Source organism: Notechis scutatus, chromosome 6, assembly GCF_049901735.1.
Source record: "Notechis scutatus isolate UNSWTSFEM ecotype Mainland chromosome 6, rNotScu1.2, whole genome shotgun sequence".
Lineage (NCBI taxonomy): Eukaryota > Metazoa > Chordata > Lepidosauria > Squamata > Elapidae > Notechis > Notechis scutatus.
Genome location: NC_142014.1, coordinates 9,406,769 through 9,550,947, shown reverse-complemented (window position 1 = coordinate 9,550,947; position 144,179 = coordinate 9,406,769). Strand labels below are relative to the sequence as shown.

The 144,179-nt window shown below is 37.3% G+C and overlaps 2 protein-coding genes and 1 long non-coding RNA gene across 24 annotated transcripts; 1 reads left to right on the top strand and 2 right to left on the bottom strand.

Moving 5' to 3' along the window:
* The first annotated feature begins 45,181 nt into the window (after positions 1 to 45,181).
* ANKRD26 (ankyrin repeat domain 26) lies at positions 45,182 to 131,550 on the top strand. Of its 22 annotated transcripts, none has more exons than XR_015750265.1 (40): positions 45,182 to 45,763; positions 47,792 to 47,906; positions 48,124 to 48,297; positions 49,671 to 49,777; positions 52,377 to 52,514; positions 52,742 to 52,890; positions 59,554 to 59,587; positions 59,666 to 59,735; positions 61,548 to 61,608; positions 61,975 to 62,888; positions 64,542 to 64,635; positions 65,209 to 65,273; positions 67,313 to 67,415; positions 69,259 to 69,275; positions 69,370 to 69,451; positions 69,536 to 69,580; positions 70,001 to 70,183; positions 74,427 to 74,479; positions 76,541 to 77,470; positions 78,164 to 78,342; positions 79,666 to 79,794; positions 80,240 to 80,273; positions 82,249 to 82,390; positions 85,148 to 85,364; positions 86,163 to 86,346; positions 98,760 to 98,906; positions 101,485 to 102,441; positions 102,889 to 103,041; positions 103,749 to 103,924; positions 104,085 to 104,178; positions 104,450 to 104,527; positions 105,931 to 106,065; positions 107,735 to 107,847; positions 109,759 to 109,900; positions 111,800 to 112,090; positions 112,539 to 112,774; positions 113,465 to 113,711; positions 126,373 to 126,430; positions 130,150 to 130,195; positions 131,382 to 131,550. XR_015750265.1 is itself a non-coding variant. In XM_087969334.1 (40 exons), the coding sequence occupies exons 1-40, from the start codon at positions 45,519 to 45,521 to the stop codon at positions 131,383 to 131,385; spliced, it is 7,404 nt and encodes a 2,467-aa protein (XP_087825460.1). In that variant the 5' UTR covers positions 45,182 to 45,518; the 3' UTR covers positions 131,386 to 131,550. The 22 variants fall into 22 exon arrangements, 21 of the variants coding, with proteins under 21 accessions (XP_087825460.1, XP_087825462.1, XP_087825461.1 ...); XM_087969334.1 differs by lacking the exon at positions 126,373 to 126,430 and adding an exon at positions 122,987 to 123,107; XM_087969336.1 differs by lacking the exon at positions 126,373 to 126,430 and having other exon boundaries at positions 76,541 to 77,407; positions 85,151 to 85,364.
* A 1,447-nt stretch (positions 131,551 to 132,997) lies between these two features.
* LSM8 (LSM8 homolog, U6 small nuclear RNA associated) lies at positions 132,998 to 136,434 on the bottom strand. Its single transcript, XM_026669078.2, has 4 exons — positions 136,300 to 136,434; positions 135,531 to 135,571; positions 134,284 to 134,411; positions 132,998 to 133,226 (listed from the first exon to the last, which is right to left on the bottom strand). The coding sequence occupies exons 1-4, from the start codon at positions 136,328 to 136,330 to the stop codon at positions 133,136 to 133,138; spliced, it is 291 nt and encodes a 96-aa protein (XP_026524863.1). The 5' UTR covers positions 136,331 to 136,434; the 3' UTR covers positions 132,998 to 133,135.
* Positions 136,435 to 139,656: 3,222 nt separating this feature from the next.
* On the bottom strand, positions 139,657 to 141,806 carry LOC148130115 (uncharacterized). The gene is made up of 3 exons (XR_015750266.1): positions 141,685 to 141,806; positions 140,916 to 140,956; positions 139,657 to 139,773 (listed from the first exon to the last, which is right to left on the bottom strand). It is a non-coding gene; the product is annotated as an uncharacterized LOC148130115 (long non-coding RNA).
* Between the last annotated feature and the right edge of the window lie 2,373 nt (positions 141,807 to 144,179).

The window sequence follows — 144,179 nt, the reverse complement described above, 5'->3', positions numbered from 1 at the left end:
GGTGCGCTGCTGAGCATAGCCGAAGACACATTGCTCTGCACCACATTGGCAGCTTGCAATATGAACAAGATCTGTTGTCACAAGCAGAGAGAAGACAAATTGAGCCAAACAATAAGGAACGGTGCGTGGCACAAAATGAAAAGGATGGTGGAAGTCAACAAGCAGCAAAAGAGCTGGGCAGGTAAAGGAAGCCATGGAAAGGAAGCAGCATAAAAATGGGATTTAGAGAAAAAAGAATGGAGAAGAAAATTGGATAACAGAGATTTTTAAGTAAACGAAAAGCCTTGAAGCTCCTTCTCTCTCTATAGCAACTAGGAAGCGGGCTTGCCTACTCAGAAAGGGTTCCTCTTATCAGAATAAGAGAAAGGAGCAACCTAGTAGGAGCATCTGGAGGAGGGATTCAGCTGGCGGAGTAGCCCCTAGAGGAGAAGCACCTAGGGATCACAGCTACAACAGCCTAGATGAGTTGAAGAGACTGTTGAAAAGGGAAGAAGCTGGGCAAGAAATCTACTCAATGGCAGCAGACATCGAGGAGGAACCCAGGGATGATAAAACTGTAAAGGGATGAAGAGTTTGTTTGCTTTGGTCACGTGGGGAAAGTCATCAGCTGCTGTAGCTTGGCATGTGCTGAAGCTTTCAAGTGGCAATTCTCTAGTTACTTTCAAAGGGTCAACTGTAGAGTACTTGTTTGCATACTCATAATACTGCATTCCTATTGGACAGATACAATCGTTTAGCGATTGGTAGATAACAACAGTTCCCATTGGCCGCCTAAGCGGCGGGAAGTTTAAATAAATGCCATTGGTTGCGAGCCACGAGCAGCCGCTATAAAAAGGGCTGCCGTGGCTCAACTTTAGCTGAAGTTACTGACTGTTAATAAAGAGCTGAATTCAACTCCGGTCTTCGAGTCTGCTTTGTTCAGGCAATAGAACGTCAACCTTGCCATTTAGCAAGGGTGTTGTCTTTGAATGTGCATTGGGACTCTAGGTTTCTATTGTACATTTATTTATTTACTTATTTTTAAGATTTTAAGATTTTATAAGGCTGCCCAAATCGAACAGTGTAACTCTGGGTAGCAGCGTACCACATAAACACACAATCAATCAAAAAGAAGAAGAAAATAAAACCATACAGCAATAAACAGACAAGATAGAAATACAAGATATAAAATGCATTTTATTTCCCTGCTATACAGAAAAGAAAGGGATTCATCACACTGATTCCCAATAGGTTGTTTAATGTTCTTCCTATTCTAGTATTCTAGTATTTTTTTTCTATCTTGAACTGTTATTATTTTGTCAAATAGTCTGAATAAATATGAATTGTAAATCTATTTTCTCTTCCTGAGGAGATCATTCTGTTATTTTTACTGGAATTTCCCAGGAAGGGTTTGGAAGACAATTTGCATAGCAGCTCATGTTCTAAACATTTACAGAAAATGTATATGGTAGTGAGGAAGAGTCCAGCAAGATTATTGGGGAAATCTGCTGTCATATCCAGAAAAGTCTAACCAACTCCTTAAATAAGGTCCAGGTATATGTACAGGAAGTGAAAAGAGATCCAGATCACAAGTATCAGGTAGTTTAAAAATTGTAATGAAGATGTCAAGAAAACCACAATTCAGCCTGAATAGACTTTAGCAAATGACCACAAAATATCATGTCACACTGGCAGAAACATTTCTTCCCAATGATGTATAAAAAGGGGAGGCCTATGGAATGTTTTAAGAGCAAAATTGATGCCCAGCAAACAGCGCTGATCTTGATGTTTCGTGACAGTGTTGCTTTCAGAATTTCCTTCTGTATTACTTATTTTCTTCCAGCTAAAATCTTGGAAGGCCAAAGCCTATCTGAAAAACACAGAAAGCCAATGACAATTCCGGAAGAAGGGAAAACTGATCAGAATAATAATGTAGGAGTGTTTACTCTTTCTAATCTAAACCTTCCTGTCTTGCTATTAGACTTGAGACAAACTGCCTTCCTCTTAGCTGAGTAGCTTTGGTTTCTACAAATTCTAAAGGCAGGATCTGGGTACTTCACTTTGTGTGTTTATTTACCCAATCCAAGCCCACATAATACAAATATTACGTGTCTAACTTATTTTTGCTGAAGCAAAACCTTTTGTGACAGTGGTTCAGCCAGGTATATCTTTTGACAGATACATACATACATACATGCATACATACATACATTTGCATGAGCCGTGGGTACTGGTACGAGTGGTGGACACTGAGACTCGCAGCCCCAATCACGCTCACAGAAATGATGCTATGTGCACGCACACACACACACACCCCTGCCCCTCACACAAAACTATCCCCTCCTCCACCCTCTCCCACATGCCGGGCCACCAACCTATAAAGGTTGGGGGATGTTGTGCTACATTAACATCATTTTGGCAGCAGATCGCTTTTCTCAGACTTTTTCATTTTAATTTTTCATTGAATTTTAATTAAACATTAATAGTATCTCAATTCATATTTTTAGATTTCATTGACCAGCATCTATTGCATTATTTTTATTACAACCATTTTGTATTTTATTTGTGATTGTTGTATATGTTTTAACTCAAAATATATTTTTAAACTGCCCAGAGAGATTTGGTGAGTGGGTAGTTTTAAAAAAAATTTAAAAAAAATTTAATGGCTAGTCCAGAGTTTTCTACATATTACCTGACCTCTAGGTTAATGTACTTTGCTAGGAATAAATTGTTATATTTATTCCTTGCAATGTTGTAACAGAGATCAGCTGACTGAGATTTCCATTTAAAAGAGACAGATATATTCTGAGTGCACATACAGATAAAATCTATAGCACCAGGTAAGTGCTCTGTAAAAATTATATTCTGTCCTTGCTAATGTACCAAGTGATGGAATGCTATTGAACCTTTGTTACTGAGAAGGCGCATTATGTCAAAATTATTGATGTTTGTTGGGTTGAAGTTAGGCAGCTCAGACATATTAGCCAGTTCACATATTGGCTATTGCTTGTTGTGGGTTCTTCTCTGAGGTAGTGGCTTAATTATCCCAAACTAAATAACATAATTAATCTTGCTTCAGGACTGATTAGTTTGGTTTGCTGTAGTTATTTATATACAGATGACAGTATGATGGTAAATATAAATTTAACACATTAAAAATAGTTATTAGACAGCCTCTTGTCAAAGTTCAGTTTCCAGCAATACTTGAGCTTTTCTGTGAGATACTGTTAGTGCACAAAGAACTGTGATATGATGTGCTGTCTTTGATAGAAATGTTTAGATTAAAAAATAGATACTGGTTCTTCCTGGTTTCTCTATAACCATACCAATTTCAGAATTTATGTATGGCATTGGATGATGGATTAAAGCTTATTGCCTCCATAACTTTGATCACTGTTGGGAAAGGCAGCAAAACGTACCAGATAATTCATTTTTAGCATAAATTAGTAACAATAATATTTCATTATATTCTGTTACACCATAATATTGATATTGCTGTTTACAGTACAAGTCTGTCTATATAATAGTAATATTTGGGACTTAACTCTCTCTTACCAGAGAAACATATCCAATTAAGAATAATCAATACTGACCAATGAGATAATGTAAAAGAAAATAATGTAAAAGTCACAGTATCAGAAGAGGAAAATATTAGCATATTTTAAAATTGCACATTTTAAATTACTATGTGCTTTTTTGTGGACTGTTGTTTTCTGTCTTTTTTTGTTGATAATGCAGAAGCGACTGTCTAAATGTTTTGGTGATTTCTTCATGTTGGTCAATCTTGTTACAAAAAAATGGAGCTGAATAGAGTTCAAGGAGAAGGAAGCTCATTCAACGGCACTGAAATAATGTTTCTGCCTTCCACCTCTCATTCTGCTGCAGCCCCAAAAAATTGCTTTTGGTGAAAAGTTGAATAAAATAAATTAAAATGTAAGCTGGGTTTGCAGCATAGCCAGTACAGTCATGAAATATACAGTTAAATTCCTTTCATTCTCCAACTGATTCTCAGCAAGATAACTGAAAAATATTAAGAGCAGGGCAGACAGATTCAAATCATATATATTGTTTTATACAACACACAGTTGCATAAAAATTGCACCTACACGTGTTCCTTATTTCTTGAAAGAGTTATAGCAAAAGTGAGAATTTCATGCCATCAAGTGGCATGGGCTGTGGGTGAAGCTTCTTTCCAGATTTCCAAAACTAGATTTTCAATTGTAACATCACCATCATCATCATCATCATCATGGATGCACAGAGTTCAAAATTCATTTCCACAAAGATGTGTGGGGAAATAGGCACAAATTTAACACCTGTTTTCTGCTGTTTAAACCATTCCTCTGTTTTTCTGACAAACTGCATGTGTCCATTCATAATTGCCATGACACCAAAGTGATGAAATATACTTTGGAGTTTGTTATGCAAGATCCATCATTTCATTTTTGCATTACAGATGCAGGTAGACCTCAACTTACAACCACAACTGGGCCCCAAATTTATGTTGCTAAGTGAGACAGTTGTTAAGTGAACTGTGCCTCATTTTACAACATTTCCTGTTAAGTGAATCATTGCAATTGTTAAGTTAGTAACATGGTTGTAAAGTGAACCTGACTTCCCCATTGATTTGCTTGTCAAAAGGTGATCACATGACCAGAGGTGGTATTCAGCTGGTTTGGACCGGTTCTGGCGTACCGGTAGGACACCTGCTCTCATAGATCTGGTAGGAAAACATTTGGAATCCCACCACTGCACATGACCCTGTAAAACAGCAACTGTCATAAATGAGTCAGTTGCCAAGTGTCTGGATTTGATCATGTAATTATGGGAGTGCTACAATAGTTGTAAGAATGAAAAATGGTCATAAATCACTTTTTTTTCAGTGTCATTGTAACCTGGAATGATCAATTGTTAAGTCAAGGTCTACCTGTAGAACGTTGTCCATAAATACAGAACAGATGGAATCAGCATCATGTTTAATGACTTCCCCTCCCTTTCTCCCGTCCATACACCTGAATGATTGTTTACCCAGTAGAACTGCAGCAATTGTGCAACCCCAGGAAAAGATGCAACTATTCTAAAGAATTACAGACAAGTGTTACATCTGCACCCCTGTATGCTTTTTTGGAATTAATTCTGGCCAACTTGAACAATGGGCCCTATCCAACAAAATGAATTTTAATGTGGAGAAAAGCAATTTTTTTACATTTAGGCAGGAAAAATCAAAGGTATAAGAACAGATTAGGTGAAGACCTGGCTTAAAAATAGTAACTGTGAAAGGAACCTTGGAATTCTAGTGGATGATGATTTGAATATGAGCCAGCAATGTGCAGCAGCCGCCAAAAAAGCTAACACAATCCTGGGTTGTATAAACAGAGGCATATGAAATATTAGTACTGCCTTATAAAACCCTAGTAAGACCACACCTTACAACCAATTTTGATCACCATGCTATAGAAAAGATATTGAGACTTTGGAAACAGTTCAGAGAAGAACAACTAAGATGATCAAAGGCCTGGAGACTAAAACATATGAAGAATGGCTGCAGGATTTTGGTTTAGCTAGTCTAAAGAAAATAAAAATTAGGGGTGACATGATAGCAATATTCCAGGATTTGAGAGACTGCCACAAAGAAGAGGGGGTCAAATTATTCTCCAAAGCACCAGAAGGGAAGACAAGAAACAATGATTGGAAACTAATTAAAGAGAGAAGCAACCCAGAATTAAGGAGAAACTTCCTAACAGTGATGACAATTAACCAGTGGAACAGCTTGCCTCCAGAAATCGTGGGCGCTCTATCACTGGAGGTTTTTAAGAAGAGACTAGACCGTCACTTATCTGAAATGGTATAGGTTAGGGGTATCAAACTCAATTTCATTGCATCAAGGCTGTGGTTGACCTCAGAGCACTGGGCAGGTGTGGCTGACTGGGTGGGTGTGGTCAACTGGGTGGGTGTGGCCAGCTTGATGCCATTCCCCAAACTGCTGGCATGTTTCCTCTTTGCATTGGGTAGACCGGGCTGAAGCTGTGCTGGCCTTCTCTTTTCTCTTTGCACTGGGTAGATCGGGCCGATCTTTCCTCTTCACATTGGGTAGACCAGGAGGCCTCATGGACCGGATCCAATCACATCACAGCCCGCATCCGGCCTGTGGTCCTTGAGTTTGACAACCCCTGGTATAGATTCTCCTGCTTAAGTAGGAGGCTGGACTAAAAGACCTTCAAGGTCCCTTCTACTCTATTCTATTCTATCTTATTTCCAAGCATTGGGATGAGTCCCACAAAATGATGTTGAGATCTTATGCTTGGCTTGAAAATATGTGACCACAATACAAAACAAAAAGAAAGAACAGAGTTGAGCATTTGGGAAAGCAAAGAATGAGAAGAGAAAACCAAAGAATCCAAATATCTATTGTCAAGACATCTTTAGCTGCACATTGTGATATCTTTAGTTGTAATATTTTTAGTTGAACATTATGATTAGTCTTATAAATTTGCTAAACACAAGACGACAAACTTTTTACACCCTGTCCTGAACTACTTAAAGAAACAAGTTAATTTATCTTCCTACTTCTTCTGTGCACCCACCATTTGCCTTTTGCCATTTGCAGTTGCTTGTCTGTTCCCTACTTTTCCACAAGAAAAGATCACCATCAATAATACTTCTTTTCCTTTGCTAAATAACGACAAAGGGATAAATCTTCCATTTAGGCACCTCTCCAATTAATCCTGAACAAAAGATGGCCTAACTTTATATTTTCAGCAGAAACATTTGCTAGCAGCTTGTATTTCTGGCAGTCAGAAGGGCTCTCCAGAATGAAATAGCATAGTTGGAGGATAGTTCAGACTTATCAATGCAATGTAGTCCAAGTGTTTGAAAGTAAAATATGAGCCAGGAATTCTGAAAGATATTTTTTTTTAAAATAAATTTTATCAGGTACTTTTTTCCCCTGTTGAATTTTTAATCTTTGTCTACAACCTAATTTGTGATTCTAAACCTTTTCTCCCAGTTAAAGCAGGAAGTCTATACGGTGAGAAGACTTGATTTCGCCGCCACATTACTAAGATGGAAAACATTCCTTTATGTCAACATACAGCTCAAACTTAAGCGGAAGTATTGGAACTTAATGCCTTCTGAATGATTTGAACACAAATCCCACCAACCCAGTGAAGATAATGTCTATCAAGAAATTCGGATTTCTCAGTTAGAAACAACCTACAATAACCCACTCATAATCATATAAATTATTAAATGTAAAGGATAAGAGCAGAAATGGTATATGTGGTTCTGCTATAGAGGTTATATTGTATTATCATTTTTCTAAAAAAACAAAAACAAATTATGATTTATGTAATGAGGTCCTAAGCCTTTTTTTTGCATTTGTCATCATAATCATAGTGATAATATCTCCCAGAGATTTTATATCATTTCTAAACAGCGTAGGGGAGATGCCCAAGCTCCAATGTCAATGGACCCTGGAGCAATTAAAGGTTTGATTGCTTCTCCCTTATAGCAATGGCACTTAGATTTATATACTGCTTCACAGTGCCTTACAGCCCTCTTTAAGCAGTTTACAGAATCAGGACATTGACCCCCAACAATCTGGGTCTTCATTTTACTGATCTTGGAAAGATGGAAGGCTGAGTCAATCCTGAACAGGTCAGGCTCCAACTCCTGGCAGAGTTGCAGAGTCAGCCTGCAATACTGCATTCTAACCACTGTGCCACCCACGGCTCTTATTGACTGGAACTCTCCATTTATGTAGAAGTGCCCCTGATCTCATATAGCTGGTTTAGAATAATATTATTGTCAAGGGTATTATTGCATTATGTCAGAAAGTCTAAAAGAATCAGGAGAGGAATTTGCCCATGTCCTAAAAAAGTTAGAAGTTAAGCTACCAGAGTAGTCAGTTGCGTTCCTGTTCCATGTTAACTCCAGCTCTGTAAGTAGCTGTAAGTAACTCTCAATTATCTATTGCAACTTTTGATTCTGTTTATTTAACCACTGTTAGAAGTTCTAAGGATTCTGAAAAAAGTTATTATGATTAGTACTGGCCCTTAATAACTATTGCATTGTCCCTGCAGCTAGGTGATCAAAATTTAGCTGCTTGACAACCAGCATGTATTTATGACATTTCCAATAAGCTAGGGTCCATATAATTGCCATTTATGGTGTTCCAAGGGATTTCCAAGAAGCAAAATCAATGGGGAAAGGTGGATTCATTTAAGAATCGATCACTTAATGATCGAGGCAAAAAATAAAATAAAATTCAGCATAATTCACTTAATGACTGTATCTCTTAATGACAAAAGTTCTGGTGTCAAATGTGATCATAAGTCAACAATGACCAGCAATGAATTCAAATAAATAAATAAAATTATTTCTCAATGCACTGGAATTCCATCAATTTATTGGAAAAGCTTATGATGTTTAATAAATGTATTAATCCAGCTGCCATTTGCTCTCTAGTCACATTTGATGAACACACCATATATTATCTTTCCTCCTGTCAACTGCTTTGAGCATTGCTTTTACATCCATTACTTAATGTCTGCCAGTGTTGGTGTAAATACCTTCTGCAACTGCCTGCAACAACCTGTTTATGTATAGTCTCATACATATGGCCTTCAATCAGTCATGTGCATAATTTCTGTTCAAATTTGAATTCAGCATCATCAAATCTTTAATGGATGAAGGGATGGATAATTGATCTTTCAATGATTCCCTTCCTTTAAAATATCTGATGAAAATCAGCTCATTCTCTGAAGAATATTCTATTGTATATCTGAAAGTCTTGGAGCAAAATTGAATACTTTAATTTTGTTTTCCTCAAGGTGATATCTCAACATTCAGTTTCTGTGTCTATATTTTGATCAATGTCCTTGCTTTTTCATTCTAATTCATGATCTAATGTCTCATGTTTTTATTTTCAGTGGCTGAGAAAATGCATAATACTGGTGAATAATATACAAATCCAGCAAGTGAATGTAAATAAAATCTTTTACTATGGTATTCTCATTATAAGCCCATCTAAACAAAGTATTCCCATGTGACTTTAAGTTTTTGTTTCTAATTGCCATGTAATCAACATGTTAAAATTAAATACAAATATTTTATTCTGTCTCATTTTCATTACTAGTTGATGTATAAGTCATTTTATTTACTGTTAATTATTGGTTGAAGTTCAGATCAGGCTGAACACAGATTTCACTCCTTCAAGGTGTACATCAATCACTTTTATTTTTTTAGTGATTTTGAATTCTGGTTTTTTTAATTATTCCACAACACAAGATGATGAAGGAATGAGTTGCTTGCTGTCAAATATGGCTTTCAGTGATGAGTAACATAATTGCTTTTTAAAGCCTTATTTTTATTTTGCATATGTTTTGCAAATGATGGCTAATTTTTGTGCCTTAAAATATGTCCACTGTGTTCTTGCATATACTCGTTATAGCGGAATGTATTTATTTAAATTTTTCTTTATATATTATAAATGCCTTTAAATTGCTTCTGTCAATTGACACTAAAAAGCTTATGCAAACAAAACAAACCATAGCTTGCAACTATTCAAACTTGTCTAATACCAAATAATAAATACAATTATATAACATTAATTCAGCATAAAACAACACAGCCATATAAATCACAATGCTTTATGACACCATAGAATCAGATTTATCCCAAGCTCAGGTACACTTCCCTCAATCTCCAAATGTACCTTTATAAAGTATGGATATAATTGTCAACTGTCCTATTTGGCATATTCAGCAAAAGAAATTCCCGGCTCTTTAAATCAAGAGTAAAACTTTATTGAAAGATCCATTTAGGCACAGCAGAAGTAAAGTCAATTCTGGGATTTTCCTGTGAAAACTCCCATAGGTAAACCCCCTTTTCCCTCTGAGCCACCCATAGTTCATATTTCACCAACTGAGTTCAATTCTTTTATTGTGGGAGAGCAGTTCTGCACCCTTCAATGTATCCCAAAACTTGACATTGGCATAACATCTCACAGGCAACAGCAGGCACTCATGCATTCCATAGCTTTCCCTCTCCTTAGGAATTCACCACCCTCCTTCCATTTCTGTTTGGCAAAATGCAAGCAAGGAATCAGGTGCAGGCAACGATGGAACCAAGTCAGTTTTGATAGGCCAACCCTCCAGAAGAATAATAGTCCTGGAAAATAAAACATAACATTGCACACAACATTAGACATTGCTGCCAGCCTTAGAATGAAATTTGCATGCCAACTTAGCTGTCTCACATCTGTCCCTGGCACCCATTCTGCATTGGCTAAAGGATAGCCTTTCCATAATACCAAATATAGCAGTTTCCTCTTACGGTACTGAGAATGTCCTTAATTTTGTGGAAATTTTACTAAGATGGGAGAAGGAAGCGCTTCCACCACAGGCTGTAATCCTGAAATGCGGAAAGGCTTCAACAGGCTGCAGTGAAACTCATCTGGGTGAACTTGTCTGAGGCTTTTTGGCAGCTGCAATTTTACGGTAACCAGATTTATGATTCAGGTCATCTGGAAAGATCCTATATATTTAGGACCAAACTTTTTACAAGGCTGTCTCAGGTAGAGAAACTTAGTAGATAGGTACACTTTATCCCCCACCATGAATTTCCCGTAGTTACCCTCTTCTTGTCTGTGTCGTCCTAGCTTTCTGTAAAGCTCTGTGTACTAACCCCCACATTTCCTTTAGAGTTTCCATCCACTTAGACAGTGATGCAGATGATGGTTGTCCCTATGGCATGGATGCAAACTCCATTCCCCTAGCTACCCAGAATAGGGTAAATCCTGTGCTACTCTGCATGGAGGTTTTATATGCCACTTCTCCAAAGGCAGGAGCTCAGCCCAACTGATCTGTTGATAATTGACATAACACGTCAGGTACTGCTTCAGCACTGAATTTGACTGTTCACAGGTCCTGTTGGTCCTGGGATGATAGGCAGAGCTAAGACCCTGTGAGGAGCAAACCAGTTTAAGGAATTCCTACCAAAACATTGCTGTGAATTGCACTCCACTGTCTGAGATAAGGCACTTTGGGACTCCATGCAGTCAGTAAATATATTGTATGAACAGTTTTGCCAGGGATGGGGCAGAAGGAATCTTTGGGCACACCACAAAATGTGCCTGCTTGGAGAACTAGTCCGTAATAGTCCAAATTACAGTGTTCCCCATGCTCTTGGCAAGTCCACAATAAAGTGCTTAGAGATCTCCTCCAAGGGGTTTATCGGATTGGCTACCAGCTGCAGTAACCCAGAGGTCTTCCTGGGCATCACTCTCATTGAGGTGCACACAGGGAAACTGGCCATTAAGCTTCTATGTCCTTTTTAATTTTTGGCCACCAGAATTGCCTCTTCATTAAATGCAGGGTCTTTATGAATTCAAAATGTCCTGCTGCCTTGAGTCATGACTCCTCTGTTAAATCTGGTCCACTGGCAGGCTGGGACATCTATTTTGTGCCCTTTCCATACCAGCCCCCTCCCTATGTTGTTAGAACCACTTGTCTCTTGCTAGGTCATCTTTTAAGGGTTGCACTGGTTTTTGCTCTGGTTCTTGCCGGCCCATAGCTTGCTGCCTGGTGAGAGGGCCAGTGTTCCATGCTGCTTGGATGAGATGATGGATGTCACCTCTGTCTCTTGGGCACTCTTGTACTGCAGCATGTAGAACAGGGGTGGGCAAACTACAGCCCGCGGGCCACATCCGGCCCGTTGGTCTTTTTAATCCGGCCCGCCGAAGATTGGTACAGAATTAAGGTTTGATGTGAATGATTGAATGATTGCATTCATTTGATTTTGACTTGTAATGACAGGCATTTCGACACCAGGTGGTGCATTAGGCGCAGTGACTTGATTTCGCGGAGATTTTGCAGTTTTTTATATGTATCGTATCTTGTGCTGACCCGGCCCGTCTGTCAAATTTTAAAAGTCAATGAGGCCCCCGAGCCAAAAAGTTTGCCCACCCCTGATGTAGAAGATGGCAACTGCAACAAAGTCCACCCCCCTCCGGCAGTTACCGGAGAGTGAAGCTGAACCAGTTAAAGTATTGGGCCCAACGAACTTGCTTAGGAGAAAACTTGGGGGGGTGGACAATGACAGGTCTTATGATCCATCCAGACCTCAAAGGGGATCTTGGTATCTTCCAGGATTGCCTCCATGTTAGGAGACTCCACTGGACTGAGTAAGCTTCCTTCTCCCAGATAGCCCAGTGCCTTTCAGTGTCAGATAGCTTGCAAGATATATAAGCACAGGGTTATAATTCCCCTTTGGTATTCCTTTGGAGTAGGATCGCCCCTATTGTTACATCGCTGGCATCAAGCCTATATTACGAACCACGTCTCTGGGTTGGGGTGTTTCAGGACCAGCTCTGCAGTGAAAAAGCACTTCAGCTTTTTAAACGTGGTTTGGCAGTTGAGGTATCAATCCAGGAGCTGATTGGGTTTTGGCTTTGCTCCTCCCCTGGTTCTCAGTGGTTTGTGATTGGTAAGGCTGTTTGGCCAGATATGAGGATGAACTGGTGGTAAAAGTTCATGAATCCCAGAAAACTCTGTAGCTGCCCCCTGATTGGAGGGCACGCCCAGTCCAGTATCTCCCTCACTTTGCTGGGATCCATCTCTACTTCCCCGTTGAAGATATAGTACCCCAAATAGTCCAAATGGAGTCAACTACAACAAGGATCTCCAACTATTGGATTGCAGTCTACTACTAGACCATGGCCTATTTGGAACTGGACCACATGAGCAGCGAGCTGGTTCATGTGCACATGTGTGCACAAGTCGAACTGCATGTGCGTACATGCATGCCAGCCAGCTGCTTGGCAACTTGAGCTTGGCCCAGTTCCCCTCTCCCCCCACTACCAGAACAAGCCACTAAGGTTGGACCCCTGAACTACAACATAGAGTTAACAGCTGCTATGTAGGACAAAGACAAGCAGAGCTGAGACAGAAGATTAGATAGACAGCTGTCTAGCACCAACACAATCTGTCAGTCAGAAGAATAATGAAATTTCTTAATTTCACCCTACGTGTATGGATTTAACCACAGTGTCAAGCATTCTAGATCAAGCTAAGCCTAAAAATACTAGCTAGGGAATTCCTGGAGGCTTGACGTTCAAGACAGTTTAACCATTAACAGGCACACAGATATAAACATTTATGTACCATTCAAAAGAAACAATGAAAAGCTAAAAAGAAAACAAACAAAACCAGAACACCTCCTTGCCAGCAATTAGATAAGCAGAAATTAACACAAGGATTAATATCAGACCAACAATCTAGTAAACAATGCCCCAATCAAGGAATCATTGACTGAGACAAACAATCAAACAGTAAACAACTTTAACTCAGGCCATGTTTTTCAATTAAGCATCTTTGGTTGAAGCCATAGTTTCAAGTAATCTTTTCAACCCCAGAATAAGGTAGACTGGCTTCCTTTGACTTACACCCCAGCAAATTCCATCATTATTCCTTGTTCAAAGCTTCAAAAATGCAGTAAAATAACTGTGCAACTGAAAAGATATATATGTATTATTTTAAATGAAAATACACTTAATTTACTTCTAAATCAATATGCTGCATGTTATAATATTTAAAATTATATGGCTGTCCTTCTGTTATCAATACTATATTACCATGCAATCTTTATAGATCACTTTGCTCCCCAAACAAAAGCATCAAGTGTAGAAAGTTGCTCTTCATTGAAGCATGTCATTTTTAAAAAACAAAATCAATAAAAAATAGAAAAGTGAACATGAAAAGCTCAGAAACTGTTGCCTGAAAGTTTGCTTTGAACCTTTGAATTTTTTTTCAATATTTTGATGCTTGACTTTGTAAGCAATGCCTGTAATGAATAACAAAAGTCTGAATAAGGCAGAGGCATAATATTGCCAGTAAGATAAATTCTAAATTTTAATTATAACACAAATCTTTTCAAACAAAATACAAATTGCCTACATCTACAGAAATGTATATGATGACAAATGGTTAAAAATGGAAATCAAAGTATCTGTTAGTACTTTGACATTTTCTAATTAAACTGAACGACAAAAGAATATATCGATATACAAAAAACTGAATAAAGATGTTTGCATAATGTAATTCTTAGCTATGTTTTCTTCACAATCCACTTGTAAATCTGAAAGAAAATTTTTACTCCTTTCTTAATGATAATTTTCTTTGCTGCAATCATTGGAATTGTTTTCCAATTCATCTATTTATCTTGCCTGGTAAGCAGGACAGCTTTCTCTTTTCCAGCACTGTTGCAGAAGTCTTACCAGCCTTTCAACATCTAAGAACAAGAATAAATATTTTTGGTATTTCAAAAACTATATTATCAGAGATGGTATTCAGCAGATTCTGACCAGTTCTGGAGAACTGGTAGCGGAAATTTTGAGCAGTTCAGAGATCCGGCAAAGACCACCTCTGACCGACCCCAACCCCATCTATTCTCTGCCTCCTCAGTCCCAGTTGATTGGCTGTTGCCCTGCACAGAGGAACGGAGGTGGAAAGCAGGTTAGTAGGGTGGGAAGGGAAGGGAGATTTTGCAGTATCTTTCCCCTGGAGTGGGGTGGGAATGGATATTTTACAGTATCCTTCCCCTGCCATGCCCACCAAGCCATGCCCACAGAACCGGTAGTAAAAAAAATTTGAATCCCACCACTGTTAAGATTATGATATGAAAGATGGGTTTCAAAATGGAGTTACAACCAGATATCAACGCTGTTTTCAGATGCATATCAAATTTAAAGACCACAGTAGAAAAAAAAAAACCAGAATCAGAAAAAAACTTTCTGTCTGTCAAGAACTTGAGAAGCCTGAATAGTTGGGACGTTCAGTTAAAGAATTCTTTGTACCAAAATCTTCAAAAGCTCACAAAGGGCAGTCAGAAATGTAAATTGAAAACCATCATCCAAGGTGTCTGCAGTGATCTAGAGCCATGGTCCCCAATCTCTTTGGCTTTGTACACCAGCAGTGACAGCGGGGGGAGGGGACGATCCGTACAAGCAAGTGAGCATGCTCATGCAGGCAGCTCCCCCTGAACGACCCAGGGGTTGGGGACCCCTAATCTGCAGGCTTCTCCTGCACGATGTATGCTGAGGACCAAATTCCTTATGCTCCTAGTTCTTTTAAAGCAAACAACTTCACACCACATAAATATTTTTATTAGTAAGCATTTTTAGTGTAAAATGTTTAATAAAATTTAATAGGCAGAGCAAAATCTAAAGAGAAAATAACTTTTTTCTTCATCAATTTGGCCTCGACAAAATGATATCCAATAAAATATGTTTGTTTTACCACTAGGTGTGAAAAAAATAAGCCATTACTTTATAGCATGTACTCTAAGTTCTTTATGCATTTGTTTAATCAGACATAAATAGTTAAAGCAGAATTTTGGAAAAGTTCTAAGGCAACTTTAAAGGCAGAAATAAAACGTCTCTAGTTCAACAAGTTAAACTCATATAATTTTCATATAATTTTCTACAATGCATTGCCCTGGGTTTGTTATATTTAATGATTTACCAAAACAAATGATTTACCAAACACTAGTATTCTTTTGGGGTTTTCATTATTAATCAATACTGTATACAGTATGCCTTTGGTCAATTCTGATAGCTTTAAGCATTTTGTAATACTCAATAAAGCTTCAGTTTCAAATAATTGCATAAGATCCACGCAAACAATGGTAGAACATATTTCCTTGAACTAAATTAGTAATTTGAATTCCTCCCAATATTAACAAACCAGGATTACTAGTTTTTTACCCCATTTGGAGTACACACATTCTTTCATTCTTTCTTTCTTTCTTTCTTTCTTTCTTTCTTTCTTTCTTTCTTTCTTCTTTCTTTCTTTCATTCATTCATTCAACATCTTTCTAAACTGAGGCCTCTATTTCTCAATTGTTAAAATACTTTTAAGCAATTCACCCTAATATTTAGGTCAAGCCATGTCCCACTGCTGATTTTTGACAACATTTTCCATTTCAACACATTTTGTTCTACGAGTATAATAATTTTTAACTTGAAGTGGTCACAGCAGATTTTGTCCATATTAAGGCTATAGATTCCATTCATACCCTCTCTGTGATGTTCAAGACAAGGACGTTAGTTTTGATCATTTTGAAAATTACAATACTTCTATTAAAATATTATTTGTATGGGTAATTTGTGTCTAAAAAAAGATAAAGAATTCCCAGCAAGGAAATCTCTCTACACAGAAAAGTATAAAAATGGAAAATTTGCACACTAGCAAAATTCTAGTGCAAAACTGACAGGTTTTGTAAATAATTGCTATCATTGCTATCATTATGTTATGCAGGTAGTCCTCGACTTGCGACCACAATTGAGCCCAAAATTGATGTTAAGTGGCCCACCAAGCCATGCCCACAGAACCGGTAGTAAAAAAAAATTTGAATCCCACCACTGCTCAAAAGGGGATCACATGATGGCTGCAATCATAAATATGAACCAGTTGCAGTGCAGAAACACTTACAATTAATGAAAAGGAAGAAACTGAATGCTTTTTCACATGGGACTTATTTTATCAGTGGCTAGCTAATAAAAACAGAAGTTAGAAACATGTAGACGAAAGAAAAGGACTAATGATATAAGGGAAGTTTGTTAAAATGGTTAAACAAATATTATTGTTATTATTATACAACTAAAACCAATGTAATGAATATTGTTGTAAATACTTTATTATTTCCTAAAAATATTTGTACCCAGACAACACACTGTTTAACTAAAAACGGAATCTTTATATGTTATAAAATAAAATAAAATATGAAATAAATAAACATGAACCAATTTTTAAGCATCCGAATGTAAATCATGTGACCATGGAGGTGCTGCAATGATTGTAAGTGTGAAAAATGGTCATAAGCAGGGGTGGGATTCGATCAGTTTGCACCTATTTGCTAGAACCAGTTGTTAACATTCTAAGCAGTTCGGAGAACCGGTTGTTAGAAGAAATTACTGGCCTAATCCTGTAAGGAAGGCAGGAAGGAAACATTCTGGTGTTGCTTACAGAAACTGCCTCTCCGTTAACCCTTATTACATTCTTGCCAGGACTAGACTTCCTGTCTCAGGAACTTCTCTGGAGTTTTTTTTCCTCTCCTTTGCTGGTACTTTGCTTGTGTGGAGTGACCATTCAAAGTTACAATGGCACTGAAAAAAGTGACATGACCATTTTTCACACTTATGACAGTTGCAGCATCCCCACAGTCATGAGAGGCCAGGTGAGGAGATGCGTGCCTCAATGTGAGTGATATTGAGTTGGCCACACCCAGCCAATAACATGACCACCAAGCCATGACCACCACCTAAGCCACGCCCACAGAACCGGTTGCTAAAAAATTTGAAACCCACACCTGGTCATAAGTCACTTTTTTCAGTGCTGTTATAACTTTGAACAGTCACAAAGTGAACTGTTGTAAGTCGAGGGCTACCTGTATTTATTCTGTATGCACGATGATTAAGATTTCCCACAAAATTTAATATTCAGTTTTGCATTCCAACACTTACCACAATATATATTATTAGTGATTATCAAATCACAAATCATGTTCCAATTTAATATCCTTAATAATAGGACACAACAGAATAAAATAAAATAGCATTCATTATAGCTCAACTCATATGTTCTAGCCCAGGAGCAAATTGATCAGAGATGAAACAAACCCAGTTTTTAAATACCATACCACAACACCCACCCATTTAGAAATTTATATTTTCCTGTATGTAAATACATTTTTAATATATTTATCTATTTAGAGCTATATTTTTATAATGTTTTTCATTAGGGGAAAAAAAGAAAAAATCTATTATGAATACCATAAAGGTGTCAGGAAGAACATCCAACCAGTAAATGCTCAGCTCCATCCAGTCACCTGGACTGTACCCTGAATTAAGGGACTATGGGGTCATAAAAAGGAAGTTCTTCATTCTTGAGCAAAATATTTTTCAGGTTATTTTACAAATAAAAACATTAAAAAAAATCATAATTTTAATTCAAAATTCACAATTATTCATTCTAAAACTGGTAAATAACATCATTGATTGAAATGATTTTCAAACGTAAAAGTGGTGTTAATTAAAACAGACGTAAATGATTGGATTTTTATAATCTGTTTAACTTGTTTTTAAACAGATTATAAAAATCCAATCATTTACGTCTGTTTTAATTAATCATTTCAATCAATGATGTTATTTACCAGTTTTAGAGTGAATAATTGTGAATTTTGAACGCTGCAATGAAGAATTCAAATACATTAGAGTTGTAATTGATAATGTCTTAAGTGAGCAAACATTTATAGAATGGTACTATGCAATATGAAGAAACACACTACTAGAATAGCATAGATTGCCTGTAAATCGGTTATTTAAACAATTATCATAACCTACTGATTATGTTTACTTGAATGGAAAATTGGAATGCGCATCCTGATTGTGTGTCAGTATATGACATGTCCCTTCAAACTAAAGCGATGAGAGCAATAGTATGCAAGTTAGTATCTAGATTAGAGAACCTAGCTTGAAGATAATAACATAATAATGTTTGGGATAAAATCAGATTTGGTTGTGCTTTGGCAGATTAGCCAAAATCTCCCAGAATAGAATAGAGTAGAGTAGAGTAGAGTAGAGTAGAGTAGAGTAGAGTAGAGTAGAGTAGAGCAGAGCAGAATAGGAATAGGAATAGGAATAGGAATAGGAATAGGAATAGGAATAGGAATAGGAATAGGAATAGGAATAGGAATAGGAATAGGAATAGGAATAGAATTAACAGAGTTGGAAGGGACCTTGGACGTCTTCTAGTCCAACCCCCTAGAAACCCTACCATTTCAGACAAGTGGTAGTCCAATATCTTCTTTAAAACTTCCAGTGTTGGAGCATCCACAATTTCTGGAGGCAAGTTGTTCCACTGATTTATTGTTCTGTCAGGAAATTTCTTCTTATTTCTAGGTTGCTTCTCTCCTTGATTAGTTTCCATCTATTGCTTCTTGTCCTGCCATCAGGTGCTTTGGAGAATAGCTTGACTCCCTTTTCTTTGTGGTAACCCCTCAGATATCAGAACACTACTATCATGTCACCCCTAGTCCTTCTTTTTATTAAACTACACATGCACAATTCCAGCAACTGTTCTTCATATGTTTTAGCCTCCAGTCACCTAATCATCTTTGTTGCTCTTCTCTGCACTCTTTCTAGAGTCCCCAACATCTTTTTTTACATCGTGGTGACCAAAACTGGATGCAGGATACCAAGCGTGGCCTTACCAAGGCATTATAAAGTGGTATGAACACTTCACATGATTTTGATTCTACCCCTTTGTTAATGCAGCCTAGAACTGTGTTGGCTTTTTTGGCAGCTTGCTGGCTCATATTTAAGTGATTGTTCACTAGGACTCCAAGATCTCTCACAGTTACTACTATTGAGCAAGGTACCACCTATACTGTACCTGTGCATTTGATTTTTCTTGCCTAAATGTAGAACCTTGCTTTTTTTCACCACTGAATTTCATTTTATTAGATAGCGCCAGTGTTCAAGTCTGTCAAGATCCTTCTGGATCTTAAGCCTATCTTCTGAAGGGTTGGCTATTCCTGACAACTTAATGTCATCTGCAAATTTAATGAGTTCCCCATTTATCTCATCTAAATCATTGATGAAGATGTTGAAGAGTACTGGGCCTAAAACAGAGCTTTGCATACTTCCCTCCATGTGGATGCAGTTCATTGAGTGCAGTTGGTCAGCAAGTTACAAATCCATCTTATATTACATATAAGACTGTACTAATAAACACATTTAAATAACACTGGAATCTGGTCTGATCTTAAATTCTGGAATTCTAAGTAAAGTGTATTCTGTAAGTTGGCCATGTATCCAATTTTACTAAGGATAATTTAAAGGGTTGTCAAAAGTCACTTTACTCACCATCTATCTGAATCAAAATCTGTTACAAGGTAAACAATCTTAAGAGAGGAACTATGGAAATAACAACTATATGGTACTATCACAGCTTTTTCACTATGGCAAGAGATGGTTATTTAACTTTAAAATGCAGCAATTATTTTTCTGATTATTTGCTTTTATACTGTATATAATCCTAAACTGCACATCTAAACTGCACATACATAAAAGCGAAATACCACTCATGCATCATCACATAATCTCCAGAACCATAAAGCCTACAAACGTGAAATTTGGCACGTATGTTTCTCTTGGCTTCTAAGTGCTCACTAAGAAAGGAGTTTTTGAAATAACCATCAAAGCATTAGTATTTTGTATATTATTATTAACATACTCTGCTGATGCTAAGGAGTTCTACTCCCCCTCCCCACCTGAAAAGAAATCTGTTCCAAATGCAAAACACAAGCAGAGGAGTTTCAGTTTTAGTTTCACAGCAGCAAGCAGCTTTAGTACAGAACAGTTGAGTTAAGCCACGCCCAGGCTCCTTGCTGTCTCCTTCTTGCTCATACAGCAAATACTGCTTCAGTTTCCAAACAGCCCTCAACTCTTTCACACACTGACAGGATGCTAGCCAGATGAATACCGAGGGATGCTATTCTCAGCTGGTCTTTGAAAACTTGCAGATTTGCACACAAACCACAAATCACCATGCAGAGCAGAAAGCAGGTTTCAAGGGTTTTAATGTCAAACAACAAATTTTCCATCCAACAAGAATGGTATCCCAACCGGTCTAGGTGAGCTCTGGAAGCTTCTGCCTTACAGTGTTATTTAAAGGTATAAACACACCCACCTAAATGCTTCTATCTCCTATCTCCGCCCCTAACTATTCCATTAATCACCCCTTATTCCGACCATCTGGTTTACCTAATAAGTCCACTATTTCCTTCCCTATCCATCGCTCATGCTTCCTATCAGTTTCTTCAGCTCAGTTGATTCAACTGTTATCATAACTGAGCTGTTATCTCTTTCAGTTCCACTTTTGGCAGAATCATCTAATTAACATCCAACAATCCATCAAACACAGATAGGAGTTTCCCTTCAAGTTACAGATGATTGACGCTGCAGCTGACGGGCTCAGATCATCTATCAGCCCTAACGGAGCCCAACAGCTATAGCCAGAAGCAGAATTTTTTTCCCTTATTTTCCTCCCCCAAAACTAAGCCCGGCCACATAGTTTCATAGCGAAGCACGGGTATCGAGCTAGTGTAAAAATATGTGTTGTTTTCCCTTTTTGTTGGTGATGCAGAAGTAGATACCTAACACTTTTAATAGACTGTCTCTTGTCAATAATCCTCATTTGGGTAGTCCTGTTACAATTATTTGCTAACTGTAGTATGGGTTGTAGTATGATGGATGTTGATGGCAACAGTATGTAGATCAAGACAAGTTTTCGATTAAAGTTCTCACCACAGACCTGACTGGTATCATTCAAAATACGTTTGGCTGGGCACGTCAATCTGATTTAAATTATATTTATTTATTTAATGAATGTGTATCTCATCTTTTTTATTTTATAAAAAAACTCAAGGCCATGAGCATATCCAACACCCCTGCCTCGCCCTATTTTCCCCCACAGTAACATATACCAAAGGTTTAAAGTGACCCATGAAGCTTCTGTCTCTGGTCTCCTGCTAGCCTCTTCTGATCTTCATAAGCCCTTCCACTCTCCATCTCTTGGCTATTTTCTGACGGCTAAGAGGCAGAGAGAAGACACAAGTAAAAAAGTTCTCAGAGTCCTGACACTTAGATAAGTTACTTTTGTTCCACCTTTTTTCCCAAGGTATTGGGCACACTGCTTACAAGGAGGGAAAAAGTTTGTGCTTATTGCAAATCAATAGAAAACAATTAGATATATTGAAATGACTTACGGTGTACAACTATGTCTATATAAAAACAAAAAGGCATCCTGTTGATATTTCAAAGTAACTACAAAGTATCTTTGCTTTGTCCATCCATTTCATTCTCGTTTACAATTCTAGTAAAAATTAGAATTGTAACGGCCTGCTAAACAAATTGCAGCTATGCTGTTTACTGTCGTATATCCTTTGACTTGTACCTTAATATCTAATTTACAGCACTTTGGTGACTTCCTATCTATTAAGTTGTCCAAAAGTTAATGTGCCTTAAAAAACGCAACCATGTTTCTCATTGTATAGAGATCTTGAAGTGTATCTGTCATTCTATATGCCAGGTGTGTCAAACACATGGCCCGTGGGCCACATTCAACCCGCAATAGGTCCCGGAGACAGTGAGGGACTGGCCGTGCCGCCCCGGCCCACCCCGGCCATGCCCATCCAATCAGCTGTGACTACCAGTCCAAGCCCACCCAGTCCACCAAAGGCAAACAAAATACTGATACAGTCTGCAATGGGATCGAGTTTGACAACCCTGCTATATGCAGTTCATGGAAAATAGCTATAGACCACCATTATTTGATATACAGGTACTCTTTCACTTAGAACCATTTATTTAGCAGCTGTTCAAAGTTACTAAATGTCAAAAACGTGACTTACAACCAGTACTTTCACAGCATCTCCGCAATCATGTGATCAAAATTCAGGCACTTGGCAACTGGCATGTATTTACAATGGTTATAGCATCCTAGAGTCATGTGATCACCATTTGCAATCTTCCCAACCAGTTTCTGATAAGAAAGTCAATGTAGAAAGCCAGAATCGTTTAATGATCCCAGGACTCTTAACAACTGCAGTGAGTTACTTAACGAAAACAAAAAAAAGGTCATAAAATTGGGGGAAATTCACTTAATAACCATGTTGCATTGCACAGCAATTGTCCCAATTGTGGTTATAGGTCGAGGACTTATTAAAACTCATCTCGCACATATCAAAGTAGGGTTGCCATCCTTTATTCCTAATAAACTACAGTATTCCTAATAAATATTCTGCACATCAATGTCTTTTATAAATATAGAGATAAACAGCCAGTTAATAATATCAATTCAAATATATTGAAAAGAAATTGAATTCAATGAGGTATACAATTGTAGACACTGAGAAATAGCAGAAGTGCCATAACAAAAGGTAGAACACATGTTTTACAAACTAAATATTCAAGTTTCAACCCACATGATTTTTAATCTACAGGAACCATTGCCAGCATATGTAAATATGGATCTAGACAAGTATTGGTTTAATTTGATACAATGCAGCTTCCTTTACTGTCTTATATAGAACCATTATCATTAACCCAATTAGCTGCTTAGAACTAATAGTCTGTTTACAGTAGCTGCTCAGATGAAACAGTTAATACTGTGCAAGTGGGAAATGCCTTTCCTTCTAACAATCTAAGCGGTGTGTGTTATTTGAAGATCCCTAAGGGCCATTCAATGTTTTTCCAGATCTAGCTCTTTATACATGTTCATTGCCAGGTCTTAAAGAAAAAAAAAACCTGAAGCTAGAGACTTATAATCTGTGCTCTTATGAGATCTAATGGCTTTATGTCATGCCAGTACTCAAGCAAAATATTTGATGTTTTGCAGCTAAGAAGAGTAGTAGGTTAGTCTTTTTTAAAAAATTAAATCTAGGAGCTACAAATACTATCAATTATATGTGGTTTAAGCATTATCCCTGAAGAGAAAGGAGATGTATCCATTCATGTGGAACTGGTGAAGTTATCTGCCTATTTAAGGCACAGAGGAAAATGCATATAATTTCATAGATGGGGATTTTTCTATATTGTTCCTTAACACTATAAATAACCTTCTCTATTCTTTATGTCATAGCCCATAAAACACTTTGCTTTTGATGTATGATTTAACTATTCTTGTATAAAATAAAACAAATGAAAACAGGTATGGATTTGTATGGTCCTCACCCTGCTGAGGTAACTCTTGAAAACTTGATTATTCCACGAAATGATGGTGGTGGTAGTGGGTGGTGTTTTTTTTGTTATGTTTATCTTGTCTGCAGAATACCTGGTGAATTATTTTCCAGTCCTCAGGGGTCCTTTCTTACTTGTACCTCAGTAGATTGTTTTTCTTTATTTATAAGCAGTTCAGAGTTGTCAAGGAATAGGACAATGTCAAATTTGGAAATAATGTAATAACATAAACAAAACTCAAATATATAAATGGGACTCCTCCCCCAAGATGGCTGCTGCCCAGTAGGAAAATTTTTCTCTCCTGCCAATGATCTGCTGTTTTTGTTGCCAAAGCTGGTTCTTTGGCAGTGTTGCTCCCTTTGAAGCACTTAGGAATGACCCAAGATGAGTTTTGGATGGCTGTGGACCCACCAAAGAAGGGGAATCTTGAAGATTGCATCTACCTGTGGGAGCAGTCACAAAGTCATTGGTCTTTTTTCCAACTCTTCCTATCAGCAGAGTGTTCTCGTAAGCAAGCCTGGGCTTTAATTTCACTTTTTAAAGTTTTGTTCTTTAAATGTTAATTGGCTGGCTGAATTTATTTTAACCCCCTGCTGGGTTTTATCTGTTTTATCTGCTTTTTTTTCCTTTCATCTATTTGGTTATTCTCATTAACTTCTGCTTTTCTCTATGGAAACATGGTAATTGCCTTTGGATGGTGAAAGTGCTTCTACTTGATTTATATGTTATTGGACATTTACTACAAGGAATTTGTATTTTATTAACTTGCAAAAAGATTTTGGATTGAAATATCTAGTAATACCTAGATACCCTTAAATACCTTCAGCTGAAAGTTTTCTAAAAAGTTTGATGAACTCATAAAAATCATGGAAAACATTCAGAGAAACTGATAATAAATAAATCACATCACAAAAGGAATGTGATTTCATAGCAGTAGATTTCTTGGGAAGAAAAATGGACTCAGAAATAATAGAGCCAACTTCATATACCTTCCTCAAGTCCAGGTCTGTACATATAATAGTAGAATTCTACTATGTATAGTAGAAAACCGTCTGAATGGATAAGTGACAAATTGGTCTTTTTTAAGTGGATTGAAGGAGATTGGGGAACGAATCTCACATTTAACAATTTAATCTGGTTTTTTGGGGGGGGAAATAGACTGGCTTTGGATATTTGACTTATTGTATTCAATCAAATCACAATTGATAAGAGACAGTATTAAAAACAAACATGGATATCTGATCTGGGACCAATCAGGTTTAATTTTTGGGATGATTTGGGATATTTGGTAAATTTTCTATGAGTTGGTTACAATAACAGTTTGCTAACAGAGGGTTTTGGAATTTTAATCTTGTTTTTTATTATTACTTGTTATTAATATAGTATACAGATGACAGGTTAACAATTTGTAAGTAGATTTAGTAGTTTAATATTTTAAAATTCTTTGGGCCTGTTTTGCAAGGGATGGGAAACTACCATTGTTGTAATACATTAATCAGCATTCAACTAAGGAGGACAACATGTGTATAAGTGTTAGTCCCTTTTTTAAAGGCATCTTTTTCTTTTTATGTCTTATTTGTTGTGTTTTTCTTTTTAAAAAAAATATTTTGGTTTTTTGTATTTTAACTTTCTTGAATAAAATATAGTTTTCAAAAAAATTAAATATATATACATAGAATGAATAGAAGTCTTGGCATTAACACTTGTGAAAAAATATCTAGGAACAGTAGTTGCTTATTAACACAGTATTAGTCAGCAGTGCTATGTCACTTTATATAATATCATCCAAAATATCACTTTTTAATCAAAGGAAGAAATCATTGTATTTTATTGGTCTGACCCCACCTTCAATATTATGACTGGATATGAATAATTTAAACAAACTGAAACAGATTCAGAAACAGCGAACATAGGGTTATAAAACTAAAAATTAATTCCTGCAAAGAAATATTGAAAGGAAGGAATATTGAACATTTGCCCTCAAGAAGAGAATGTTGAGGGGGGAATATGATAATGCTCTTGAAATACCATAAGGATGTCACATAAATCACGATCTCTTCTATCATCCCACACTACTGGACACAGAACAATGGATTTCAAGTTTAAAGCAGCATAATTGGATATATTTTGTACAGGAATTCAGCCATAGAACTAATTACCAAGACAGGCAGTGCAGTTTCTTTCTCTGGGTGTGTTCATGTGAAATCTGGACACTCGTTTATCACTCTATCATGATAAGATGGTTTGCCACATATTAAATGTATTGAATTGAATGAATGGCCACTGTTCTTTTAAGGGTCCCAAAATCTCAGTTCATGTTGTGCCTGAACTGGATTTTTCTGAACCATTCTTTATTGTTATTATTACAGGCAGTCTTCTTTTTAGCAACCGCCTTCTTCAGCAACTGTTTGCAGTTATAACAATGGTGAAAAAGTAATTTGCAACCAGTCCTTGCATTTACAACCTTTTCAGATCTGTAAAGGAAAGGAAAGCTGAAGCAAGATCATAAGCGCAGTCATAGTTTCATCTAGCAATCACTTCACTTAATGACTGTCTTGATTCCAGATGTGGCTGTTAAAAGAAGACGACCAGCAATATGTACAAGTTGCGGCCTCAAAATCAAATGTTGCTTATATAGTCAGTTGTCAAAGCCTTCTAGCCTTCATTTTCTGATGTAAGAAAATTCTTTAGGATATAAAACATTGCTACCTTATTTGTATTTTCAAGTGCCCTTTGCTTCTTCCCTGTAAAAATGATAATCTTTGAATTGAAAATTCAAAATGAACTTTTCCATGAGTTTAAACTTATTCCTTATACTTAAATATCATTTGCTAGTTATTTCAAAACTTCCACATGTTCTTCTGCATGCCTTAACATGCCTATATGTGCAATCTGAAATCTCTCATTTCTTTTTTAATAATAGCAATTAGCAATAGCACTTAGACTTATATACCGCTTTATAGTGCTTTACAGCCCTCTCTAAGTGGTTTTACAGAGTCAGCATATTGCCCCCAACAATCTGGGTCCTCAATTTTACCGACCCCAGAAGGATGGAAGGCTGAGTCAACCTTGAGCCTGGTGAGATTTGAATTGCCAAATTGCAGTCAGCTGGCAGTCAGCAGAAGTAGTTTGCAGTACTACACTCTGACCACTGCACCACTGAGGCTCTTGTAATGTTTGCAATGTTTGTAAAGTAATGCTTGCACTTCAGGACTATCCTATCTCTGGTGTTATCTCTTTCTTTGTAATATATCATTTATAAAACAGTCACTTTCATTCAAAATAATTCCAAAATGAATGGCAATAAAATAAATTCACAAAATATATTAACAGAAGCTAATTTCATAAAATATAATAAAACAACAGTACACATTAAATGGCATAATCATATAAATCAGACTAAAATTAGATACATCTTCAGTAAATTATAACGAGCCTTGATGACAACCAAAATAGCATAAACAGATGCAAGTATGGCTAAGCTGTAATACATATGTGTTAAAAACGAATCAGGATGCTTGATCGGCTACAGCATGGATTGACTTTCTAAAATATTCTATGATTGGTTCAGGTCCATATTCTATAAATAATTTTGGCTTGCATAATACCCAAGTAATAATACATGAATAAAATAAAAAGTAGAATTTCATGACAAGGAACCTTCCTTATCTCTGTCATATGAATACATTTGGCTACTTTGCATTAACTTTAAGTTATCCACTCTTATTTCTCAAAGAAAAAGTTAGTTATTGATAGTAGGATTACTTCATTAAGTTCTAAGTGTATTGGCAAATCTGTGCCTGAAAAGATCAGTTTCTTACAAATGAACACAGTTAATTGAATTAATGAAGTAATGAAGACAAATCGAGAAAGTAGAGGTGGTATTCAGCAGGTTCTGACCAGTTCTGGAGAGCCGGTAGCAGAAATTTTGAGTAGTTTGGAGAACCTGCAAATACCACCTCTGACTGGAGATTTTACAGTAACCTTCCCCTGCCACGCCCACCAAGCTACGTCCACAGAACCTGTAGTAAAAAACTTTGAATCCCACCACTGGAGAAAGTGTATTATGCTAATTACTGATTACTTATATATGAAGGCAAGTAAAAATGAATTTCCTTTCTACTGAAAAGGCCAATCAAAAAAATGATTTTAAATGTTTTTAAATTTTAAAAATATTGGTAATTTATGATACTGCAGAAAACAAATACTGTACATCTGAAAATGTATGACACTATTTTGTCCACTAGATGTCAGAATTATATAGCAATATTTTTTTCAAAGCAAAGCTATCTCTCACTAATGTCATGTTCCAGGTACAGATGTAGCTAATAAAATTGCTTCATCAAAATCAAGTATTTTCAAGAACGTGCCTTTCATGTTTTCTCTCTCCACTGTAATTTTTAGTGCAGGATTTCAAAATACGTACATTTTGTGATTTAAAAAGAGCATGTTTTGGGAAGACACTTTCTACTCCAATCTAGTCCCCAATATCTTGGTTTTACATATTCCAAAACCAAATGGAAAATTATTTTTCATTTGAAATGAGTCATAGAGTAGTGCCACATTAGTATTAGCTGGCACAATAAAGTTGTACATTAGTTTTAAAAAATCTACAGATCGTTCCCTTTTTAGTTAGTGATTTTAATATAAACAAAGCTCTGTACATGCCATCCACCATCCCAATTTTTGTTAGATTTTTTCTATTTACTGAAAAAAAATCTTTACAAGATTTGGTCAGTTTTAATATTTTGTCCAAGGCATTAAAAAAACATTAAGAAAACAAATTATATATATAATATATTCTCTTAAGTTTTCGTGGGTGTTTATATGTATTATTGTATTCAGCTGTTCGGGTATTTTCCCACGTCATTATAGTTGTGCTTTTAAAGTTGTAGTGACGTTTCGGCAGAATCTCATCTGCCATCATCAGGCTTGTGTATTGTGTTCGTCTGTGAGTCAGGCTTTCACAGCCGTTTCTGTTTTAAATTTGGTGCTAGCCTACTGCTGTGTTAAAATGGCTTTTTCTTCATCCTGATTGGTTGGGATTCTTGGTCTGTGTTTAACTCCAAGACCAATAAACACAGCATGGCCCACAAAGCCATGCCCACAGAACTGGTAGTAAAAAAAAATTGAATCCCACCACTGTTCTGTACCCTTCAGGTGTGACTTCAGTTTCCAGAAAGTCCAGGCCACATAACATTTTTAAGAATTGTGTCACTTTTTCTTCTTTTTTGTACTTTTAGGTTTTGTTTCTTTTCTTTTCTTGCTGCATTAAATGAAATAAAGTGATTAACCTATTAGAATCAGCAAAACCTTCATTGGACTACATTGCTGGAAAAATAATAGCAGTCAGCCAATAACTCTTTCCGGAATAAATTTTTTACTTGATTTAACTTTAAGATCATTCAGCTTCCCTAACCCTTGGCTCAAGGGCACATTTGAATTCTCTGACACAGGAGGATGTTCACATAAAGAGTAGTCAGGTCCCCCTAGTGTGCATCCCAAGTCACAATGCCAGCCCAGAAAAGGAAACGATTGTCCCTGACAATCCCTGTCAAGGTTGAACGTAGCTCTGTGCCCCCCCCCCAAAAAATGGCTGTTCACCTCTTACTTAGAATTTCTTGAAACCAGACCAAGAATTTTTTTTTCTAATTATAATTCATAAAAAGTACTCGCTGAAATATAGCTCTTGTTAAGCTGAATAACAAAATCTTGTTCTTTTTTTTTTTTTTTTGAATTTCACTTCTGGAGTAGTTGAGAAAAATTGGTGATAACTACATGTTGGATATAATTTATTCAACTAATTCAATTTAATACCGTACATTTGTACATGAATTCATCTTAAGAGTAGCAAATAAAACACGAGAACATAAAACTGCTCCAAACTTGATTGCAGAAAGTACGACTTCAGCAATAGAGTGATCAATGCCTGGAATGCACTACCTGACTCTGTTGTTACATCCTCAAACCCCCTTCTCCTTTACTCTTAAACTATCCACTATTGGCCTCACCCCATTCCTAAGAGGCCTGTAAGGGATGTGCATAAGTGCATCATCGTGCCTACCGCCCCTGTCCTATTGTCCCCATTTATTCATACCTATTTCCTGCATTCATACTCATGTTTATTCTTATAGCTATTATCTTGTAAGCGATTAATAAATCAAATCAATAAATAAATAAACATTTCTTAAGAAGTATTAGTATAATGTCAGGAGTATAATTAATCATTTCATAGTTCTACATTGTTCTACATAGTTCTACATATGAAATTATTGTACTGGTTTTATTTTGAATTGCTTGTAGATGATAAACCTTGCTCAACTTAATTAGAATATATCTAAAGGAGTAAGACAAAATCTGTTCAATGGCCAAGCCTTTTTTTGTTTTCTGCTCCTCTCACCTAGCTTAAGAAGGTGAGACTTAAAGGTAAAACTTGCTATCACACACCTATCTTGATCCAAATAATCTGTTCACAGCTGACCTCTAACATACCCTTTCACGATGCTGGCAAGGAGCCCAGAAACAGCAGCTGTGGAGTCTGATTGCAACCTGGAACCCATATGTGAGAAAAGCAGGATTTTTGTCAAACTGCAGAATACAAGTTATCTGTAATAACGAATACCCTTCAAATGACATAAAAATATCTGACTAGCTTAACATTATAACTGACTAGTCCTTCTACTCAATATTCACCATAGTTCAATAATGAAGAAGGGAAAAGCTGGATCTGCTTATGGACTCTACTGAAAACCCAAGAGAGAAACTAGATAATATGGTATCCTTTCAGAGTCAGCCAGACTAGATAGTCATATTAATCTCAGCTGTATCAATCAAAGAGAAGCTCTGAATTAATTAAAACAGCAGTGTCTAAGCAAATGGACTGCAGATTTACACATTTGGAAACTGGCATACAGGTAGTCCTCAGCTTATGACAATTAAGCCCAAAATTTCTATTGCTAAGTGAAACAGTTTTACAACCTGTTTACAACCTTTCTTGGCACAGGTGTTAAGTGAATCACTTCAATTGTTAAGTTAGTAACACAGTTGTTAAGTGAATCTGGCTTCCCCATTGATTTTGCTCTTCAAAGGTTGCAAAAGGTGATTACATGAGCCTGGGACACTGCAACTGTCATAACTATAATCCAGTTGCCAAACATCTGAATTTTCATCACATGACCACATGGTCATAAGTGTGAAAAACAGTCACTAGGCAAATGGTTATAAGTTGAGGATCACCTGTACCTGTTAAAACTATGAAAATTTGAATTCTTAATTTATGATATCAAAATATTGAAAACAATTATTGTATCCAATGAAACCAAAACTAAGATATTAAAAAAAAAAGAAATAATCTCATGAAAAAATTATTACAGATCTGCAAAACAAATTGAACAATTGGAATAATTTTTTTTTTCTGGATTATAAGACACTGCTTAAAGCAGGGGTGTCAAACTCATGACGTCACGGCGACATCACGACATATCACGGCTTTTCCCCTCTTCACTAAACTGGGCATGGGTGTAGGTGGCCAGCACATGACGCATTGGCCCACGGGCTGTGAGTTTAAAGTATTGAAGAACTTTGTAAAAAAAAAAACCAACTGTTTGAATGAATTACAGACTGTTTCATAAAAAAAAATATGAAGTTTATTTGTAAAATGGGACAATTTTTTATTCTAGGTGTTTGGGGTATTTACTTATATCTTGATATAGTGAATTTGCTTATGTGGTGTTTACTTTTTACTTTATAAATATTTTATGTATCCTAATTTTTTAGCATCTAAATCAGAGGTGGTATTCAATAGGTTCTGACCAGTTCTGGAGAACCTGTAGCGGAAATTTTGAGAAGTTCGGAGAACCAGGAAATACCACCGCTGACTGGAGATTTTACAGTATCCTTCCCCTGCCACGCCCACCAAGTCACACCCACAGAACCGGTAGTAAAAAAATTTGAATCCTACCACTGATCTAAATGTTTTGTATCCAGTTCTGGGAACTAGGCCACATTTTAAAGAGAAACTCTCTTTTTGTTATATTAAACTTTAATTTCTATTTATATCAGATTCCAGGATTACTTTACCATGTTTCTCCAACAATACGGCCTCCACCAATAGGAAGGCCCAGCATGATTTCTAGGCATGAGGTGAAATTAAGCCCCGCCCCCAAAATTTAGGCCTATTTAAACCATGCATTTCCCCACCATTTCTCACATCGTTCGTTCGAACTACACGAGGTAAAGAGAAATGGGGGGGAAGGGAAGGAGGGGAGAAAACTTGCCTTTAGGAGCGCCATGCAGGTAGCCTAGGCTAGAATACCCTGATCTACTACCGATAGAACATCAGCCAATAGAAGCTCCCCGAAGGCAGAGTCACCAGCTGCTTCTATCGGCTGGCAGAAGCGACCTCGGGGCGAGTGCCCATGCGCATTTTCTTCACCACGAGGCCATTTCTCTCGGCCGATAGAAGCTCCCCAAAGGCAGAATCACCAGCTGCTTCTATCGGCCAGTAGAAGTGGCCTCAGGGCGAGTGCTTGTGCACGCTCCCCTCGCCACGAGGCTATTTCTATCAGCTGATGAAAGCTCCCCAAAGGCAGAGTCACCAGCCGCTTCTATCGTCTGGTAGAAGCGGCTGGTTACTCTGCCTTTGGGGAGCTTTCATCCGCTGATAGAAATGGCCTCGTGGTGAGGGGAGCGCACATTAGTTGTCTTTGAATCTACCAGCGGGGCAGAGAAAGCACACGTATCTGTGTCTGGATAAAAATTGTGAGATTGCGACGGAGGGAATGGGAGAAAAGGCCTTAGCCCAAATGTGTTCCTGTTTTGCTTTCCTGCCCATTCTCTGATCAATCTCTCCAAGGTAGCTTTTGGCCTAAAATCGTCCAGGTCTCCCTCAGCTAAAAGAGAGGGGAGGTCTCCAAAGACCGTCTCTAACCTCTGCCATTTGAGAGGACCAAACTCATTGCTTCTCAAAGTTAGACCTGTAAGTTTTTCAAAAGTTCTTCTGAACACCTCAGACGGTTGATGAAATCCAGAAATGTCTCGTGATTGAACTCAATCAAAAAAAAAAAAAAAGAACCTGCACCTCGTCACCAAGTCCCTGGTTTACGGCTCCTCTCTCATCCCGAATTATGCTGAAATAAGGGATTCCGAGGCTGGCGTTGGTTAATTGCTTAATGACAGGCGCTCTTTCAGGTGCTCAGAGAGAGAGAGAGAAAAGGAGGCATCGCTGAAGTTCTCAGACTCCCCCCAACTGTTAGCAATGCCACCCATGAGCTGTGGCAGGATTGCCTCGGATCATGTGCAGAGTGCCTTCGCTGTTCAACTCCCCCCCATACGACTCAAGGTTCATACTAAAAGTAGGCCTTTCCAACCAGCCCCTGCAAATATTCGGCCCTCACCAGAGCAATAGAAAGGACAGTTTAACTTCTCCCCGGCCCTTCTTCGCTCCAGCTCCCTCCCGCCCTCCTGTGCCGTGGCGGCGACCCTTTCACACTCACCCCCTTCCCCACTGCATTCCCACGAGGACCGCTCCCGCGTCTCCTTTCGGGAGCCCGCCCGATCTCCCTTCTAAGGGTAGCCGAGTTCTGCTGCCTCCTCTTCCCTCCCCGCGCCCCCCCGCTCCCCAAACCAGCGGCGGAAGCAGGTAAAGGGAGGTCGGCTGCTCTGTGACTTTGGCAGGATGCCCGGAAAAGGTCTGGCCTGGGGAGGGGAGGGAGGCAGTGGGAACCCCGCAGATGCTGAGACCTTCCCTCGCCAGAAGGGCTTGGCTCTCCTCGAGGCCATTTCTATCAGCCGATGGAAGCTCCCAAAAGGCAGAGTCACCAGCCGCTTCCATCGGCTGATAGAAACAGCTTCATGGCAAGGGGTGTGCACGTGGGAGAGCGGCTGCAAATTTTTCTTAGCAGAAGGGAAGCAAGCTGAATTTCTCTCTCTCTCTCTCTCTCTCTCTCACACACACACACACACACACACACACACAAAACCATCCCTATTAGCCCTGTGAGGAGCATATGACATGAATTTTGTAACTTGCTAACATAGTTACTTTGTATTTTAATTCGATTTATTTTCTCTCTTTTAAAATGATGTTCAGGTTTATTAGCTTTCAACATTCCTAAACTGATAAACCGACACTAGAAAAAGTTTGTTACTACAAACTTGGGCCTGGTTTATCTCGTTTGTGAACTCCAAACATCCTTTTTCCTTACAATTTACGCCCCTTCTGACTTCATTGTAATCAACCTGTGTTTACTACTGGGATGCAAATAGGCAACTGATTTCCTAGGCAAAGGCGAGGTTACTTTAATCCCATCCAATCAACTTTCCTCTTGCATTTTCTTTGTTGTGTTAACTATAAAAAAGAATGAAACATGGGGCTCGAGGTCCTTTCTCTCCTTTTTCATAGAGATATTTCACTTTATCGGGGTACCCTAATAAATTGCTTTTAAATGATCTTCCTTGGTTGCTTATTGGGAAAGAAAACTGAGGCAGAAGTTAGACCCAGATTTGGTTATCATCTTTCTCTTGGAAAACAGATCAAAGGATTCATAGCCCCGTTTGATGCTACAGAATGAGAGGCTCTATACCAGTGATGGCAAAACTTTTGGGCCCCAAAGTGCCCAAAGTGCACATGCAACATATCCAAAATGCAAGCCTCCCCCCGTGCATGCACATGGCCCCCGTGCATGCGTGCGCTCTCCCGTGCATGCGCCCACACCTTGCACATGCGTGCAAACCCCCCACTGTGCACACTCTCCCGCATACACCCCGCCCCCCCCACATGCACTCACGTGCTGCAAGACCCAAAGGCCAGCTGGCAAGTGGGAGGGGCTCACACATGCGCGGTGGAGGTGAGCTGGGGCAACAACATACGTACCCACAAAGAAGTTTGCCATTGCCTCCTTTCTAGGGCCGAGGAATACTAGTCCAAGGTCACCCAATTAGCTCTGTGCCTAAGGAGACACTAGAACTCACAAACTCCTAGTTTCTAGCGCTATGCCTTAACCTCTACACCACGGCCCACGGGCTGGATGCATCACTTGCTGGCCACGCCCACACCCGGCTTAGCGAAGGGGGGGAAAGTCCCAATATGCGAATTTGACATCCCTGCTCTACACTAAATTGGCTCTACTATGCTATGCTAGTATAAAGTTTTTATATCTTTATTACAGGGTTGAAGACCGTAGATCCCAAACCAAACCAGTTTAAAATAAATGTATTTTTTTATTTTTATCTACTTTTTGTGTTAATAGTTAGGAATGGTATTTTCTATCAAATTTAGCATTATATGTAATGTTTTTAGGCTAGAAAGGGTAGCAAGAAACTTTCAAAAGCGAAGTAAACAAAGGTACTTTTTGTAGAATTGGGAGTGTTTGTTTTGGAGAACGATTCAAATTTGCAAACCCTTTTTATGATGATGTTAACTTGATTATTACTAGTTCAAAACATAATTAAGCAAAATGTTAGTTTTAAACAGTGCTTGCACACATAAAAAAAGTGGTCTGGAATACTCTGATTCTATTTTATTTTTATTTTATTTTATTTATTTGATTTGCCAATTGTTTACAAGATAATAAGTATAAGTGTATACATAGTTGTGAATACATGAAATGGGTACATATAAGAAAAATAAAAGAAGAATAAGAGAAACAATAGGACAGGGACGGTAGGCACATTGGTGCGCTTATGCACGCCCCCTACAGACCTCTTAGGAAAGGGGTGAGGTCAATAGTAGACAGTCTAAGGTTAAAGTTTTTGGGGTTTGGGGAAGAAACTACAGAGTCGGGTAGAGTATTCTAGACATTGACCACTCTATTGCTGAAGTCGTATTTCCTGCAATCAAGTTTGGTGCGGTTAACTTTGAGTTTGTATCTATTGTGTGCTCTTGTGTTGTTATGGTTGAAGCTGAAGTATTCATTGACAGGTAGGACATTGCAATGTATGATTTTATATACCATGCTTAAATCAGACCGAAGACGGCGTAATTCAAGGTTTTCTAGTTCTAGAATTTCAAGTCTGGTGGCATAAGGTATTCTACAACGAATAGAGGAGTGGAGAACTCTTCTTGTGAAATATTTCTGGACTTTCTCAATTGTGCTAATATCATATACGTAATGTGGGTTCCAGACTGATGAACTGCATTCGAGTATTGGTCTAGCAAATGTTTTGTATGCTCTGGTTAGTAGTGTGATATTACCAGAGAAAAAGCTACGTAGGATTAGGTTAACTGTTAGGGATAACATTGTTTTACACGTTACAGTAAACAGACAGCTGTGTTTTATCAATTATATTTTTATATCCAGTCTACAGAGTTTGTCCCTTATATCCAAGCTGGATGGAACAAACTATGTTTCATGGTCTATGAAATGTAGTCTACTTCTACGAAGAGAAGGTCTGTGGAACATAATTGAAAACCCACCAAATGTAGAAGAATGGGATCCTGAAGATGAGGAAGATAGTAAAAAGATAGAAGAATTTAAACAGAAAAATGAGCAAGCACTTTGCATCATAGGACTATCATTAACTGATCAGCAGCTTGTTCATATACGCGGAGAACAAACAGCAGTTGGGTGTTGGCAAAAACTGAGGAGGATTTATGTTCGAGATAACGTTGGTGCTCACATAAATCTAACACGGAAGCTTTTCCACACGTATCTTCAAAAGAATGGTGATATGCTGAGTCATTTGAATACTATGAAAAGCATTTTCCAAGAACTTCATGAGAAAGAGTTAATTTTCTCTGAGCTACACCAGGTCTACATAATTCTATCTTCATTAGACGAAAGTTTTGATGACTACGTAACTTCCCTTGAAATATTACCTAAAGAAAGCCTAACTTTAACTGATATCACTGGCAGATTGATTGAAGAGGCCAGAAGAAGGCTTGAAAGAGATCAGTTAAGGAGGGAGCAACCTCAAAAGGAAAATAATGAATCTCCTACTGCATTCGCAGTTAAAAAGTGTTTTAATTGTGGAGGGAGAGGACATTTTGCAAGATTTTGTAAGAAACCAAAGCGCCAGAATGCAAGCCAGAATACTGTAAGCCATCAAAGAAGAAATAAGAATTATGAGTTAGCAATGTATAGTAATGGAGTTGTAAAAAATAATTTATGGGTGGTTGACAGTGGTGCGTCCCACTGTATTACAAATGATAACAAAAAAATTGTAAAAATGTCCATGAGTTCACAGCATATCTCATTGGCAAACGGATGGAAACTTAAAGCAAAAGGTGAAGGTATAGCTCATTGTTCTAGTATAAATGAGAACATAAAAATGTTATATGTACCTCAACTTAAATTTAATTTGCTTTCTGTTAGAATGTTGGTTAGATTAGGATACATAGTTACCTTTAAGGGAGATACTTGTTTAATTGAAAAAGAAGGTAAGAAAATTACTGCATCTTTAAGAGGTGACTTATATGTGTTAAATGATAATGGTTTAAAGTTGGCTAACACAGTTTATGATAATAAGAAACCTCATGATGAATGTATTCACTTGTTACACCAACGGCTAGGTCATTTAAATTTTAAAATGATTAAGAGAACTGTTCAACTATCTAAAGGAATAAGTTTGAAACCTTGTAATAAGTATTTGCAATGTTCTGCCTGTAATCAAAACAAAAGCAAAGTTATACCGGCAAATAGAGTTGATGGATTTACTACCAAAGAGCCTTTATAGGTAGTATTTGCCGATATAATAGGTCCTAAAAAGCCAAGTGTAGGTGGTGCTAGATACATATTAAGCATAGTGGACCACTATTCTAGGTATGGTTTCTGTTTTCTAATGAAGAGAAAAACTGAAACGTATACAATTTTCTTTAATTGGTTAAAATTTGCAGAGAGGAAAACTAAAAAGAAATTAGTAACTCTTATAACAGATAATGGTGCGGAATTTACAAATAATAAATTCCAGAATAGACTTAGAATGGCAGGTATTCAACATAAAAAGTCTGCACCTTATAGGCCTCAACATAATGCATTTATAGAGAGACGAGGTCAAACACTGCAATCAATGGGAAGAACTATGTTATCTGATTCTGGATTACCTGACAATTTGTGGGGAGAAGCTATAATGTGTGGGAATCACATATTAAACAATGTTGTTAATTCAACAACAGGTGAATTACCATTCACTCTGTGGCATGGTAGGAAACCTGATTTGAGTTATATTCACACATTTGGTGCACCAGCATGGGTGCATATCCCTACACAACTCAGGCACAAAGGACAACGTAGAGCTTAAAGATTAATTTTTGTTGGATATCAAGCAAACCATAGATCTTATAGATTCTGGGAACCAGGTACATCTAGAGTATACTGCAGTGCTGGTGCACAATTCCTAGAACATATAGGATGGAAAAGATTAGAGCAGGATTCAGATAATGATGTTATTATAGAACACTACAAGAGGCAGAAAGAAAAGGCTAGTTATAAGAAAAGTCCAATTAAAGAAGAAATCCATGAAGAGCAAATAGAACCAGATCAAGAGGAAATAATTGATCAAGAAGAGATAGATAGTCAAGAACAGGAAATAAAGGAAAGTCCACCTGTAAGTCCAGTTATACCTAGACGCACAACGCGTATAACCAGACCACCTGATAGATACCAGGCAAGTATTGTTTGTCAAGTAAATAAAGTTCCTACTAGCATAGATGAACTTAAGATGTATCCTGCTAAGGATCAGGAGAATTGGCAAAAGGCAATGGAAAAAGAGTTAAATTCATTAAAAGAAATGAAGGTTTATGAAGAAACCAAATTACCTCCAGGAGAAAAATCCATTGGGTGCAAATGGATATTTAAAGTAAAGACTGGAAATAATGGGAAAGTAACTTATAAAGCTAGGTTAGTAGCACAAGGATTTAACCAAAATGTATTTGATTATGATGAGGTATTTGCACCAAATCTTAAGGCTACAACTTTAAGAGCCGCTTTAGTATGGGCAGCTAAGAAGAATTATATTGTTAACCATTTAGATGTAGAAACTGCATATCTACATGCACCATTGCAGCATACAATATATTTGAAAAAACCAGTTGGTATAAAAGATAATAAAGTAAATAGCAATGATTGTTGGAAACTCAAGAAGAGTTTATATGGATTAAAACAATCTGGCTATGAATGGAACCAATATATTGTGAAAGAATTAAACAATATAGGGTTTAAATCTGGTTTAGCAGATCCATGTATGTTTAAAAGAGAAAATAATGGTACGGTGTCATTATTGTTATTATTTACAGATGATATTGCTTTGATTACTAAGACCAATAATGAAGCTACTGAGATTATTTCATTATTAGCCAAAAGGATAAAATTAAAGCATTTAGGTGAAATTAAAAAGTATCTAGGATTGACAATTAATAAAACCACAAAAGGATTTAAGATATCTCAAGAGGATAAAATTTGCCAATTAATTAAATTATATAAAATGGAACTTTGTAAGCCTGCAAAGACTCCAATGAGTCAGGAAATTTGCAAAATTGATGCTCAAAGTCCCAAATTCGATAAGACCATATATCAATCTTTGATTGGTAGCTTATCATATATAAGCAATTGGTCAAGGCCAGATATAGCTTATAGTGTGAATCAGCTGGCACGATATAATAATGATCCACATCAATGTCATTGGCAAGCATTAAAGAGAATTTTAAGATATCTTAAAGGAACAATGCACCATGCATTGTATCTAGAGCCAAAAGGTGATTTGAATCTTATTGCCTATGCAGATGCAAGTTTTGCAACTGACATAAACACTAGAAAATCAACATCTGGGATGGTTATATTATTTGGTAAGACTTTAATAGGGTGGAGGTCAATCAGACAACAGCATATTAGCTTGTCAACGATGGAAGCAGAATTTTCATGTCTGTCATTACTATGCACTGACTTAATTCTGTACAAACAGTTATTATTAGACATGGGTATAACTGTTAAAGATTCTATTATTGTATACGAGGACAACCAGGCAGCTATACAATTAGCTACTAATATTGCTGTAAAGACTAGATCAAAGCATACTGATTTAAGATACTTAAATGTAAGAGAATCTGTGAAAAATGGTCTAATTAAACTTGAGTACTGCATGACGGAAGAAAATATTGCAGACCAGTTTACAAAAGCACAAGGTGTTGTAAAATTTAAAGAGAGTTGTGACAATTATGATTTGAAAGTGTAAATGAATATATTATTGTAATATTTATTATTATTACCCAAAAGGGGAGAATGTTAGGGATAACATTGTTTTACCCTAACTGTTTTGGGTAAAGATAATAAAATGATGAATCATGGTTTGTCAGATAAAGTGTATGTGACTTTAAGCTAAAGGAATGTAATTAAGGGTGCAGCTGTAAAAGTACTATATAAGCAGCAAGGCACTCTCTGGCTCTTACTGGCTGGCTTATTGAAGACTGCATTCTTGCTGAAACGGGGAGGAGAAGAAGTGTTGGATTACTTTGAAGATATTTCTCAATGGAGAGAAGATAAGTTTTGGACAGATTTATTATATGTGTACTGACACTGGCTATTCGACACGGACTTTGCAATTAGAGTATCCCTGACAAGACTTGACTGAATATGATATATGACTACTGGACTGTTGATAATGACTATGCTATAATTCTTAAATGGAATAAATTATAATTTTGATAGCACAAGCGTATCCGTATTTTTACTGCGTGTTAACTAGAAAACTTATCTCACACATTTACCTGTCTTCCTATCTGACTTCGCTGCACGTTCTGTTTAGTTTGTTTTCCTTAACACCTGTTAATGCCTTTTTGGCTATGTAGTTGCAGTGGGCTCTAGCACTTAGATCATTAGAGGTGAGTATTCCAAGGTCCTTTACAGAGCTTGGGTCATCAACAAGATCTTGACTATTCAGCTTGTATTTTATTTTCTGATTTTTTTTGCCAATATGTAAGACAGAGCATTTATTTGTTGAGATTTGAAGTTGCCATTTGTTTGACCATTCTGATACATAGTCAAGATCTTTTTGTAGGGTAGCAGTATTGTCTGTGGTATTGAACAGCTTTACATCATCAGCGAAAAGAACGCAATTGCTCTTAATATGATCACAGAGGTCATTTATGTAGAGTATGAAGAGAGTTGGTCCTAGAACACTGCCTTGGGGGACACCACTATTGACAGGTACAGAATTTGATAGGACGCTCCCAATTTTGACCATTTGTTGTCTGTTTGCCAGGAATGCTTCTATCCAGTTATTCAGTTGTCCAGAGATACCATAGGATTTTATTTTTAGGAGTAGTTTGTCGTGTACCACTGAATCAAAGGGTTTACAGAAGTCTATGTAGATTCGCGTCTATTGCTTTGCCCTGGTCGAGTTGTGTCGTCCATATGTTTTTGCAGTGTAAGAGTTGCAGATTACAGGATAGTTTTTTTCTGAAACCAAATTGTTTATTGGAGAGTAGGTTGTTTGTCTCTAAGTGGAGGATGATGGATTGTTAATAATTGATTCCATGACTTTACAGGTGACGCAGCATAAGGAGATTGGTCTGTAATTTTCAACTAGGCTTGGGTCTCCCTTTTGAAGATGGGGATGACTGTGGCTTGTGACCATAGGTTAGGCAAGGAGCTGGTCCTGAAAGATTTTTCAAAGATTATGCTTAGAGGTTTGGCTATGGCAGTGGATAGCTTTTTTAAGAAGTAGGCACATATTCCATCCGGTCCAATAGATAGAGATGGTTTTAGATTGCGTAGTGCTTTTTCAACATTGTCTTCTGTAAAATCGATATGTATTAGATCATTGTTGTTATCTGTGGTACGGCTAGGAAATACTGGGCATGATCCATTGCTGTTTACAAATACTGAGCCGAAGAATGTGTTAAAGATGTTGGCTTTAATGGTGTCGTGGTGCAGTCTTTACCATCAGGTCCTATCAAGGGTGGGATAGACCTTGAGTCTTTTAGTTTGTTGTTTACAAAATTGTAAAAAGCACGGGTGGAATTGGTGCTTAGAAGGTTTTCCTCTTGTTTAATGTGATAATTGATGCATTCGGTCTTTATCTGGTGGCATAAATTTTTGTATCGGCTTTTGAAATTGGCAACGTGACCAGATTTGTTTTTCCGCCAGAGTGATCTCTTTTTGGATTGAAGTTTCCTTATTGTTATGGGTAATCTGCTTTTTGTTTTGTTTTGGGAGTTGTTGTTGGTACATATAGTTTGATGACTCTTTTGACTTCAAGTAAAAATATGTTGTAATGGTCTTCAACAGTATTGCATCCAGTGAATAGAGATTGCCAATCAAGGGATGAGAGATCGTTGTCTATAAGATCATAGTTGCCTTTTTGAAGTTACAATTGGGGATTACATCATTGTGGTGATTTTTGTGTGGGCGTATGTTGAGACAAAAGTCAATCATATTGTGGTCACTGCTGGAAAAGGGTTCTTTAGTTTGTATTCCAGTAAATTAAATTCAAACTATTGCAGAAGATGAGATCGAGGCAGTTGTTTAGTCTAGTGTTGTTGGTTACTAGTTGTTCCAGTCCCAGATTTGTAATAGCATTGTAGAAGGTTGTGTGTATGATTTCAGTTGTACAATCATTTAGGGTCCAGTCAATATGAGGTAGATTGAAATCGCCAAGAAAGATAAAGGGTATGGGCAGGATGCAGCCCATGTTAGTAATGTATTTAGCTTGTTTACATGTTCGATGTCATAATCAGGTGCTCTGTAACATAGTAAGAATCGAATTGTGATATTTAAGGATAGTTCACAGATGATGGTCTCAGGAAGAGCAAGCTCCTGGGTAACTTGGATATTTTTTAGATGTAAGGACTTTTTATAGAAGATAGCAACACCACCTCCTCTACGAATTTCACGATCTGATCGGTAAACATGATAGTCTCTTACTGTGGTAATGGAGTCAGGGAGAGATGCATTGAGCCATGTTTCACAGACAAATATAATGTCGAATTTAGCCATATTTAGTAGGAGGAAAAATTCAGGTATTTTATTCACGAGGCTTCTTGCATTGAGTAGTTTGCATTTAAGGCCAGCAGTAGTTGGAATTGAGGTAGTTAGGGGCGTGCATGCCTAGTCTTGGGTGATGGTGGATCGGTTGAGGTAGGGTTGTGGTTGAGGGTTAAAGCTTACTTTTGATACAGTCAGCATGGTAGTCAATGTACAGGTCCTTCTCTCCATTGTCTAGACGTTTTTTGAGTTCAGTGCGGAGTACACGGGAGCGGGCACGTTGCTGTATGGTTAGGTCAGGGCGACAATGGAGGTTCTTATGGATGGTGTTGGTTTTGGCGAGTGAATTTATAGTGTAAATGAATTTACGTTTGCTTGATTCATTTTTGCAAATGACCCTGCACAAGCGTGGGTCCACAGAGCCGTCTCTGTTTTTGAGCTCTCGGCCAATGCGGGAAATGTCAAGTATTTCATCAGCGGAGATGGTTGATGCTTGATAATCACTGATGATGTTTCGGACAGTTGTGATGTCATCATTGTCATTGATGTCCTCTAGACCAAATAAGATGGCGTTTGGCGTTTCCGTTCACGCTCAACAGCTTCTCTGATGAGGATTGGGATATCAATATTTGTCTGGGTTGTGTTTATTTGTGGATTGGGTTTTGGATTGGGTTGTGGTTGTTGGGTAGAGATGTGGTTAGTAGCTATTGGATGTTCAGGTTTTGCGTTGTGTCTTTTTTTTCAAGGTTGGATATTCTTTCTTTTACGGCGTCCAGGGATGCTACTATGGTGTTAAGGGATGTTTCAATGGTTTCAATGGTATCAACTCTTTCCAACAGATCCAGTTTGGGTTTGCATGGTTTGCAGAGATATGGAAACTCATTGGATGATTCCAGGTATTGAATAAATTGCTTGGTTAATCCCAAGCAGTCCCCAAACCCCAAAAACTTTAACCTTTGTTTCTTTTATTTTTCTTATATTTATCCACGTATTCATAACCATGTTTATACTTATACCATCCCTGTCCTATCATTTCTTTTATTTTTCTTATGTGTATCCACGTATTCATAACCATGTTTATACTTATACCGTCCCTGTCCTATCGTTTCTTTAATTTTTCTTATGTGTATCCACGTATTCATAACTATGTTTATACTTATACCATCCCTGTCCCATTGTTTTTTATTTTTCTTATATGTATCCACATATTCATAACCATGTTTATACTTATACCATCCCTGTCCTATTGTTTATTTTTCTTATATGTATCCACGTATTCATAACTATGTTTATACTTATACTGTCCGTGTCCTATTGTTTCTTTTATTTTTCTTATATGTATCCACGTATTCATAACTATGTTTATACTTATACTGTCCCTGTCCTATTGTTTCTTTTATTTTTCTTATATGTATCCACGTATTCATAACTATGTTTATACTTATACTGTCCCTGTCCTATTGTTTTTTATTTTTCTTATATGTATCCACGTATTCATAGCTGTTTATACTTATACCATCCCTGTCCGTTTTTTATTTTTCTTATATGTATCCATGTAATCATAGCTATGTTTATACTTATACCATCCCTGTCCTATTGTTTATTTTTCTTATATGTATCCATGTATTCATAGCTGTTTACTTATACCGTCCCTGTCCTATCGTTTTTTTTCTTATGTGTATCCACCTATTCATAACCATGTTTATACTTATACTGTCCGTCCTATCGTTTCTTTTATTTTTCTTATATGTATCCACGTATTCATAACTGTGTTTATACTTATACCGTCCCTGTCCTATTGTTTCTTTTATTTTTCTTATATGTATCCACGTATTCATAACTGTTTATACTTATACTTATTTATTTATTTTTTATTTATTTATTTGATTTGCCAATTGTTTACAAGATAATAAGTATAAGTGTATACATAGTTGTGAATACATGAAATGGGTACATATAAGAAAAATAAAAGAAGAATAAGAGAAACAATAGGACAATAGGTAGGCACGTTGGTGCGCTTATGCACGCCCCCTACAGACCTCTTAGGAAAGGGGTGAGGTCAATAGTTTCTTTTATTTTTCTTATGTGTATCCACGTATTCATAACTATGTTTATACTTATAGCTATTATCTTGTAAGCAATTGACAAATCAAATCAAATAAAAATAAGAATAAACTGGATTCGGATAAAAGCGATTGATAGGACATTGAATGCTATGCTTGCAACTCTTCCGCACTGACAATCAGGCTCTGAGAAAATTGCAGTTGGCACTTGATCTTATCAAGTTTTCCGAGCAGCATGCAATAAGCTCGAAGCCAAGTACGGCAGGCTGGCTTGACAGCTGCCATAATAAGCCAAATCTCAACCGTTTCTGCGACCTCCTTCCCGAAAACGAAACTCCAGGACGCAGAAATGACGGGAGATTGCGCCTGCGCCGTCGTAAGCCACGTGGTCGCCCCCCCATGAAAACAAGTTTGAGCACGCAGGCGCAGTGCCGCCCCGGGGGGGGGAAGCCGTTGCCGTGGCTACCGCGCAACTCCGCCTTGGCCTGTGGCTCTTCCCTCGCTCTGACGCCGTAAAATCGATGCCCGCGGCTTCTGGGATGGGACGCCCCGTTTTCAACTGCCGTCTCCCGGCCGGAGTTTGCGGCCGGCCTTGACCGCGTTCAGGCAGGCAGGCAGGCAGGCAGGCAGGCATGGTGCACCCCAGCCGGTTCGTGAGGCCGGGAGAAGCGACTCGGTGTCGGCCAATGCCGCGACGCCCGTCGTCGTCGTCGTCGTGACTCGAAGTCCTCCTCCCCGTCCGCCTCCTCGACCCGGAGGATGAAGAAGGTGAAGAAAATCCTGGGGCTGGGGAGGAAGAAGAACGGGCGGCAGTCTCCGTTGCGGAGCCGCGTCGTGGCTTGCGCCTCAGCCCCGGGCGCTCTCCTCAGCAGCGGCGGCGACGGCTACGCCTCGCAGAACAAGGAGCTGAGTAAGCTGCACCGGGCGGCGGCCGAAGGAGACCTCGGGGAACTCCGGCACCTCCTGCAGAAGCACGACCTCAACGAACAGGACCAAGCTGGCAGGTGGGGACGGAGCAGGCCTTGAGCTCCTTTCCGGCCTCGTCTTCCCACGCAAACACCAGCTTCTCCTCTTTCCTCCCGCCACCCGCTTCAGGCCCGTCACGGATCCAAATCACGCCCACGTGGAGGGCTGTGTGGACGGCCTGGGGAGCAGCTGGGCTGGAAGGGCCTCTTGCTCAAGAGCCTTAGCGCTGAAGGTTGCTGGGGCAATTGAGGTTTCCCCCCCAGCGCTTCTTTCACTGTGTGGGAAGGCGACTTGATGACCTCTCGAGGGCACCCGGATGGAGGTCCTTAAAAGAACCCCTTCAAGAATAAATAACCATCCCGTGGTTGGAAGCTTCTAATGTTGTCAAATGCTCAGTCCTTTTGCAAGCCATAAAAATGAGACTTCTGGAAGTAAACTTCTGGGCTTCTGGAAGTAAACTTCATTTCTTTTCCCACTTATACCAGACACACTGTAACTAGGGCACACTGTACAGGGTAGTCCTTGACTTACAACTGTTCGTTTTAGTGGCCATTCACAGTTACGTCCGTGAAAAAAGTGACTTGTGGACCATTTTTCACACAACCACTGCAGCACCTCCTCCCATGGTCAAGGGATCAAAATTCAGCCGCTTGGCAACTGACTCATATTTATGATGATTGCAAGTGACCTGAAATCATTAGATCACCTTTTGTGACCTGACAACTAAAGGCCAGATTCACTGAACAACTGTGTTACTAACTTAACTACAGTTATCCCCTTAACTGTGGCAAGAAAGGTCATAAAATGGAGCAAAGCTTAGTTAACAAATGTCTCATTTAGAACATAAGTTTTGGGCTCAGTTGTGGTTGTAATTCAAAGATTACCTGTAACTAAAACCACATGCTTAATACTGCGTACCTACCTTCAAATGCCCTTCTTATAGTATGTCTCTAATATGACATCCTTCCTATTAACTACTATTCAAGTATCTTTTTTCATATATCACTTTTTTATATGCTGAACTCTGCTGCTGGTTCCTGTACAGGTAGTCCTTGACTTATGACCACAGTTGAGGTCAAAATTTCTGTTGCTATAAGTGAAACATTTCTTAAGTGAATTTTGCCCCATTTTACAATCTTCCTTGCCACAATAGTCAAGTGAATCACTGCTGCTGTTAATAACATGGTGTTAAGTGAATCTGGCTTCCCATTGACTTTGCTTGTCAGAAGGTTGCAAAAGTTGATCAGCTGACCCTGGGAGACTAACTGTCATAAATATGAGTCAGTTGCCAAGTATCTGAATTTTGATCACCTGATCACGGGGATGTTCCCACAGTTAGAAGTTTAAAAACTCATAAGTCAATTTTTTCAGTGCCATTGAAGTGTTATTAAATGCACTGTTGTCAGTTGATGACTTGCATAATGCTACTTGTATTATGTAAATAATGTCACAGTGAAAGCTATATGGAGGGCTAGGAATAATAGATGGTAATGCAGATGTCTTAAGAGTCCTGCAAACAGCTCAGTATGTAAGTTTGAATAGGAAGTTTTGCAGTTCTATTAGTTTTAAAAAGCATACCTTAATTAACAATGTTTGAATAAACCATCCTATAATGGGAATTTTCTCTTTCCTCCTTTCTATAGTTATCACATTAATATCTATCAGTGACTGGGAAATAGTGGCTGGATTATTTTAGAATTTGTAATACATGTTATTAGTTAATTTCAATTGTATCAAAATATTTGTATTTGAAATCAAGCAAATAATATTCACTTCTGTTGTATTTTAGGCTTTATTCTTTCTTGCAAAGTATAATTTACTTTTTTCAAGTAGGAAGAACTAATTAACTAAGTCTGCAATTTATATATTGTAGAGCTTTACCACTGGAGTATACAGAGCACGTGGGTATATTCTAGTGCCTCATATGTTGAACCCTAGTTTTGAAATACAGTTCAAACATACAAAATCAAAATGTTCTTAAGAAAAACAAAGGTGTACTTTACTTTTATACTTTTATTTTACTTATTGACTGAATATGCCTTCTTTTATAATATGGTTTCTTTTAGAACACCTTTGCATTTTGCCTGTGCTAATGGATATATAGACATTGTTACTTTCTTGGTGGACAACAAATGCCAACTAGATAACTGTGATAAAGAGAAGAGATCTCCATTAATGAAGGTATGCATTTAAAATAGTGCAAATTTACTAGTAGTATAAAGCCAAATTTCTATAACTTCTCTTTTAATTAAAACTATCAGTATAATAAATTGTTAATACTGCTTATAATCAAAAGGGACCAAGAAAAAGTGGTAGCTTTGTTTTGTTTAAATTATAGACAGTATTATCTAGGTATATGAAAGTAAGTTGGAGATCTAACAGCTTCTTAAATATTTAGGCGGTGGAATGCCAGCAAGAATTCTGTGCAATTTATCTGCTTGAACATGGAGCAGATCCTAATCTGAGGGACATAGACAACAACACTGCCCTCCACTTTGCTGCCTGTAATTCTAATGTATCTCTAGCAAAATACCTGCTTGAAAAGAAAGCTGACATTGAAGCACAAAATAAGGTAAAATTCCAGTAGTTTACTTAATATATTAAGTAGTTTTTGATTTTGTATAAGCCAATACATATTCTGTAATTCTTTTACAGGAAAAAAAACACTGCATTATTTACTGGGAGACTAATGTGTAATAAATAATAAGTATCTGTTGCATAATAAAATGGAACTGGAGACTCTTCATTACCTATCTTTCTTGAACAAGTTGACTACAATTTGCAATTTACCTTTAGGCTTCTTCTAGCTTTCACTTAGGGGTTTGTTTTGGGTATACTTAATCCTAATGTCAGGTTCAAATGTCATGTAAGCCAGGGGTCCCCAACCGCCGGTCCGCGGACCGGTACCGGGCCGCGGAACAAGCCTTACCGGGCCGCTGGTTGCTGGGCGCCGCCATCTTTTGGTAAAAAGCAATTTTTGTCAAAAAGATGAGCGCGCGCCGGCGCTGGTGAGCTTTTCCGGGTAGAAAGCCATTTCTACCCGAAAAGCTCACCAAGCGCTGGCGCCGCTTGATTTTTGACGAAAAATCACTTCCGTGACGCCACCGGAAGTGATTTTTCGTCAAAAGATGGCGGCGCCAGCTGACGCCGGAACCGGCGCGGCGCCAGCTGACGCCGAACCGGGCCGCGGCGTCCGAAAAGGTTGGGGATCCCTGATGTAAGCTACCCTCCCTACTGTCAAATAAAGTAGGAGGAACTTAATATACGTATGTTAAAGCATGTAGTTTATTTATCTCCGCTTATTTACCTTGTTATTATATGTTCTGTTATCAGATATGAGTCAGAGTGCTTTAGTCATGAATTAAATATGTACTTCCAAATATAAATCTTTGGAGTTTTTTTTTTCTTCTTTTCCATCAATTTGGATAACAAACACAAACTGCCCATTATCCCTCTGCAAACAAGATGTATTTGTTTTTTGTAGGGTTGTGAGAGTATCTTCAATAGGTATCTTAAATGGTACAAAACAAAGACCTCATTTGGTATAGTGGTTAAAAGCATCGGACTAGTAGCTGGGAGACTGAGTTCTAGTCCCTCCGTCTATCTGGGTGATTTTAACTCTCTCAGCCTTAGTAAGAAGCAAATAGCAACCACTTCCAAAAAACATTGCCAAGAAAACTGCATGCAGCTCCACTTTTTCCAATATAACATTTGTAGTTAATAATAGTCAAATCTGGAATATTGCACAAATGTTTGAAATTAGTACCAGGAGAAATATAGAAAATATTATTTCAGAGATGTTTAACTCACACAGAAGCCCATCTAGAAGCAGTTTGAAAGAAAGAAAACTTCTATCCTTTTTGTCTGGCTTGGGTACAGGACATTGCATTTCATTAATAATAAACAGAAGCTATGCATATATGTATTTCTTTTTTTATTTTGCAGGATGGATGCACACCGTTAATTGTTGCTGTGGCTGAAAATAATCGAGAAATGGTAGAGTTTCTTCTTCAACAAAAAGCATCTGTGCACGCCACAGATAAATTGGGAAGGTACAGTTTGGGTCATTTAGTTGATAACTTTTCCAGGGTTTTGGGATTGTTTTTAAGTGTTCATGCCCCTGAATTTAACAGATAATCAGTCTGCTTAGAACAACATTTTCTCAATATAAAAAAAAAATCTTTATCAATGGTTTGGTGCTATCGTTAACATTACACTGAAGTCTTATCCTAAAGTTTTGTTTCCAGCTGTATTATATGCTTTTGGGATCAAAAGATAAAACCTTGAAAATAAAGGATTTGTTAAAGTAGTTTACATTAAAAGAAAATACTGATGTTTCTGTTCAATGCCATTTTCAATTTGTTTTCAGTAAAAAAAAAAAAGCACATGACTAGCTTTTATATTTAGTTTATTTTTTTTGTTATAAACAAATCTTCATATTCTTTCTCCCCCCCCACACACACACCTATTTTTATGTATGTGTAGGAACTTTCTGTTAGCATTAATTTAATGATCCAGCAATGCATTTGTAATGGCAGTGTCTTTCTACTGGAAAACGTATTTTATAGATTCCTCTGAGAAAGGAAGAGATTAATTCTGTTAAAAGTTATTTTTAAAAGGCAGTTATTGTCCTAAGTCTTACACACAGAACAAAGAACACTTCATTTAATATAGATGTTCTGCTTTGGATATATTTTGCTTATTAAATATAAAACATTGGAACTTTTATACAGTACTCTTGTCCCTTCTCTATAAAGGAAATTGACACTGACCATTGATAGTCCAAAATGCAGTAAAGCACCAGGCTTCAATGGCATTCATCCAAAATTCCTGATAAACTCCAAAAGGGGCACATGGAATTGGATTAGTAAATTCCTCTCAGATGTAATTTCCAACAACTGCCTCCCACCAGAATTCAAAAAAGCTACGGTAAAATAATATCATTTCTAAAACCTGTCAAACCACAAGACAGAGTTGAAAGCTGCTGCCCAATTGGCTGCTTTAGCTGCTGCTACAACTCCTGGAAAGATTAATTATAAACTGGATAGGTCCCATAATAGATGAACATCTGCCTGTGGAGCAAACTGGCTTGCAATATGACTGTGGAGACCAGGTGCCAAGCTAACAGACTTACACTGAAGCAGGATTCCAACCATGCCTCAAAACCATGGCCATGTTTATAGACCTAACTGCGGCACAGTTTGGAAGGCCAGGTTGTTACACAAACTGTTTCATATTACTCCCTTCAAAAATATCAACTAATTATAACATGCTGAGTGATAGATCCTTTCAGATAAAAATGGGTGACAACATAATTAAGATCTCTCACAAGGCTCTGTAATGGCACTTAACACTATTCAGCTTATACAAATTGCAACAACAGGACACAAATTTGGATACGCTGATGATTTGGCCATAGCAGTACAAGAAAAACATGGAGGTGGTTGACTGCCTCCTATCCAAAGTTCTTAAAATCTTGGGAAAACTCTTCACTGATTGGAAGCTCACTCCTAGCACCAGTGAAATAACTATGTGCTTCCACCTTAACAACAAACTAGCATCTGAAGCCCCAAAGGTCTACTTAAACAACAATTTAGTCCCCTACAATCCCCATCCAAAGTACCTTGAGTAACTTTGTATTGGATTCTCCTACGTGATACACCTAGAGAATATGGCAACAAAAATCAGTAGTAGGAACAACATACTGCAGAAATTATGGGGAGCTAAATGGGGAGCTTCAGCTATCACCCTCAACCTATCAGCACTAGAGTTGATTTACTCTGCAACAAAATACTGTGTATGGCTTAACATCTGCCAAACTGATAAGTTAGATGCCAGATTCAACGACACCATAAGGATTATAAGCACATGTATTAAAATAACTCCAAATTTCTGGCTTCCTGTCCTGAGGAATATAACACTGCCAACTTTATGAAGGCAAGATGCATAAATGAGAGAATACAGAAAAATTAAGAGGAACTCACTCCTATTGGTGCATGCAGACCTTCCTCATTTATCAGCCAGAAGATACAAATCCAGGAAGCCCCCACTGGCACTTGCACAACATCTGCCAACAACTTTAACTTCTATTCCCAGTGGAAAGCCAAATGGGTCGCTGAATGCACAGAAATAGGAAGTCATAAATGACCCCACAAAAATGGTGCCAGGCTTTGAACTACCACATTGGCAGTGGACAATCCTGAACAGGATTTGCACCTCACATGGTATCTATCAAGACTCTCTCTATAAATGGGACATATTATCTTCCACTCGGTGTGACTGCAGGTCCCATGTCAGATGGTAAATCACATCATAACTAAGCTGGAACCATATACCGGTCCAGTATCTGATATATATTTTAATATAAAGGATGCTGTGCTTCAATGGTTAGATGGCCTAGACATTGGTATTTAAACACAGATCCATTTAACATTTACGTTTTATTGCATTTAATCTAGGTGAAATGTTAGTATATAGTCCATGTATGAGATGCCATACGCTAAATCAGTAAATAGATTGGAGCTTTGTATAATGTGAAAGCTCCCCTGTCTTTTTGCAAGATGGACTAATGCTGAGTAAATAGAGGATGTTAAAGTATAAGTGAAGGTTTGATGATATGTAGTAATTGAGGGAGGCATTCTTGTCTTTCAGAATTCCACTATTGATTGCTGCTTCTAATAAAAAACGTGACTTAACACATGTTCTCCTCCTTCATGGATCGAATGTTGCCCATAGAGATAAAAGTGGATGGTCAGCAAAAGATTATGCTATGATTAGTGATGATTCCATGTAAGTTGAAATGTTTGTCATTTCATTATCACATGGTTAACAAAACTATCCTATATGAAAATAAAAAGCATAACATGGATTAAGATTAGATAACATATTAGCAGGGTGTTAAAGCAGACAAACAACTAAATTATTGTTTTTTTATGTAATATTGTTCTTCTGTGTTGAGATTAATTTTGCTTTATTAAAATATGTCAATATTGAATAAAATATTTTTTTCCTTTTAGCCTTAAGCAGTATGTTGCTAAATATTCCAACTACAAAAATAGAGAAGAGGGCTCATTGGATGGTCAAAAAGTTCTGTCTATATTAAGCAGTCCAGAAAAAGATGGAGATACTGGTATTATACTTGGTGCTCCTGCTAAAAATAAAGAAGGTAAAGTTTTATATAGTATGAATGGCTGGTCAGTTAGTACAATTCTGGCCTTTCCCAAATGGAAGTAGACATTACTGCTATTGTTTGTAAAAAAAAAAAAACATTTATTTTGTGCTATAGGCTTGCAGAATATTTCCAAACACAACACAGAGGTGACAAAGATGCTTCAATAAGAAGCAGGTTGAATTTATGCTGTCCCAAAAATTCCATGGATGTTGCCACGCTATAGTGAAATTCTAGTGGCTTGTTATTTAAGCAACTGATTGGATAAGAATTGCTGGTGTATGACATAGCAAAGGAAACAGATGCATTTCCTTGACTCTTGGAAGCTCATGTCCAAAGCAGGTTTGGAATTTAAGCTAAAGCTTATGAATACCAAGGAAATCATGGAGCAAACTGTTTTCTAAGAAAAGACTTTGGAAATAGTTAGAAGAGGATGTTAATGAAGATTATGTTTTGGCAGAATGATGTAAAGTTAGCATAATGCGTTGCACATTATAATTGAAGCGCATATGTATCGAGCTTATATGCTTCTAAGGGAAGCATTATCAGCATTAATATATCTGTTTTGAATAGACCTGCTGGTTGCAAACTAGTCTTGACGTAGGACAACTAACAGGTCATAGCCAGGATGCCTATCAACAGGTAGCAATCCATGGATTTCCCTTGGCAACAGGGATGTCAGCCTCTTCTTAAAGAATAATAACAATTTTGTGAAGGAAAACAGTTCTGCAGATTCCTTGAGGAACTCTATAAGCAAGTCAAACAAAGATAAATTTGCTATTTTGGAGGGGAAGCCAATAAACAATTCTGGTCCGACCTAATAGTGGTGATTTGCCACATTTGCATTCCAGTCAGACTTATGAGAGCAATAGGATATTACCTAGGATAGCTGATGTACTGACATCCTGCTATTTATTTTTTCTTCATTTCTTGATGGAGCAGTGGTATTTCTCAAGACTTATGTCCCGATAATCAGCTTCTCAACTTGTTCTTAGGAGTTAAATGCCCATTTCAAGACTATTCCCCTAACAAACATTTTATTGTTGACAAAGTCTCACTCTGCTAAACAAATAATTCCCTCAACACTGTCCAACTCTTTACAAAGTCTGCACTACTATTACTATTAATCTTCGCATCACTCCTTATCACCCATCCCCTCCCACTTGTGACTGTATGACTGTAACTTTGTCACTTGTATCCTTACGATTTATATTGACTGTTTCCTGTTTACTAGGACTGTTTCCTAGTATTTGATTGCTTGTTGTACCCTATGACTATTATTGTGTGATGAATGTATCTTTTCTTTTATGTACACTGAGAGCATTTGCACCAAGGCAAATTCCTTGTGTGTCGAATTACACTTGGCCAATAAAGAATTCCACAAAGAATTCTGTCCTCATCTATCCTGAGGAATGGGGATAGACAAGAAAGCTTGGTTTGACGTTGAGTCAGCCTATGCTCAGCAATCAGTTGGCTGGATTTAGAAAAAGGTTTCCATCTACTTGGTATGGAGAGTTGCTGTTGTGTTTAATGTTTTAGCTAAGAGAAAATTAAATGGCTTGAATTGAAAATACTGTAGTGATATTCTTGTGTGGTCTGTGGATTAGCTTTCTTTTATAGGGAGGCTGAGAATGGGCTGAGAATTATTGATAAAGTTTTCTTTGAATTCTTAAGTTGGAAATTCTGAAATCGGTTTATGTCAGTTGAATATTTGAAGCAGTATGCTCCAAGTTCAGTTCAGTTTTCTAAGACAGTTTGCAAAAAAAGAAGTTTAATTATTACTCCTATTGTTAGGGATTATTGTGGTTCATCATAGTCAGCCTGAAGTTTAGACTGGATTTGGTGTTTTTATTCACTTGTTGAATGCTTCCCAGGTGTACCTGAGATAGACAGAATTTTTTTGATCATCAGAGGATATAAGCTATTCCAAGTAGTAAAGCTATCTTTTAGAATTGGTAGGTTATTATTGTTGTTTTTAATATTTGGTGACCTGTTTTTGTAGGGATTGAATGGGTGAATAGAACTCTTACTGATTCTAGGAAGAAAAGAAATGAGGGAGCAAGTTTTTTTTTAAAATGTTCCTTGCATTTTAAAAATCAAAATTTTGGGAGTTGCGTGGATTGGAAGGAAACAGTTTGAAATATTTCTGTAGAATGTTCTAGGTGGAACAGCTTTATTCTATACTCTGATTAAAACTTTTTGCTTTGTGCATATCTCTATTGCAAATATTAAAAACAAAAAAATGAATGGTTTCCATATTTGTAATAACTAGAATTTACAGAAATTTCCCATTTTCTATGAAATGGCAATTCTGAATATCGGTAAATACAAATTTGGGTATTAAAAAAGTGTCTATAACTAATATGAAGTTTGAATCAAAATTCAAACAAATAATAATAATATTCCATATAAGGTGGGATTTGGAGATCTAGTTGTAGTTTTCAGAGAATAAGCGGAAGATACCATTGGACAGAAAATCTAAATTATTCTTTTTTTAATGTGATTGCTACAATTACTGCTTTATAAGCTGATACATGTTTACGTTCTGAATTTTTATGGTCACAGGCTTTGTGCTAAACAGAAAAATAGATAGAAGTGCAGGAATTGCTCAACAAGTCAAGAAGGGATTTGAGAAAAGGAGTAACTATCTATAGAGATCAATTCTGTAATAATTTATTTAAATATTTAGTTTAGAATACGGATAGCCTTCTTGTATTCTTATTCCATTTAGAAAAGGTAGTGATAGAGGACAATATTTGTAGCCCAGGGTTGAAATGAGGAGTTAGTGCTCTCTGCGCTTGGTTGTTTTCTTGCAGATGTTTCACTACCCAAACTAGGTAACATCATCAGTGCTGGTGGGGAGTGGATTTGCTCTCAATTTATATGTGGCTTGCCCTGTCAGTGTTGGTGGGAGTGGAATTGGTGGCTATTTGGTTAGGCTGTTTACTGTTAGCTTGTTTGGCAAGTCCTTGATTGGAATATTGTTCTTGATTGTTGATCTGAAGTTAGTCTCGGTGTTAATATCTGCTCACCTGGTTATTGAATGCTGCTGCAGCATTGGTCTTTCTGTTGTCTTTTTGGCTTGTTGATTGTCTCTTGAATGGTATGTATATGTTATTTATGTCTATGTGTGTATCGATGGCCAATTTGTCAGTGCCAGCCTTCCAGAAATTCTCTAGCATTTTTTGGACTTGGCTTGGTGTAGGATGGTCACAGTTTTCTAGTTAAAACTATAGTTAAGTATGTCCGTGTGTTGTGAAATTGAGGAGTTTTCATCGTGTCTTCTGACTGCTAGTTGGTGTTCATGGATGCATTCTGCTAGTCTTTTGCTTGTTTATCCAATGTCATGTCAGTTGCAGTCATTACATTGTATGCTACAGATCCGTGATGGCGAACCTAGGGCATGCGTGTCAAAGGTGGCATGCAGAGTTCTCTCTGTGGGCATGCAAGCCGTCGCCTCAGCGCAGCTCCGCTGCACAGGCGCGCAGGCCAGCTGGTCTTTGGGTCTCTGCCATGCATGCACGGGGATGGGGCGCATGCGGGGGTGGGGGGCATGCATAGGGAATGAATGTGCAGGGGTGGCGTGCATGCATGGGGATGCGTGCGTATTGCATTTTGCGGGTGCCTGCACTCACTTTGGGTACTCGGCACCGAAAAGGTTAGCCATCACTGTTATAGATGACTCCTGTTTTTTCTTCTAAGGCTGCTGGATCTTTTGGTATACTTTGGATGTTTAGAGGGCTTTAGTTAATTTCTATGGTATGTGGATGCCACGTGATTGTAATAGTCTGTTGGTGCTTTTTGAGATGTTTTTGATGTAATTTATCCTTTTTACAGCTTGGATAGTGCTACATTGAGTTGAATAATCAGCACTTTTTGGTGAAGTTGTGTGGATATCCATTGTGTTGAAAGATATTGTACAGATGATATGTTTCCTTTTTCAGATGTTTAGAGTTGCTGCAATATGATTGTGCTTGTCTAAATAGTGTTTGCTTGTTTGTCCACCCATCTTAAGGTATTTCTGGGAGGCTTACAATCATAAAAGATAAAAATTATTCTGGCTGGATCGTGGCGAGCCTTAGATCTGTGGTGCCACCTTGGCACCGCCCTTTTGGTGTGCTCACAGAAAGTGTCAAGCACGCGGGGCCTGGCGTCCCTGGGGAATGTGTTCTGAGCGCTTCCCTTTCACCCATGACGCCAACGCTCACTGCCTCCTATGCGCATACCCAGGGGACAGGACTTAGGGAATGTCACAGATTTAGGGCTGGCCGTGATCCAGCCCGGAGGGCCAACATCAGGTTGCAGATCAACACCGTGCCCGCACCAGCATCTCCATACCCCACTCATCAGCCTTTTGTGTATGTGTGTGTATGCAGGGCAGATGTCTTGCAGCAGGGGCTCCTCAGCCACTGCGACCACCGGGCTAGCCCTCCAAGAAGCAGGCACAGCGGTGGCACCAGGAGCAGGCAGAGTAGGGGGAGGCACATGATGTGAACCACTGGACATGCCTGCTCCATCCCATATGACTGGAACAGGGCAGGTGGCTGCCCAGCGCATCCAGCAGGCCGGACTGCATGCCTCTCCTCTGCCCCCGGCTACTGCCTTTGCCGCGGGCTGAGACAAGGTGAGGTAGGGGGCGGCTGCTGCCAGGCACCATTGGCTCGCCTACACTGACCCATCTATTTTGTTTGTGGTTGGTCATCTTCTCGACCCCCTCATAGGTCTTGCCCTTGGAGTGCATTCCATTGCACACCCGAAGAACCTTGGCACCACTTTGGGCCGCTGCCACCACCAAGGCTGTCAGCGGCTGGTGCAAGTCCATTAGACCGCTGCCATCGCCACCCAGAGCCAAGGCCCTCCCAGCACGAAGGAGGCGAAGTGGCAAGCTAGAAAGGCTGAGTAGAGGTGGTAGACCACACCCAGGCCCAGCGGGCGAAAGGCGGCCTCCACGAGTGGGGAAAGCCAAATCCCCATCGGTGTTATGGCTGCCCAGGCCCAGCTGGGATCGCATGCCTCCCTCGCCGTCTCTGCTGGGCCTGGGTGGCCATGGTGCCGATGGGGATCCGGCTTTCCCCACTCGTGGTGGCCGCCTTTCGCCTGCTGGGCCTGGGTGTGCTCTACCACTTCTATTGGGCCTTTCTAGCTGGTCGCTTCGCCTCCTTCAGGCTGGGCGGGTCTGCTGAACGGCGACAGCCTGCAGCAAGGCTGAGGTGCATTGGGTGTGTGAGGGGAACGCACTCTATGTGCAAGCCAATGGCAAGACCTGTGAGGGGACTAAGGAGAAGATGACCAGCAATGATCCTCTAGGCCGTGCTGGCTGCCGCCTGTGTTGGTGGCCGCCTGGTGGTGCGGGCTCGAGCCAGAGGCAGTGAGGGCGCAACCTCTTGGAAACCATCACACAAAGGGCTTCAAGCTCTCAGGGGCGATGGTTTCCAGCTGCAGCTGCGCCACCCCCTGCCTCGCCTCACCTCATTCCGGGGATTGAGCCTCCCACCCATTGTCCCACCTGCCGGAGACCCCTGTTCCCTCCACGCCTCAGAGGCACCCCTCATGTGAGCAAAGTCAAGCTGGTCACATTCCCTGTCCACGCCCCTCCACCCTGCTCTGCCCCCGGAAGGACAAGCACAATAGCAATAGCACTTAGACTTATATACCGTTTTATAGTGCGCTACAGCCCTCTCTAAGCGGTTTACACATTGCCCCCAACAATTTGGGTCCTCATTTTACCCACCTCAGAAGGATGGAAGGGTGAGTCAACCTTGAGTCTAGTGAGATTCGATCTGTCAAATTGAAGGAGCTCAGCTGGTTGCAGCAGAAGTAGCTTTCAGTACTGCACTCTAACCACTGCACCACCAAGGCTCAGTCTATGTTTTAAATTATGTCTATGTATGGAATTAAAATGAGATTTTGTTTGCTTGTTTCTTTTGTTTTGTTGGACCCAGTTGCTCTGTTGCTGCAATTCTATGGATAAAAGACATTGTAGAATAAACCTGGCTGTTGGTATTGCAGTTGAAATCTGCTGACCCACAGAAAGGATTTAAAAGCTAAGCCTACGTGACATTTTCTTAGGAAATAGTTCACCTCTTTCTGTGATAGTTGGATGCTATTCTGGCCTTAACTTCTGAAAATTGCGGCAATCATTAAACGTATCAATGCTGATTGAGCCCTCGATGAAATTGAGTTTGACACCCCTGATCAACATCATATGCTTGGGTGCTTATTAATATAAAAATTGGGCTAAGACTGCTGAATGCTTATGGGTTTTTTTGTGCATGTTAGCCTTTTTCATATTTCACTCTTAGAATAACATGTCATTCTTTTATTTAACAAATAGAAAATTGCTATTGAAATGGAAATTCCATAAAACAAGCAGTAAAAGAGTTAAATCATGAACTTCTGTGCAAAGATGCAATTGACTGCAAATATTTATACCAAATATAACTTCCAGTTTAAAAATTGGAAAAGCTAACAATAAATACAAAAAATCTTATTAAATAATGTTTGCCAACTTTTTTTCACTATTAAGTTATTTTTTATTTTTAAGATATATTTCTTCATTTAAACTTCTGCAGTTTGATTTACCTTAATATAAAAAAGCTTTATAATTTTTTATCACTTGATTGCATTTTTATTTTTATTTGTGTTTGGATTTTTTTGCAGTTTTTGATAACCTCTCTTCTGGAGATTCTATCAGGTACGATTTAAATTTTGATTTAAATTCAGGAAGTTCTGGAAAAAGATAGATTCTTATTTATATGTATCTCTGTTTAAGCAATTCTGAAAAAACAGATGATGATAGCTGGCTTTCTTCAGAAGAGGAGGAACTAGGCTCCAGCCCCAAGGTAGGATTTTGTACAGTGAACACTCAAAACCTCTTAACAATGAGAAACATGTTATGATACTAATTAATACGTGTTTGGATATGAACTTCAATTTAGATCTTAAGTTTAATGCAATTCATACAGCTTGAGCTATGGTGGCGCAATGGTTAGAATGCAGTATTGTAGGTCAATTATGCTGACGGCCAATTGGTTGCACTTGGCAGTTCAATTCTCACTGGCTCAAGGTTGACTCAGTCTTCCATCTTTCCAAGGTCAATAAAACGAGGACCCAGATTGTTGTTCTGTGTGCGTGGCTTAGTTGGGTGTGACTTAGTGGGCATGGTCAACTCAACGTCACATGAAGGGGCGCTTCTCTTCGCCTGGCCTCTCGTGACAGTGGGGATGCTGCAACAGTCATAAGTGTGAAGAATGGTCATAAGTCACTTTTTTCAGTGCCACTGTAACTTTGAATGGTCACTAAATGAACTGTTGTAAGTCAAGGATTACGTGTACAAAAATACAAAAAGCTTCTTTACTTGCAATAATTAGATTAAAAATACCTGCAAGCCGGAGTTACAAATCAGGCAGGGTGCCAGAGCACCTTGGGGAATTAAAATAGTTAAAATACAATGATAACTCAGCAGCCAACTCTTGCTCATAAAGTGAAACCCTTTAGCAGAGAGGTCATTTAAGCTCTCCAGAAAGAGCACACCCAGGAAAAGCAATTCTTAGAACCATTTGCACCACTTAAAGATACCAGCTACTCATCTCACAAGATATTGTAAGGAAATCATCCAGATTTAATGAAAGGTCACATGCCACCCCTTCCCCGAAAGGCAGTAAAAAAATCGGTGCCAAGCTTGCATCCTGCCTCTTGGGAGTACACCCCAAAAGGGCAGTGCCAGATACTGTTAAAGCAGTGAAGGAAGACCCCCTCCCCAGATACAAAAAGAAACCATGAGGCAGGGAAAAAAATTCAAACACAATACAAATACTATTGCAAATCACAACAGTAGCTCTTGCTTGTTAAACCAATTACCAGAACAAAAAGACACAGGAACTAGCCAGATTTCTCAAACCAGTTTCTTTTCAGGAATAGAGATTAATCTTTTTCCTTCCAAACAAAGCTGAATAGGGAAAATTATCCCATCAATAAACACAGGATTAAATGTCACCAAGCACAGAATTAACCTTCACCAAAAACCACTTTTAGACCAAAACTCAGAAAGGGTATATAAACTCACGTTTGAATGTCAATCTTTCTAGCTAGCTAAGAAGAAGTATTTCTAGGGGAGTATTTCCTCCCAACAGCAGTGTAAAAAGGTTAAAACAACCCTTCCCCTTTCAGTATCAAGAAAAAAAGACCTTCAGAGACAGTAAGTCTAGGCATACTGTCAAGAATGTAATAAGGGTGGGAAAAAAAAACAAAAGGAGATTTCTTCTAACTACCAGTTCACCCAACTGCTTAGAAAGTTAACAAGGGGTTCTATAGAACCAGTCAGAATCAGTAGAATCCAACTCCTGGACTATTTATTCATAAATTCAATACTGCTTAATGTAGTATTCCAAACTAAAGCACCCCAGCCAGGTGGCTAGAATTAAAATAATATGTTATTATCAGTGCAGTATTACTATGGATAGAAGTTTGAACAGAAGTTCCACACTGTTTTAAGTTTGACTTCTTAGTTCATCCATTGTTTGCAGAATAAAATAGGAAAGGGGTGGGTTGATACATTAATAAGTCATGTTTTTTTTAGAGAAGAGCAAAATATAAAGATAGTATAGCAATGTTTGTTACAGTGAAAACTTCTGTCCTTCAATTTTTATTCTTAGAAACCAGAAAAACCAAGTTTGGCTCGGCTAATGAAAGTTCCATGGGACTTCTTGAAAAAATGTAAGTTGCGTGAACAAAATAAGTTATGGTTATATTTCTTATCTATAGAAAACGTTTACTGCATTTTAATTCTCTGTGTGTTTGTATTTTGATGCAGTAGATGAGAAAGATTGCACTATCCGAACAGAACCCTTAGGCAGTTCACAGCAAAATAAAGCAAATTATGATTTTGAAGAATGCAATGAATCCCTTCCTAAGCCTTTGTTCCAAGTCAAAACCTTCCCTCATTCTGTCCATTCCTCACCTGGCTCCTTTTCCAAATGTTCCCAGAGAACATTGCATTCTAAACAGGTAATAAGTTTTAATTCATCCATTGTATTTTATTATTTATTGTATGTTTTTATACCCACATGTGATTTTGTGAAGACAATGAAAACAAAAATCAATCAAAAGAAAATATTCAAAAAATAATACCAAAAAAAATTAACCACAATGAGCAAGAATTAAATGATTCCGATAGTTCTTTTGCAAGCAGCAAGGAAGAATTTCATGGGAAGCGGAAAGAAGAGGAGAAAAATTTAAATGATGATGATGATGAGGAGGAGGAGGAGGAGGAGGAGGAGGAGGAAGTAAAAGAAATGGAGGAGCACTTCAGTACAGAAAGGGAGCAAGAAAACATAAAAAATAATTGGACCAAGGCAGAAGATAAGGAAGATGAATATGTTGACAAATCAACAGGGAAAAAACATTCCAGAGAAAATGAACATGAGAGGGAAGCAAATCTGTTTAATAATGAAGTATGCAATGTACAAAATGAAAAGATGCAAGATGGTACTAATATTCCTGAAGCTTTTATTTCTGGTCATCCTGAATCTTCACGTGACCATACAATTACTAACAAGGTAAATAAAGAACGACCTGAACATTCGGTTGAAAAAGAATCTAGTTATGAAAATCAATTTCAGAAATTACAAAAACTCCCCGACACTGAGAATAATAATAAATTGCCCTATGAGAATCAAAAACAGTTTTGCAAAACTGTTTTTTCTTTGAAGAATGCTGAAAAAACTACAACGTTTACTTTCTCGACTAACTCTCATGAAAATGACATGGATTCCATTCTGGATGATACTGAAAGTCGTAATTCTGGATCAGAAGTAGAACTCAGAAATAATATAAGTACACAACAGAATATTAGGAATCCTGATTTTGCAGGATATCAGATTCCTGGAGAAAAGGAATATGTAGATTCAAAAAAACTGGAAGAAGCAATATATGAGCCAACAATATATAAACATAGTGAGGATGAAAATCTGAAAACTTCCCAATCTGATTTGAAAGTAAGTGAATCTATTGCAAAGGCAAAATGTTTTTAATAAAATTGCACTTCATAAATAAAAAACTGTATTTTAACAAGTTTGTTCATTAATGATATTTTAATGGCACAGGAGAAATAAAATTCATTACAAATCATTTAAAGCAGGGGTCCCCAACCCCCGGGCTTGTTCGAAACCTGGCTGCGGGAGAAATGGGCAAGCACATGTGTGTGAAGCTCCACTCACACGAGTGGTGGGCAGATGCACATATGAAGCCCCATTCGAACTAGCAGAGGGTGCTTGTGCTCGCGCATGAAGAGGGAGCGGAACTTCGCAAATGCAAGGGCTCTCCGCTTGCATGAGTGGAGCTTCATTCACAAGTGCAGTTATCAGCCGTGAGCACGAGTGGAGCTTTGCATGCGAGCACAAGGACCCTTCACTCGCTCACGATCTCCATTTCTGTGAGGGGAGGACATACATGCGCTCGGCTTGCACAAATTGATCTGTGCGTGTGCCTGCCACTCATAACGCTATTCCTCCTGTGTCAGGGCAGGCTGCCAAGATGGAAAAGTTGGGGAACCACTGATTTTAGAGCACAGAATCCAGATTAATGCATAGATTTGATAATATTCAAATGAAGCAAAAATACCCAAACGGACTTAATAGTTTTATATACAATTCAAGATGCTGATTTTTCATGAAGCCAAAATTACTTACAGCTAGGATTACCTGCTATTTCTTACTTCATTTATTTATTCATTCATTTATCAAACAAAAATTATAAATCTGAACAAACAAAATGAAAAAAACTAAAACATGACAGGGACAATAGGCACCTTAGTGCATTTACACATGCCCCTAGATTGCATACCCAGTTTTAAAAAATGGCTTCTAATTTTTTTCTCAAAATTAATTTTATAATTGCTAGCTTGTCTTTTAATTGTAAATTGCTTGGAAGATGATACAAAGAAAAGAAGGCCTACAGATTCATACTGTAACATAATTATGTATATTTATAGGTTAATTTGATTAATTGTTTTATTATTTTATTGATTAATAAAATGATGGTAATAATAACCACTATTTTGTTAATGGTAATAATAACTAAAATATATGTAACAAATAATAAGTGTACATAGTGAAAATGTATCATTTATGGTCTTGGTACTTTTAAATAAATGTTCAACTTTTCTAGTATTATAAAATATCACATTTTACATTACACTGAAGATGCTTTAGTTCAGCATTTCTTAAACTTTTTTCTCTGGTATTTAGGTTTCTTCGGGTATTTTCCCACATCTTAATATTTGTGCTTTTATTATAGCGATGTTTCAGCAGAATCTCATCTGCTATCCTCAGGCTTATGTTGGGTTCTTTTTAATCTTGTGTGTCAGCTTGGCAGCCGTTTTTTGCCAAGCCTGACACACAAGATTAAAAGAACCCAATAATTTTGATTTTTTTTTTTTTTTTTTTGGTCTTGGAGCACCTTAGTAGTTCTAGATCACTGCTCTAGTTTATTACAGTACATATGTGAATATATATTCCTGCAATATCCCAGACAGTTTATGACTCCCTGATAAAATCACATAGATTAAAGTTTGAGTCATACATTCTAAAAACTTCTTTAAACTAATAACAGGACATACAATAAAGACTGGATGTTGTCCTTTCTGTTAGGAGAAACCTTCAAAAGATGAAGAAGGTGGTGAACAGGATTTTGCCAATAAAAAAAGTATTGTTTGTAGACAGTCTTCGAATATCTCACCAAAAGGTAAAAAGTTTTAGTTATATTAACTAGTCTGCATCACATGCAAATTAGCAATAATAAAGTCACTTCTCATATTTATGCATTACGGTTTCATTAAGCTAATAGTTTAATAACTAAAATTCATGAAACCAATAATTAATTGCTTATTGCCATGAATTTTAATATAGTTTAATATAAGATTAAAATATATAAACAAAATTGTTTCTGGAAATAGCCTATTTGTAAATAAGTGATTTATTATGAACTGGACATCTGTTGGGATACTCTTGTTCTTTAGAGTATTATATTTCAGTTTTCACGCTCTGTGTTTAAAAACATCTTGTTTCTGAAAGTCTGTGTAAGGAGAGGGTTGTTTTCTTTTCTGAAAACAACTTTTTTTAATTTGCGGGCTGACCAAGAAGATTCAATTAATTTTGCTTTGGCTCCTTAGCAATATTTCAATTAAAGTAGTGTACATAGCTAATGGCAGAATGCAGCTATGAAAAGTATTGTTATTTAATTTGAATTGCCACAATCTCAGTTTTTGAATAATGAACACTGAGTATTTTGTAAAGAATTTACTATTTTATTTTATAGCTAAATCAGCTTTGGGCGAGGACAAAGATGAAGAGAAGTATACAGAATCTCCATGGGATTCAGAAGTAGGTTTTAAAATTTTCTTTGCTCTGAGTTCAAAGAAATCCTTCCATTTTGAAATCTGTTTTGATTTATTATTTCTTGTATTAATCAGTTTTACTTTCTAGTGTCTATGAATATGTAGTTACTGTAACTTGCTAAGCACAGAACATTTCTTATTAAATCAGAATAATTGTTTGAAGCTCCAAGGCGTTTAATTTGAGTTATTTTCCACACAATTACTTATAAGCTTTACTCATTTTGTATTAAAGTGGCCAATGACAAAAATATTTTCTCAGGAAAAATATTTTTAATATCAAACCCCATATTTGTATACAGAATTCTAGGAATTCATCTGTCTATATAGATAATGTTATATATTATATAGATAATATTTCCTATGTCATTGACCTCTCTGTCTCAACAGAAAGAGATACAAATATAATAATAATAAAACATAATTTAGCACAGGTAATGAGAAATTAGCATTTTTTTAAAAAATAAGTGACATAGACATGCTGTAGCTATACATTTGATTCTTAATATCAAAGTGAAGTGAAGTCCCTTACTTCAATAAAGATTTGAGTAAAGTATCCCCTTAAACCTGCATGCATAGCCCCATAGCACCCTTGTTACTAAAAGCAAAGTGAATTTATTACTTCACTTTCCTGCAAGCGCTGGTTGGTTTAGACAAATCAGCTTAAAGTGCCTCATTGAGACAGATTAACAGGGTTGGAAGGGATCTTGTAGGTCATCTTGTAGGTCTCTTTGCCACCGCCATAATCTCTTTGCCACCTCCATGACATTTCTTTGCTGAGGTGTCCAGTACAACTGTGGTCATAGAAATTATCAATGGTGTTTAATATTGCTTAGTTGAATATCCTGCCCATAGAATTAAATAAAGGAGTAATTTTCTAATTATATGAAATATAAATTAATATAATATAGGGTCCACAGTTGGAAATTTGTTATTATTGAAGGCTTCCTCTATAGTTTTGCATTATGAAATTGTCTTTATGCTTAAAAGCTATTTCAGTTATAAATATATACTTTTTGTGTTTAATAAAATGTTTTTCTTGTATGAGATTCTAGTGGCTTCTCTTATATGGCACATGAGAATAATGATAACTGATACTGACGATTTTGAAATACTAGTATTTCACTTTGCTTTTGGACCTGAGTTATAACCAACTCATTCTGGGATGCATTCTTAGTTGAAATAGGTGTGAGGTACTTCAAAAAAGATATTTGAAATGTAGTGCGTTGCACAGATCAGATTTTGTGAAAGTTTTTTTAATCACTTTATTTCCAGCTAACTTTCCTACTCTAGTAAATTAAAATGGGAACAGTTCCAATCCTTAATATGAATGTCTGTTCAAACATTTCAGTTGTAAGTAAATGGAAATTAACCAGGGGTGGGATTCTATCTGGTTGGACCAGTTCTATAGAACTGGTTGTTATGGTTCTGCACCACTGACTGGCCCCTCCCCTCCCCGCCCACTCCCTCCTTACCTGGCACGCCCGCCATCAAACATCTGCTAAATTGCTATTGCCGAACCTTCCTTAGGACTGAACCTTCAATTTTTCAGTGCAGACTGAGGTAGCCAATTGCAGAAAGGTAGATCTCTGAGTGATTCTGTGATTCTGCGAGCAACTCAACCTGCCTGCCTGTTTTGCCTGATTTTGGGGTAGAAGTTGCTCTTTTTTAAAATAAAAAATTAAATATTTACAATATTTACATACAAGCCACGCCCACCCAGTCACGAGACCACCAAACCACACCCAGTTAGCAAACCACGCCCACCCAGTCCCATGACCAAGCCACACCCACAAATTAGGCTACGCCCACAGAACAGGTTGTTAAAAAATTTGAATCCCACCCATGAACTTAACCATTTCTTAAAAACTAAACTTACAAATCAAAATGCTTTTATGTTCTCTGTAATTAAAAGCTTTCATAATATGTTCAGGAATATCTTTGTTTTCTGTAGAAAAATAAAGATAAACAAAATGAGTATATGACCATAGTTGTATGATGTTTCTCACATATGTGTATTTCCAATAGTGCACATCAGAAAGCCCCAGGAAGCCAACTATTAGTTCTTTGCCTACATCTCCTGCCAAAACTGGAATACACATGCACAGTATTATACAAGAACCATTTAATGGTAAATTCATCAAAAATTATTCTTTTTGTTATATCAACATATATAAATGTTTTAAATGTTCTTCCGTCATTTAGATATGGAAAATATAATTGAGTGGCTAAAGGATATGGTGGGGGGAGGGTTGGTGGATTTATATATATTGCCAATATATTGCCAGCAATATATTTCCATAACTGAGTAAAACTTTATCCTGGGTCTGCCTGATTCAAATTATGCCTTAATGTACAACCTATATGTATACCTATATATTTTCCTCCTATAATAACCCTATGAAATATCTAACAAAAGAATAAAAAGAAGGGTACAGAAAAGAAAAATAGAAAAGGAAAAAGAATAAAGAAAAGAAAAATATACTGAATTATCACAAGTACAAACAATTTTAGTTATTTATCACCTTTCTTAAAATATAACAAATGACCTGTTCTTCCCATATTCTATTTCTTATCCTTAAACAAACATATAAGGTCCCCCCGTCCGGGCGCGACCTGGCGGTGGTTGCTGGGCGCCGCCTCTTTTTGGTAAAGCGCTCGGGTGTTCAGCGGGGTTTTGTTTAAAGTGGCGCCGCGCTCGATGGCTTTCGGGTGAGGTTTTTAAAAAGCTCTTTTATCATGGCGCTCGGGGAGATTTTTTTTTTTGTGGTGTTCCCGGGCGCCTCTTTATCAAAAAGTGGCGGTTGGACCGGGGGCCGCGTGTCGGCCGGGGGGTAGGTTGGGGTCCTGTTCGCCTAATCATTTTATTCCTGAAGTCTAGTAATGGTTACCATAAATAACATATCAATTTTAATCTTGACAAAACGTTTATATTCATTCCTTTTGCTTCTAACAACCTTGATCTTTAGTTCCTTCAAATATTGTCAATGAACTTGATTTATTTTCATTTTTTCTTAGTCCTTTCTCACAAAATTCTTCAAAGCTTTAAGAACCCTCTTGTAAATCCAATATTGCAAAATTATCCAGGTTACTCTCTTGGTTTGTTATTTGTATATCTCTTTACCTTTATTAGGACATCAGACATTGTTTTGTATTTCCAGTGTAACATTTTCCCATTGTTTAGAAATACCTTTCAATATGTGATAATATTTTGCTTCACACTGTATCAGCAAGTCAAGTTTTTTAATTATAATCTTTAGTTACTTCTAGTTTCTGCTAGCATCCAATTTTGAAGTTTTGTCTTAATATTTTTTTAAAATGAAAAGCATTTTCTTATTGAAAATATTCTTATAATTAATTCAAAAGTCTAATTTCAAATGTATCTGGTCCCTTAGTCCATTTGTAACTTTCTAAAATCAAAATTTTAATCTTCTATTGTTTATTCCAGAAAAAACTTAAATCCTTACTTCATATTTAAAATTTGTTTTACTGAGAATTGAAAAAAACCTCACCTGATGCTGTAAAACATGCTGATCCAAAGATTCTTAATAGCTGAAAAGCAGTTTACAAGCAATTTCTGAAAGTGATTAGAAAAAGAAGTATGTCAACCTCTGGTTCCTTTTAAAGGCACTTACTGCTGTTTGAGCAAGTTGACTATTCTCTTATCTCCCACAGCTCTAGACCGGCTTGTCTTGCGAGAAACAACTGTCTGAAGCACCTAGGGACAATCTCCTTGTTGTCTGGACAGGACTTACAAAGAGCTGGTCTACTTGCCAGCTCTTCATTCTGCTCCACTTATTGGCTCTGCTTTTTGGGGAGCTGGCCCTAATTTGTCATTTATTCCCTGGAAGTTTTGTTTGTTATATTTGTAACAAATGAATATTGTATTATGCTTGTAATACAAGAGTGGGATTCACACAAATTTAAAAGTTGCAGTACATTATCTAGGTAACTTGTTTCCCTTTTTTCCCTAGGAAAAGCAAGTTTGCAGGTTAGTACTACTTTTGTTATGCAAACTTTATTTAAGTATTTTTATTACTGTATTGTGGTATCATATTTCATTCTTAGCTGAATTATCTTTATAGCAAAAGATCACAAAAGAAAACTTGGTGTGTGAATCTCCTGCTCCTGTTTTAAAGAAGGCAATCATAGAAAAGCAAAAATCAGGTAACTATATTATATGGAGCTTAAAATATATCATATGTATTATTGCATATTTTATATTCTAATGTCATTAATTTCTTCTTTCAGATTTAATGGAAGAACTTGGTTTGGATGAAGCAGATGATATTGAAGGTCTTTAAATACTTTATGCATATTTATGTATCATACATTAGAAAGTTTTTAAGAACATCAGATTTTGCCATGTTATGCAAAAAAAATTAAAATTAAATTTTGCTTATGAAACTAAATGTTGTATCCTCTTAAAAAAGATAAACCACATGTAATTTTCTGTTAAACCTTAGAAGATTGGATTCTTTTCATCTGGGATATGCATACATAAATGTAATGGTTAAATCAAAATATTTTCCAGTATCTATCAGTATTTTGAATACTGATACTATCCTACAGCCATAGACTTTTTTGTTGTTAATATTGGCAACTTCATAGATCTTTATATTACTTTATTTCAAAATACATTGGGTTAACATTTGGTAAAGTATTGTATGTTGTATTTACTGCTTTGATCTTTTTTAAATATTTGTTTGTTGTTAGATCCATCTGACTGGGATTCTACCAGTATTTCTCTTAAAAGCACTCCATGTGTTAAACCAGCTGACACCTTTATGTTGGAAGATAATGTATCTCCACAACAATTACTAGAAACAAATGTTACACCTGAAATCTCCATGCCTGTGAAGGAAGACTCAGATACTCAAAACATAATGTCTTCAAAAGGTAGTTGCTGTCATTTTTAATAAAATCAAAGTTTTCTGCAGGAGGAGGGAGAATAATTCTGATCCCAATTTAGATAATCCTAATCCGAAACAAATAATTCATTGTTTTTCTTCCACTCTTCTGCTGGAAACATTCTGACATCCTGAAGTGACTCAGAATGATTGTTTATTATACAGCTTTGTTAATTAAAAGGCAAGTTTTTTTTTTCTTTTTCTGTAGAAAAAAAAATCCTTCCTAGAGAAAATTGAAATCTAATAAAGCCTCCCATTGGCTACAGATATAGGATGACATTTTGCTTATTTTTCCTTTTTATATTCCATTAATAAATCATCAGGCAGTAGTAGCTGGAAGGAAAAACAGATAAAGTAGTGTGTCCTTTCCTAGGTAGAATTCTACAGTGGATCCAGTCATTTGTTTCTTCATTCCATAGTGGATAACTCAGCACCTATCAAATTGCAGAGCTAAAATCTAGTGGCAAAATATTTATATTTGAAATAATTTCAGTAAAAGTTTAAGTGCAGGTTCCTTTGAAGCTGCTTTCCAAATCAAGTGATTACCTCTGCAGATCCTCCAATTTTTTTTTCAGATGTACTAGTCAGATTTGGCGTATGTTATTGGAAGACGCTTCCTCCAGTAAGGTCACCCAAAAAATTTGGGAACTTTTGCCCAAGAATATACCTTTCTGTTTTCTATAGCACACTCCCACAAAAAGCTATTTTGGGTTCTTCACACCCAAAATGTTTGCGAATAAAGTTTTTCTGGCTTTGGCTTGTTACAGGGATATAAGGAAAAGTTTTACAGCAATACAAAGCAAATTCCCTTGCATTTTTCCTTTGATGGAAAGATTCAATATCTCTCTTCATTTATAAATCTATTTGTGAAGGTGAATCTGAATTGCTGTGCATGGACCTAATGAATAACCATGCAAACATGGAAGCTGTCTAAACCAATGAAACCAGACCTTGTGTTCCATTAAGAAATACAGATATCAAAATACAAGGTTTTGAATTGTTCATTCTTATTTAAGTTATAGATTCTTTGACTGAAAAAAAAAACTTGCAGTAATATATAAAATACTCCATATTAAATTGACCTATGTGTAGAAAAGAATGGATACAGATAGAATGAACTACAAGACTTCAGACTGAAAATGTATATCAGGAGCTAGATACATGAAATTAAGGTGGTGAAAGTGCAATTTCTGCCTTCTAATATATATATCTTTAGCATCCTAAAATGATATTCAGAAGTACAGTGCGTTCAAAAAATATTCAGATCCCCTTCACTTTTGTCAATTTTGTTATGCTGCAGCCTAATTCTACAATTGTTGAAATTCATTTTTACTCATAACTTACACTGAGTATCTTATAACGACAAAGTGAAAACAGAATTTTAGCTATGTCTTTAAATTTATTAAAAAGAAAAAAACTGAAATATCACACTGGCATAATAGCAACAGCAATAGCACTTAAACTTATATATCGTTTTATAGTGCTTTACAGCCCTCTCAAAGCAGTTTACAGAGTCAGCATATTGCCCCCAATAATCTGGGTCCTCATTTTACCCACCTCGGAAGGATGGAAGGCTGAGTCAACCTTGAGCCTGGTGGGATTCGATCTGCCAAATTGCAGTAGGAGTAGCTTGCAGTACTGTACTCTAACCACTGCGCCACCGAGGCTCTTAGCCAGGTGTCAGCAACCCACAGCCCGAGAGCCACATGTGGCACCCTGCCAACCCGGTTGCGCGATCTCTCCACCCCGAGAAGGCGTGAGCGTCTCTGCAGAGCCGCACGGCTGAAGCGCCCCTAGCATTTTCTCCGCACTGTCCGCGACTGGCTGCTTTTTGCAATTTCACGTCCTTCGCAGGCAGCTCAGCGCCAGCCGTGGTCCCCTTCATGTTGGCTCAGGGAGAAGGAATGGGGAGGAGCAGCAGCCACCGTTGCCAGATGCAGGAAGGGAAGAGCTCCAGCTCTCCTGCGCAGCGAGGCTCTCCTCCGCTGCGCTGCGCAGCCAGCTACTCACCCTCACTGCGCAGTGGCGGCAGTGGGGGAGGAGTCCCTGTCCCCACCGCCACCGTGATCCTGGCCCAGGAGGGTATTTCGCTTGTGTGTGTGAGAGAGAGAAAGAGATGAGAGAAAGAAAAGGGCAGAAAAAAGAGGAAGAGAGAAATGAGAAAATGATGGATGGAGAGAATGAGAGAGAGGAAAAAGAGAGAGAAACAATTGAGGGAGAGAGAATGGGGAGAGAGAGAGAAAAAGAACAAAAGAAAGAAAAGAAAGAAAGAGAGAGAGAGAAAGAAAGAAGAAAGAAAGGAAGGAAGGAAGGAAGAAAAGAAAGAAAGAAAACGAACTCTCCCCGACCTATGATGAAAGTAATGGCAAGCTAGATCTCGTGCCAAGAAAACTGCAGTTTGTCAGAAGGCACAAATTGGAAGCAAAACTGATTTTTTTTAAGGAAATAACAGAGATGGCAAAAACTGCATCTGAAAATAAGATTATTTGTAATTTTGGTTAATGTATTATATTGTCAAACTCAAAAGAAATCAAAATATATATGCTGTTGCTGTTAGTACAATCTTGCCAGCTTCTACCAACTTAGAGTTTGCTATGAAAAGATTACAGAGAATTTCCCATAATTAATAACTTTATTTTGAATTTGCTATCATATTCAATGAGAAAGAAAGAAAAAAAGGAGGGAAAGGGATAGAAAGAAGAGAGAGGGAGAGAGACCCATTTCCCACAGAAAACACCGAGAGCCATGAAACCTGGATAGGCGTGGCTGGGGTGGGGGGTGTCATGTGCCTGGGTGGGAGTGACATTGAATTGGCCACGCCCAGCCAGGTTTTGTGGCTCCCAGTGTTTTCTGTGGGAAACAGGTCCAAATGGCTCTTTGAGTGTTTAAGGTTACAGACCCCCAGCATAAGCATTCAGATCCTTCACTCAGTATTTTGTTGAAGCACTTTTGGCAGCAATTATAGCCTCTAGTCTTTTTTGGGTATGACACAACTCGCTTTGTATACCTGGATTGGGGGATTTTCTACCATTCTTCCTTGCAAACCCTCTCAAGCTTAGTCAGGTTGGATGGTGACCGTCGGTGGACAGCCATTTTCAGGTCCTTCCAGAGATGTTCAAGTCAGGGCTCTGGCTGGGCCACTCCAGGACATTCACAGAGTTATCCCTAAGTGATTCCTGTGTTTTGCCTGAGTGCTTAGGATCATGGTCATGTTAGAAAGTGAAGCTTTGGCCCAGTCTGAGGTCCTGAGCACTGTGGAACAGGTTTTCTTTGAGGATATCCCTGTATTTTGCTCCATTCAGCTTTCCCTCAACCATGACCAGTCTCCCAGTCCCTGCTGCTGAAAAACACCCCCACAGCATGATGCTAACCATGCTTCACTGTTGGGATGGTATTGGACAGGTGATGAGCGGTGCCTGGTTTCTTGCAGACATAACGTTTAGAATTCAATCTTGGTTTTAATCAGACCGGAGAATCTTGTTCCTCACAGTCTGAATGCTCTTCAGGTGCTTTTTTGCAAACTCCCAGTGAGTTTTGCACTGAGAGGCTTCTGTCTAGCCACTGTGTTATAAAGCCCAGAGTGGTGGTTGGTGTTTGTTGTTGCAAAGGATCTGAATACTAACACCAATGTGATATTTCAGTTTTTTTCTTTTTAATAAATTTACAGGCATTTCTAAAATTCTGTTTTCACTTGTCTTTATATGGGGTACTGAATGTAGATTAATGATAAAAAATGAATTTCAACAACTAGAATCAGGCTGCAGCATAACAAAATTGATAAAAGTGAAGGGGGTCTGAATACTTTCTGAAAGCACTGTATATGAGAAGCTACTCATATCTTATGAATATATACCATCTACTGAAGGTATATGAGGACAGCATAGAGCTGCAGAATTAGGCAAAAATAAGTTGTACTAGATTTTAGACACATGCCAAAAGTTAACCCATCTCTGTATTTTTAAAGCTTCATAAAACAAACAAATTTGAGTAGAAAATTAGCAGATAAACACCATTGAGTTGTAAATAAAGAACTGTATTCTTTATATGCTGGGTCCATTTGCTACACTGGTAATTTTTTATTTAATAATATTCAAAATGCCCCTTCACTGTGAAACAGTGTTTATCTATATACAACCTCATTTTAAGTCAAACATGTTGGAAAGGTTTTCAGAGTGCAAATCAACTAAAAAATTATAATAATTACAAGTATGTTATTCAACATTTTATTATAGGGCAGCAATATATTGAACACAAAACCATAAAAGAATTTAAAAGTAAAAGCAAGGTATGTATGCAAAGTTTATTTAAATATTGATATTTCTTTGTATTATGTGGCTGAAACAAATTTTAACACTTCTGAAACAAAAGACACGTTTAATACTAGTTATCATTAAAATGAAATGAAAGAATATTAATCCCATATCATTTCTTTATTCTGTAGCTGTGGATTATGGAACCCTTGATGTATATGTAAAGGAAAAACTAAAAGTTCTGCTTTTGGGACAAAAATGGTATTGGAAGGGGTGTCTGCTTCTGTACAGTAATTAAATTTATAGATAAAGTAATAGAGTGTTAACCTTTATATGATTCCCTGTAAATTAAACCATCAAGACATACTACTTTCTTATATACATACATCTTGTCACCAAAGCACACAGTTTTAATTTTCTTCTAATATGTTTTCCCAATCTATGATTTATTATATAAAAACAAATTAATCACATTTATTATACAAATAAGCATAAGATGTTACTCCTGTCCTTTTTCTGTCCACACCCAATTTTAATATTAAAGATTCCTTGTCATGATAGGTGGCCTTCCTCATTCTTAGTATTCCAAATTCATGGACTCTTCAGCAATGGGGAATTTGGGACAAGTCTGAGAGTGGAAGTTTATACATCTGAAATGTATTCAAATTAGGAAAGACTCTGATGAAATGTTACCTGTTTGGAAATTATAGAAACTATTAGAACCAATGAATTGTTTTTAATTATATACACCTATTCTTGAGCTAACAGATACCTCTGGGAGTTTTATTCATAAAGATGTTCCTGGAGAGACCCTGTTAGTTACTTGCCCTAAAAAACTACCCTACTTAAACCAGGCAGACTTTAGCTTGCAGATTAAATTTGATGTGTTTCCACTAGAGCTGTTTCTATGGGGTTATTTTTCTGTGCAACTCAATTGAAAATTCCTCCAGCAGCAGAACAAATGGAATTGTGAAATTGACATCTTATAAGGTTTTTAGCAATACAGTAGTATGAAATTATATTAGATTGAGTTGTGCTGTATAACAGCGCTGCTGAAAGAAGTGCACTGTAGGTATCAATTTGATACCACATTTGAAATTCAAGAATTTAAATAACTTAGTGCATTGATACTTGAGGCTGGTACTCGAGAGAAAATTTTCTATCACAAAGACCTGCCTGGCATATACAACCGTCATTGCTCCTACTTGATTGTGTCACTACTGTGGACATTAATTTGATATAAGATTTAAAAAAAAAATTTTTTTGTCACCCATTCTCTGGAATACCTTCTTACCCCATCTCAGATGTGGTAAGATGTGTTGTACCTTATTCAGTCTCAAATTAGAATTTTTATTTGCATCTTTATTTAAAAATTTGGTAGGATTATGGTCCTTTTAATCAGTAATGCTGATTATAATACATGGTTATGCTTGGTATTTATAGCCTATGTTGGTGATAACGGTTTTGTTGTACACTGGCAAGAGTTAATAACAGGTACTTAATAGGTCATATCAAAATAACATTCAAACATAAATTTAATAACATTTCCAAGAGAAATATGTTCAGCAGTTGCAAAATATGACTTTCATAAAGTTCGAGCAATTGGTACCACTTCTAGACATTTTGCACAGGATTGTGTTCAATTTTGGAGTGCTATCAGTAAGATATTGACTGAGTTGAGGAGAGGCTACATATTATTGGACACTCCTATCCCGAAGAGGATGCCAGATATGTAGAATGCCTATTTATTTTAAGATTATGAGCTTCATAGATAGTGGAGAATCTGACTGCTTTTTTCCAACTGCTCAATTAGAGGGACACTACTAGAGAGAATTGATAAGATATTAATTTGCTATGACAAAAAAGGAAAGCTATTTTAAGTTATGCTATACTGTACTGCCTGTACTGTACTGCCATGAAATTATTCTCCAAACATTTAAATTATGTATTTAATAAAAATATATATATAATTGAAAAATACTCCTTGTTCCTCTTAAAATACTCTCAAAATCAAACCCTTTATGACATTTGAAACACAATTTAACACACTGGTTTTTCTTTGTTAATTTTTCTCTATCCATACTTGCTTGCATAAGGAAAAATTCCTGTTAAACATATCCAGCTCTGTAGAAAAATCAACACATGAAAAACAGACTGACAAGACTGAAATTGAGTATGCTGATAATGAAAATGTAACTGAAGCACTCATGCATAGCAAAGAAGCACATAATGACTGCAATCATTTTGATTCAATACACTGGGAAGAAAAATATGAAAAAATGTGGGTTGCAAATGAAAAAAAGGAAGTCAAGGCAAATTTTAAGAGTATTACAGCAGAACTAAAACAGATGTTTGGTGAAATTAAAGTTTATGAGAAAATGAGTAGCATTCCAAGCAAAGTAACATCACAAGATGGCTTCTGTGGTGCAGTAGAAGGCATAAAAGAAACATCGCTTCATCTACAAAACATAAAAGTGGATATTCAAGGGAAGGATGACATTAAAGATATAAGATCTGTTGTTGCAGAAAGAGAATTAAATACTGATGACTGGAACAAGAACCCACTGTCTAATAATGCAAATGGAACAAAAGTAAACATCAGTGAAGAAAGGAGTAACAATTCAATTATACAACTGAAAGCAAATGTAGGTGGAACTAGAGCTGCAGAAAAATGCCTTGAATATTCATTGCAAAGTCATGGAGACATTACCAAAGATACAGTTCTTAAAACTATAGATGCTAATCAACCAATTACCCCCAACAACTTATATAAATATATTAGTGTTACAAAAAATCCAAGTGAAGAAACTGAATACCATTTTAATAACAGTATCAATAGTTCCAAAGGTACTGATACTGACATTGGAAATAAAATGAAAAATCATAAACAAGTATGTCCTCAAATATCCAAAAAAGATCTGGATGAAGAATTAGAAGGTGATGTTGCAAGATTTAAAAATCAGGTAGGAATACTGCATTCGGCTTTCCTCGCTTTGGAGAAAGAAAAGAACCAACTGCAAAAAGAGGTAGAGAAGTACCTGCTGCTTTTCATTCTTCCATCTTTCTTGCATTTCAGCCATTCTGTTCATTTCAGCTCTTCAGCACTATATGAAAAAAGCATTTATGCGTTGGCTTCACATAGTAATTCTAATGTGAATATGGGAAGAAATTACACCTTTTTCATGATTACCCTTTTTATTTTAAGAACATTCGGAAATTGAAGTATGATACAACTATCATAACAAAGACTCAAAAAGCTCAGTTTACATAGGTGCTACTTCATTAACAAATGAACTGCACCACTGTTATACTAATTATAAATTTGATCCAAGATGTGAAACTGGGTTTTGAACAGGTTCTTAATTGATCTTTCCATTTCTTATCATGCTTGCTTAACACTTTTTTGCTCTGTGTGAAACATTTCTATCTTATATTTAGTTTCTGTAGTACGATGTTGTTGATCACCTTTTAAAACAATATCTGTTCTGTTTATAATAAAAATGTGTGTTTCTAATGCACTTTTCCTATCACTAATATATATGATTTTTCCATTATTTCTGATTAGACAATACTAATTATTAATTTGTAATCATAGTGTTGAGTGATTCTTTTCTAGGGCTGTTCTGAAATATTAAGCAAAAATCTGTTATAAAGCAAAAATGTTACTGATATTTTTATTGTGGTTCTTAAAGCTATATTTCAATATATCACTGTTTTAGATTGAAGAGGAAAAAATAAAAAAGGAATTGGAATCTGAAGGAAAAAAATTTGCTAATACTGAAATGTTGGCTGTGAATAATGATGAGAAGATAGAGCAAAAACATTCAATAAGTGAAATCCAGCATATTACAATAAAAAGTGTTTTCCCAGAAGATAAAAAGGAAATGATTTGTCCAGGGTGAGTATAGCAATAACATTAAGTTGATGCTATTACATAAACTGATTTGACTAATTTTTATGCAGTGTTGCAATGTAATAACTTCCTTTTAAACTTTATTGTGTTGTTTTTAATTTACTTAAGGCATATAATATTATAAATGTAACCAAAGCATAGATCTTAACACTAAGCATTAGTTTAACTGGATGATCATTGTTTAAAATCATTGTTTTTTCAGGTAAGAATTGCAAAAATAAGAAGTTGCCTTAAATGTTCTACAGACAGGAAATAAGATTATTTAATATATTGTCCCAAACCTTTTCTTTAGTCATGACTAAACAAGACATAGTGTCATGACTAAAACCGAGATCTTTTGCTTCCAGTCTTTTTCATCCATCATTAAGTTATAGTCTTTCTTCAAATTTTAAGTAATAATTAAAATAAAGGTGAAGACAACCTCAGGATAGGTTTGATTCCTGTCACTGTTTCCGCACAATTTTCTTTGTACTGTTCATCATTGATACTTTATAGGATTTTTGTTTAACTTGACATAGCTAGCAGCGCTTGGATTCCTAGCATTTTCCCATCCAAGCATTAACTAGGGTCTATTCTCCTTAGCTTTTGAGGTCAGCCAGGATCAATCAAGTGCAATATTTTATATTTTTAAAATAAATATAAACAACTAAAATAACAAAAATAGAAATCATAGTGCATCAAAATAATTATCTTTTGTCTGACTGAAAATACTTCGCTGATAAACTGCTAGTGGGAGCAAATGTAATAAACCTATCCTGCCTCTCTGCTATCAGAATAGCTAAAATCAGTCATCCTTTCTCAGCCTAATCCACTTCACAGGGTTACTGTTGTGGGGAAATTAGGATACAGGTATATTACGTATGTTTGCTATCTTGAGTTTAAAATGTATATAAATGGGATAAAAATCTATTAATAAAATAATTATTATTTGACCTTCAGGACTCTTACTTGATTTTAAATATGGTATTCATGTACTGATACAGAAACATTTCAGTTTAAGCACAAGTAAGGACCAAAATTCCTTCGATTCACTGAGAAACATTATGATAGAAGCTTTGGGGCTTCATTTCAAATTTTCCCCAGATGCACACAGCTATATATCATTACATTGATAACAATTAACACTTTATTCATATAACTTTGAATTCCTAAATCCAGTATGCTGTCAGAGATTATACATTTTTGCCATTAATTGATTCTTAGTGATATGTCTTTGTTTTATTTTTATATTTTAACTTTTTTCACAAATAAAATTATCTTTAAAGTGGTGTTCAATTATTATTATTTTATTTTAAAAAAATCCTGCAGTTTAAAAACTACAAGAAAAAGTGAAAATAAAAGACGGACTTCTAAACAGAAGGTCAGTCAACAGTTTTGTAATAATCTACATGAGCCACAAGATGAGAGCAGTTTGAGTGAAGCATCACTTGAAGAAAGGTATGGGGGTCTTTTCTTAGAATTAATGTAAAATTCAGTCTTATTTGGCTTTAGACCAGTGATACTCCTAGCCAAAACTTATTAAAATTGCATGAGAATGCACTGTTGAGGTGCATTCTTATGTGCCCCTGAACAGTAACTATGCTCCCAAACTTGCATATCAACTTTATGATCCTAACAGAAGCCTACATCGTACATAAGATGCAAAGAATTTCAAAAAGAGAAAACTGACCAATTTATTTCTTAAAGGAATCATGCTGGAAGTTCGCTCGATATAGTGTGAAGATCCATTGAGATTCATAGATATTTAGGCTGCACTTCTGCTGCACCATTAAGCTCATTAGATTCAGAATAGGTGGTCTAGGATTAGCAATTCTAAATTTTCAGAATTTCAGGCTAAAAATAATTAAAATCTTAATATAGTTTTTTTTTTACTTATTTTCAGATATCCAGCCAAATCTGTGAATAGAAAAAATAAGGTAGGATAAAACAAGCTTGCAAAATGTTGCCATCAATTTATTTTAAGTCATATTTGTAAAGCTTTAAGTGAAAAGCAATAGGCCACTTTGGATTTGACTTTACATACTAAGATTTTTAGCAATGCTTTGGTAAGATAGATAAATCGTGAGTTCTCAATATGCTCATAAACTACTTCCCAAAACTATGGACTGTATAGTTTGATTAATTACAAAATGAAGATCAGTAAGCTAAGGTTTGTTGTACCGCCACTGTCACAACACTAAAAAAAAAATCTAAAAATAGAATTACGGAATAAATTCTCACTAGTTTCTTTTAAATAAGCCAACTTTATCCCTCTAAACTATCTACCACAATCTCTGCCTCATTCCTATTTTTTATTGGTAAATATTTGTAACAGATTGTCAGTCTGATTCACAAAACCAAAGTGCAATAGAATTAATAGTAGAATTGATTTAAAATATTCTTCAATTATTTAAAAAAAAGTGACTTCTGTCTTTGGGCAATCAGAGTGATATTGTCTCCATCACTTTGTCTTTTGATAAAGATAGGTACCCCCAAAACATGCAACATTCATATGTCTCCTGATTTAAATTTAGGTATCATCAGAAATCAAATCTATTAATTTTAGTGATTTCAAAATGCTCCAGTTTGCTAGCTGCGGGCCAGGATTGAAACTAGCATATATTTTTTTTGTTATAGTCCTGAGCCTTGGACAGTTCTTTTGAGCATTGTATGCAATCTTATGGTGTTTATATATCATTGAATGTAAGCAGTTAATGAAGAATGAAGAAGCATAAAGTTTTGAGAGGAAATGAAAGATTTTGAAAAAACAGAAACAATTGTTTATTTCCCTACATGTTGCTGCTCACAGATTTAAAATTAAAAGTTTGAACTAGGGAGCAAGTTATGGAATTAGAGAACATATTTTGGTAATAATTATGTAGAAATAAAGAATTATAGATCAGTGAGGCTTTAGCAGAAATTGGTGCCTTGGGGAAGCTCTGCAACTGACACCACTTGAAAAAACAGAGATGTACCTATCAAACTTTGATGGTCAACCATAGTTGGGATCAGAACTTACATCATTAAGGGATGCAGTCATACAGTAGTTAAACGAACCAGCTGACAACCAACCATTGACTGTTGTAAGTCCTCTGGGAAGGTCTCAAATTGTGATCACATGACCCCAGACACTGCTACTCATAAATACATGCTGGTTGCCAACTCTGATCCCATGATGATGAGGATACTGCAGTAGATGTAAGTGTAATTCCCATTTTTTCAGTGTTGTCAATAACTTCGAATGGTCACTAAATGAATGGTTCTATGTCAAGAACTATCTGTCTGAAAATTGCTGATTAGAAAGCTGTACCTGGGAACAGCACCCATTGACATGGTAACTGTACCACATGATACCACTTCACTATCAAGGCAGAATAGTCAAACACAATTTAAAATGCATAAGAACATAGCTCAAATATGGAAGCTTCCACAGAAAACAATATATATTAATAGCTTTGTATACTTCTGTATATATGATTTAAATCAGGGGTGTCCAACCTTGGCAACTTTAAGACTTGTGGACTTCAACTCCCAGAATTCCTCAGCCAGCAAAGCTGGCTGAGGAATTCTGGGAGTTGAAGTCCACAAGTCTTAAAGTTGCCAAGGTTGGACACCCCTGATTTAAATAATAATTTACAATTAAAAGTATAATCCTTTATGCAGAATGAGATATTGGTGGGTTCATGTCTCCTGATTGTGATACAGAGGTCGTCATAACTCTTCATATTAAGTGGATTTATTGCAACTACTACTTTGTGAGCTATCTGAAAATCATGATTTGATGTAGCATCTAATTAAGTCAATTTCCATTTGTAAAATTTTGTTAGTAGAATTAACAGTTAATAAAAGAGAAATGAAGGACGTTTTGATTTAGAATATAATTATGTTTAATTCTACTTGTTTCATTTATAGCTTTATAGAACATTGAGTATTACTAATGATCTGGATGACTTAACTCCATCTTCAGATTCAACTACAGAGGATATTGAGTCACTTTCTTCCATTTACAAGGAAGCTATAGTGCTGATAGAAGAACTTAGTTTAGACTGTAAAGGTGAGCACATTTGTAGTTGTCAAGCATAAATGTTTTCTTATGAATAGATAGTGTTTCTTTGATAACTGCTTTTTTAAATCAAGGTTTTTGTCTCATCTTTCAGATATATAATGAAAAAGAGTCAACCAATAAAATAAAAATCTCAGCATTCTTAGCCAGTATGACTATTGGCTGTACTGTTTGAAAATAATAAGTGTTGTAGAGCCCATTTTGGAATTTAAATGTTCATTTAGACTACAGTTGCAGTCAGTCATCATTTTCAGTAGCAAAAAGAAATAGTTTTCAACTATCAAAGAAAAAATAAGAAAGTCCAGTTGCCTCTTGAAAAAGCACCTTTGGGGCAACCATGACCTGGATTACTGAGAATCTCCATATCTAAGAGGATATTGAAAATAGTAGTAGGTATTGTAGTTCCTTGAAGGGATGTAATACCATCGATTACCATCTAATTATGTTAATAGGAATTCCCCTTTTTAAAAGATTTGAAGAACTGTAATTAGAAAACTCTTGAATTTATCTTCATCAATTTTAGCAGATTAATCAAAAACAAAAGCAGGAACTTATCTGTAGTATCTAAAATCATCGAATAATAAAGTATTAAAATGCTAAGAACACATGCCTTATTAAATATCTATCTGATATTTGGTAGTTTAATTTACAATTCCCATACATACTTCTCTAAAATAGAATCATTAATCTTTTCATGCCAGTGTATTCTGTAAAAGCTTTTAAAAGTTACCACAATGTGTGCACATTAGTTAATAAGAGAAGGTCATGAATAATTCTGATTTAGGACATGAGTTGAGCAGGCTTTGATTTAGTGTGAGCTGAAGAATGATGTTTTCAAACAGAATACAGTCAGCCTTTAGAGGTATATGTTCACATATGCTCAGAAAATATAATGTAGCTATACTTTAAGAACATTTTTCACAAATTAATTGATAATTTGACTTATTAAAACTGGGATTATGTCGTAATTTGGAAACTAATGCCCAATGGCAATTAATATAGCAGACACTAAAGCAAAACATTAGACAACTGGTTATTTTTAAATGCATGTTAAAAATATAATTAGAGCTGCTGCCCTAATCAGTGGGATGTGCAGAAGGCATTAATATGAGAACAATCATTCTGGAATTCTCTGACAAGATATACTTCCACAAAATGCCAGATTGCCTCAACATTACACGGTCCAAAAGAAGTTTGGTTTTGTCTGAAGCAAAGCAATTGATATTAAGATCGCAATTTTGTAAAATGGCACAAATAAAATTTTGTGTATCTTGCCTTTTCTCCAGTTTGTGGCGGATAAAAGAGGTTTTACCGAAACTTTTTCTGTGTAATATTGCCAAGAAATATTTTCCTTTCCCCTAATCTCAGACCTGCTGGCGGAAAGATACAGCACTGTCAATAGTAGATTTGAAAAAAGAATCCCTTTGAAATGGAGGAAGTAGAGTTGTGATAGGTGTTCTGGCAGTGCCAGTTCTCTGTGCATCACTACTAGCCCTTCACCTGGAAGAACGTTGTTATATTATCTGACAAGGTCACAAATTAAGTGATCCAGTTGCCAACTTGCCCCCATTTGCCAGCTTGCTAAAGTAAGCTAATGAGTGTTGGAGAAAGTCTTTTGGTGCTACTGGCTTTTTCCTTCCGTAGTTTTTTCTTTACAGATAAATATAAGGACTATATTGTGATATAATTACAGTAATTACATTACTGCGATGTAATATAAGTAATTTAACTTAAAGAACAAAGCTAATATACTCTGCTTGAATTTAAAAAAAATATTAATATGAATAGATATTTGTGTGTCTTTTTTTAAAATTAAATTGTAATGCAAAAAATATTTTTAAAAAGTGAAGCCACAATGTTTCCTCAGTTATACTTTATTGATTACAAATACTTACACATTCAAATAGTTACACAAGAGGGAAAGTGGTCCAAGGAAGATATACAACTCTGGAAGTTGGAATATGGAGCTTCTTTTCATCCTGTGCTCTTGAGCTGCAAGGAATTCCTGAAACAGGATTTGGATACCCTTTGCTATTGTAAAAAGGTGGCTTTGTCAACCTTGGGATCCTCCCGAATAACTGAAGAATCCTGCAGTTTGACTCTTTAGAGACAGAAAGACCGGGAGAGTAGTAGAGATGGAAGAAGACAACATGAGGGGGCTGCTTACAATATTTCATGCATTGTAGAATGAGTATGTGATGATTTCTGACAATGGTCTATATTACACTTCCACTGTCATTGTGTCAGCAGAAGTGACCAAGCAAGTGTAATGTTTCTACTATGGTCTATAAAGGGTGATAAAGTTGGTGGTTTGCTTGCTTTTTTCTGGCTATGAGGGACCCTATTATCAATGCCTGATCATTTCCAGCCATTAGTTATTTCCTTCTTGCTTTCCGCAGGAGTTGGAGCTCTTCAAACTTTTTGTTCTTCGTGTCACATCCTTTCCACCCCCAAAATTTGACAGTCCATCTCAAAATTTGCTCATGATTCCCCCACAGAGATCATAATCCCTTTTAGTAAGTTTATTTTTAGTAAGTTTATCCTAAAGCTAAGTAAACTTGCCCATGTATTTTTAAAAACCAATTGGATTCCGCTTCTTTCTTTATGACTGAGCCATTGATTATTTCTTAGCTGCCATTAAGGAAAACATTTGAGTATTTTTGTGGAAGATGGTGTGTGTCATTCTTCTTTTTAATCAAATATCACATTGAATAAGTAATGTTAACACATACTTTTTTTTTTCCAAAGCAGATTCTGTAAATCTCTTGAAAGTTCAGAATATATTTCATGGATATGAACGACTAATTGAACATGAGAAGGGGCGTTATACTCAATTGCTTGAAAAAGTAAAAAAAATTGAAAATCAGAGAAATGAATGGCAAAAAAATCTGGAAGACTTGAAAGATATGAAATCTATATTGGATCATCAAAAAGTACAATATGAAAGTGAAATCACCAATCTGAAGTAAGAACTTTTAAATAAATAATTGATTTTGGTATAATGTCTCCAACAGTGTTTTTTTTTATTTAAAGAAACAATAGTAAATTGAATAAATTATTTATTGTTTATTATTATCTATTAAACTTGTCTGCTGCCCATCTCACCACAAGGCAACTCTTAATGTCTATTTGGTTGTTAAACCATGCAATATTGTCTGAAATAAAAAGAAGATTCAAATTTTTTAATGAGAAACGTATCAATTGGAAATTAAATGACAAATTATTTGATATTATTTGAATAAAATATTTGATTCACTAGATTGAAACTATTTTGTCATAATTGGACTATCAAATTTTTTCGAGTGTTGTGTGTTTTATATGTATGACTAGCATATTAGACTTCCTATAGTCTGAGAAAAAAGCTCTTGCAAATAAGCCCAGAATATCTGCGCATTCTTCCTTTTTCAGGAAAACCTAACAGTGCATGATTAACAAGCAGATCAAGATATCTATATCCAAAAAATCTTAGAGGTAAATTGGGTGCTATACTAAACATAGCTAGTTGTTAAGACTTTTGTACGAAGATTACTAAAAGTCTTCAATGTAACTGTTGATTTCAATTTCTAAAACTTCAGTTTTCCCCTCTATCTATCTACACACACGCACACAAACACACACACACACTTGTTAACTTGCTAATTCAGTGTAAATACTGGAACCAGAGCAAGTAAGCAAAGCTTAGTTCCACTGTACACATACATTTCCTTGCTTTTCATGTATCTATTGCACAAATCTATTTTAAACATTTACTCATGTATTCCAGATTTTGTCTGAAACAAGAGGAAGAAAAAAGAATGGGAGCTGATATACTACATGAGAAAAATCAAGAACAGTTAAGGAAGAAAGATGAGCAGTACTGTACGCAGATGGAAGAAAAACAACAGCTTGAATTGATGTTGAGAAGCAAAGAAATGGAGTTAAAAACACTAACAAACCATCTGAAACAGGTATGGTTGAATCAATATTTTTTTTTTGAATTATGAAAATAAACATGTTCATGTTTTCCAATAACCAACATTTTAAATAAATATTAATACACTTTTTAAAACTTCTTTAACAGCATGCTTCCCAAAAAGGTCAGGGCTATCCATTATAGAAGAACAGTGCTTATCTGGTAAACCCTTTACCCATCAGCAAAAAAACAAGCAGTATAAATGTCAGCAAATGAATATAAAGTGGCAATGCCCTAAGAAAACCTAACTTCCTCTCTTAGTTAGCGGCACTTACTACCCTGTTAATAGAAAGGGAGGGGGGAAAAGGGGTGGGTGGTATGAAGACAGGATGGAATTTTGTGAGTGTCCTAAACAGACACGATATTCTTCCGATTAAAATCGGAATTCCGATTTTTTGGGGAATCGCCCCCCCTTTCCCCCCCTTCTTCTCCTCCTTCTCCTCCCCTCGGAGGCCCCGAGTCAGGAGTTGCTACTGCTGGCGCAGCTCTGCGTGGCTCCAGTCCTGCGTTGCCTCAGGAAGGGAAGGGCAAAAAGGAAGAGCCACAGCGGCGCTTTGCAACGGCAGCAGCGGCTCCTGGTTTTGCCTTTCCCTTCCCGAGGCAACGCGGGACTGGAGCCGCGCGAGCCGCGCCGGGCGGTGCAACTCCTGACAGCCCCAGCCGGATACCTGAGCGGAGCCCGGGCGGTGCGAGCGGAGCCCGCTGAGCGGCAGGAAAAGGGAGCTGGGCAGCGATTTCTTGGCGCGCAGTGGGGGGGTCTCTTTTGGCCGGCCCCGATTTTTTTTTCAGAGGGGAATATCATGCCTGCCTAAAGTAGTTTACGTTTGAGATAGAGCTTGGGACTCATCGATTGACAAAATATATTTTGTAATAAGTGTTGCATTTTTTTCTTTTATTCTAACATAATTGACTTATACAGGTGGGTCATTTAATGACCTCTTGTTTAGTGACCATTTGAATTTGCAGTAGCATGAACGACTGGTGGTTATGACCAGTCCTCAGAGTTCCAGTTGTTGCAGCATCTCTACAGTGATAAAAAATTCATCGTCACATGTTTCAAAAGTATGATATAACTTACAGCAACCTGCAGTCATGTAACCACAATATTCAGCATTTCCTATGGGCTTCTTCCAAGCAGAGTCATTGGGGAAGCTAGCAAGAAATCCTTGCTTAATGACCTTTGAATCCTCGCTTAACAGCAGCAGCCAGGATTGTTGGAAGTTCTGTCACTAAGAGGCACGGTCACGTAATGTCATGTTTATGACTACATTGCTTTAAAAGGTCCCCTTTATTTTAGTATTCCATACTTGAATAAATATTATTGTTGAAATTTTAGAAAAATCAATTAAATGGGAAAAAAACATATAAAAACACAATTTAGGATAAGTTTTTTTTAATTGCAGGTAGCAGGAGCTTCCTATCTTCTGTGACGAGCTGCCTTTTTATTTTGAAAGACATTTTCCTATTAATCTCTGTATTACGTGACAGCTCTCAGAGTTTTTGTCCCATGTTGATTTTTGCTATAAATTATTAATGCTAGTTGACTGCTTTTTATCTATATCTTTCTTTTTCTCTTAAGAACATAAAGATTAGCAGTGGATCAGACCCCTGGCCCACCAATCTGCTTTCACAATGGCCAACCAGTTGCACAAGGAAGCCCACTAGTCTCCCACCCGTTGACTTTCAGAAGCAGTTAGACTGCTGTCAAGGCTAATAACCATTGATCACCATGACTTCCATTAATTGGTCCAGCCTGTTTTTGCCAGCAAGTCAGTCTGGTAGCCAACACCCTATGGCTGTAAATTGCTAAGTTTAATGCTATGTTGTGTAAAAATAGTATTTTCTGTTATTTGTCCTGATCTTTTCAGGATTCAATTTCATTGGATAATCTCTGTTTCTAGTATTTTTGGAACTGGAAATTAGCTTTTCCTTTGTCTGCATGCGTGCACAATTGATTTACCTAAGATATTTCAGTATCATTTCTTGTTATCCATAGCATGGTGTAGGCATTTTTTACAAATATACTCTGTGTCAACAATTATAATGAATTGTTTATGATTACTTCAGGATCTTTTCCTGATTAGTCACTGCTAGCTGTGGTCCCATTTTAGCGCCAATAAGCATTACTTTACAATTGCTCATTTGAATGATAACTGCCATTTGGACATTCAGTCCCAGCTTCCTAATGTGCAGATAACTGTTTGGAGCTTTTTGCAACCCATTATTTTTTTTACTATTCTAAACAATTTAATGTAATCATCAAATTTTGCTGTTCCACTAATCACATCCATTTCCGGATTATTTATAAGGATGTTAAAAAGCACCAGCCCTATGATAGAACCTGGGAAGTGCTGTTAATTATCCATCCATTGTAAGAAATGCCCATTTACTCCTATTCATTATTTCCTATTCTTTATCCAGTTGTTTATCCAAAAAAGGATTGTCCTTTATATTCCATGCCTGTAAAACTTATGGAGAAGATGACAGATTTTATCAAAGGCTTTAAAAAAAAATCTAGATAATGTTGCTTTCTCAGCTTTATCCATATGTTTATTAAAATCTTTTTTAAAAAACTTTAGGAGATAAAACCTTTCCTTAATGAAGCTATGTTGGTGATCTTTGAGCAAGGCCTGTGTCAACAGTGCTTGCTAATTTTATCTTTAATAGTAGCTTCCACTAACAAAACAGATTTTAAGATGATAGGCCTATAATTTCCTGAATCACCTCATGAGTCATTCTTAAAAAATGGAGTTATGTTGGCCACATTCCAGTTTTCAAGGAGCAAAGGCTTAGTATCGAGATAAGTTGCGTATTTTAGTTAGAAGGTCCACAGTCTCAACATTAAGGTCCTTAATAATTCTTAGTTAAATTTGTCAGTAAGACCTAGAATAGAATAAGTAAAAGCCTACAATTGAACATCTTGGATGAATGAATACATCAGGGATATGGCAAAATGTTCCAAGAACGAAAGTGAACCTTTCGTTGAAAGTTTTCTTATCACATTGAGACAACTAATGCAGAGATTTAATAAGCCAAGGAATATGAATAGTAAAGAAAATACTTCTCTTTTTATCCCAGTTATTCTATGATATCCATTCTGTAATAATACCATATTCTCAATGAAACTCTTATTCTGGCAGATAGATGAATCCAATATGATCTAGTTAGGAACTTACACTAGCTGACATAACCATGATAAGATAAGAGGCTTTTGTGGTTTGCTTAGGACACAGCAAAAATATAATACTGTTGAGAATGACAAGTATTCCCTTACAGTGTAGTTCACCAAAATTACAAATTTTATTTAAGAGAAACAATCATAGTAAAAAGCTAAAAAAAAGCTAAAAGTGGGAAAAATTAAGCCACAGTGGGATTATGGAAGGTATAAATGCAAGGAACTACTTGTTATACTTGCTTTGCTAAGGAAAGATCCTAGTGTTTTGATTTGTTGCTTTTTCTTTTTTTTTTTTAAAACAAGTTTTATTAATTTTTAAAACACACAAATTATCATTATTCATTACATGTTTAAACCTTTTTCCCTTATAAATTTAACAAGTCAGATAAATTATGATTCTGTTTTAAACCATTTCCATATAATATACCAAAACCTCTTATTCAATTTCTCTTTACTTCTCTTTACTCTTATTCAATATCATTATTATTATTTCATCTGTTTCTTTCTGACTTAGTTACCATTATTCTCATTCTATATTTCTACAAGTTTTTACCAATTCTCCCCCAAAAAGACATATACACACAACACACAGAACATAAAAAAATATCTTTTTGGAAAGTAACTTGGACCCAGGTGTCTCTCTCTTCATGGACTTCAATTATATTCATGCTCATCTTACATATCATTACTTATTTTATTTACCATTCTAAGCCTTCTATATTAACTTCTCCACATATTTCACACTTCTTAATTCTACCTTAATTAATCATCTTAGTTTAAATCATTATATTTGTATCTTTTGTCCATTTTTATCATCCCTTATGAAAAAAAAAGAAAATCAGTTTCTCCTGAAATCATTAATCAGAGTATGATGCCTTTCTATCTCCCCCTAAGTTAATCAAATTAATCTTTAAAATAATATCTAATACCCAATCAGATTTTGCTTGGTACATTCTATCTAACTAATACATCCAACACAATTAAATGCATAATTAGAGAATAAATCCAAATATTAAAAAGAAATACTATAATAAAAATTTTATAATAACATCAATACCATAATTTTATTAAACTCTTTAATTAAAACAATATTCTAAACCTCTCCTATTATTAAGTTTTAATACCAATCATTTTAAACATTTTAACATTTTAATCTCTTATCAACTCTTAAACCATTGCAATACTACCATCTCATCTTATGTACCTTGCAAAATCTTTTTTAAAAAAAATTATACTTTATCCATTATCCATAAAAATTCCTTTTTCCATTCAATTTCAAAACGTTGTAGCTTTTCTCCACCTTTTCCCTTTCTTTCTTTTCCCAACAAACCTTTCTACCCCCCTTCTTCTAGCCTCTGCCTTACCGGCTTCCCTTCTCTGTCGTATTTCTTTTCCCCTTTGTTTACACTCATCATATTGGTTTTGCACTTTATTTTTCCCTTTCTTAAATGTTTTTTAGATCTTAAGTCCTTAAATCCTTTAGTTTTCTTCTTTTCTCTTCTTTTCTTTTCTTTCTCTCTTCCTTTTTCTGGATCAAATTCTGAGATTCATTAAAGATGGCTCCTTCCTTTCTTTCTTGTTCCTCTGCTGTCTTCATCTGTTGTAATTTTTGTTGATAATTAGTAAGCGCCATTTCTAAGAAAAGAAAAGCTTCTTCCACCATTTCTCAGTTCCTCAACAGAAAGAGCCATTATAAATCTTTTCTTTTCTTTTCTCCTTCTTTCTTCTTACAACAACCAGAATATTCAAAAGAAAATAAAAAAGATAAAACAGTCCCAAAGTTATCAATCAGTCCAAACCAAGGCAGAGTTCTCACTTTCTCCTTCTGGGGTGATATCAATCAAAGAGAAAGAAAGTCCAAATCTGTTTAAAGTCTTGTTACAATATATTCTAATCTTCAAATCCTTAAGGCATCTGCTCCAACAAATCTTAGCATACAAATATTTTCTTTTTAATCCTCTCTCTTCCCACTCATCGCTTAAATCCAATTTCCACCTAAAAATAGGTTTCTTAATATCCAGTTATTTATTCCGTAGGAAAAGAGGGAAAGCTATCCTTTCAGCACCTTCCAGCAGCCGCTTTTTCCTCTTCTGGCAGGTATTATTCAGAAAGTCATACTTTTCAGGAATTTTATTAAATATGTCTTAGAGTCCTAGGAGCCAAGAAAAACTTTCTCCTCTCAATCACTTTCTCCACTTCCTCCTGCGCATTCTTACCCGGCTGCCAGCTTCTTTGTGGCGGCCATTACGGACCGCCGCTGCACCGTCCTGGGAAAGGGGTTCTGCCGGCCAGGAGGGGTCTGCAGCACCCCAAACCCTTCTCCGGATCCCCTACCTTCAGCTGCCCCTGCAGGGAGCCTAGCTCCGTACCCGGCTGGGTCGGAGCCCCAAAAACGACTAGCGCGGCGGGGATCGCGCAGCTCGCAAATCCTGCCGCTCATGACCGACAAACCGGAAGTCCCGATTTGTTGCTTTTTCAAGGGTTTTTTGGAAGGAACTAGAATATTTAGAAATTGTCTATTATGTGGAAAAATAACAGAACTGCACTGCATACTTCTGAGTCTGCTACAAATTACTACTCACCCATTATATAAACATTTTGATCTGCTATTTAACCACATTTCTTTCAGATATCCAGCAGCTGAAAATTAAGTAGGCACTTCATTTTAATTCTTTTTTTCCTTTTAGAAAGGTTAGAATTAAAATTAAACATTTTTAACTTGAAAATACAGATCTTTTATGCATTTTACTTATAATCAGGAAAAAAAGTTTGAGACCAAAAAGAAAATAGACTTAAAAGAATTTTAGTGACCTCATAATTACATAGAGACATTGTGTTGTTTATGATGTCAGCTGAAGCAAAGAGATTGGATATGCCAATAATGTAATAATATCTTTGCAGATTCTATCCATGTTCTAATGTTTTTGCTCAAACAACAGCAGGGGCGTAATCTGCACAAATTCAAATTTAATAATTTTTTTGGTCTGTTTCTTCTTTTGATATTAAGGAAGCAGCAAATTTCAGGATCTTTTGCTTAATATCGTAGTTAAAGTGAGCAATAACTGCCTTAGAGTAGCATAATGAAGAATATACAGGAGGCTCAAAAATCATACGAGCAACATCAAATCAAATTACTGAAAACGATGAGTTGTTCAGATTATATATAGAAATATCATAATTGGAGAGCTATGGAGGATGAGGCAAACTACCAAGGATATCCTGATTTTTATACAATGAAAAATTCTGATCAGCCTAATCAGGAATTGGTCTCTTCATTCTCCAGCCCTTCTTTGGGAAGCTCTAATACTTGTCATCCTTTGGTCAGAAGAAACATACCTAATAGTTATCAGGGAAACTTGCTTCCTAGCTTTTCTTTTTCTTTTCCTCCTGTGAAAGAAAATAGTTTAAAGAAGATTAATTTCCCACCAACTGCAACAGATGTAGGCTTTACTAAAACCCCTCAAGAGTTACTAAACCTTGTGAATGCTGTTCGACAAATGGTAAGCTTGTTCTAAAATAAGTATACAATATTTTCTTTTCCTTTTTATATATTTTATTTATACATTTTTCTTCAGTAAACATAAAAACCCAATATCTAAATGGACAGCATTTTGTCTGAGTACGGTTAGTTTTGAAAAATAATAACAGTAATAATATACATATCATTGATAATAATCACATAGTAATAGTAATATTAGCTTATCCATACTTGTAAACCTTCATTATATAGTTAATCATTCTCTTAAACTTTTAAATTTCTAACTTCTGTTTCTGTTAACTAACAAGTCCCATGTTAAAAAGTATTCTGTTTCTTCCTTCTCCTTTATTTTGAGTCTATCCATCTCTGCGCATTCTAATATTTTTCATTAACTTTCATCTGTAGGGATCTCTTCCTTTTTCCACTGTTGTGCAAAAATAATTCTCGCTGCTGTTAACACATGTAAAATTAAATATGTATTCCCTTTATTATACTGTTCTGCTAAAATACCCAACAAAAATATTTCTGGTTTTAAATCAGTATGTTGCTTCACCATTTTTTTCTAACCATGTATGTATTTTTGTCCATTTTTTTTTTTTTGCCTTTTGCCACCACGTAATGATAGTATGAACCCGGTATCTGATTACATATCCAGGGGTGGGATTCTACCAGTTCGGGCTGGTTCGGGCAAACCGGATGTTAATTGTACATCTGGTTCGATGAACCGGTAGTTCCGAAGACCAGCTGGCCCCACCCACCCCGCCTTGCACCTCCCAGGCGTCCCCATGCACCTGGTTCTGGTTCCCATGTAAGTGCAGAGAGAGGCATACAAGGCCAAAAACGGGCTGCAAGGGGGGGTGTGCGCTGCACACACACACAAACCCCATGGCCCGTTTTGTGTCTCCTGAGGCTCCAGGGAGGCTTGCTATGCTAAAGACAGCCTATTTTTGCTTTCAAGGGAGGTGCAGGAGGAGTGCTGCCTGTCCCATACCCCTAGCCATGCCCACCCAGCTGGTGATTACCAGTTGCTAAATTAGTTGATTAGCTGCCTGCTCTCCCTCCCACCAGCCAGCATGTAAGGGCTTCCCTTCAGTTTGTTCCTGCCCTCAAACAGCAAGGCCGGCACATGCAAAGTGCAATGGTTCTCCGGCAGCTGGGCTTGCAGTTGGCTTGCAACACCTGAGTTCCAGGTCCTTCCTTCCTCCTGTTCCTTCCGCTATGCCTGCTTTTGCCTCCTCCTCTTCCTGATCCTGCTTCCCGTTTCTCCTGCTACCTCTTCCTTCCTTCCTTCCTCTGCTTCTCCCCCACTTTCCTCCTCTCCTTCTCCCAGCACTGCAACTGGGCTTGCATTCCCTTCCCGCACCTCTCCAAGTTTGCAAGACAAACACGCACCTCTCCAAGTTTGCAAGACAAACACGCAGCAGCCCAACTCACAACCAAGTGCTTTCCCAAAGCCTTGTTGGAGGGGGACCCCTCCAAGGTATGTGTGCGTGTGTGGGAATGTCACCTTAAGTGCTGGGTCTCCAAGGGAATCCCTCTCTCATTTGCATCAAGACTCCTGGCCAAGTTGGTTTGCTCTCTCTCTCTCTCCCTCCCTCTCCCTCTCTCTCTCTCCCTCCCTCCCTCCTCCCTCCCTCTGCCTCTCCCCCTCCCCCTCCTTCTCTCTTTTGAATTGTTTTGTCAGCACTTCCTCAACATGCTGGATCTTCATTTGTTTTGCTGGAAGGATGAGTTAGAATTTGTCTCTTCTCCCCCACCTTCCTTCCCACTTTCTTAGAAGCAGAAAGTCGCAGGTCTTATCTGGAAGAGAATCGCTGTGCTGAACCATTGAAAAGTGCAAGTGGTGGTCGTTCACACTCTTTCTGCTTCCCCGAACTTTGATTGGGGGTTTCCTCTGGAGCAAAAACAGAGAGCCTCTTCCAGTGAAAAAATTTCTCTGTGTCATCTCATGTTCTTCCAGAGCAGAATACAAAAGCCTATTCCTGTGAAGTCCTTTCCAGTTCTTTATTCTGATTTTCTGCTGAAGCAAAAGAAAGCCCTTTCTATAGTGAAGTCTTCCTTGTGTCTTTATTCTGAATCCTCTGATGGCAGGCTTTAAGAAACAATCCCACACTTACTTTACTCCATGCATGGTCCACCCGCTATTTAATTTACCACTTCTGTTTGTGCTTCTTTCCCAAACTCTATACTGTTCTCCCCCGCCCCATCACACACACACACACACACACACACACACACACAGGTCCATGGTAAAATTGTCTTCCATGAAACCAGTCCCTGGTGCCAGAATGGTTGGGGACCTCCCTATAGGAGAGCCCTTTCAAGAATTACGTATTAATATAAAAGCCACTAACTTAGCTCTGATCCTAAACGCTAAAGCTGTTGCACATCAAAAAATAGCGGAGCTCTGATCAACTATCACAGCCACATTTTTTATCTGAGTGGAGGGCCTGGGAAAGGTGTCAGAATAACAGAATAACACTTAGAAGGGACCTTGGGGGGGAACCCTATACCATTTCAGAGAAATGGCTGTCCAGTCTTTTCTTTAAAATCTCCCGTGTTGGAGTACCCAGAACTTCTGGAGATAAGCAGTTGCATTGGTTAATTGTTCTCACTGTCAGAAAATTTCTCCTTAGTTTTAGGTTGTTTCTCTCGTTGTTCAATTTCCATCTATTGCTTCTTGTTTTGCCTTCTCTTCTTTGGAAAATACATTGCCCCCCCCTTTTTTTTTGTGGCAGCCCCTTAAAAGCCAGTTGCCTATCACACTCTTGGGCAAAGCATGTGAGCCATTTCCTCCTTTCAGCGGTTCATGAAAGTACATTTATAGTATGTAGATAATAAAGTCGAAAAAAGGTGAACAACATTTTTATAGAACTGTAGATACGTTTAGGCTGGGTGTGACAAGTAATGGTTGGGAAGGGACGGGCTAGGCAAGGCACCCCTTGACATGAGTGACATTGAGTTGGTCACGCCCAGCCAGTCATGTGACCACCAAGCCATGCCAGCCAGCAAGCCACCCCCACCCAGTCACATGACCACAAAGCAACACCCACAAATTAAGCCACACCCACAGAACCGGTTGTTAAGAAATTTGAATCCCACCCCTGTACGTATCCAACATTAGGAAGACATGTTTTCAAACATCTTTGCCATTTTTGCTGGTGGTAAATGCCACCTATAAAATATTTTTACAGAGATTTTCCTTATAGGCAGTTGACGTTAATTTATAATTTCTGTCCCACAGTTTTTGCCATTTATCTAACTCTATAGTATGTTTCTAAATAAATCAATTGGAGAGAAAATGTCTCGGAAGTGATTGATATCATGGATACTTTCTGGATGCCTTACGTTTAAAGTTTAAAGTTTTTAGCCCACACTATCATTGTTTCTTTCACTTGTTCGTCTTCCATTTTAATGCTAAATAGATATCTATGCATTTTTATTAGCTTTTTATCTGTCCCTAGTAGTATCTGATCTAATGCTGTTGGTTCTTCATAAAAAAACATTTTTCTTATACCTTGATTATATTTGCACATGCGACCACCATGCTAAATCAATCCCTTGATTTTTCAATCCTTGGTTAGTTTTAAGTTCCCCTTTTTCATTCAAAAAGGTCTTTATATCTTTTTTCCAAGTTAACAACATTCGGATGTATCAGTGCCTCATGGGGAGCCAGACTGGTATTTTCATATAATGTTTTTATTTTATTTTTCCCATACTAACAGCAAAGCAGTTCTAACATAATGTCTTTGGAAATATCTATATATTTTGCTTTTCCCATACCATAAAAGGGTGTGCCCATCCCAGTTGAACATCGTGTCTCTCCAAAATTAATAAACTTTTATGTCTCATCTACTCTTTCACCCATTTAAGTACAGAGGCCTGGTAATATAGCTCCCAATCTGGCAATCCAACCCCCACTTTGTTTTTAGAGTCTTGTAGCACTTCCAATCTTATTCTTAAAATAATGCATTATTCTTATTCTTAAAGTAAAAATTTCTGCAAGATATTATTTTTATTGTATCTATTCTTCCTACCATCGATAATTGCAGATTTTTCCATTTCTCCAGATCTAGTTTAATTTATTGCAATAGCTTAGTATAATTATCTTCTTTAATAGTTGCACATCTTGCTGTTAATCGAATTCCTAAGTAATTTACTTTCTTAACTATCTGAATATCTGTCTTCATCAGTTTTTTTCTTTTGTTTGTTTGTTTAGCTGTAAAATTTTTGACTAGTGTCTTGGTTCTCTCTTTACTTATTTTCAATTCTGCAACTTACCATTTTCTTCTATTTTTTTTATTAATTTGGGTCCAGTTTCTTGTGGTTCTTCTAGAACCGTGATGGCGAACCTATGGCACGCGTGTTGGAAGTGGCATGCAGAGCCATCTCTCCATACACTCCAGCCATCTCCTGTTTGCTCTTCCAGGTTCCGGCGCGCACATGCGCGCCAGCCAGCTGGTCTTCGCTCGTGCAGAAGCACCGTAAACCGGAAGAGCAGCTCCCCAGAATGCATGCGCACGCCAGCCAGCTTGCACAACAAGTGGCCAGCGCACTTGGTTGCAAAAAGTTTCACCACCACTGTTCTAGAATAAATACCAGGTCATCTGCCTGTAATCTGTATTTTTCTTTTTATTTCCATGCCTTTTATTTCTGAATCTTATCTAATGTTTCTGTTTAACATTTCCAATGTTAATATAAATAGTAAAGGGGACAAAGGGCATCCTTGTCTTGTGCCTTTCCTTATACTAAAATTCTCTGTCATGTCCATCACCTTTGCAGTTTGTTTAGAATATATTGCCTTAATCATATTAGTAAATTTTTCACCAAGTCTATATATGTTAATTGTAGTGACATAAATTGCCAATTTACATTGTCAACTGCTTTCTGTGCATCTAAAAAGATCAACGCCATTTGTTTTTCAGAATGTACTTCATAATATTCCAATGTATTCAAAATGATTCTCATATTGTTTTTAATTTGTCTTTTAGGTAAAAATCCATTCTGGTCTGAATGTATAAATTCATTCAAGAATCTTTTTAGTTTCTGCTATTATTGAGTCTACATTTATTGTCTACATTTAGTAATGATATTGGCCTATAATTTTTTATCTGCGTTAAATCTGAATCTTCTTTTGGTATTAAAGTAATATTTCCTTCCATCCAAGTATTTGGTATCTTGGCTTCTACCAATAAGTATATGATATTTTCAGTTCTTTTGTGATTTATTTATTCAGTAGAAAAAATACATTCTGAAAAGAATCTCGCAAGCTTGTGTTTTTACATCTAAATGCTGCATAAGATTGAAACTAATATTTTATTTCAGAAAATGTGATATTAGTCCTTATCAATTACTCAATTACTTAGTTTTACCCAAATTTTTAGCATGAATCAATTACTTTGATGGTTAAGAAAACTGCATAACGAACCTGTATAGAACAGTACCAGGTCTAAAGAAATTCAAATCCATATTTTAGTCAGCTGTAGATAATTACTAACATATTGCTGCCAAAATGACTTTTTAGTAACAGTGTTTCTATTGTTCCTAATATTTACTTTACATATGTTTAACTATTAGTGTTAGATATTTTTTTATTTAGTTGCTCAATTGTCAGTATCTATTTAACGTATATTGTATTCTCTGATGTAATACAACTTCTATTCCTTATAGTTGTGGCTGTATACACAGGCACAATCTGTCAGATCATAACAAACTGGTCAGTTTGTTACTTTACTACAAGGCTGATATATTATAGGTTGAAGAAGAACGTAATGAAACACAGAGACAACTTTGTCAAGAACAAAATGCCAGAGCCATACAAGAAGATATTTTAAATACCCACTTCTGGAGGCAGAAGGAATTGGAAGAAGAATCAAAAAAAGTAGCAACCAAACAGTCAGAGGTATCCACTTTGCCAAATATTTTTAAAATATAAAACTCTTTTCAGTTTCATTGGCTACAAATCAAAAGTTCTTGTCAGCTTTGAAATTCAGCTGCCACATTTAATGGAAGAGAGGGGTGGAGGAGTTGAAAAGTTCAAGGTTATTCTGTATGTCTACTAAGAAAATTGCAGTTAATTGGTTCTCGTGATTTATGAAGTGTAGAAGTGGGAGGAGAGAAGGTGGATTCTGTGTAACGCATGAAAATACTTTCACTTTGGGAAATTGCCTTAGACGTACCAGATCTGTTCCTAAATAAATCAATTAGAGAGAAAATGTCTTGGAGTGATTGATATCATGGATACTTTCTGGATGCCTTACAGTTCTGGTCATTACCGGTAAAGCTTTGTGTGGTTTAGCGACTAGATATTACATTGGATGGAATTCTCTCTGTGTGTCAGTTTCAACCCACCCTGTTTCTGTGTCCAGGGAAGAGACGCTAAAGATTGTCATTCTATGTGAGGGGAAGGGGTTGTAGGCCTTTGAAGTGCCTGTTCCATGCTCTGGAACACCCTGCTGCTTGAAGTATGTGATCTTTCCAATTTATTGGCTGTTATGAAGGCTCATAGAATTTTTTTCACCACAAAATATATGGACCCTAAGGGAGATAGGACTGTATTATTGATAGGTTCTATTTAATTGATAATTATTTTGCTCTTATATTTTGTATACATGTATGGAAGAGAGAAAATGGTAAACTACCTTCAATATCTAAAATAAGGACATACTCTTATAAATCAGTAATTAAATCTTAAACTATGATGTAGATTTAAAACCTGTAATTCAGGAAGAATCATTATTACTAACTAAGTACTGTTTATACATTTGTTTATATATAAGATCTTCCTTTACCTTTTTTAACTATGTATTTTAGAGAACAATATTTGTAAGAATATGTTCATTTTATGGCCTCATTAGATAGAAGAGGTGGCTGAATTTGTTCAGTTTTACAAGACAAGCTGAGTCAAGTCTGGTGAATCTTTGGGTTGGAGATTGTCAGGGAATATTAACAATAGACTAGATTAGCGAATTATAAAACATCTTTGTAGACAATGGTGGCAAACATTTTTTCACATTATTGCAAAGATAATTCATGGATGACAATATGAATTTACTAGAAGTCAAGTGACTCAAAGGATACTTTTTCTTACCTTAGAGTTCATTTTAGTCATTTTTCAACATAAAAAAATATTTATCCTAGGCCTCAACTTTTGACCATATTTGAGACAGGAATTTGCATCATTAAGTGGTACGGTTGTAAATGCGACTGCTTTGTTTAGCAGCAGCAATCCAGCAGTCCTCATTGCTGTCATTAACTAAATGCTCTGTTTGTTAGATGAGTCAACTGCCTGCCGGCTTTCTACAATCAAGTCAGTGGGGAAGCCAGCAGAAAGTTGCAAGCCCCAGGAACTGCCAAGTGAGGATGGAGTGAGGAAGTACATGGGGATGTTGGACCTAAGAGCCATTTGGATTTTCAGCACCGAATTGAAGGGTTTCTGAAACCTCTCTGTTCTGGAGCTTAAAATTTTCCAATGACTGAAAATCCTGCTTCTATTGGCATGGAGGATTTTCAGCCCCTAAGCAGAGAGGCAAGTCTACTAGGACTGAAAATCCTTCATGCCAAAATCCTACTTGGATTTCAGCATGGATCTTTTTTCAACCAGCCCCCAGAGCTTAGAAAGAGTCGTCCCGACAGGTACTGGTGGCTTACAACTTTTCCTGCCAGTTCCTCTGTGAACAGATTGTCAAGTGCCCAGATTTCAATCAGATAGGGCACTATGATGGCCATAAATTCAGTCATAAATTTGTTTGGCCCCAGGGTAACATCAAGCCATTGCTGAATGAGTGGTCATAAATTGTGAGCTAACTATGTTTAAAACTTTGTGATGATAATCTGCAAGGAACTCATTTTACATAAACATTAAAGAAAAAGGCACAGTATGGAATTTGTTTCTTATTTTTGTTAGTTCAGTTCTCTCTCAAGTTCTATAGACAGACTATGAGGTGGGTGGCTTTAGAAGTGTGGTTTATAAATAAACTTAACAAATGTAATTTCTAATTAAATTTTGGTTAAGAAATTGAGAGGATTTTTCATGTTGCTATGTTGCTTTTCTCTTTAAATGATCTCTATGATAGACTTAAGTTTGATTAAAATTAAGAAAATTGAAAGGGGTATACTATTGTGAAAACAAAATACATAGTTGTCATATTATCACACATCTGTTATGCTCTATAAGAATGAAAAGTAATTATTCTTCAGACAAAACTATCCAGATTTTTGTTCTCAGTGTGCTTGATGAATGATTGGAAAACCACAATCAGGATGCATGTCTAGCGGCATTTTTCACACCGTCTCTCTTAGGAACTCATGAGAGACATAATGTGTCCATTTCTGAAGTAATATTTAGACATTCTGAGTGTTATCTGTTGATTGATAATGTTTATTCAACATAAATTTGTCTGATCTCCTAGAATGTAGCTTACATCTCTGGATTCTATGAATGTATTTATGTGTTATCCTTCTGCTTCTTAAATATTCAGATGATTGATAACCATGACCATGAAAAAGAATTCTCACACAGAAATCAAATACTCCAAGATGAACTTGCTGTATTAAAATTAGAACTTGATCGCATCAGGATTCAGCATCAGGAGGTTGAAAGCAAATATTTGGAAGAAAATGAAAGTTTGAAAGAAAAAAATGAAGAACTTAAAAAAGAACTGAAACTAAATGAAGATGCTTTGACTCAAACAGTTTTTCAATATAATGGACAAATAAATGTATCAAAAACTGAGGTTGCAATGGTAGCATCCAAATTGGAACATTTCAAGGAAAATAAAGAAAGATTGGAAATAGAACTTGATTCACTACGCTCTCATTTGAATTCTGCTCTTCAGGAACTTGATCGTTGTCAGGTATCAAAAAGTGACCTTGAACGATTGCTTCAGCGAGAGAGGGAAGAATGGCTCCGCTTAAAAGACAAATTGAACCACGATGTGTGTACTGTACGAGAAACAAACAGTGGCTTGTCTCAACAGTTAGGGAAAGCTGAAAATAAAGCTAATAGTCTAGAAAATGAGCTTCACCATGCAACTCTCAGTCTCCGGGAAAAGAACTTGCTGTTAGATAGTATTCAAAGAGATCTAAACCAGTCACAGTGCCAAGTGAAAGAACTTGAAAATGCACAACAAGTTGCAAAGGATCAAATAAGCAAATATGTAATAAAACAGGAATCTATGCAAGAACGCTTAGGACAGGTCCAAAGTGAAAATCTCTTACTTCGACAACAGCTTGAAGATTTTCAGAACAAGGGCATTATCAAAGAAAAAGCAGTGACTGATGTTCAAGATAAATTCAGTGATATTTTTAATAAGCTCAGAGCTGATACTGAAAAGCAAGTTCAGATGATGGAAGAGAGAAATAAAGAATTAATCACAAAATGTAATAATTTAAAGGACCAAGTCATTAAATATGAATCTGAGAAAATAGACAGAGAGGTAAGTATGATTTATGTTCTGTCAATTCCACCAATGTAATCATTTTTCAGGGTACAGATTTCTAAACTAAGCTTAATTTTCACTTGGAGACACTATATGAATTTAATATGATAATGATAGACTTTATAAGGAAGTGAAATATTATCATTTTACAGCACAACTTATATGGTGTATGTAAAATTAAGCACACTTCAAAGTTATTGTAAATAATTTATCTTTGCATTCCTTCTGCTAATAAATTATTCATTGCTTCAGTTGATATTGGTCAGGAAAGAAAACTACTTGCATATAGTATATATGAACAGAGAGACATACACATACATACACAAACTCATATAAATATATGTTATTGAACATTTTTACCTATTATAAATATTACTTAGATAAATTAAAATGCAACATTTTCAGTCTATTTTGTATGAATTATTTCATTAAACATCTTTTTAGAGTACAATAAGGCAATTGCAGCAAGAACTTGCAGATTCCCTCAAAAAGCAATCCATGACAGAAGCTTCATTGGAAGTTTCAACACGTTATCGTATTGACTTAGAGGAGGATAAACAGCAACTCCTGAAGGAAATAGAAAGGATAAAATGTAAGGTATGCATGCAACAGTTTATTAAATGCTTTATATCTTCTACTGTGGGAACGGAAGAGATGACATCCAACACTTTCTGATGCATTAGTTTTTGAAATAGTTTTGGCGTGGTTCTGTTCCTACATTGAGAATACCTTCCCGAAAGTAGAATATCATTCGGCTCTCTGCCATTTATACTGTGGGATGCATAAAGGTTATGGTGTCCTCCAGGCTACTCAACCTCTGTATGTAATCAGTGCACTGATGATTATCAAGAATTACAGGTCTGGGTTCCTTCTCTATGCAGATAATATTGAGGTTTCTTCTGTCCATCATCATCAAGTATGCTGAGCTTGTTGAGGAGCTGCTTGGGCTAGATTGAAGACATTCTGGTTAGAGGAAATGTCAGCAAACGGGAAGGAGCTTTTCCTGTTTTGTTCTTCCTTCAGAGAATCAGTTGTAGATATGCTCTTTGACAAAAAAAAACATTGCCATTTGTTCATGGTGTTTCATCGTACATGAAACAAGAGTTTATCTTGCTTCTATTATCTATCCACTAGTTATTTCCCAGTAAAATTACTGCAGTGCACGCTGTATAGGGATGCCCTTGAAGGAGATTTAGAAACTACAGGACTCTAGGATGAGGTGATTAGACTGGCAGGGTATATCATAGCAAGAGCACATTGCACCTATTTTTTGGCTAAGCCACATTGACTCTCAAATTTTACAGTTGCAAGATTCAGAAGTTCAGACTATCCAGTGTGAAAGATCTACTCATGAATTAAGACATGCTTTGGACATTAAGGAACGTGAAGCAAGTGCAGCATCTCAGAAACTACAGGATCTTCTAGTAGCATCATCAGGAACAAATAATGCTATAAAACAATTAGAAGAGCACATACAGAGGTAAAACATGCTGAAATTTAAATGTACTAAATGAATAGAATTGATAAAAAAATTCTTGTGCAATTTATACTTCCATGTGGTATAGAATCATTAAAACACATAAAGAGGAAGAAATATAGTTGCATTGTATCCTATTTTGAGACTGTGTTTTTCTTTTAAGACTTGAAATAGAAAATGCCAGATTGGAAGCTACAACAAACCAGCAAAGTAATAGAATTGAGATACTTCAAAAAGACCTACAGGATAGTGTTTCTGTAAGTCAACCATAATATTTTGGGGAAATAAGATTTCATATTTAATTCCTTTCCTGTTTTTTATCATTTTAAAAAAATAATAATATTTCAGACAGCTATTACAGCATACTGAATTAGTTTCCTTCATATTCAGAAGTTATAAATAAATTAAAATTATTGAAATTATGAATGTAACAATAGAAAGGGATGTAAATAACAAAAGAGAACTTCTAAAGACTGAAAACTTTTGCAACCTGCGTAATGACTCTTGGTTTCTTTTGTGATGATCTAGGTTCATAATCGTCTTGAGGAATTGATAACCAGCTTACAGACAGCAAAAATCAGTCTAGAGGAACAACTAAACCACCAGGTATTCTAAATGAATAGAATTGATAAAAAAAATTATTGTGCAATTTATACTTCCATGTGGTATAGAACCATTAAAACATGTAAGGAGGAAGAAATATAGTTGCATTGTATCCTGTTTTGAGACTGTTTTTCTTTTAAGACTTGAAATAGACAATGCCAGATTGGAAGCTACAACAAACCAGCAAAGTAATAGAGTTGAGGTATTTCAAAAAGACCTACAGGATAGTGTTTCATAAAAATGAAACAAACAGCAGTATTTTCAAGATAAGGATAATTCACATATAACAAAATTGACACATTTCACTTGTAGATCATTCCCTTTCGTTTCTGTTAATTTTTATATTATTGCACACGAAAGATTGGTACTGGAATCATAGATATCAGACAGCAAATGTAAATCTTTGATTCTGTGGATGTTTCTGAATTGGCATGCATACTTACTTAAAGTGTGAATTTTCTTAGCCTATTCTATCTCCGCTTAATATTGTTCTCTTCTGAGAATAAGAATCTACTTCAAATAAAAACACACAATCATTCGTGCAGCCATTGATATGTCAAATTAGCAATCAAGATTCAAGGAAAATATGAATAATAGCATTTGAAATGGATTTCAAACACGGAATAAACATCTACGTGTGTGAATCCTGCTCTCGTATTAGAAATATACAAACTTCGGGGGTGGGATTCTAAAATTCCAGCAACCGGTTGAGTTGCTGGGTGGGAGTGGCCTACCTACCGGAACTTCCGGGAGGGCTGTTTTTCGCCTTCCCCAGAGTCCGGAGGCTTTCCTCGAATCTCTGGGAGGGCAAAGATGGCCTCCTCCAGGGTCAAGAGGTCCTCCGGAAGCTGGAAACAAGCCTGTTTCCGGACTTCTGGGAGGCCTGTTTTTCACCCTCCCAGACCCTGCACTTACCTGCATCCAAAACGGGCCACCTGGAGACTCGGGAGAGGGGACGGGTGGGCAGGGCCAGTTGGCCGGTTCAATTACCAGTTCAGTGAACCAGATGTAAATTTAACATTCGGTTTACTTGAACCAATCCGAACCGGCTGAATCTCACCCCTGACAAACTTTAGGAAAGAAAGTATACCAATCCAGTCCCCTTTTAAAGAGTGACTGTGTTTTGAGCAAGATGGCTATAACCTTCTCTCCCAGAGCTGTAAATCCAACTGACTGGAGCATTTCTGGATAACCTCAAGTCTTCTGCTTGTTTGGAGAAGAATTACAGAGCCAGTAGGCTCTTTGTTTACCATGATCATTGGCATTGTCTTCAATCTGCCATTTCCACACAGAAATCTGATCTTTGTTATCTGAATTAAATTATATATCTACATAAAGATGTCTTGGCTATTTCAAGGGCTCCTTTGTAATGATTTTTATTCAGAAGCAATTCAATTTCTCCTCAGGTTCAGAAGGAAAGTATGCTTTCAGTAACTGCACAAGATGCTCAGAATTTGTGGGAAGAAGAACTGAAATTAAAATCAAAACTTGGGGTTCGCCTTTCTGAGGTTGATAAGGAAAGGACAGAACTAATATCTCAGGTAGGTTCAGTTTCAATAATTCACTGTGCTGGAAATGATGAAGAAACAATTGGTATGGTTGAGGTATCAGAGTAGGAAAAGCAAATTTAAGTCCACATTCAGCCATGGGAAACTCTTTTGAGTTTTGGTGCTTTAGACCAGTCACTAAGTCACTCAGTTCAAACTACTTCACAGGACCATTGTGGTAGGGAAAATTGAAGAAATAAAGCATTCATATGAGCTCCTGGCATCAATAAACAATAAGTCTTAAATATGTTGGGTTCAGAATTCATTAAGGATTTCAGAAGCAGACGCTATCTGGATGAGAGAAACTGATAACTGATTCAGATGTGGAACATCATGCTGTGAAAGTGTGACTGATCTTTTCTCTCATAGATTTGATAGTGGGCATTTAATGGCGCAGAGGAGGGTTGTTGTTTTTTTATATTATTTGCCTATCGTGCCTAATTGATCTATCTAACTGATAGATTCACAATCCTTTTAGGAAGCAGCATTTTTAAATCCTGCTAGCTATTTGTACTGAGAATTTCATAAATAAATAAAACAATATTTCATAAAATTCAGATAAATACAGTGGAAAAACTATTTTTACTTCTGTAGGAACTGAAAAAAAGTAAAGTTCTTTTTACTCCTTGTCCTTTGTGAGTTCTCCCAAAGACAAAGATGCTAACAAAGCACAGAAAAAGAAAATAATATAGGGGGTTTTGAGTTAGACTCCTTTAAATTCTTAACTTTAAATCGAATAAAGGAAATACATAAAGGTCTAGATGCCTGAATTTTGCAAAACTCCACATTGGCAATAGGAAGGGCCATCTGGCTATTAAAACACTCTGCTAGCTCCATTCAGTTGCACAGACTCCACCCCAGAAGGGATTATGAGGTTGTTAAAAGAAGATGATGATGATGCCTGAATTTTTTCAGTTTTGAGACAGAACGATGAAATCTACATTTTTGTACAAAAGTGATAAGAAATTATAATTTATGAATTTGATAAATAAGTGTAAATGAAATTGCTGGACTTGAGACAGACGTCTAAGTGCCTTTGACATAATATATTTCAGTCACCTGACCAAGTCATTTAGCTACTGCAGCTTGCACAAGAAGGTGACAAAATTAGTTAGGACAAGAGCTAGATGAAGCAAAAATGAAACTAAAATCTGTTTCAATTCTCAAGATACCTTTACCTTCTAAAATTTTGTGATTGTAACAGTCATTACTAATTTGATCTTCAGGATTGACAGTGAAAGGGATTTCAATCCTTTTTGACATGGTTTAGCATGCTGTTAGCCTTCATAGATGGGTGTGGTTCAAAATTTTAATTGAAAAACTCATGAAAACCCAAAACCTTGTTCCAAATTACCTTATTCGTTTCATAGTACAAGCTTCAGCCTTCTTAGCAGAGAGTTTTACTAACATTGGAACTTTCTTAGAGATTGCTGCTGCACTATAGCATCAGGATGCTCATTTAAAATCTGGGCAGAGTACCAGGGTCTTAATAAAACTAATTTTGAAAATTATGGAAGTAAATATGTACGTGAAGAAATAGAATATATTTCAGTATAGTTATTTTCTTTCACAAAGCTCAAAGTGAAGGTGGAATACCATCAGAGATTTATTTGTGCATTAAAATGTTGTCAAGTCTGGAAATTATGTTCTTATTCTGTTATAGTTTGAGAATGAAAAGAAAAAAGTAAAGAAGGTCCTAGAATTAAAACGATCAGTGGAAATGCGACTAGATCAAGAAATGAAAAGGAACAGTGAATTACAAAAAGAATATCATGGGTAACTTTTTATTGTTAAGATGTTTTCTGTGTATAGAATTTTTATTTTAAATATATTTAACATTGCTATAATGAAATAATCTTACACATAAAAGCTAGTATCTCTGTTTCTATGACCCGTTTTTTCTGCATGTTATGCACTACCTCTTTTTTTGTATATGTTTTATTTGTAATTTTCCTTTAACAACCATGCATATTTTGTGGACAGTATATTAACTGGGTCAATATACTTTTTACCGTCAGATCGCAATGGGTCGGATACAACTTCGCAACTAACAGCAGCAATAATGATACAATATACGTAATCCTTATCTTCCAACTTCTAAACTTAACGTACACATTGTAATTATAATAAATTCCTTTATATGTCACTGTGTATAATACTATTTTCCCAATTTGTACTTATCTTTTTCCCCCATTTGTTGGGGTTCTTCTACATTCAAATCTTTGTCTTTAAACAATACCATTCTTTCTTTATGATTCTTTATCACTTTCTCCATAACTACATTTAAACATCAATAACATTTATTCATACAATGTGTTTGTTGTCCCCTGCTGAATCACTGATATTTTAAAAATTAGTCAATATTCCATCATAATTCCAATATCTCAATTTTTCTAGAAACACCAGTAAGGCCAATTATTAATAAGATTTAATCAGTCCCGGGATTATATCTCTTAAGTCCCCTGAATTTATTATAGTCCTTGAGAGCTATAAGTTTCAATATATATTTTTACACATTGTTAATAATCATAATACAATCAATAACTACCTCTTGATTTATAATATAGGTGCAAATAGTCTTTGTGTTATAACCATTTGTTTAACAACTGTTCAAAGTTACGAGGGACCTGAAAGCAGTGACTTACTACCAGTTGTTGCATTTTCAGCTTTGGTGATGTTCCTGGGCTTATGTGATAAACTAGGGTGCTTGGCAGTTGCAGTGTCCGTGGGTCTTGTGACCACTATTTATTACCTTCCCAGGGGACTTCTGAATAGCAAATTAAATGGGTGAATTTGCTTGAAGACCATAGCAAAACAATGGTAAAACTGGACACAGCTCACTTAGCGACAGTTCTGGATCCCAATTGCGGTCATAAGTCAGGAATTACCCATTGTCCTCACTTAGCAGCCACAATTGAGCCCAGTCATTAAGAGGTTCAATACATGATCTGACTTGATTTTACAATCCTTTTTATAATGATCATAAAGTGAGTCACTGTTAGCGAATCATGTTTGTTAAGCAAATCCATTTCCCCAAATGTTGGGTGTTTTTTTTTGCTGGGAAGCAGCAAAAAACATTGCTAATGTCATATGACCATGGTTTGCTACAACTGGTCATAAATGTAAGCAGGTGGTCAAATACCCAAACTGATCATGTGATTGCAATGGGGTGTGCCAATCATAACTTTGAGGAGGGGTCATAAGTAACTTTTTGGGAGTTTTTTGTAACTTCGACTGGTTATTAAGCAAGGAGCAACAAATGCATAGCGTTAAAAAAAATGGAGACATGTTGAATTATACATTAATAGAATTAGATTCCCCAAAGGAATTAACTACAATGGCAATAACAGCAGTTTTGCTGCAAAATAGATAAAAGAATATAACATTATAGTTGATATGAATTATAGAAAAATGAAGAGAACATTGTATGCTTTAGGAGTGCAAACTATTGTGTGAATTATTAATTCGTGCATCTACAGTATCGGAAAAACAATGTTAAATTGAAGTTTTGGTCACTTTAAAATGGCTATTTGTAGAGTAATGAACAAGGCCTAAAAAAATAGCAAATCATTATTTTTCACATTCTTTCCATTCATTAAGCCTGGTAGAATTCTTTCTTTGTGCAGCAAAAATAGCATCTACAGCATACTTTATAAACAATTGCAGTAAAATATTTTTTCTTTGTAGTATTAAAAAACTTCTAAAAATAACCAAAAAGAAATTAAAAGGTTATGAGAGTGGAGAAAGTTCATCTCAAATAAGCTTACATGGAGAAATAAAGAATAAATATTCAGAAATCGACAATGAAGTTGGAAAACTAAGAAAAAGGGTATGTACCAGCTATGACTTTAATTTATTTAAATTTCACTCTTACATGATAACACTTACATAGTCCTTGTATTAGTGAACAATAAGATCCAAGCCCAATTCATCTAGTCCTCACTAGTCATCATTTATAAATAAAACAGTACAGTGGGAAACTGGGTTATTTGACTTTCCTCTTTAAATTGCTTCTTCTGTGAGGTTTGGACCTGGGGGTAGTCTAGAAGTCTCAAGGCTTTTGAATAACTGGTTCTCTTTCTTGTTGGTGTTCTATAATGAAAGAAATCTTTCATTTAAGTGGGTAGTGGTGATTTGGTCTGCCTTTTTTAGACTTTCATGTACTACACAATTGGCTGCTTTATATAATGTTTAAAATTCTAAAAACTATAAAACTATCCAGAGATCTGAAATAGAGGTATTTATTTATCTGTTTGTTTTGTGCCTTTGAATCAGTGTTGACCCCCTGGAAACTGTTTGTACAAGTTTCTGCACTTTTATATTAGTATTTGGTTTTCCATTTGGAATTTTTTTATTGTTTTAATCATTTCAACATAGAATATATTAACTAAAACTTAATCTAAAATTTATTAAATTTATATGCTGCTTGAGTCACCTTGTTGGGGAGGGGAGAGGGTATGTGAATTTAATAAAGTTTTAATTAAAATGTTTTTGGTCCATTAGGTTCGTAAGTCAAAAAATTCATCAAATGAATCAGATCAATTTTGCAAATTTTTAAAATTAAATTAATTAATTGAATGAAATGGCTTGTTAAATAAATGAAGACCGATCTGCCACCAATCAGCGGTTTCTGCCTCCGCCTATCTATCAGCTATTTTCCGGTATAGCTTAAGCTGCCCAGAAGGGGGATTAGTGGGGTGGCAGTAATTTACAAAACTCTCCATTGCAGTTGCTTTAAAAAAAAACTATCTGCCACTTAGCTTAACAGTCTCCAGCCAGCCATATGGGGAAGGGCTCTTGGCTTGCAATAGTAACAGAGATGAAGAGGACCTGGAGCTCACTTAGTCCAACCTACTGCTCTCACGAATATTTTTGATAAATGCCTTATCCAGTCTCTTCTTAAACTCCTCCAGTGATGGGGCACCAACAACTTGTGGAGGCAATTTAGACTTAAAACCTCTTTTTAAAAAAACACTGCCCTAATCAGCACAAGACCCTCCAGGCAAAATCCCAAAACTCATATAAATAGCTTGCAAATTTGAAAATCAGCAGTTTAGAGAAGCGATACAGCACACAACATTATAGAATGCTGTAGATGCTGGCTAGCATTTCTATAAGCAGTTGTAGGCAGATGCAAACAAACTTTATCTTTGCAAAGAACTGTGCTTACAAGCACAATACTGTAGTTTGTAGTTTGCAAAGTAAGGTACAGTACTTAAAAAGAAGCAGAGCAGTTCCCAAAGTGCTTACAAACAAACAGTACAGTACTACAGAGTAACAAAAAATAATATTTCAAAATACTTACAGAAGCAATTCTAGCCCTACAGTACAGTTCTCGAGCCCAGGCAGCAGCAGACCTGCCATGCAGCATCAAAAAACTAAACAAAACAAAAACCTGGAAACCGGCTGGCCGCAAAGACACAGGATCTTGTTTGGCCATGTGACCGGGGCCAAAAAAAATACCCTGCTGGCTTCCAGAAATTGCCTTGTAAGCCTGAAAGGCCCAGGAAATAACACAGAGTTAAAAATGGCAGCTGCTGCAACAGTGACTGAATCCAAGTCACATGGCTACTGTTTTTGATCACAATTTTGAATTTCTAACGTAAGTACCCTTTCTGAATACATTCATTCTGGTGAAAATTCATGGAAGGAACCCTTGTATCTGGGGATTTACCTGTATTTTGAAAAGCTGGTAGTCTTTTTCTTTAAGTGTCACTTGCTTGTTCAGGTTGATGAACTTTCTCGCCATTTGGAGGTTGAGTCAACAAGAAGTACCCAGCTGGAATCTGCCAATTGTGAACTGCGTGAACAATTAGCATCTATGAAGATACTCCATAAGAATCATGAAAAATTAGAAAAAAGCAAATTGCAACTAGAAGAAGAAGTAGTTAATCTCAAACGCCAAGTACAGGGTAACTTAATAGATCTTAGCCAAGTGGAACAATACAAGAGAGACGTTGAAGAACGAGCTAAACAAGAGATAAGACAAAAACTGGAAGAAGTCAATTTCTTTTTGCAGGTAACTTGCTTGCTTGCTTGCTTGCTTACTTAGTTACTTATTTCCTGTCTTTATTATTTTTATCACTAATTCAGGACAGAGAACATACTGTATCTGCTATTCATTCTTCTTCTTCCTATTTTTCCCACAATCACAAATCTGTGAGGTGGGTTGGGCTGAGAGAGGGCATCACTGGCCCAATATCACTTAGCTGGCTTTTACATATCTAAGACATGACTATAATTCACAGTCCCCTGGTTTCTAGCTTGGTGCCTTAGTCATTAGCCAAACTGGCTCTTTTAAATAATTGAAAAATATTAATTGTAAGTTATTTCATTGACAAAATTGCTTAACATTTTGATTTCATCAGGTTGCTACATTCAGACAATATATATTCTCAGTTAATGGTTTAATTAAGATTTGGGTGTACAGCAAGGACTTCTCTTCTAATCCACATTTTGTGAATTAGACACAGGCTGCTTCTCAAGAAACCTTGGAACAGATAAGAGCTACCAGTAATGCTTCTTTGAGAAATCAATTAGAGAACAGAATTAAAGAATTAGAATCAGAGTTGGCCACATTTAAAAACAACCAGCAAGATAGCATATTACAAAAAGAATCTACCCATACAGAATTGGAAAGATATAAAGGATTGTATTCAGAAGAAATAAAAATTCGGAAATCTTTGGGGAACAAATTGGATCGGTAAGTAAACAAAGTTTCAATTTTGTAAACTTGTATTTTTTCTTATTTATTTTGGATTGGATAATGTCAATATGAACAGAAAATTTTAGTATTGTCATCTCACTATGATAGTGATACCTGGTTAATGCAAAGCATTCTGTTGAACGGTTTCAAAGATACCATATGGTAACAGCAACATTTAAGTATTTATTCAGTAAATCTGTATGATGCCCATCTTACTACCAAGCAATTCTGGGTAGCTTACAATACCACAAATAACAGAATAAAACAACTGTAACATTGTGCATTAAAAATAAAATATTAAAACTAATATTAACATAGAATAGATAATATTTAATTTTATATATTTTATAACACTATTAAATATATTAGTAAAGTAGAAAATATTTATTCAGATTAGTGGTTAAATACATTAGGAAAATAACCTTTCTGTTTATACTTCTGTTTGTATTCTGAGAATATAGTTCTGCAAATAAAGTTCTTTTTGAGACACTCATATTCCTAAAATTATAGGTCTGTCATTTAATACTAAATTGGTGGTTCTGAATTATCATCTAAATAACAAAGTGATGGATATATTTTTGGAACAGGTTAGAGATACATTTACATTTTGCCTGGAGTTCTGACTTTTTATGCAGTTAAGTGAATCATTATTCTAAGAGGTTATCTTATTTAACTAACCTTTTGCAGAGCTAATGCGAAATTAGCAGAAGCCAACACTCAACTCTATCACGAGCGTCACAAAAACAAGTCTTTACTTGCCAACGGCTTTATAAGTGGAAGCCTTTCTTCAAGTCCTGTCCTGGAAACAGTTCAGATGGGAAATCTTGGCAACACTTTAGCATTAAATAAATCTTTTAACCTTGGAGGAGGATTCCTGAACACAAATGGAGCTGCATTAGCCTCAAAAAACAGAGTGGAAGCTTACTTAGCAAAGGTTAGTAATTGCGAATGTCATTCTAAGCTATAATTTCTATTCTAACTTTAGGTTATGTTTAACTGAAAAGTTATTTCATTTTGCAATCTTTAACTCTTTACCTTGTCTTAGGCAGAGTGCTTTTTTAAGAAAAACAGCGAAAGCCCCCAAATACTTAACACCTTAATTTCTATTGTTCCTTTATGGAAGTTTAACAATAAAATTATGCATAAATAGGCTCCATGGAATGCTGAAGATACCGATTGAAATGTTGAATATTATTTAAAAGTCAGATTTGATTGTTTTATGATTATCCAGTTAAATTTAGAGCCAAATGTGTAGGAAATTTTAGAAACATGATACTCATCCCCATCTTTAGAGACTTATGCAGAATTTGCAAATAGCTGGAATAGCTACAAGAAAGTAAGGTTTGCAACTTAATAGACCAGATTGATATGTAAAGTCCATCAAGAAGGCACAAAATGCCTGCCTCGTTTTAAAAGCATGCATTCTTCTGTTGACATATATAATAGCACTTTTGATAGAAATAAAGATTCCAACTTTGATACAAACATTTCTCTGAAAGATCAGTGTTTTCTGCTGTTTCTTTCTATCCATATTACATGCTGGGTAGGCTATGTTGATTTTCAGTTTCTTTCTTTGTTTAAAACCTTTGCATAGCCTCCCATCATATATCAATTATGGGAGGCTAACAACCAGTAGAAAAATATCAAAAAAACAAAAAAAGCTGGAACCACAGCCACACTTACCTGCAGCCCCACATTCTCATCCTAGCTTCATCTTGTCCTATTCCAATTTTTGGGAGAAGACCCAGGTTTTGAGGGCTTTCCTGAAAGACAGAAGGCGTGAGACCTTTCGGTTCTCAGTGGAAAAGGCACATCGTAGGGAAGAGGGTTTCAGCGCAAAAGGCATACTTCCAAGACTCCAAAATGGCAACGCATAAGGAACAGGACCTGGAATCTGCCTGCCCTATTCCTTCTGTTGGGGTGGGCAGATAGGGAGAGGAGTTTCACAGTTGTACAAATGTAATTTAGTGATGCTGGATTATGATGATGATAGCAGCAACAACGCCTTTAATTCTCTCCATTAGTTTGCCATCACTATAAACTGATAGTAAAATGCACTGTAATTTAACACTTCATTACAAAACAGTGAGGCGTATAATAAATTGCTAACATATAATGAATGGAAGAGTGAACAGAACATGTGATTTTGAAACTTCCTATAACAAGTTAGTCCAAAATGAAAGGAAGTAGCAGTAATAAGTCTATAAAGGGATCTGAGTGTAAAATTAATGGCAGTTCAAGAAAGAAGGAAAGATAGCATAAAAAGAACTGGGAAGTTGAGTAAGGAGTGGTTGAAAAGGTAAGGGAATAAGGAAATTGTATGCAAATCACAGCTTTTTCATTCCCATGGTGTTTTTTAGATATTACTGTTTGGTTAAAATAAAATTAATAGCAGAAAACAACAAAGCATTTTATAAAGCCCAACATTTTCCCCAAAAGCATTCTTATCAGAAACCCCCTAAGGAAAGAATTGATCTTTCTGACCATGATACTTTAAAATTAAATAATAAGAAGAAGAACAACAATGTGGAAAAAGTTGTTGAAATTAAGAAGGTGAAGACCTTGTGGGACTTTTGAATACAGACAAACATCATTTGGAACACAACATGCCAGATATCACAGTTGTCGAAAACCAAAGCATACAACTTCTTGATATCACTATACCGGACGCCTGAGTCACAGAAATAGAACTGGAAAAAATCACGAAATATCGTTCCTGGCCATTGAAACTACATTATGGACGAAACATGTAACAGTGATACCTATTGTCATTGGAGCACTTGGTACCATGTCCAAGAATATTACAAAATATATCAAGAAAGTGCAGCTTCCTGCTGTAGTGCCAGTGGAGCTGCAAAAAGACTGTACTACTCAAAACAACATACATTTTAAGAAGATACTTGGTTGATACCTAGGATGCTGGCAGCAACCTGTATCAACCATCAGAGCCAGTCAATGATATTTGTGATACATTTTTAAATGTTCAGTTGACTGAGTTTCATGAATACAAGTTAATAATAATAATAATAGTAATGGCTTTTTTGCCAATTGTTTTCTGCAGTCTTCTCAAGTATTCACTTTCTCAAATTACTTCATGTAAGTCTGAATTCAATTCTAGTTTATGTCTTATGAACTAACAAAACCTCTCCAAAGCACGTATAGCTTAATCTGATTTAATGTGCTAATCTGACTGCTGAATTAATTACTCTTCTCTGTTCTGCTTCTCCCTGGAATGGGACCTTCAGGCTCCCACCCTTGGCCATGCCCCCTTCACCTCCAGCCTCCCACCTCAGCCCATTTACAGCCAGCTTTTCTCCTCCCCTGGCCAATTGGCCTCTGGCCCTCTACCCCGCGCTCTTCAGCCTGACACACTGTTTATCCCGGGCCTTTGGCCACACAGGACAATTAGGCACCATCCAGTCAGGTGGCAGGCAGAAGCCATGATGTGCCAGCATGTGATAGGCAGTTGCAGGAGCTATGGGGGAGGTGCAGGAGCCGAACGGCAGTGGCGCACGGCTTCAGGCGTGGAGGAAAGCAGCTTCTGGCATGGCAGTCGAATGGCAGGGGCCACAGCTTCAGGTACAGGGGAAAGCAGCTTCTGCAGAAGCAATGGGGGGGGGGGGAAGGCGCTGCTCTGCTAGTGTTTTTTTTTTTTTTAACCTGTCAGCAACTCCGGACAGAGCGGACAACATGCAGACAATGGTGGGCGGGGGCCTTCCCATTTTGACCCCTCAAGGGAGCAAAGGAGAGTGGAAAGGAAGCAAGCAAAGAAGGAAGGATAGCTGAGGGCCTGGGTGTAGTGTCTGGTGACAGGGATCTCTGGGGTGCTGAGTGGGACCTCGGGAGCAACTGGATCTTGACATGTAGGGTTCATTCAAAAAGAAAATAAAAGAGACAAAAAAAAGAAAAATAAATCACCACAAAAGGCTGCAAGAGGGGTAGTGCAGGGGAAGCCATAGAGGCAGACTGTGACATTGGGGAGGAAAAGGAGGAAAGAAAGACAAGAGAAGCTGAGATGGGAGCTTCTTGCGGTCTTTCATGGGACTGGGGGAGGGAGCTGGGAGGGCAGGACGCGATGCGATCTGCCTCCCCTTCCTTCTTTTCCATTTTCCACTCTTCCTTCCCTCCCTTGAGAAGTCAAAATGGAAAGCCCCCCACTCACTGCTGCCTGCCTGTTGTCCACTCTTCCTGGAGTCGCTGACAGCTCAAAGAAACAACCTGCGGAACAGCGCCTTCCTTTTTTCCCCACCCTCTCATGGACTCTGGCCTCCCGCTCCACACCACCCTGTACCAAATCCTGCCTGCCTGACACTGAATGAGCAGTTGGCCTTCTGTTCCACACCAGAAGTTGCTTTCCCCCGTGCCTGAAGCAGTTTTAAAAATGAATAGTTCTACAAAATAAAGCAATACTGCACTGCTTTTATAAACACTGGATTGGAATCAAATTCACAAACTAGACTGGGCAAAAGATGGAATAAAAATCAATGGCACCTGTTTAAATCATTTAAGATTTGCAGATGATGTTGTTCTCTTCTCACAAAACCCAGAAGAGTTACAAAGACACATACAGCTGCACAAAGCAGGAGAATAATTTAGCTTAAAAATAAACCTGAAAACAAGCCTAGTTATGTTTAATAAATTCACCAAAGAAAGAAAAAAAATTATATCTAGAGAAGAACTAGACATAGTAGACCACTACATATACCTTGGCCAACAGATCTCAATGGAAAGCGATACAATAAAGAAAATTGAACAGTATGTTAAATGTGGTTGTCGGGCATTAGGCAAGCTAAGCATAATTTTCAAGAACAACCTCTCTAACATTTGCCAGTGAAACATGGGCACTAACCTCACAATCAATACAAAAACTACGAGTGGCACAAAGAACCATGGAAAAATATGTGCTCAGCAAGACAAGACAAGACAAGATAGAAAGACTTGCACATGGATTAGAGAATAAACGAAAGTATACAATATCATCAAAAGAGGGGACTTCCGGTTTGAGTCCCTTCGCTGACAGACTGAAACTGCGATTGTGCGCGGTTTCGATCTGTGCTCACCACCGGAGTGCCCCGAGCCAGCTGGTTTCGGGGCTAAGCCACCACGTAGAGGTGGTGAAGAGGGGGGAGGCTGCCAGCAGGGTTGAGGAGAGCCACATCTCTCCTCCCCAGCTGGCCATTACTCCCTTTCCCAAAGGCGGTTGCATTGGTGGTCAGAAATGGCCACCTCAAAGAAGAACTCGGCCGGAAAAGAATGTGCAGGAGGAAGATAAAAAGAGAAAGTTTTGGTTGACCGGGTTAAACTGCAAAAGCAACAACATAAGGTACCCTGGAATTTAAACTATGAAAACAAAATAACATTGTTCCCAAAGAAGATTTTGAAGCAGTGAAGGAGAGAGGAAAGGGAAAGGATTTGGGTTTTTTTTCTTCCTTTCCCTATACTGACAGCTAAGAGACTTAAGCAAGAAATTGAAAAAAAATCCACTTTGACATCAATAGGCATTTAAGCTAAAAATAAAATGTCAAAGGGATAATAAAGATTTCTGGATACTTAAAAGCTTTTAAAACCAGGAAAGGAGAGAAAAATAATAAAAGGGGAAGGATCTGGAAAAATGAAGGAGACTGCCTGGAATTAAAAGGAATTTACAGTGAAACCTCAACAAGATTCCTAAAAGATACATTTTAACTGAAACTTAGCAACAAAATAATAGAACCCCAGGAAGAGAAAGTGGAAAAAAGAAGCAAGAAGAAATAGCTTTGGATATTTGGATTACTTGGTGATCTTTGGATTTTTGGTTATTGCATTTAAATGACTAAAATCAATTGGGTGGTTGTTTAAAAGTGTTTAAAATGGCACCACTTTTAGAAGAACTGAAAATGGAACTTAAAAAGTACAAAGAAGATGCACAAGAAGGGAGAGGTTCTTTTGTCTTCGTATTTCAACTCTTAGAAATGGAGATCTGGAACTATGAGAAACAACAAGAAACTCAGAACAAGAAGACTGGGACAAGGAAGGAGCCATCTTTAATGATCAAGTAATTTTATGTGAGGGGGAAAAAAGGAAAGTGGGGAAAGAGAATGAAAAGTTTAAGATTTGAAAAAACAAACAACAAGAAGAAGAATAGTTTGAAAAATAAGTATAATATTAGAAAGCAATAGAAGAGGGGATTACAGAAGAGAGAATTAGAAGTAGAGAGACAAGGGGGTAAAAAGGGGAGGGAGAAGAAGAGGGGGAAGAAGGAAAGGAAAAGAAGTTAAAAAGGACAGAAACAAGATACAGAGAAACAGGAAAAAGGTATAAGAATTGAAAGTATAAGCCTGTTTAGAGATAATGGGTGAAAACTTAATTACAAAAGGGATTCTGCAAAGGTACATAAGATAGTATTATTATACTACAAATAGAAATTTTTAGAAAATATGATTAAAATGATGGATAAAATATTTATTGTAATCTAGTGGAATGTTTGTTAATAAATAAATGAAATAAAGTGAATGAGAGAATTAAATTAGGAAAGGATGGGAACATTTTAATTATTAATGATTTATAAAATATAAGTGAAGAGAAATTTGGTGGGGGGGAAGAATTAATTATGGAAAGTTTATAAGTGTTCCCAAGGAATCATGATATTTAATTGAAAAGAAATGTTAAAGATGTTAAGATTTTAATGAATATTAATGATAGAATTGAATTGGAATGGAATGAGTGCTTTATTTACATACATACATAATGTTTTTTTAAGAATATAGTGTGTATTTTAAGAATGTACCAAGCAGCATTCAATAGGAAGTTATGTATTATATTGAATGTTATAATCTTAAAGGTATACATTGAAGCTTAAATAAGAGTTGAATGGATAAAATTAAAAGATATAAAGGTGTCATACTCCAATTAGTAACTACAGGGGAAAATTTGCTTAATGAGAAAAGATAATATGAAATTGAAACAGGACAGACAAAAGTATAAATATAATGATTTGAATTGAGATGAGATAATCAAAATAAAGTTGAGAAAATTAAAAGAGGGGAAAAATTATGTAGAAAATGCAAAACAGTAATAAGATATGGAATAGAACATAAAAATGAACATGAAATTGAGTTTGTGTCTGTATGAAGAAGTGATAACCCAGGACCATGCTGTTTTCAAAAAAAAGATGTTTTATTTGTATTACGGTTTTTTTTTTTGTGAAAACCCAAATAAAATTTTCAAAAGAAAAAAAAAGAGTAAAAGAATTTAAATGGAAATGGGCTGGTCGCATAGCAAAAAAGAACTGATGGCAGGTGGACCAAGGCAGTCATAGAATGGATCCCACTTGATTAAAATGCATCCACGAAAGAGACCTAAAGCAAGATGATGTCAGCAAGTATTGCAGGTCCAATTGGCAAAAGAAAGCACACACAGTATTGGTTGGAAACATGTGGAACGGGCCTTCATCCTGCAATGGATAGACAATGGCTAAGATGAGGATGGTGGATTCAAATTTGGCTATGTGATACTGGATTGATATGAGCAATTTTTCTGCTACTTCCTAAAGGTTCATATTCAACTCCTTTCTCACAAAATACAACATAGAATGTCAGGAGACTTTAAATGTAATGGACTGCTGTTTAGGCATTCTCCCTCCCCTTTCCCTGGTCATCAGGTAGGGATGCTTTCTACTATTCAATCCTCTGCAGCATTTTCACCAGGCTGAAGATAGTCCTGCAGAAGGTAGTCCCCACAGTACTTTTTCCAATGCATCACTGTGCGTATGAATAGAATTAGAATAGAATAGAATAGAATAGAATAGAATAGAATAGAATAGAATAGAATAGAATAGAATAGAATAGAATAGAATAGCAGAGTTGGAAGGGACCTTGGAGGTCTTCTATTCCAGTGGTCCCCAACCTTTTTTGTACCAGGGACCAGTTTCAAGCACAAACACTTTTTCAAGGACCGGGGGAGGGGAGAATCCGAGTTTGGTGGTTTGCTTGCAGACGTTTCATTACCTGACTAGGTAACATCTGATGTTGTTACCTAGTCGGGTAATAAAACGTCTGCCAGCAAACCACCAAGTTCAGGGAGCGCCTCGGCCCTGCCTCCCTCAGCCCCATCCCTCAGGTGTCTCCCTCCGTCCCTCAGGTGTTTGCCTCGTTCCTCTCTCAGTCGCTCTCTCGCTGCTCCACCAGCCCAGGAAGAAACTGATTCAAAGAAGCCGGGGTGGCTTTTCCTGTCGCCGCAGCTCCTCTGAAGCGCCCGTTTACCCCATCCCCACCCCCCCCGCGCAGCGAGTTCAATCCACAGTGCTCCATTCTGCCTGCCTGCCTGCCTTCTTCGTTTCGGAGCAGCTTCGGCTGATAAAAGAGGCAAATAGTTATTATTCTCAGCCAAAGCTGCTCCCAAACAACCAAACAGGCAGGCAGGCAGAACGGGGCACTGAATTGAACCACGCGCGGGCGGGCGGGGTGGGGTGAATGGGCGCTCGGAGGCGCTGCGGCGACAGGAAAAGCCACCCCCGGCTTCTTTGAAGCAGTTTCTTCCTGGGCTGGTGGAGCAGCAAGAGAGCGACTGAGAGAGAAACAAGGCGGGAGGAAACCGAAGCCGTTGAGCCAGAGAGCAGGACAGGCTTTGGTTGCTTCCTCCCTCCCCTTCTCTCATTTGTGTCCTTGATCCCCGATCCCAGCAGCATTCACCGAAGGCGAAGAAAGCCGCCATTTTTTTTTCTTTGTGGCCCGGTACAGAGTGCTCCACGGACCGGTACCGGTCCGCGGCCCGGTGGTTGAGGACCCCTGTTCTAGTCCAACCCCCTGCTTAGGCAAGAAACTTACACTACTTAAGACAAATGGTTATCCAACATCTTTTTAAAAACTTGCAGTGTTGGATAAACTTCCAGGTATGGGAAAAAGTGTTGGCAAATGTTCAGCCAAGCAGGAAGGAGGAGTCAAGTGGGGGATTTGCCTTGAATCATTGTGCAGCTTGCAAGACATCCAGATCTCATCCCCTTCCCCAGCTCCGTAGAACTTTATTTATAAAATAGACTGGGGAAATTCCTGTATTATAGGAAGAAAACAAAATAATTTGAATGCTACACGTGTGGATCTTAATTCTTGTTATTTAAGTATGCAGAACCCAATTATTGCATTCAAATTGTGGCAATTTAATCTTAGTAAAATGAAGAAAAATCGAAGCACAATTCTATGTTACTCCAATAGGATGTTTTTGTATTCTTCAGCGATGGGCGTTTCTCTTCTCAGAAGCTGCCTTGATTGAAAGAATGATGCAGTGTTATAAAAGGATATATAGCAATAATTCCCCCCAGATGTTTGGTAGTAATCACCCCAATGACAACAATACAGTGAAATCTTAATTTGGTAAGGGTAGCATATTGCTTCAGATAACCAGTGCTTATTTATGGTAATTTCTGCCAAGTGAATTACTTTATGGAAAGCATTTTCTTTCTTTTTTTAAACTTGGAACAAACTTTAAAAATATTAATCACCTAGTTATAGGTAATTACCTATTAATATTCAATCTATAAAATTTGGAGAGGAAGACACTGAGATGTGTATACACAGTATAGATTTCTATACTCAAAGAAAGAAGGGCACTATCTACCGTGTTTCTCATATAATAAGGCCGGGTCTTATTTTTTTTTTGAGCCCCGAAAAAATGGCTAGGCCGTCTTTTCGGGGGTGACTTAAACCCTTGCATCTTTGGGCGGGCAGGCAGTGATGGCTTGGATGTTGACCTCGGCGTTGGTGGGGCACTTTGTATCGGGGTCAACGCAGGCAGCACCATATCCGGGTGTGCAACAAAAGTACTTCCTAACGGCAAGCCGCCCCCCACCAATCCCCCCCATTTCGCATGTTTTAATATAGGCCTTAATTTGGGGGGGGGGGAGGGGCTTAATTTCATTTCATGCCTATAAAACATGCTGGGACTTCCTATTGGGGGAAGCCGTATTGTTGGAGAAACAGGGTAACTATCTGATGTAAAGTTCTAGACCAGGGCTGTCAAACTCCTGGCCCATGGGCCGGATGCGTCATTCCATTAATGTCCATTACAGGTAAGCAATCGGTCATAAAAGAAAGGTGCTCCAAATGAGCCGAGCACTAATGAATATACATAAGGAGAAAAGTGAAAACAGTAAATTTTGCAAAAGAAGTAGATGATGGAAAGAACACTTGCTATTAGGAGAGACAAAATAGATAAGCTTCTCACTTTGTTTTAAAGAGACCTGTAAAGAGAGACAGAGAAGGTAAAGAAAAACTAGACATGAGTGAGGAAGAAACTGGAAGTGGAAGGAGGCAGAATGAGAATAAGGCATGTAAAGAGGGAGAAAGAAAGCAAGTAGGTTAGTATTTTTTTTAAAAAAAATTCATATGTGTATATTTATTTAAAAGGGGGTTAAATCCATGTTTGATGAATTCACCTTATTACCAAACTAATTTTGGCTGAAAGAAATTCTTAAAAATACAATGATATTTTAATATAAAGTTCCCAAGTTTTTGCCATTGAAGTGCCTTGAGATTCAGTACATTGAGGCATATTTATAAAAGAACATAGCAATTCTCAAATTAAAAACTGATCTATTAGAAAGATTGTGTTCAGTAATTGAATACAATTTTCCCCATAAATACCAAGTGTATTCTCCTAACCTTGCCTTAATTTACCAAGTTATGTGAACCTTTCTCATACACATATGCAGTATTCTTTCCTCTTTAGGTAAGGAGGTAATTAGATCAAAACATCTACAACCATAGTTTTCTGTTTCATCCAATCTGGAATGTCAAACCAATATGCAACTATGATTTTTAGTTTAAAAGAAAATAGGAAAAATGCACTTTCATTTTTGTAATTGCATATGTGTTCATTTGATGGAATAAATTTCCTCTGAATTTTGGGAAAATCTGTAGATCATCTTGTCCAAATTTCTGCCACATATATGTTCACAGGATGGCAGAGAGAAAAAGAAGCATTTATTCTGAGCTTTATTTATATTGTTAACAGTTTTGCTTCCGTTGCATTTTGTAAAACAGTTTAATACTAGCTCCAAAGCTAGAATAACAGAGTTGGAAGAGACCTTGTAGGTCATCTAGGCCAACCCCTCACCCAAGCAAGAGACCTTACACCATTTCTGACAAATGGCAGTCCAATCTCTCTTGAAAGTCTCAAGTGATGGCACAACTTCCGAGGGCAAGCTGTTCCATGGGTTGATTGTTGATTGTTCTCACTGTCAGAAAGTTTCTCCTTATTTCCAGGTTAAATCTCTCCTTATTCAGTTTCCATCCATTATTCCTTGTCTGGCCTACAGGCGCTTTAGAAAATAGCTTGACCCCCTTCCTCTCTGTGGCAGCCCCTCAAATATTGGAAGACCGCTATCATGTCTCCCCTGGTCCTTCTCTTCACTAGACTAGCCAAGCCCAGTTCCTGCAACCGTTCGTTGTATGTTTTAGCCTCCAGTCCCCTAATCATCCTGGTTGCTCTTCTCTGTACTTTTTCTAGAGTCTCAACATCTTTTTTATAATGTAGTGAACAAAACTGGATGCAGTACTCTTGGTGTGGTCTTACTAAGGCTTTATAGGGTGGTATTAGTACTTCCCTTGATCTTGATTGTATCCCTCTGTTAATACAGTTTAGGATTGCATTAGCCTTTTTGGCTGCTGCTGCACACTGTTGCCTCATATTTAATTGGTTGTCCACTAAGACTCCAAGATCCCTCTCACAGTTACTGCTATTAAGCCTGGTTTCACCCAGGGAACCTTATGGTACCCCACTGATTACTTTCCTCCATGTAGACTTAGACCCATTAAGGACTACTCATTGAGTACAGTTTATCAGCTAGTTGTGAATCTATTTGGTGGTGATACTATCTATTCCACCTTTTTCTAGCTTACCAAGAAGTAGGTTGTGATCTACTTTGTTGAATGTGTTGCTGAAGTCCACAGTATTTTATGGCTTATATATTACATTATGTCCACAGTATTTCTCTGATCTACTAATTTAGTCACTATGTTGAAGAATGAAATAAGATTGGTTTGGCATGATCTGTTTTTAACAAACCCATGGTGACTTCCAGTGATTACTTTACTCGTTTCTAGATGTTGGCAGATCTGGATTTTTATTAACTTTTCCAGTAGCTACCCAGGTATTGATGTTAAGGCTGATTGGTCTGTAAGTTTCCTGGGTCTGGTTCCCCCCACTCCATTTTTTAAGATGCGGTACAGTGGTTCTGAGATGATATCCGCCCGCTCCTTTAGAACTCTAGGATGTAACCGTCAGATCCTAGTGATTTGTGTTCATCAAGATCAGACAGGGGTTCTCTTACCTTTTTTTTTTTTTTTTTGCTTATTTTAACTTTTATTTCTAGTCTGTCTTTTACGGTTATGTTTTTGGTAGGTTGTAAAAAGTCACTGTCACACTAACCTCAGGGGACAACAAATTTGACAACGATATTTAGGAACATAAATTGAACTTTGCTGTCTACTTCTCATGACAGTTCTGCAGAATACTATACAGAAATCAAAGGGCCTTACTGAATGGGTCAGGCCATAATATAAAGGGTCATAAAATTTATACCACAGATGTCTGTCGATTTAGTCAGCAAGTTTGATGTTTTCACACAAGAGAAGAAGCTGTTATGGGAGGAGAGGCGTGAACGCCTCCTTCCCACACCCAGTTGTATACCGCTACAGTAAAGCTGGATCCAGTCCATAAAGGAAAAGTCATAAAAGATTAGTTCAGGTGACTCTTCAAAAAAAAAGCAGAATTTCTTTCTGCATAAATCTGTATGCCTGTGCATTAAGTACATTGAGGTGCAGACTTTAGTTTAATTGATAAATATTTTAATAGCTCTATACTAAATTAAGTATTACAATTAGGTATGTTTTTCATTTACATTTATATATGAACCTTCAGGATTATATGATAAATTATATTTCCAATTTCCTTGTAGGTTTCATTTCCTGGCTTATTGATAACATTTTTGTCAGAATGCAAATCTTAATAAATAATGAAAAACTACCATAAACATTAATACATTGCAAACTATCTTTTACTTATATAAGTCATTTTGCTTTTTATACTATTTAAAAAATAATTTAGAAAAAGTTTTGGTTTTTTTCCTCTTTCCCTAACTCTTTAACCTTGTATGAACATAGCAAATCATTGCTGAACTATTGCCGTTTATAGGATAATAAAATATGCAAAGAATTTAGAGTTATCAAGTTTATTGTTACATATTTCTAGGTAGTAATTCTAACTAGAATCTAGAAGAGGTTAGCCATGTTTTAATCTCATTGAAGTTTGAAAAAGTTAACAATGATCTTGATTAACATATCTTATTACTTTTAATTAGGACCAGTATGAATAATGTCTTGTCAAGGCAGCTTTCTAGATAGAGCAGACATTATATACGGTACATGTTTATTTAGAAATAAGTCACATTGAATTCTCTTGGATTTAATGAAGTATGCATGATTGGTTCCTCCAAAGTAGTTTACCCTTTCTTTTCAAATAGTAGATAACGTTTCTCTTTTCTGATACTCCTTTGTAGATTAGTCACTTTCATTTCTGTCATCAAAAACCATAAACTTATGGCTTGCTCTTTACTTCTTCAGCTCCTTGATCAAAAATCTAATTCTCCCTTCTCTTCTCTGCAACCAGAGACTTAACAAGGTGTGTAGTCAGTATTGCTGAATACCATGTAATTTCTTTTGCTGAATTATATTGTCCTGTGTCTGATTAGTTAAACACTGCACATTATACTGTAAGAAAATAACACAGTGAAAATTACAGATATGAATAAAATAATAATAACCCATTACAACATATTTATGTAATATATAATGTGTTTTACTATATTTAGAGTAATTGAAAATTAGTCATTTTAGTAATTCAATGTGATTCATATTTAACTTTCAAATTAGGAATTTCCTTGTTCATAGTTCCACAGTAATCTAAATTGCAAATCAGTATGATTTGAGAATATGGCTGGAATATTGAGATCTATAGGATTATGCTTCTGATTAATTTTCATGGCTAGTTTCCTATGCAAATTTACCAAAACTTAAAGTTATTTTAGTGAAACATCTGTTATAAAAATATCACAGACATCTTCAGCCTTCTTGGACTTTCAGCTGTTCGCACAGTTCAGTTTTCTATGCCACACGTACTCAAGAATTTCAGACCAATTAAATGACTTTTGACTTTGTCTCATGACTCAGCAGCTGAAAGGATATTAATTTTAATCATGAATATCTACAGCATGGGCATAAAACTCATGGCCTGTGGGCTGAATGCGTTATGTGTTGGACATGTTCACTCCCATTTTAGCAAATGGGGAAAAAGTCGTGATACGTCACGTGATGACAATGTGATGACACGAGTTTGACACCCCTCATCTACAGGGAAAGTAGTTATACTCTTTTATCTCCCTTGAAGTACAGATAGCAATTTTCCCAGATCTATAACTTTCTAAATTTATTTTCATTCTAAATAAGCATTTTTTTAAAAATTGGCAGAAAGCGTTGACTCAAAATCAGAATTTTAGGAAGGATTTTAAAAGAGACGTAACAGTGCTATCAGCATGTCTGCTACATTTCCTCTGCTATATTCTGTCTTCCCTGTCCTCATAGAAACAACTATAAAGGGCCATAAAGATTTTTATTTGGCTTTCTAAATACTTCAAAATTTCTTGGAGTTAGGCGGCATATAAATGTAATAAATTATTATTATTTGCAACATTCCTTTTTAGTGTAGATATATTTCAGAAGGTAAGCATAATGACTGAATAGACAAGACTGAGCATCTAATTTTATTAAGAACTGAAGCAGAATTGTTGGTAGCATTAAGTTGATGGTGAATTTTGGTTTCTTTCTCATTCTGGACAGTTTTTCTGAGAAGGTGTACTGGATGTTTGCCACCTGAAGTTGTAAAAATAATAAAGGTGGGATACAAATAACTGAAAACAAACTAAATTATAAATTGGAGAAAAGCGAGGAAAAGTATATATTGGAGTTATATATTGTCTATCATTGTGATTAACAACTATTAACAGTAAAATAAAAATAATAAAACCTAGTGCCTAATTAAAGCCCATCATTGTAGACAAAGCAGCTTAAATATAGAATATCCATATTGATAAATAGATAAAAATTGTGCTTTTCAATCAGTGTTGACTCCTGGCAACTGCTTGGACTGGTCTCTGCAGGCTTTGGGGCAAGATTTCAGAAGTGGTTTACCATTACTAAGACAGAGAGAGAACCTGTAGTGACTGAACAGGCTTTGTGTCTCAGTTGGGACTAGAACTCAGTCTCTCAGGTTCCAGCCTGATGTCTTAAGCAGCACACCAAACTGGCTCTCTAAATACAGAATATTTGCCTAGTAAAATATTGGGAGAAATAAAACAAAGGGCAAGATACATTGGTATTCCAGAATTTCCCATTAACCAAATACATTTGTCATGATGCCAAGACAGAAGTGCTTTTAATATTTGGGTAAATTCAAATGCAGGAGAATGTAGTTTTAGCTTTGTCTGAACAGCCTTTTGTTAAGCCATAGCCAGTATTCTTAGTTATTAGATAGTGCTTATCATAATAAAACCATATAGGACATAACTATGGCATGTTTCATTGTGACTAGATCAGGCATCTTCAGAATGATATGTCTGGCATGGTAATTTTAACTGTGCAAGTGCATTCTTAGTTTTTAAGATTCTGTGGGTAATCTTGGACCCAAGTTGTAAGTTTTCAAAGAAAGTAACAGCATCCAATGTATTAAATTCCTACCTTCTCTTGTCTAGCTTAGGCTGCAATTTACCTTCCTTCAACCCATTTATTGGTCTTATTCACTGATAACGTGGTGCTGCTACTATGAGATGTGGTGCTGCCTACTAGCAGGGTCAATAAAGGATTGGACCAATTCATGGAAGTCGAGACCAATGGCTAAGAGTCTTGATGGCAGTATTGTCTGTAAAGGCCATCTGCAGGCAGACTAGTCACTAGTGCACTTCCTTGTGTAGCTGGCTCACCACTATGAGAAGAGTTTGTGGGATTAGATGGATCAATCCAACAGGGCACTGTTTATATTCTTAGGTACCTGAAAAACTTTCCTAGTTTTCAGCCAACAGTAGGAAGATATTGTAGTGGATTCCACGTTGACTCCTTTAGAAACAAGATATTCCTTTGAAGATCTGGTGCTAAAAGTTGTTAAGTCCCCACATAGGCCAGAAAGATGAGCTGCTATTCAGATGATGTTAAATACCTAAATGTGCAACCAGACACAAAATCTGCAGCTCCATGAAGTAATTAACTTTGTGTTGTTATGTGAGCTAATGGAAAAATAACTGATCCACATTGTGAAAATAAAGTCAACTCCAAACCCCTAGTGAGGTATATACCCCTTTCTTTTTACGTCCATGGGAAGCGCTGGTTCCACTGGTTCTTCAGTTATTCTCTACAGCAGGGGTCCCCAACCACCGGTCCGCTGGACCGGTACCGTCCGCGGAACAACTCCTACCGGGTCTGTTAGTTGGGCGCCGCCATCTTTTTTTTCATGAAAAAGTGCTTCCGGTGAACTTTTCCGGGAGAAAGCTCACCGGAAGCACGTTTTCATCAAAAAAAGATGGCGGCGCTTAGCGCCCGTGAGCTTTTCTGCAGAAAGCTCACCGAAGCACGCTTTTCATCAAAAAGATGACGGCGCCCAGCTGATGCCGGTACCGGGCCGCGGCGTCAAAAAGGTTGGGGATCACTGCTCTACAGGACATTTGACAATGTTTCTAAACTGATTGAAATTATTCTGAAACCAGATTTCCCTCATCCTGACAAATCACATGAAGATATCTGTGCATGAAAAAGTGCTGCCAGAAGCTAACAAAGACTATGTAGATTGTTTTTTCCCCCTAATGCAATGTAATATATAACACTAAATAACAAAGCATACAAAGAGAAATACATGTGTATTTGTAGTGAAGATTATGCATATAAATTGCAATCATAACCAATGCTGAAGCTGCACCTTGTAAAAAGTATGTAGTTTACATATTTTTCAAAATTGTGTTTGCACTTCTTAGTTATCTGATTATGTGTACACATAAGTATATACACACATACACAGAGATTTGTTCTTTAGTCAAAACATTTTTATTTTGCATTTTAAGCTACCTGTGAAGTCTACCTTTGACTGGATATTATATTATCAGCAAGTGCTGATCCATCAATGCTAATCCACGATGTAAAGTTTTGATCAATGCTAGTTAAAAGCTGGGGTATATTTTTTAAAAAAACTAAGAGATTAACCTATGTGAAATTTGTTAAAATATCTTAAGTGATACTGTGTTGATGTATTTTTATTTTACATTTAATAATATTTCAACCATAATCTAAATATAATTTCAGATGCAGATGGAATTAGAAAAAAGTATCACAAAAGAACTGGACCAAGGTAAATAGAAAATTACATGTTGACAATTTGAAACTTGTTCTGCTGTTTGCTTTGTCCCCCACCCCACCCCCAGCCGCCAAGAAAATGATACTAATAGTGAAATTTTGAGACATTGCACCTCATCATTTACATTTGGAACCTAAATGTGGCCACAGTAAAAGCTTCAGCAACTTATTTTTAGAACATAAAAATATAAAACCCATTGTTACCTGTTGAGCAATAAACTAATCCACATCACAGAAATATAGTTCTAATGTATAATATACAAAGTAATGTAAATAAGGAAGGAAATAATCTAATATTTTAGATATACTATTAGTTTATAGAACTATAAGCAATTGTTTTAGAACCTGAAACACTCAGAACTAGCTATGTATTCAATAGATAAAAGGTAAATTTAGCTCTGCTGAGATTAATAAAATTTAAGTGTGTAACTTATTCCATTGATTTTAAACATGATAGCATGCTAATTTATAATGGATAAATTGCTTTAATAAAGTAAGTTATATAAATTCAATTTTGAGATGAAATTCGAAGCTAACTATTATTCATGTACTTTATAGCACGTTGAAAAGTTTTTCTACATATATGCATGTTTCATTTTGGATTATCCACATGAAAAAAAAAATAACATATAAAATTAAACTAAAAATGTGAAAATGATACTTTAAAATTCCTACAAGACGTACAAATTTTAGTGCTTCCATCAAATAACCATGCCAATTTTTGGACCACAGAGAATTCTCCATTGTTCTCTGATCTTGTGCGTTTGCTTGTAGGTATTTCATTACTCAACTATGTAAGATCAGTGCTATAAGTGTGGAGCTTTGTTTAGTGTGTGTGTACTTGCGCATCTTACACACTGTACATATAGCTCCCTGTATAGAAATGTAGCAAATCACTAGCCCTGATGCTGTTATCTAGTTTCTGCTATGTATAACCTCAAACATTCCCTTTGACTATTACAGTGTGATTTATTCTGCATAGAAGACATTGGTAATATAGGGTGAAGTTGTTATCCTTATTTCTAAAACGTGTATGTTTGCAAAGGTATACACTGTGGCTAGAAAGTTTTTTAAACACATTTAAAAATAATGCTCGTGATGTCCAACAAAACTGGCATTCTGATTCCATGGTCACTTCATCAGATGATATGAAACCTGTCAAAAATACTCTTGTTTTTCAGCTAAAGCTGAGCTTGATGCTGGATCTGTTAGAATCTCCCCTGTAGGATCAGTTGATGGATCTTCAAAAACATCAAACATAGACCAGGATCAAGTTTCCAAGGCAAGACAGCAGTATCTAGATGTTTTAAAGAAAAACTATATGATTTGAATAAAGTCTGCAAACTTGTAGATATGGCTTGATTACTTAACTTTTCAATAGGATGCCTATCTGGCACAGTGTACTTGTATGCAGAGAAAATACTTCTCTCTCTTGTGGTCCCCATTTTGTTCTCTCCACCGCCCCCATATTTTTATTTAGTAAATTCACACTAGCCCGACTTATAAAACTGCCTCTGTTAAGTTTGTAGTTATATGTAAATTATATTTTAAAAGTCCTTCCTAGATTTGCTCTTGTACTTTTAATTAATTTGCATGTCGTCAGGTAAGTTACTGTTTTCTGATACATTTGCTTTATGCCCTCAAATGCATTTCATATACAAGGCATTTCTACTTTTTCTATTAATCATTTTTACGTAGGTTCAGCAGTAGGCATCCCATACTTGATAAGCCATTCCAGCAGCAGTAGTGCCAAGAGACTTCTGATCTGTATTTTTGTAGTCCCGAAAATGCACTGATGATTTGATTAAAGCAAAACCTCAAGCATTTTCTATATCTCGAACTGGTTTGGGCTATTGTTTTATAGTTTTTCAAGGGTGGTGCTGTAAGGTATCCATTGCCATTGAGATAGAACAGGGGGTGTCCAACTAAAGGCCCATGGGACAAATCTGTCCCGTGGGGTGCTTAAATCTGGCCCATGGTGGGGCTAGCCTGGAAATAGCAAAGGACCGGCCCGCAGCAAGCATGAGGGCCCCCTGTGCCAGTTTTAGCTGGCAGAGTGTTGCAGGAGGCTGTCCAGGCTTAAAAATTGGGGTATGGGAGGCCCTCATGCAGCACCTTGCACCCCGTTTTGGCCAGTAGGATGCTGGAGGGTATCCCATCTCCCCCCCCCCAGCCCACCAGCGGAGAACTACAATGCTCATCTGACCCTTCAAGAAATCCAGTTTTATACCCGAGATAGAATATGCTCAAGTGATATAGTGTGTCCTAAGTTTACAATTTCTGAAAATTCTATTAATTTTGAATGTTAGCACACACACACACACACACACACACACAAAAGCCCCAAGATGTATCACAACTTTTAGAGGCTCCATTCATTAGAAGAACAATAGCTGGTAGTAAAATTCTGTCTCCTAATCACAGCTAGAAGATTTAGAGGATCTTGCATACTGAACTAAGGTGGGGATGGAAAGGGAAGTTTCATTCATGTTGCAAATCATCCTCACTCACGTGAATACATTCAATTATTTAAACTGGCTTAGTAAATTAAAATGGCACAAACCACCCAGTCATTATTTTAAGAAATTAAAAATATTTTTATTAAGTACGATTGTACTTAATGTGATTTATTTAAAAAAAATTAAAAATCATTTACTTTTTCTGAATGTTTCTCCCAGCAAAATATTTCTTTTGTGTCAGTAGTTTAGAATTTTCATTTCCTTATGTTCTAAGCTATAACACTTCTAGGTAACAATTTTTAAAGTTGTTTTTCCCATTGCTATGTTGGAGTCAGCAGTAAAATGTATACTTTAATTTACATAAAGCGTTAACAGTAAAAAATAGGTATAAATGATCCAAATTATGTGAATTTTAAAAAGGAGTCTTGCCATTGTATATAAATAATTCTGTAAAGCAGTCCTTATTCTTCTGTCTTTCAATGTACAACTGAGTTCAGAGGTTCTGCTCGAATATTTCCCAAGTCAAGGGCTGAATCTGTTTCTTCATCTATTTCCCCAATTACAGCTCTGAAAAAGAAATTTGGATTGCTCTAGTTACAGAGATATTTTAAATTAAATACCAACAGATCCTGAATACCATTCTATTACAAAAACAGTTATTTCTACTTAATATTCTTTTCATACTTTTCAGTGAACGGAAAAGTATTAATGGAATTCTACAAAAGAAGGGTATAATATCTAGCCCCTGTGGACTGTACTGAAATAGTTACCCCATTAAAAAAAAACCTTGGAAACAATAACTTACACCAACAATACAGAAAAGTATTTTGTGCAAAAATGACTTTAAAAAAGAAAATAAGCAATTATTTTTCCCTTACATTGCAGTCATGTACATGTATACAAAAGTGTGTTCAAGAAAATATACAGAAGGTTCAGAGGGAATATCAGACTTTGGCATGACTTGGCTGTTTAAGAAATAAAGTCTGGTTATGAATGTTAGACAAGAGATGATATTAATGAACAGACAAATAAAGAAAGCATAAGGGTTGGATTATAAAGGAATAATATACATTAGTATGCAAGTAGTTGGAAGGGGCAAAGGAAAGTGAATTTTCATCAATGAGGAGTAGAATGAAAAACTTTAAAAAGTAGGCTTTCCAAACTGTGAAGGTCCTCTGGGGGAGGTGTAGACAGAATCCAGGGGAGGTATGAAGGCCTTTCAATTACATTGCTATAATACATCCAACTTTCCCAAACTTTCATTGTACCATATTATTTTAATTATTCATTTGATTTGGATTTTTAAGGGAGGTGTGTACCTAAAGGAAGGTGTGATGGGGAGGAGGGGGGGGAACTTGGGGGTCCTTTTTTTTTTTTTTTTTTTTTTTTTTTTTTTTTTTTTTTTTTTTTTTTTTTTTTTTTTTTTTTTTTTTTTTTTTTTTTTTTTTTTTTTTTTTTTTTTTTTTTTTTTTTTTTTTTTTTTTTTTTTTTTTTTTTTTTGAGAAACCACAGCTTAGAGGGATACCAATAACCTTCTTTCCAGATAGGCTCTCAAATAACAGGTGATTTCATCATACCTTAACAGCAACTGAAATTACATCATCTTCAAAATGATAAAACTTACACATTATCTCCTCTCACAATGTATAGTCCTAATACTACTTGTTCCACTCCTTGCGAAGAACTGAATACTCTTTCATGGCTCTCATCCAAAATCAAATTGATTGTCTGATCAAAGCCCTTGAGAGTGCCCTAAAATAAATACATAAATGCAGTCTATCAAATTTTCATTTGTAAAGCATCTTTGTTAAAATTATTTATTTTTAATCTTAAAAATCTTAACAGCAATTCGTATTTAAATGAGATGGATAACAATAAATTATATATTGACATCAAACCAGGTCTCGACTGTTTTGTCCTCACCAGTGAGTTTTTTGACATCAATCAATTAAAAAAGTAAAGACTTCTCCTTTCCAGTCAAGTGTGATTCTAGGGGGCAGTGCTCATATTTCCGAACTGAGGGAGCCAGCATTGTCTGAAGACATTTCCATGATCATGTGGCCAGCATGACTATACAGTGAGGCACATGGGACACTGTTACCTTCCCTCTGAAGCAGTACCTACCAGTATTTACCTACCTGCATTTATATGCTTTCAAACTACTAGATTGGCAGGAGTTGGAGCAAGAACAGGAGCTCATAGCATCAACCCAATACTTGGGTCTCAAGCTGCCAACATTCTGGTTGACAAACCCAGTGTCTTAACCACTAGGCCACCGTGACCAATTATATCCACTTATTTCACTGCACACTTTTTTTCTACCAATAAATGGGTTATGGTTAATTAATGGTTGACATTAACTCTGCAAATCTAGATATCTATGCTGTAATCACAAGGACGTCACACCGATTATTTTCACAATGGGCAAAAAATTCTTGAATGAGATTTTAACACTAAAAGGTCAAGGTTCCCCTTGCACTAGTCTTTCCAGCTCTAGGCGGCGGTGCTCATCTCTGTTACAAAGCCGAAGAGCCAGCGCTGTCCGAAGACGTCTCCGTGGTCATGTGGCCGGGCATGACTAAACGCCCGAAGGCACACGGAACAGTTACCTTCCCACCAAAGTGGTCCCCTATTTTTCCACTTTGCATTTTTACATGCTTTCAAACTGCTAGGACAAGTAACGGGAGCTCCTTCCATTACGCAGCGCTAGGGATTTGAACCGCCAAACTGCCAACCTTTCTGATCGACAAGCTCAGCGTCTTAGCCCCTTGAGCCACCGTGTCCCATTTTAACACTAGTGGCAGGCAAAAAAATAGCACAACGCAAGTCAAAACATTATAGAAAATAAATGAGTTTAAAAGAAAACCTCACCACAATCATTCGGCCATCTGAAGTAATCACAGCAACAGTACCTAAAATTCATGTCAAGGAATGACCTCAAGTCTTTGTGAACATACAATTGTGGGTATGCTCCTCGTTCCGTGCCAAATGAAAAGGATAAGCTGACGCTTGCTAATGCTACATATAGAGCAGGGGTGTCCAACCTTGGCAACTTTAAGACTTGTGGACTTCAACTCCCAGAATTCCTCAGCCAGCTTTGCCAAGGTTGGACACCCCTGATATAGAGCCTTTTAAGAAACTAGATCTCTCCCTATTCAAAACCAATTGCTTCGGCAATTATGCCCTTTTCCTCCCACAGAAATTTGATCCATCCGCCTGTGTGTATATATGCATGCCTATTGACAGCTTTAAGACTTGTGGACTTCAACTCCCAGAATTCCTCCTCCCAGTCATGTTAGCTGAGGAATTCTGGGAGTTGAAGTCCACAAGCCAAGTTTCAGGACCGTTTTCGTTCTAGAGCAAAGCCCGCCCCCTCGCACGAAATCGAACCAATCCAAGCGGAGCCGATTCTGAGAGGGAAAAAAAAGAGAGAGAGAGAGAAGAATGGCAGAGCTTGCAGCCAATTGCAGGCCGCCGACCCTCCCCTCGCGCGCGCGGGTAACAATGGGCGAAGACTGAAATGCAAAACCAGACAGGAGTCTCTCAAGCGCTTTACTTTCCCACCCCGTTCCCGCTTTTGCCCCTTCAGCACTCGCGTATTTTTCACCCGTGTGTAGCGTTCGTCACAACAGAAGGATACGGTTGATGTAGTTTTCCAACGCGGAGGTCATGCCGACGATTGAATCTTTACGTTCGGTCCGGCCAGGATAAGCTATCGCGAGGTTTCCCGATCTCAAGCGAGAAACTAAATCGTCTCACGTGACATGGACTTTGGTCACTGCGCGCGCGCGCGCGCGAAAGTTCTGCAAGAACGTGCGTTCTGTGGGTTCCTAAGATGTAGAAAAAGGTGTAGAGTAGTCGCATCTTCGGTAAGAAAGGGCTCTTCCGGTTCCATTATTCTTTAAGGGAAATTCTCTCTCTCTCTCTCTCTCTCTCTCTCTCTCTCTCTCCTCTCTCTCTCTCTCTCTCTCTCTCTCGCACACACACACAAATGAATGGTTAGCAAACCTGTATGTTTTATACACCTTTCTTCAAATTGAAAAGGAAGACAGCTTTGAAAAATGGCGCCAAGGATATCCGGAAGCAGCATCCCTTTACAGTTAAAGGTAGAGAGTTTAATCTAAGCGAGTCTATGGTGGCCGAATGTTATCGGACTTTCTCGCGATCATACGCGGGTTCGGAAAAGGGCTGCGGGAGTTCGAGCGTTTGTAGGGACGGTTTCTCCGTCGCTTAGAGCAAGGGGCCTCCAAACCCTGGCAGCTTTGAGCCTGGCGGACTTCAACTCCCAAGAATTCTGGGAGTTGAAGTCCGCCAGGCTTAAAGCTGCCTAAGTTGGAAGGCCCCTGGCTTAGAGGTAGAGTGACGGCCGACCGGACTGCAAAACTCCGGACTATCGGTGGTAGCAGGAGTTGTTTCGCCACAATTCGGTGCTTGGCTGGGTTTTTTTTTTTTTGCAACTCGGATCCTTTGGCTCGCTCTCTTCCCAATTGCAGAGCTTGGTGGTCTATTTGAGCGGGGAGACGCGGTTCGATGTCGCTGAAGAATCGATTATGCACCGACTTAAATTGATTTGCGGTTAACATTTCAGAATCGAGAGTCTTCACAGTCTGCCTGACATAGAAGTACAATAAAGTCCGTGTATTACAAGACGCAGAGGAAAAAATAATAAAAAATTCGCCGTGCAAAAACCCTACACACAACAACCTGCATTCCCAGTTGCGTTTTACCTCACGATAAAATTTGCCGGGCGGGAGATTGGTTTTTGTGGTATTTTTATTTATTTGATTTGTCAATCGCTTACAAGATACAGGTATAACAATAAATATAGTTTTGAAGACATGAGATGGATACTTATAAGAAAAATAAAAAGAAACAATAGGACAGGGACGGTAGGCGCGATTGGTGCGCTTAGGCACAGGCCCTCTTAGGAAGGGGGTGAGGTTTATAAGATACACCATTTCAGTCAACATAGTCCGTTATTTTACAGTTTTATCGTGGAAATGCGGAAAGCAGATGGATTCAATAAGCAAGGGATGAATGAATGCTGCTCCGCATCCGTCTGAAAAGCCCCTCAGGATAAAACGGGTATTAGAGACTGAAGCGATTTTGCCACTCCATAAATTTGCATGAGGAGCCATGCTATACTTCTCCATGAGCAGAAATCTGAACGCCACACCGGGAAACTAAAGAAACATTTCCTCATTGACTGACCAGGATGGCTTTAACAAAACTGTCCAAAACAGTACTGTGAATGTATGCATGAGATTAAATAGGTTGCTAAAAGAGGCATCTTGGCGCCATAACTCCAATTAGAAATTTGTTAGATCAACCCAGAATTTTGGCCAGTGGACACGCTTGAGAATTTAATTGTGAATGCTTTGGCTGCCATGGAGAGGGCGGGTTGCAGTCACAAAATAAAAGTGACAAATAAAGCAGAATGTTAAGAGGAAGATCAGTGGATGCATTGGCCTTCCTTGCAAGTATTAACATTGGGAATCTAATTCTGTCGAGTTTCAATAGAAGAAAATATTTGTAGCTCAAAGCTGCACCTTGGTGCTCTCTGAGCTTTACGGTTTTCTTGCAGATGTTTCATTAACCCAACTTGGAAATGCCTGCAAATAAAACCATCATGTTCAGAGAGTCCTAAGGAGCCCACAGTCCATAGAGTTTTGTTGACTTATTTCCAATTGTTTTGGAGTCATTGGTGCTGTCTGAACTTGGTTGTTTGCTTGCAGGTGTTTTAATTATCCAAATAGAAAACATCTGCAAGTAACCAAGTGCGGAGAGAACCAAGGCCCCTACTGTCCATAGAGTTTCATTGGCCTTAAGAGTAATCCTCGACGTTTAGCCATTCATTTAGTGACTGTACCACTGCAAAAAGGCTTATCACCAGTCTTCACTCTTAAGACCAGGGGTGTCCAACCTTGGCAACTTTAAGACTTGTGGACTTCAACTCCCAGAATTCCTCAGCCAGCAAAGCTGTGTCGTTTCCATTCTTGTCCGTCGGTTGTTTGTAGCCGGTATGAGCGGGGACCCGTCGCTTGGGTTATCGTTGCCGGTACCCAGAGGGGTCCCCTCTCAGGTTTTTCGCGTATACCGTGTCGCCTGGTGTAAACGTTCGGTACCTGCTTGATGAGTTTGTGGGTTTTTCGGGGTTGTATGTGGGGTGCAGCCTATCCAGGGGGGACCTTAGTTTCTTCCCCATTAGGAGTTCTGCGGGGCTTTTGTTGGTCGTTGTGTTTGGGGTTATGTGTTGGATAAAAAGGAGTTTATTTATTTTTTTCTGCATGTTCCCGTCTCGATTTTTTGGATTGTTTTTTTCGTGAATTGGACGATCCGTTCCGCCCCTACCATTCGCGCCGGAGGAGCCGGCGCTGTCAGGCGTGCCGTATTCCCGTTCCGCTAGGAATTTCTCAAATTCAGAGCGGTGAACTGTGGTCCGTTATCTGACACGATTACGTCTGGGAGTCCGTGGGTTGAGAATAGTCTGTTGAGTTCTCGGATGACGGCCTCGGTGGTGGTGGTTTTCATGTCGCTTACCTCCAGCCAATTGGAGTAAGCGCTCACCGTTATGAGGAATGTGTGTCCTTTTGTGGGTCCGGCGAAATCTATGTGTATCCTGGACCATGGTCCCCTGGGGTTTCCCACTCCCGGATTGGGGCGGCGGATGGGCATGGTCTGGATTGCTGGCATTGCTTGCAGCTTGCCAACCAGGCTTCAATTTGCTTGTCCATCCCTGGCCACCAAGCGTAGCTTCTGGCCAAGGCTTTTGACCTGACAATTCCTGGGTGCCCCTCATGTAACAAGTCCAAGAACCTTTTTGTAATTTTCATCTTCTAATGTGGCCCAGGGAAGGTGAAAGGTTGGACACCCCTGGCTTAGAGGGATACCAATAACCTTCTTTCCAGATAGGCTCTCAAATAACAGGTGATTTCATACCTTAACAGCAACTGAAATTACATTATCTTCAAAAGGATAAAACTTACACATTATCTCCTCTCACAATGTATAGTCCTAATACTACTTGTTCCACTCCTTATGAAGAACTGAATACTCTTTCATGGCTCTCATCCAAAATCAAATTGATTGTCTGATCAAAGCCCTTGAGAGTGCCCTAAAATAAATACATAAATGCAGTCTATCAAATTTTCATTTGTAAAGCATCTTTGTTAAAATTATTTATTTTTAATCTTAAAAATCTTTAACAGCAATTCATATTTAAATGAGATGGATAACAATAAATTATATATTGACATCAAACCAGGTCTCGACTGTTTTTTCCTCACCAGTGAGTTTTTCGACATCAATTAAAAAAAGTAAAGATTTCTCCTTTCCAGTCAAGTGTGATTCTAGGGGGCAGTGCTCATATTTCCGAACTGAGGGAGCCAGCATTGTCTGAAGACATTTCCATGATCATGTGGCCAGCATGACTATACAGTGAGGCACATGGGACACTGTTACCTTCCTCTGAAGCAGTACCTACCAGTATTTACCTACCTGCATTTATATGCTTTCAAACTACTAGATTGGCAGGAGTTGGAGCAAGAACAGGAGCTCATAGCATCAACCCAATACTTGGGTCTCAAGCTGCCAACATTCTGGTTGACAAACCCAGTGTCTTAACCACTAGGCCACCATGACCAATTATATCCACTTACTTCACTGCACACTTTTTTTCTACCAATAAATGGGTTATGGTTAATTAATGGTTGACATTAACTCTGCAAATCTAGATATCCATGCTGTAATCACAAGGACGTCACACACGATTATTTTCACAATGGGCAAAAAATTCTTGAATGAGATTTTAACACTAAAAGGTCAAGGTTCCCCTCGCATGCGTATGTGCTAGACTTTCCAGCTCTAGGGCGGTGCTCATCTCTGTTACAAAGCCGAAGAGCCAGCGCTGTCCGAAGACGTCTCCGTGGTCATGTGGCCGGGCATGACTAAACGCCGAAGGCGCACGGAACAGTTACCTTCCCACCAAAGTGGTCCCTATTTTTCCACTTTGCATTTTTACATGCTTTCAAACTGCTAGGTTGGCAGAAGCTGGGACAAGTAACAGGAGCTCCTTCTTCCATTACGCAGCGCTAGGGATTTGAACTGCCAAACTGCCAACCTTTCTGATCGACAAGCTCAGCGCCTTAGCCCCTTGAGCCACCGTGTCCCATTTTAACACTAGTGGCAGGCAAAAAAATAGCACAAGCATGAGTCAAAACATTATAGAAAATAAATGAGTTTAAAAGAAAACCTCACCACAATCATTCGGCCATCTGAAGTAATCACAGCAACAGTACCTAAAATTCATGTCAAGGAATGACCTCAAGTCTTTGTGAACATACAATTGTGGGTATGCTCCTCGTTCCGTGCCAAATGAAAAGGATAAGCTGACGCTTGCTAATGCTACATATAGAGCAGGGGTGTCCAACCTTGGCAACTTTAAGACTTGTGGACTTCAACTCCCAGAATTCCTCAGCCAGCTTTGCCAAGGTTGGACACCCTGATATAGAGCCTTTTAAGAAACTAGATCTCTCCTATTCAAAACCAATTGCTTCGGCAATTATGCCCTTTCCTCCCACAGAAATTTGATCCAATCCATCCGCCTGTGTGTATATATGCATGCCTATTGACAGCTTTAAGACTTGTGGACTTCAACTCCCAGAATTCCTCCTCCCAGTCATGTTAGCTGAGGAATTCTGGGAGTTGAAGTCCACTAAGCCAAGTTTCAGGACCGCTTTCGTTCTAGAGCAAAGCCCGCCCCCTCGCACGAAATCGAACCAATCCAAGCGGAGCCGATTCTGAGGGGGAAAAAAAGAGAGAGAGAAGAATGGCAGAGCTTGCAGCCAATTGCAGGCCGCCGACCCTCCCCTCGCGCGCGCGGGGAACAATGGGCGAAGACTGAAATGCGAAATTAGATGGGAGTCCCTCAAAGCGCTTTACTTTCCCACCCCATTCCCGCTTTTGCCCCTTCAGCACTCGCGTATTTTTCACCCGTTTGTAAGCGTTCGTGACAACAGAAGGATACGGTTGATGTAGTTTTCCAACGCGGAGGTCATGCCGACGATTGAATCTTTACGTTCGGTCCGCCCAGGATAAGCTATCGCGAGGTTTCCCGATCTCAAGCGAGAAATTAAATCGTCTCACGTGGCATGGACTTTGGTTACTGCGCGCGCGCGCGCGAGCGAAAGTTCTGCAGAACGTGCGTTCTGTGGGTTCCTAAGATATAGAAAAAGGTGTAGAGTAGTCACATCTTCGGTAAGAAAGGGTTCTTCCGGTTCCATTATTCTTAAAGGGAAATTCTCTCTCTCTATCTCTCTCTCTCTCACACACACACACACACACACACACACACACTCCTGGTTAGCAAACCTGTATGTTTTATACACCTTTCTTCAAATTGAAAAGGAAGACAGCTTTAGAATCTTGATTTAATACGGAGTTCATTGAAAAATGGCGCCAAGGATATCCGGAAGCAGCATCCCTTTACAGTTAAAGGTAGAGAGTTTAATCTAAGCGAGTCTATGGTGGCCGAATGTTATCGGACTTTCTCGCGATCATACGCGGGTTCGGAAAAGGGCTGCGGGAGTTCGAGCGTTTGTAGTGACGGTTTCTCCGTCGCTTAGAGCAAGAGGCCTCCAAACCCTGGCAGCTTTGAGCCTGGCGGACTTCAACTCCCAAGAATTCTGGGAGTTGAAGTCCGCCAGCTTAAAGCTGCCAAGAAGGCACCTGGCTTAGAGGTAGAAGTGACGGCCGACCGGACTGCAAAACTCCGGACTATCGGTGGTAGCAGGAGCTGTTTCGCCACAATTCGGTGCTTGGCTGGGTGTTGTGTTTTTTTGGTGTTTTTTTTGCAGCTAGGATCCTTTGGCTCGCTCTCTTCCCAATTGCAGAGCTTGGTGGTCTATTTGAGCGGGGAGACGCGGTTCGATGTCGCTGAAGAATCGATTATGCACCGACTTAAATTGATTTGCGGTTAACATTTCAGAATCGAGAGTCTTCACAGTCTGCCTGACATAGAAGTACCATAAAGTCCGTGTATTACAAGACGCAGAGGAAAAAATAATAAAAAATTCGCCGTGCAAAAACCCTACACACAACAACCTGCATTCCCAGTTGCGTTTTACCTCACGATAAAATTCCCTTGCGTTTTACCTCACGATAAAATTTGCCGGCCGGGAGTTTGGGACCAGATTGGTTTTTGTGGTATTTTTATTTATTTGATTTGTCAATCGCTTACAAGATACAGGTATAACAATAAATATAGTTTTGAAGACATGAGATGGATACTTATAAGAAAAATAAAAAGAAACAATAGGACAGGGACGGTAGGCGCGATTGGTGCGCTTAGGCACAGGCCCTCCTTAGGAAGGGGGGGGGGTGAGGGATACACCGTTTCAGTCAACGTAGTCCGTTATTTTACAGTTTTATCGTGGAAATGCGGAAAGCAGATGGATTCAATAAGCAAGGGATGAATGAATGCTGCTCCGCATCCGTCTGAAAAAAGCCCCTCAGGATAAAACGGGTATTAGAGACTGAAGCGATTTTGCCACTCCATAAATTTGCATGAGAGCCATGCTATACTTCTCCATGAGCAGAAATCTGAACGCCACACCGGGAAACTAAAGAAACATTTCCTCATTGACTGACCAGGATGGCTTTAACAAAACTGTCCAAAACAGTACTGTGAATGTATGCATGAGATTAAATAGGTTGCTAAAAGAGGCATCTTGGCGCCATAACTCCAATTAGAAATTTGTCAGATCAACCCAGAATTTTGGCCAGTAGACACGCTTGAGAATTTAATTGTGAATGCTTTGGCTGCCATGGAGAGGGCGGGTTGCAGTCACAAAATAAAAGTGACAAATAAAGCAGAATGTTAAGAGGAAGATCAGTGGATGCATCGGCCTTCCTTGCAAGTGTTAACATTGGGAATCTAATTCTGTCGAGTTTCAATAGAAGAAAATATTTGTAGCTCAAGGCTAGACCTTGGTGCTCTCTGAGCTTTACGGTTTTCTTGCAGATGTTTCATTACCCAACTTGGAAATGTCTGCAAATAAAACCATCATGTTCAGAGAGTCCTAAGGAGCCCACAGTCCATAGAGTTTTGTTGGCTTATTTCCAATTGTTTTGGAGTCATTGGTGCTGTCTGAACTTGGTTGTTTGCTTGCAGGTGTTTTAATTATCCAAATAGAAAACATCTGCAAGTAACCAAGTGCGGAGAAAACCAAGGCCCCTACTGTCCATAGAGTTTCATTGGCCTTACAAGTAATCCTAGACATTTAGCCATTCATTTAGTGACTACCGCTGCAAAAAGGCTTATCACCAGTCTTCACTCTTAAGACCATTGCAACATCCCCACAGTCGTGATCAAAATTCAGTCATTTGGCAACTGGCATGTATTTATGGTAATTGCAATGTCTTGGGGTTCAGTTGTACTTTTTAATCAATGATTACTTGTACTTCAAATTTGATGCGGAATCATTGGTGCTTTGTTGTTTGCTTGATGTTGTTTTTTTACCT

Coding starts and splice junctions, on each gene's coding strand:
- LSM8 (XM_026669078.2), bottom strand. CDS start 136,330: ATGACCTCCGCGTTGGAAAACTACATCAACC. Junction 135,572..136,299: donor GTTGGAAAACTACATCAACC/GTATCCTTCTGT, acceptor CATGAATTTTAG/GTACTGTTGCTGTGATTACT. Junction 133,227..134,283: donor ATTGTGAGAGGAGATAATGT/GTAAGTTTTATC, acceptor TTTCTTTTTCAG/AGCTGTAATTGGGGAAATAG.
- ANKRD26 (XM_087969332.1), top strand. CDS start 45,519: ATGAAGAAGGTGAAGAAAATCCTGGGGCTGGGGAGGAAGAAGAACGGG. Junction 65,274..67,312: donor AATCTCCATGGGATTCAGAA/GTAGGTTTTAAA, acceptor TATTTCCAATAG/TGCACATCAGAAAGCCCCAG. Junction 107,848..109,758: donor TTACAAAAAGAATATCATGG/GTAACTTTTTAT, acceptor TTTTCTTTGTAG/TATTAAAAAACTTCTAAAAA.